At 43.1% G+C, this 144,179-nt stretch overlaps 1 long non-coding RNA gene across 1 annotated transcript; it reads right to left on the minus strand.

Moving 5' to 3' along the window:
- Nucleotides 1-359: 359 nt before the first annotated feature.
- LOC148517847 (uncharacterized) lies at nt 360-76,335 on the minus strand. Its single transcript, XR_015879247.1, has 3 exons — nt 75,891-76,335; nt 27,537-27,666; nt 360-1,764 (listed from the first exon to the last, which is right to left on the minus strand). It is a non-coding gene; the product is annotated as an uncharacterized LOC148517847 (long non-coding RNA).
- Between the last annotated feature and the right edge of the window lie 67,844 nt (nt 76,336-144,179).

Below are 144,179 nucleotides of genomic sequence, written 5' to 3' on the forward strand. Positions count from 1 at the left end.
TGCCCTATAACCCTGCTATTGGTAACTCTTTTGGAGGTAAGACTCCCTGACTTTCACCAACAAAGTCTTCTCCATGCGAATTGTACATGTATTATGGCAGAACTTATACTACCACAATATCTATTCTATTAATAGATATCTATTCTAGATTACCTGAACATCATAAATGTTTTGTACATATTTTTTTTGAAATTTGTGAATTTTATTTATAAAACTTTAAATATAAAAATACTAAATATATAAAAAAGAGCGCATTCTTCAGATCATTGACCCCAGCAATATTTTGAGCAAGATGACACATTTTATGCAATTTATTCAGAGTAAGGTACAGTCTATGAAGCAAACTGACAAGCATCTCACTGTGGTAGTTAGTACACTTAGAAATATGAAATGATTTACTATAAATACATTCCCATTCAGAAGTAAAAGTGCAATGTAAGTTGGACTCCCAACATAGTTGTATGGTAGATTTATTAGAAATCACAGGTTACATATATTGGTGATATCAGCGTCTGGCCTCAGACCAGCCATGGGCCTAACCCCCAGAAGTTATAAGAGCCATGGGCCTAGTGGCCACAATTACCACAGCAACAGCCCTAATTCCAGACTCTCTGGTGGTCTGTAGATATGTGTAGAGGGCCCACAGGCACCTACCAAATCTAGCTGGGCTGCAGTAACCTCTCCACCCAAGACTTGATTGAAGAGTGTACGTCAGTGGCTTCACGTGGCAGGCAAGCAAAACAATGTTCATTATTCTCTTTTGCAAATGTATCTCCTGCCATTCCAGAACTCCCATACTGCTCATGGTCTTTATCCCATAGTCTCACAGACATACAGTATCTCCTCCTTGCTTTATACAGTCAGCCTCCTGTTGGATCTCACTGGTGATCCTCATTTCTTGACCACTCCCACTGGTCAGAGATGTTCCCTCTCTCGGCATCTAATATAATAATCCATGAAGGTGCTGAGACATAATGCTCTGAGCCATGATTAGTACACCACAGCAGCTCCAGTGTGGCTCCCAGCATGCAAAAGAATGAGGCATGATTGGCTGAACTTGAATTCCTCAGGATTCTGGCTCACAACACAGTTTACCAGCACTGGAGAACTATACTCCATTGCTCCAGATAAGTCTCAAAGGTGAAGGAGACAGGACAAAATAAATGCTTTAAAAAGGTAGGTGGTCTTCAGTCAATGACACTACATTTATCAGTGCCCTTTGGCTCTTCAATGCTTTGGAGCTACAAAGCACAGCATGTCCTTCCAGCTTGCAGGCTGGAACTTGTTATTTAAAACCAGTTGAGAACCACAGGTTACACTGGTATACAATCCAATGCATGCATTGTATTTGCCAAAATGCTGCTTTCCCTGAACACTCATGTCAATCATAGGCTGGACATATGTTCTTCGGCAGCTGGCCATATTCTCCAATAGCATTGCACACTTTATTTTATGTGCCCCTTCCATTGCATTCCCACGGTGGACCCCTTCATGCACCAGCTGGGTTCTCTTCACATCAAATTGCTCCCACATGCTACTCACTTCCTTGGTGCATTTCAGTACTGGGAAAGGTACACCCATAGAATGAGCTTAGTTTGTGCATCAAGGTTTATGCTATACCTCTTGTCCTTGACAGTCATCACACCCTCATAAATACCGGTACCACAGACTGCTTTATTCCCAGATTAATAGCCTCATTCTCATGGATCTCTCTCCCGCCATGCATTTATTGTGCTATTACCTCTTTTTCAGGTGTTTAATGTCCTAGAATCAAACAGAATTGTGAGTTAATTTGCCAAAAGATTCACAAGTGATTTCAGCCAATGTAACCATATAGAGTTAGGAGTGATGACAGCCCACTTATCATAGGATTTTTGTCACCCGGAACAAGGCAGTAATTTGGACCTTCCCTGATGTTTGACACGCAGCCCCGCCCCTTGGTGAGCATATTTTTGGGGTGAAGCTGCACGTCATTTCTACAGCTTCGGGAACTGTGGGGCAGCCCCACCCTCTCTTGTCACAGTGCGGATGACGAGCGCATGCGCGACAGAGTACCCAATGAAGCTCCTCCCAGCCTGCAGGACACTGTGGGCTGCAGGTGGTACAATGTCCTAAAAGTGGGACTGTCCCTCTGTAATTGGGCGGTATGCAAAAAAATATAATATATATATATTTATTATATTCCGTTATTGAAAAATGTCAGCAACGAAGAAACACCATTGCTAACAAATTTCAATAAAGTTTTTTTTTCTATTACACAAACTGGAGTGCAGCCAGATTTTGAAATCTATATACGAGGGCTGATTGAAAAGTAATGAGACTGATGTTTTATTCAGAATGAGATGACTACACAGGATCTGAACATTTTTCATTTTCAAAGTAGTGTCCTTCACATTTGATACATTTTTTGCAGCATTTCAACAACGATTCATAGACGTGCAGTAGATTGCTTCGCGGTGCTACAAAAATGATTTTTTTTACTTTTGTTTTTTTCTAAGGGGGCATGGCCACGCCTCCCACAATTAGGCCACACCCCGTCACCTGGACCCAGCGCTGCTGTCGGCGGCCCTGGTCACAATATGCTGAAACCATTCAAAAGAGATGCATAGTAAAGCCGAAAGTTTGATAAAGTTAACCTTCTGTCACTTTGCAACATATCCACGGCTTTGGCAATGTTGACATTTGTAACCGTGGTGGATGTCTCCCAGAAGGCGCTTCATCAGTCAGTCATGTATTACCCTCTTTGAAGTGCTTCCACCACAGAAATACTGCAGCACAGCTAATTGTTTCTGAACAGTATGCTTGCCATAACATTTCACGAGTATCATTTCAGCTTTTTCCAAGTTTAACACAAAATTCAATCACACATCTCTGACGTAAGCTCAGACACGCCTTCCTCATTTACTATGACTAAACAAACTAAGATCTTCCACTCGCTGTGAGCAAACAAAGACTACTACGGCAGTCCAACCACAGGTTCAGACTAGAGATGAGCGGGCCCGGTTCTCAGGGAACCGAGCCCACCCGAACGTCGAGATTTTGCCTCGAGCGGCCATTTTACAAGGTCCCAATGAATTCAATGGGTTTGCCGCTGATTGGCTTAGAGAGCCATCTATCACAGCTCTCAGCCAATAAGCACTTGCCTGTAGACTTCAATGGACATAGGAAATGGAAGATAGATGCCGCACCTCCCCCCGCACTGACACTGCTGCCAATACTGCCAGCACCCCCGCATTGCCGACACCGCAGTCACCCTGCACTGAGGAGACTGCCAGCACCCTCGCACTGCCGGCACCCATGCACTGAGGACACTGCAGGCACCCCTGCACTGCCAGCACCCTCCCACTGAGGACACCACCAGCACCCACGCACTGAGGACACCCCTTGTACCCCTGCACTGCCGACACCATCAGAAACCGCACACTGAGGACATCGCCAGCACCGCTGCACTGCCAAAACCATTGGCACCCTGCACTGAGGACACTGCAGCCCCTCGTACTGAGGATGCTGCCGGTACCCCCACACTGCTGACACCCCCTCACTGAGGACACCGCTGGCACCTCCACATTGAGGACACCGCCAGGACACCCTCATTCTGCTGCCCCCTGCACTGCCGACACTCCCACACCAAGGACATCACCAACAACCCCACACTGCCGACACCACCAACATCTGCGCACTGAGGACACCACCGGCATCGCTGCACTGCTGACACAATAAGTGCACTATTGTTATATCCAACCCACATTGTATCCCGCACTATATCAGACCTGCAGTGTATCCAATAAACTATAAACAGACAGCACTGATGAGGTGATCATTTATCATAAATAATGAGAAAATATGCCCATATGTATAATAAAATGAAATGACATTTATTGAACATTGAATTGCATTCTAACACTTACTGTATGGTCCTGAAATATATGTAAAAAAAATATTCACATTTGTGAATACAATCTTCATACAAATCTACATATACATATATATATATATATATATATATATATATTTTATAGTATATAGTATCGTATAGCATCCTAACATACCCTGATTCTGTGAGGACATTTGCATTAGCCAGTAAACATTTTGAGATTGGTACTGTACATTTTAAAACTTAACTAACCTAACCAAATTATTATTAATTTTACAGTTTAGTGAATAACTGCATTTCTTTTCCTGTCATCATGAAGCAATATGTACAGTATGGCTGTTGTATAATATTCCTTTACACAGAAAAGTAGGTCAGGCAGAGTTACATTTCCTTGGGTGCTTATTATATTTGAGAAACAGCAAGGCAAGGATACTTCCAGTGATGAGAATTTGATCTTCTTAACAAGTGAAGTAGTTCAAAAACTGTGAATATCATGAAAGTCTTGTAAAATGTTTGCATTTATCAAAATCCATTAAGTAAAAAGTTCAGGTTGTGGAAAAAAAATGAAACTGCAAAAGGCATGTTGTTAAAAAAAATAAATATATAATTAAAAATCCATTGGACACGGATTTAAATAAAAACAAAACACTGTCATAGTCAAGGTGGCAACTCATCTTAACTACCTAACTATTCTTTGAGATTCTGTTGATATCCTTCATAGAATGCATAAAACAATTAGACGCTGACTCAGATCACCATCGCAACCAATGTTCGCGATGGCTGCTCAATTGGCCGGTACCTGGTCACTTATGAGGTCAGGAAATCTGAATCCACTGATACAGACCCTGGCCTCTTCCCTTCCAGAAAATGGGGGTGAAATGCCCCCATTTCCCAAACTGGTAGCTTTCCACATACTTGCTCTGCCCCTCAAATGCCGCAGCATGTCAATCATGCTGAGGCTAGGGGTGACTATGAGCGAGATCGCAGTACTTGTTCTGCGCAGACCAATAAACATCGGAGATGTACACTAACCATCAGGTTAGCGTACATCTCTGAATCAAGCCCAAAGTATTAAAAACTGTTCTGCCAAATATCTGACCTGAAGTATTCCCAGTTCATGCAAGTGATGTGCAGTGAGGTAAATGGCTGGGGAGACACTGGCTAGTATCAGAGCCAGACTTACAGATACATATATGAACCTGAGAGTTCATGTGGGCATTATACAAAGGTGCAGCAGTATATAGTGCTGGAAATTTGGTGAGTTTTGATCAGGGATGTGTGTAAAATGTAGACAGGGGAGGCAGTGCCTCACCTACCATTCACTTTTTACTCCATAGTTTTGACTATAAAATTATTTGTATAATACAAACAAGATATTTATAATATTTTCTTTCATTATTTCTTTAATAATCATTTTTATAGTCAAAACTCTGGTGTATACTCAAGTTTGACAGGAAAGGCTCTGCCTCACCTGACCGAATATCATATAAATAAATTACAATGGGGGGTACAAACACTAGGAAATGCAGCACTGCCCAGAGCATCCTGTGGATGCTGCAAGTGACTGCAGGAGGCCTGCAAGGCACCCTGCTAGCCAATAGCAAGGGCCATGGGGCAGCGACTGTGCTGCTTCTAGGGACCTCTACCCTGTGCCCTGGCTGATCACATCAATCAATGCCCAAAGCAGCCAAAATCTAGTTCAAGAGGGACTAGATGTGAGAAGCATATGGCTGCCTTCCATCGATTGATAGAATGCTTTCTTTAACAGGAATGTCCATTGCTACAGTGTTTCCTTGTCAATCACCTTTAATTGGTCAATCTCCAAAAAGCAACCTAATTATCTGTCTGTACTCTATCTACACAGGCAAATATTTGAGCTTAGTATTGCAAGAATCCCATTTTTCTGTAGAATATATTATGTTTTATCTAAAACAAATGTCAATTTTGTCTTCTTGTAATATGCTTACTGTATTCTGTCTTTTTGATACAGTACATAGCTAAAATGGATAATTTATTACGAAAAAAAAAAAAAAACCCACACCTGTCTTCCTGTAAAAAAAACCCACACCTGTCTTCCTGTAAAAAAAACCCACACCTGTCTTCCTGTAAATAAAACCCACACCTGTCTTCCTGTAAATAAAACCCACACCTGTCTTCCTGTAAATGTATAGGGAGAAGTCCAAATGCTTAAAACAAAGAAAATGTATAGTGCACATTTAATGATTGCTTGTTTTCTATCTGTGCTCAATAAATGTTGGCCTACAGTATTTTACAGAATAGGTGACTCATCAGATGACATAAATGCATGGGATAGTAATAATGCATTTCAAGGATTAAGAGTAATAGGAAAATGGGCTGATTAGATCGATTAATGGCGCTTTGAAGTCATCTAGTAGAGACTTTGGAGAAGCCCCTGCTGATCACACACACTTCAGATTGAATTTGACTGTAAATTAAAAATGCAGAGTGGCCCAATATTATAGTATAGACAAATAGGACTGTAATACAGTGAAATAGAAAATTCCTTGATGATAGGTTGCTCTTGGTAAGATAAGAATGCATCCTTTATAACGTTGGGCTTCTCCCATGCTTTGCAGCATTGTATTAAGGGTCTCAAAGACTTAAAGCAGAAAGCAGTAAAGAGGCAATATTGACCATATCACCCTACTACAACTCTCTCAATAAAAATCCAATAGTACCTCCATAAACATTATATTACAGTGTATTTTTAAAGCAGAGTTGATCTTCTCTTGCATCAGAAGTTACACAAAATGTTTTATATTTCTAAGAGGTGAAAAGGGGAAGGTAGTAGGGGAAGCTTTCTGTGCCATATCCATACTGGACCACCCTTTTTCTCGTTTCATTCACCTAAAGCCACAAAATACAAAGTACTAGAGCAAATAGAATGCAGTACAGAATGATTAGGCCAAAATGAGTAGGCTATATAAGGAATGTAATATGGGAAATGTATTAAATATAGAGTTATCCTTGGAAATATATATAGTACATGATCCCACACACAAAATGGTTGGGTCTGTTGACCTTTCCTAGGCATATGTGACATTCAAATATGCAAACTATATGTGCATTGCCTTTAATACCTTAAGGCTTGGAAGTGCATTAGTCATGGTCTACGAAGACCTACAAAGGGAGGTGATAGCTAGTGAAAAAAATCCAAGAACAAAACTGAACATAAACTATGCAGAAGGCCGAAGCAAAGAAGAACAACTTAACCTTTATTTCAATTTGCATTTTGTTATTGTTCCATTAGGAATGGCCATACTGTATGTACTGCAATTGGGCACCACTGTAGGAGATGTAGCCCCTGCCATAATAGTTATTAATAGCTCCAGTTTGGGTTATATCAGTCAGTAATGTCCCAAACACTAGTAATGTTTCTGTCTACATAAATGTCTCCGACCTACAGTACTATAAATAAAAGGGAATTAATGTAGACTTGGATATATATATATATATATATATATATATATATATATATATATATTGGACCAGAGTGCATTAGTAAAACTGTGTGCCACAATAAGTGAGCCAAGCACCAACTGCCAAGTACTGGGTGATAAGAGTAAAATGCACCTTGAAAAATATTTGGCCAGCTCAGCAATTGTAGTAGTCCTACAGAGAACAGTAGTTTAAGGGCTTGGTATATGCCTGGAGGTTTGGCTTTATGATGGTAGAACTAAATGCAAACATACAGAACACAATTCATAAACAATATAGTAACTGCACAGGCTATTAATAACTAACAAAGTAACATTCACCATTTAAAAGTAAGGTAGTATAAAATGATAGTGTTCATGAAGTTCATATCAAGGTACACATTGGTCACATTTCCCTTTAAAAGATCAAATGGATATAAGATTTGTTATTGAGAACCAATTATAATATCTCAGTACATGAATGTGATGAAAATTGTGCAAATGTGGATTATATAATGTGGGTTTGATTATACAATAAAATATATAGAAAATTGTTGCCAAAGAGCTATAATCTATTAAAACATCTACCACCTGACTACTATTTAGCATTCTTATGACCACAAGGAGCATCCTTGTAAAGGTCACACAATACTGTATAAATTCTTTTGATCATCACACAATACAGAAAGCATCCTAATGACTGCAAACACAATACGGAAAGTGCAGATGTGTCCTCAATCATTGTTGCGGCAGTCACGTTAAACAATGCAGAGTATCTTTGTGTGTGTTTTTTGCCGCAAATGTGATGTGAATAAGATGCACAAGCATAGTTTGCTGATTAAAATGATATGATGCATGTGTATGTTCTGTGTTCAACTGCAGCTGTATTTGTACATGAAATGCTACATTACAGTTACAGTGGCTCTTTTCCACACACATTCCGTTGTGATCAGTGGCGGGCTGTGCCGGGGGGCAGGGTGCCATATGCCCCCCGGGCCGGTAGACTTTTGCCTCAGTGAGGGCCGGTATCATATGACTGACGGCCGGGTGACAGGCAGAAAGTGCTCTCAGTCGCTCCGACTATAGCAGCATCAGAGCGGCTGGGCAGCATTCTCTGCCTGTTACCAGGCTGTCTGTCACCCTATGTAGCTTGTGGCTGCACACTGAGCAGCACTCCTTCCGAGGCCGCTCCGCTGCAGGGGCTGTGCACCTACCTCTGTGTCCTCTGTCCCTTCCCTCGGGCTCCTTCCTCTCCCCGGCTAAGGCCCCGCCCCCTCACCGGAAGGCCCCGCCCCCTCTCCTACCCTGACTGACTATATTAATCCATCACCTCCTGTCCCTGCTGAAGACCCCGCCCCCTCACCACGAGTCTCCGCCCCTTCACTGGTCTATCCTGTCTGTGTGATCTCTTCCTGTACCCTGGAGCTCCGCAGGGACCAGAGACAGAGCAGCCTTCCAGGCAGGTAAGTGCCAGTGGAGGTGTACATATTTAAATGACATTTGAGAGGGAAGGGGGGTGTTGGAATACTTATGCAATGGGGGGCTGTAGTTATTTTTATCTTTGGGGGGATGGGGGTGTTTTAATACTGTCGGTGCTGGGGGTGATGTAATAATGTGTGTGAATGTGTGGGGGGGGGTATTATTATTGTGTGTGAGGGCTACTGTATATTCATAATACCTGTGTTATATGTGGGTCACTGATGATTTCTGCATAATCTGGTGATTACTGCGTTATCTGGCAGCCATTACAACGCTCCCTGATCAGGTGGTCCCTGCGAACCTCTCTGCATTATATGGCAGTCACTGCGACACTCCCTGATCTGATGGTCCCTACGAACCTCTCTGCATTATATGGCAGTCACTGCGACACTCCCTGATCTGATGGTCCCTGCGAACCTCTCTGCATTATATGGCAGTCACTGCGATGCTCCCTAATCAGGCTGTCACTGCAACCTCTCTGCATAATAATGTCACTGCGACACTCCCTGATCTGATGGTTATTGCAAACCTCTCTGCATTATATGGCACATCACTGCGATGCTCCCAAATCTGGCTGTCACTGCAACCTCTCTGCATAATAATGTCACTGCGACACTCCCTGATCTGATGGTCCATACGAACCTCTCTGTATTATATGGCAGTCACTGCGATGCTCCCTAATCTGGCTGTCACTGCAAACCTCTCTACATTATTTAAAGCACACCCACATTAGGCACACCTTACTTACAGAGGCTATTATCATGTGTCTTTTCTCCATTGCAATGCGCTGGTGGAGAAATCGGGCCACTTACTTGTGTCTGACCCCCAGGCCAAAAGTTGCCAGCCAGCCCCTGGTTGTGATGATTTTACAGACTCAACCGCACACAGAACACATGCCGCATATCATTTTAGTCAGCAAAGTCTGCTTGTTCACATGTGTAACACGACTCCTAATGCATGGAGGCTAGATGAGGAAACATCTGTATCTCGTAACGCCCACACACTACAGGGTACCTCCTCATGATCACCACACAATACAGTGAGCATCCTAGTGAACGCCACACAATACATTGCGCATCTTCATGACCTACACATAATACATGGAGCATTCTCATGACAGGTACACAAAACAGATATCATGCTCTCCAACTACAGTATGTTATGCAATACCTTCCCCCTTTTGCCATATCATGCCTGCTTGTAATTGGTGGTGCTTTTGAACCTATACATGCTGAAGTTAATTTGATCTAAAATGACTTAATTGGCCAGTATAATTACAGTACATAGCATTTGAAAATGCAGAGGACTACCTTAATTTGGAACATTCAGTATGTCACTAGAAATTTGCTCTATTTTTTAAATGTCTCCAATGAACTTGTGCCCCCCATTTAAAAAAATACCACTCCGATCCTGCTCATCCAACAATACAACAGTTACAGTCTCTTCTTGGCCTCTTAGACCACCTATAGGGCCAAATGTAATAGGGTGAGAGTTTAGAAAATGTGAGAGTTTAGCAGTAAACTCTCACATTGTTTGAGTTATCTTCAAAATGGGAAAACATTTTTAAATCTAAAAAAACATGCAAGTTCGCTCTGTTACTTTGTTTTTGGGCTCTATTACATTGGCAAAGTTTAAAAAGTGTCAGAAACTCTCACTTTTCTAAACTCTCACCCTATTACATTTGGCCCATAGTGTTTCAGTTTTTATTCACTGTCAGGTTTCTCAATAAAGTTTTCTTCAATGCTTCACAATTAAAAAAAAAGAAAGACCAGATATCAAGGGGCGTATAGAACAGGGAATGCAAACTCAAATGCTAAATATGGAGATATAGTACAAACAAACCAAGCAAACTGAAATGCCAACTGAGTTTGAGTGATGAGGCAAGAGTCAATAGCAGGTGAGATGTGTTTCCAAAATTCCAGGGCAGCCAATAGAAAGGGTGGTCATAATATGAACAGTGGGCTAGGTCGCCCCTAGTTACTGTCACTTTGGAGCAGTATGGCCAGTGCAGGAGTCAATGTGATGTGATAGGATTATGGAGGCAGATGCAGATAGGCAGAGCTCTTGGTGCCCCCAAATTCTGTTAACCGTAGGTTGCAGCCTGATCAGCCTAATAGTTGATCAGGCCCTGACTGTAGTAATGTTGCTGTTGTGATCAATTAACATTATTATAGTATTAGCATAATTATGATGGCTTCAGACACATTCACATTCGAGCACACACAAATTATCTACTTCCAAAAAAGAAGTGCACATGCATCTCTTTGTGGTCAGCATGGGACACATTTTGCCATACTTTTTCTCTTTTCACTGTAATTATCCCATGCCATTGTTTAGCTACTTGTTATCCAGAACAACTGTTTACAGTACTGTTATATTGATCTCTAACCCATAACTCTTATCGGAGATTAACTGGATATATTTTAGAACTACTTCTGAGACTTTTAAGTTGCACAGCTTATAAACAAAAAAGTGGAGAATGGCTTATCCTCTTTTGCTGATGTGAGTATAGGTTGTAACTTGTCATAGGTCATTTATAAAAAGCTGGGCAGGGGTTTCTTGAATTAACCCCTCTTTGACCATATCAACCTGTATATTGTGAATATTACTATTTTGTTTCAATGAAAACGATTGATGATGAAAAGAAAACAGAAATGCAGAGAATGATCACAAGCAGAAAACATAAAATAGCTGGTTTAAGTGTTAACCTCAAATATGAAATTAATTTTGACTGCTTCACCTCACTCTTTTGGATCGGGATTCATCTATATTATAAATGCATATACACAAATTTTGATAGCATGATATTTTATTGCTCTCTGCCTGTCATCTTTGCCTCTATAATGACTTGCCAACATATGTCTGCTGTACGCTAATGTACAGGACACCAGTGTGCAATTTGTACACATTAATAAGAAATGCAAATTCGCTTGTGAGCTATTACAATGTCTTAATGTCACAGCTATAGAAGAATGCTTAAAAAGTCAACAACCACAAAAAATTTATAGAATGATCTTATATTTGATGTCTGATGCAAATTATGGGCCTGATTCAGTGGTGGACGCAGTGACAATGTTTGCGTAGTTGAGCAATTTTTTGCTATAGCGCATGTGCAAAAACTCTAAGAAACCCCTACAGCACATGCATACCATTGAGAATATGCAGAGATTGCGGTTACGAACAGAGGGCCTGATTCAGAGCCGGACGCTATTTGCGAACGGTCGTTCAGAAAAAGGGGCCGGCTATTTAAATTGAGTGCTCGCTCTTTGCGGTCTGATGACGCCTCTATGTCTGAGTGAGCAAACAAAACATGCGCTCGCTATTTTGTAAAGACGCCCCCTGGCCGTTCGCATCCTACGTCATCTCCGCTATTTATTAGATTAATTGAGTACATCGAAAGGCGTCTGAACTGCTCACAGTGCTTGTGGTTGGATTTTCCTACCACAATCATGCGAACAGTTCAGGCTAAGAGACAACCAAGTGACGTGGCCGATGACGCTGCTTTGTTAATTATGCACACCCTTAAAATGCCCGTTTTGACCATTTGGCACGCCTGCGTTCGGATCTCCACTCCCCGTTTTCAAGCACCTTCCCCGTTACCACCCGCAAACACCTCATCCTGTCACTCAAATTAGCAGGCACTCGCTATTTTGCGAGCGCACAATTTCCAACCGCAATGACTGCCTGGCGCATGCGCATTACGACCCATACGCATGCGCAGATGTGTGAACATCGCTCGGAGCGAATGAGCGGCCGCTTACGAGCGGCTCTGAATCAGGCCCAGAGTCACTTGCAATAGAGCTGGCATCGGAAAGCCATGGGTGTTACTGGTTGGTGTCTGGGAGGTGGCCTGAAGTGAACACAAAATAAGCCATCTCATGGGCGTATTATGGGAGTGTCAAGAGTGTGTCAGTGAATGCGGCTGCATTCTCAAACACAGAGCCGCAGCTAAAGAGGCCATGATTAGAGAAATTCAGAAGCAGGCACTGCACCAGCCTTAGGGTGTTGCAGGTGTCGATGGTCATCTCAATGGTGCATCGACGGTGGAGCGTTTAAGTTCTGTGAATGATTTCCACTGTCCCCGGACATTGAACGTGGGTGTCTCAGGGTTTACAAACCACGGCGCTTGCAATTACACAAGGGGGAGGCTGAGACCAGCATTTACATATTATCACAGCAGCAAATCCAAAAGAAGTCACAGCCGTTGTGGCATTAGGGTCCACCTCTGAATTAGGCCCTATGTCACATATACTCACTTCCTGTAAGTAACATTTTTTATTCCACTGAAGGGTTTTACAATTTTTCAAAATGACTATCTGTGTTTGTATCAGATTATTTCATAGATTCTAGACAGAAACTAGTCTGATCTGTTGACTACTTTCTCTATAATAATAATAGCAACAAAATGTTCATGTGATCTGCTTATCCTTAATTATGAATTAGGGTACACTGATTGTAGCCTACTGCCCAATAACCAATCAACTAAAGGTTGATTTTAATAGATTAATTTGAAATCAATTATAACCGATCAACATAGATGTCGTGTTTTTGGGGCTAAATCAAACATTTACTAACATTTAAAAAAACAATTCAAAATACTTTATTTTAGACATGTGCGCGGACCCCTGTGTTTTCGTTCTAATTCATCATCGCATTTTGGTACAACCACCCATTTTAATACGGATTAGTTTTTGGATTCATTTAAAGAAAAAAAAAAAAGCGATAAAAACAGCTAATTTGGACCTGTTTACATGCAATCCAAAACCAGGGTTTCGTTTCTTAAATCAGAGTTCAGAACTGACAGCAGAACCGAACTGGGTCTCGAAAGGAGTTAAACTCGAAACCTCAAAGTGATTCTCGAAACCTCAAAGTGATTACAAACTAGGACTAGATACCCCTAAGTTTGGGTGTGTTTGTATTTCAGGAAAACATAACCGCACATCTCTACTTTATTTCCTTACTATTGTGGTGACCTACAGTATGTGACATTGTGGAGAGTTGAATTCCCCCATGTGACAATGGTTTGCTACCATTTCCATCCACATAGAAAGACAATCATAGGCTTAATGGGTGCTGTTTATACATAAGAACTCTCGAGATTACTCATCACACAAATTTCTGTTTGCGAGTGACCTCATCTTAAGTAATCTACATCGGTGGTTGCACAGCCCTTGGTACGGTGTTGGTAACACTTAATACATTTTAGCATATTGATTATATCATAATCATTAAGTTTTATATTCCAGTTTTCCTTTTATTATATTTGTTTTTCATTGCTCCCAGGCATGATACACTATCCCAGGTATCCTTGTGTCCATTATCATGTTTACTTCCTGTGTCAGCTGCTGATATTATATCATACAAACAATAAAAGATAATATTTCCTTGGTTTTGAATTACAATTTGAATGACAGGATTATCATTTCATTTGACCACACTTCTGACTCCACTGCAACCTGTTAATGCAATTCTAAGATGATCACATGCTCAGGCAAACAACCAATCACATTTAACAAGGTTCCTGTAAGGTAAGGATCCTTTTGGTTTAATGCAGGTTCTTATCAAGAATCAGACCATTTTCCACACACAAATACTGGGATATCAAGCCATTTAGTCGATATACTGCAGGCCTGGCCAACGTGTGGCTCTTCCAACTGTTGTGAAACTACAAGTCCCAGCATACCCTCCCACAGATTATATGGTAAAGCATGTTGTAATTTATAGTTTCACAACAGCTGGAAAGCCACAGGATGGCCAGGCCTGATATACTGCCAGTAATTTAACCATTAATTTCAAATTGCCAATAGCAGAAATTTGGCCAAATTGTTCCACTACTAAGGTTACTCACCACTGCACTAATTCAATTTCTTCAGTCAAGGTTACTCACCACTGCACTAATTCAATTTCTTCAGTCAATAAAAAGATTCTGTGATAGTGTTGCAAGTTACAATAATTGTTTATTTTCAAATCAGTAAACGTACAAAATGGCTTCTATAAAAGATAGCCGTTATGTCACGTCTGTCTGTCATATGTAAAAGAACAATTACACTTATTGATCCACTACATGCAAGTAACTTGCTTTCTTCCACTGATATTCACTTTTATCTCTTTGTAAGCATGACAATCAAAAGGGCACTGAAAAGCACTTGAATATTGATTAAACAAACAAATCATTAAAATTGTTACTGACATTCTCTGAGCATTTATTGCCTCACAGTAGCAAGCAATGTAACCATGCTGAGCTTTTTAAAAACCATGCTTTATATTCTACTTGCCTTCAAAGTGTCCTTCCACTTAAAAAACACTGAACATTCTGTATAGTCAGGGCCGATTAAGGTTTGAGGGGGCCCTCTGGCAACAACTTTGTGGGGACCCCTATCAATATAATTGTGTACATTTATATATACATACACATACTGTAGTATTAGGCCAATGTATCTAATTGCTAACGAAGTTTTAAAAAGGATTTGCACACACAGTGAAGTCACTTGAAGTATCAGTAAAGTCCTGTGTTTTGTTTTCATATTAAAGATTTGTCAGTGTTCTAGGACCTGTTTAACCAATTAGACTACAAATCTGTCACATTGGTGTTCATTTCCTCTGCTCATTCATATATACAGGGTTAAACCCCTTAGCTTAATTTGTGAATAAAATAGTTCCTTTATCACTTGTATAACAAAGCATGCAATTTGTGATAAATTAGTGTGCTCATTTTAGAATAATTTTGTTACTATGATGTTACGGCAATAGAAATCTTTTGCAACCTCTGTTTTTTCAAACTTTCTCAGCTACAGATGTGTCCTCATACACTGTCGCTTTAGGCATACCAAACATCCCCTCCGAGCAGGGCAGTGTCTTTTGTTTGCTTAAAAAGTGTGTCTTATTCGCAGAGCCGTCACAGGGCACAATTTAGTCTTGTGCTGCCCCCTGAGTGTATGACATCATTACGTTGCTCAGAGGTGGAGTGACCAGCAACTCCAATACTTGCAGTGCTGACCGGGCATCCTCATGGTGTCAACATTTTGACACTCTGAATGTTGACATAATTAGTACATAATATTTTATTTAGTATTAACATCTTAGTGAATACCTCTGAGCATGCAATAAACGGATTGTATAACTGATAAATATAGTAGGCGCGTATATTGGTTTGGTCATCAATTTAAAAAAAATGTTTTGTGTTTAGTGGTAAGAACTGGGGGTTATATTAGATTGCCGAAATGATGTTTTCCATAGTTCAGAAAAACTTAATAGGCGTATAATTTTCAAAAAAAATTCTGCTTACATCCTGCGATTTACTCAGCGGATTTACCCAGGTACCAACTCAGGGCCTGATTCAGAGCCGGACGCTATTTGCGCTCGCTCGTTCAGAAAAAAGGGGTGGCTATTCAAATGAACCGTTCGCTCTTTGCGGTCTGTTCACGCCTCTAGGTCTGAACGAGCGTACAAAACATGCGGTAGTTTTTTGGAAAGCTACGCCCCCTGGCTGCTCGCATCCTACGTGATGTCCGCTATTTATTAGATTAATCGAGTACATCGACCAGCGTATGAACTGCTTGCTATTCTTGTGGTTGGTTTTTCCTACCGCAATCTTGCGAGCAGTTCAGACTATAAAATAACCCAGTGACATGGTCAATGACGCTGCTGTATTAATTATGCACACCCATAAAACGCCCGTTTTGACCTTTAAGCACGCCTGCGTTCGGGTCTCCACTCCCTGTTTTCAAGCACCTTCCCCTGTTACCACCTACATATGCCTCCTCCTGTCACTCAAAATAGCAGGCATTTGCTATTTAGCGAACAAATGATTTTCGGCCGCACTGACTGATTCGCGCATGCGTATTACGATCCGTACGCATGCGCAGTTGTGCAAACATCGCTCGGAACGAACGAGCGGCCGCTTACGAGCAGCTCTGAATCAGGCCCTCAGTTTCATCCTGCTCACTTTACCATATTAGCCATCTACAAACTGTATGGGAACAGCTGCAGCACAACACAAATAAAAAAAATATGTACTGTTTTTAAAGGTTTCTTTTATTTAGAATTAGTTTTGTCAGTATTTTGATTAGTGTATTGATTGTCTTTTTAGTAAGTTTTGTAATTAATTTGTTAATAAAAACTAAATAAAAAGAAAATGGTTACTACCTTTCTAGATCACACAAATGAGGGTGAGCCTGAATACGAGCTGTTAATGTTGACCACAGCTAGAGATGAAATCCCAAATATCATTGTTGTGAGGGTACTGTCTCACAGTCCCTACCAGTGTGTGTGTCAAGGATGGTTGACTACTTACTGGTACAGTATGCTGAGGGAGCATCTACTTAGTCCCTAGATAGTTATAGTTGTATGCAATTACATTTAGTGACAGTAGTTTGATCTCTCATCACAGCGCAGACCTCTTGTGCTTGGGAGGAACATAAGAGGGCATACCCAATCTGTACTTCTTATTATCTACACTTAGCAGGTGCACCAGTGCAACCAGCAACCAGCGTAGGAACCAGTTATTTATGTAGCGCTTTTCTCCTAAAGGACTCAAAGTGCTTTACATTTACAGTACAAAATAAGCTTAAACAAGGGACATTAGTGAAATGCTTGGGTGAATAGGTGAGTCTTGAGTCTATTTTTGAAGGATTCTAGAGTGGAGGCCTCTCGAACTGTGCGGGAAAGTGAGTTCCAAAAGGTTGGAGCCACAAAACTGAAAGCTCGACCCCCAGACGAATTCAGTGAGATTCTAGGTACTGTTAATAGTCCTCCGTCAACGGATCGCAGTAATTGAGTGGGACAGTAAGGAATCAGAAGCTGCTTCAGGTACCCTGGGCCATGGTCATGAAGGGCTTTGTAAGTTATTAATCCAATCTTGAGAGCAATTCGCCATCTGACAGGCAGCCAGTGAATGGAGTAGAGAATGGGTGTTATGTGGCTGGAATGGGGCTGGTTGGTTAATCGCCTGACAGCTGCATTTTGTACCATCTGCAAGCAGTGTAATTCTTTTGCTGGGAGACCGAGGTAGAGGGCGTTGCAGTAGTCTAGGCGTGATGATATAAATGCATATATATGACTTTAGGCAGATCTTCTGAGGAAATTAAGTGCTTGATTCTGGCTATGTTCCTCAAGTGAAAGAATGAGGATTTGATTGTGGTTGATTTTAAGTGTCAAGCCACTATCCAGGACAACACCAAGATTCCGCACATTTAGTGTTTTGTAATTCTGAACCCCCAAGTGTAGGTTCTGTTGGTTGGCTATGCTGTAGCCCAGTCCTGTGACCTATTATAAGAACCTCTGTTTTATCAGGGTTCAGTCGCAGCCAACTGGCACTCATCCACTCCTGAGCTCAGCTAGGCAGCCATTTAGGGTTGTTATTGAGTCCTTTGTACCTGGAGCCAAGGACAGGTACAGTTGTGTATCATCTGCATAGCAGTGGTAGACCAGGCCATGACGCCTGATTATTTCACCCAATGGTAGCATGTATACTGCAAAAAGCATGGGAGATAGTATAGAACCCTGTGGAATACCGCATGGAGGTGACACTGGTGATGAAGAGTTTACTCCAGAAGAAACTCTCTGTGACCTGCCAGCGAGAAATGATTTGAACCATCTAAGGACTGTGCCATCCAGTCCACAGAAATTTTTCAGACGCTCACTTAGAATCCCATGGTCCACAGTATCAAATGTTGCTGAGAGATCCAGAAGGATTAAGATTGAACAATCACCTCTGTCTCTTGCCATCAGAAGATCATTAAGCACACATACCAGGGCTGTTTCAGTGCTATGTCTTCTCCAGAATCCTGACTGGAATGGATTATAAATATCATGGGTAGACAGGTGGGTTTCCAGTTGCATTGCCACCACTTTCTCAATGACCTTTCCTATAAAAGGAAGGTTTGATACTGGTCTATAGTTGGTCATGCAGTCGGGGTCTAAATTAGGTTTTTTTAAGAAGTGGTCTAACAATTGCTTCCTTTAGTGGTTCTGGAAAAATGGCTGTTTGCAAAGAGCATTGAACTATTTTTGCAATTACAGGGCCAATAATGCCTATACACCCTATGAGAAGCTTGGTTGAGGCAGGGTCCACATCACAGGTGGTGGGTCGCAACATTCTGATAATTTTAGCAATGTCTTTTACATCCATTATGTCAAAGCTGTTCCAGGGAGACAGGTGGCTTACCTTGGCAGGCTTGGTAGTTTGACACTCCTTTGATGGCACTGTAGGGATTCCAGCCCGGATGGAGGAAACTTTATCTGCAAAGAATTTTGCAAACTCATTGCATCTTGACTGGGAGAGGGTTTCATCATGCTGCAGGCATGCTGGTTTGCAAAGCATCTCCACTGTACAGAAAAGCTGAGCCGGCCTACTGTTTGCTGCCTTGATCTAATTTGAAAGGAACTCTGTTTTCTTACGGGTGATTGTTGATTGATATTCTCTTATATGTTTGATTAGTGTTAACTTATCCTCTACCAGGTTAGTCTTCCTCCATCGTCTTTCAAGTCTACGCCCTCTTTTCTTGAGTTCATCAACACTATTGTCACACACTATTGTCAGAGGGAACTCAGGTCAGTAAGCAGCATGGATGCTGCGATGCTGACAGGTAATGGAAACACAGCTGCAGATGGATAGCAGGTTTGTATGCAACGGCAGCACTGTGAAGCCGGCAGGTGAGCAATACTCAATGTAGATGGAGATTAGCCATAACCCACGAAGTAGAAACAAAGTCTCAGAGGACATGAACACATGAATCCCTGGATAGTTCAAGCCTGAAGCCTTGAACTATCCAGGGATAGGAACACATTGTTCAGGGAATGGGTTGCACACAGGAACTGGTTTAAATTGGAGGTGGTCACAAGCTATTGGACTAGCAGACCAGGTGAACACACAGGTGCTTCAGTTAATCACAGAAAGGCGTCCAGAATGTTTTTTTTTTTCTGTATGTCAGCACCATTCCACAATCCAAGTCCCCTGCACTGTGCAGCATTGAAGCAAGTCCCGGAGTGTGGGGGTACTGCAGGAGACCATAGCACCTGCTCTGAATATATATGTCCTTATACACTGGATAGTGTATGTAATATAGTATTAATAATCAACACTATAGATGGTCTATAACCTTTTTTCTAGAACTCAGGCAACTGGACCACCCTCCACCCACCTGCATTTGCTTATTTGCTAGTTCTTTGTTTACAAACACTTACATTAAACTAGGTGGCTTGCTTAAGTGTATGACCTTGTTTAATCTTGTATAGTATAATACAATGCATGCATTAGCAAGATACTTGGAAATTTATATAAATTTGGATCTTCAATCAAGCTAAGAAGGCACATATAGGCTGCTGGGCATATATTGGAAGTCTAATGTGAAACACGAGCTGTGTTTATATTAGGGGTGTGCACCGGCCCCTTTTCGTGTTTTGTGTTTTAGTTTTGGATCTGGATCTTTCTTCGTGTTTTGGATCTGGATTGGTTTTGCCAAAATCACCCTTCTGTGTTTTGGGTTCTGGGTTTTGTGTTTTGGATCTGTATTTTTTTTAAAAACAGCTAAAATCACAGAATGTGTTGGTTTTTCTGGTCCTATGCTAATATTAACCTCAATAACCTTAATTTCCACTCATTTCCAGTCTATTCTGAACACCTCACAATAGTGTTTTTATGTCCAAAAGGTTGCACCGAGGTAGGTGGATGACTATGCTAAGCGACACGAGTGGGCGGCACAAACACGTGACCCATCTAGAAGTGACACTGCAGTGGCAGACAGGATGGCAGTTTGAAAAACTTGGCCACAAACTGTACATAATGCAAAGAAGAAAAAGAGGTGCAAGATGGAATTGTCCTTGGGCCCTCCCACCCACCCTTATGTTGTATAAACAGGACATGCACACTTTAACAAAGCAATCATTTCAGCGCCAGGGTCTGCCACACGACTGTGGCTGAAATGATTGGTTCGTTTGGGCCCCACAAAACAAGCTGGCAATTAATCTGTCCCTGCACAAACTGGCTCTACGGAGGCAAGATGTCGTCCTCATCCTCCTCATCCACTGATTCCTCACCCTCTTCAGTGTTGTGTACATCCTCATCCTCACAGAGTATTAACTCGTCCCCACTGGAATCCACCACCACAGGTCCCTCTGTACGTTCTGGAGGCTGGTCTCCCTGGAAGAGTTGATAATTCATTTTGATGATCATCATCTTCTCCACACCTTTTGCTGACAAGGTTCCCGGCTGCACTAAACACTCTTTCGGAGTACACAATGGAGGGGGGGCAACTCAGGTAAAATAGAGCCAGTTTGTACAAGGGCCTCCAAATTGCCTCTTTATCCTGCCAGTACAGGGACGGACTGTCTGACATACCTACTTGGATGCTGTCACCGATGTAATCCTCCACCATTCTGTCAATGGTGACAGTATCATATGTAGTGACAGTAGACAAGTCAGAAATTGTTGCAAGGTCCTTCAGTCCGGACCAGATGTCCAAACTTGGTCCTGCCTGCCCTGCATCACCGCCAGCGGGTTGCTTAGGATAGCTAAGTTTTTTCCTGGCAGCCCCAGTTGCGGGAGAAAATGAAGAAGGAGCTGTTGACTTGTCACGTTCCGCTTCAGCTGACAGTGTGTTCACCAGCAGGTCTTTGCACCTCTGCAGGCTTGTGTCAGCCGGAAAGAGAGACACCACATAGGCTTTAAACCTAGGATCGAGCACGGTGGATTGACCACCCTGGAATCCTGGCAAAGCGAATGAAGGGCTTCATCCACAAGTCCCACATGCCGAGCGGAATCGCTCCGTCTTAGCTCCTCCTTCACTTTCTCCAGCTGCTTCTGCAAAATCCTGATGAGGGGAATGACCTGACTCAAGCTGGCAGTGTCTGAACTGACTTCACGTGTGGCAAGTTCGAAGGGCTGGAGAACCTTGCACAACACGGAAATTATTCTCCACTGCGCTTGAGTCAGGTGCATACCCCCTCCTTTGCCTATGTCATAGGTGGATGTATAGGCTTGTATGGCCTTTTGCTGCTCCTCCATCCTCTGAAGCATATAGAGGGTTGAGTTCCACTGCGTCACAACCTCTTGCTTCAGGTGATGGTGGGGCAGGTTCAAGAGTGTTTGCTGGTGCTCCAGTCTTCGGCACGCAGTCGCTGAATGGCGAAAGTGGCCAGAAATTTTTCAGGCCACCCAAAGCGTCTCCTGCTCGCCCCTGACGCTTTTCAGAAAATTCTGCACCACCAAGTTTATTGTGTGAGTAAAACATGGGACGTGCTGGAATTTGCCCAGATGTAATGCCCGCACAATATTGGTGGTGTTGTCAGATATCACAAATTTCCAGGAGAGTCTAAGTGGGGTAAGCCACTGGGCGATGATTTCCCTCAGTTTCTCTAAGAGGTTGTCGGAGGTGTGCCTCTTACTGAAACCGGTGATACACAGCGTAGCCTGCCTTGGAACGAGCTGGCGTTTCTGAGATGCTGCTACTGGTGACGCTGCTGCTGTTGCTGCGTAAGGTGATACATCTACCCAGTGGGCTGTCACAGTCATATAGTCCTTAGTCTGCCCTGTTCCACTTGTCCACATGTCCGTGGTTAAGTGGACATTGGGTACAACGGCATTTTTCAGGACACTGAGGACACTTTTTCTGACGTTTCTGTACAGTCTCGGTATCGCCTGCCTAGTGAAGTGGAATCTAGACGGGATTTGGAACCGGGGACACACTACCTCCATCAATTGTCTAAATCCCACTGCACTAATGGCGGATACCGGACGCACGTCTAACACCAACATAGCAGTCAAGGCTCAGTTATACGTTTTGCTTCAGGATGACTGCTGTCGTACTTCATCCTCCTCGCTAAGGACTGTTGGAGGGTCAATTGTTTAGTAAAAGTAGTGGTGTTCCTACTTCCTCTCTGGGATGATGAATGACTCCCAGCAGCAGCAACAGCAGCAGTGGCAGCAGTAGGCGTAGCAATGCAGGATCCTCCGGAGGAATCCCGGATAGGAGAGTCAGTCATGCCAGTGACATGGCCTGCAGGACTACTTCCGATCCTGACTAAGGAGGAAATTGACAAGGAGGGAGTTGACTGTGTGGTTTGCAGGCGCTTGGATACAACAGGACAATGGGATTTAGGTGTCCCTGGACTACTTACGGTCTTAGCCAAAGTTTCTGAACTTGACAGTAACTTATTATGAACACGCTGCAGGTGCCGTATAAGGGAGGATGTTCCTAGGTGGTTAACGTCCCTACCCCTACTTATTCCACCTTTACATATGGTACATATGGCAAGACAGTTGTTGTCTGGATTTGGATAGAAATATTGCCAGACCAAAGAGGTGGAATGTTTGGTCTTCTGCCCAGGCATGACCGTGATGGGCTTTTTCATCCCACGGACAACAACTGTCTCCCCCGGAGTCTGATTTAAACAAACCACATCACCATCAGAATCCTCCTCGCCAACTTCCTCCTCAGCGCCAGCTACACCAGTATCCTCATCCTGTTGTACTTCAACAGTGACATCTTCAATTTGCATATCAGCAAGTGGACTGTGGGTGCTCCTTTCAGCACTTGCAGGGGGCGTGCAAATGGTGGAAAGAGCCATCTCTTCCCGTCCAGTGCTGGGAAGGTCAGGCATCGCAACCACCACTACACTTGGACTCTCCTTGGGGATTTGTGATATCTTCTTAGAAAGCACAGTTCTTCGCTGTGCTTTTGCCAGCTTAACTCTTGATTTTTTTAGTGGGAGGAGGGCTTCCATCGTCATGTGAAGCTGAACCACTAGTCATGAACATAGGGATTGACCTTAGCCGTTCCTTGCCACTCCGTGTCGTAAATGGCATATTGGCAAGTTTACATTTCTCTTCAGATGATTTAAATGTTTTTTTCCAGGTAATTTTCCTGAACTTTGTCATTTGGGATTGTATGTGCCCTCTACTATGACATTGGGCATCGGCCTTGGCAGACGACGTTGATGGCATGTTATCGTCTATGTCATGACTAGTGGCAGCAGCTTCAGCACTAGGAGGAAGTGGTTCTTGATCTTTCTCTATTTTATTTTTATCGGAGAAAGTTTGGTCCTCCATTTATGTTATATCGATTTGATATATACTTGCGGCTAAACACAGAAAATATTTTTTTTTTTTGCTGGAGAGTAGTGCACTTTGTGGGTTACACCACCCTTTAAGAAATGAGCCAGCCGGCTCTTTACTTATGGGACACAGGCGCACGCTTGGCACTACTTTGCTGATGCACGTGCTGCTACTGCGCACACAATTCACAAACACAGAAAATATTTTGTTATTTGGTTTGGAGTGTACTTTGGGGGTTACAGCACCCTTTAATGGTCAAGCCAGCCGGCCCTTTACTTATGACACAGGCGCACGCTTGGCACTACTTTGTTGATGCACGTGCGGCTACTGCGCACTCAATTCACAAACACAGAAAATATTTTGTTATTTGGTTTGGAGTGTACTTTGGGGGTTACAGCACCCTTTAATGGTCAAGCCAGCCGGCCCTTTACTTATGACACAGGCGCACGCTTGGCACAACTTTGTTGATGCACGTGCGGCTACTGCGCACACAAATCACAAACACAGAAAAAATATTTTTTTTTTAGCACTTGGGGGGAGCACCCCTGACGGACAGAGCACCCCCTGGACAACACTACAGCACCCCTTTAGGACTGGGACACTGCACAGGACTTTGGAGTGGACACAGCCCCTAGGACAACTGACTGCACAACACAATCCAGCCAGCCCCTATGGACTTTGAAGTAGTGGACACAGCCCCTATGGACAACAGCAGCACAGCACAACACAGCCAGCCCCTTTGGACTTTGAAGTAGTGGACACAGCCCCTATGGACAACAGCAGCACAGCGCAGCACAGCACAGCACAACACTACTCTGCACTACACTACACTACACAGCCCAGCCAGCCCTAACTCCCACCCTTCCTCTTCACTGTCCACAGCCGAGTGAGAAAATGGCGCCGACGCGGGTACCTTATATAGGATCCAAAACCCGCGAGACCCGGAAGGCGGGATGATGACGTTTTGCCTCGTTTTCAGATCCGAGTCAGGCGGGAAAAGTCGAGCCTGACTCGGATCGGCCTCGGATCGGGGGGGCTCGGGGGGGTTCGGATTTCAGAAATCCGAACCCGCTCACCCCTAGTTTATATATTGTAAATCTCACCAATATAATTGGATTTGAACACAATCCTAGACAAGATGTAGAAACTCATCATAATATTTACAGCGTCATTCACATATAGTGTTAGCTATACATTTCATTTAAATAATTTTAATACAATAAATTATATATGTGCATGTGAACTGTGGCAGCGAATTACAAATGCTAATGACCAATTCTTTAGGTATTTTAAGACCCTCGTCTCACAATTCATTGCTTCCATTCAAAAGTACTTTATTCATTTAACATTTTAATCGGTGTACATCCTCCACACTGTGCCAGGAGAGGCTGTGGGCTGCCTAGCAGCTCCTGGAGCACTGGAAAAGTCCTCAACAGGATGAGAACGAGGCGTGACACACAGTCATGCCCTCAAAATGTCTAATACCAGGGGGAGTGGCATCGCGGAAAGAAGGCCACACTCTCTTTGCCATGTGCATCGGGTGACACCAACTCAAATAACGCCACTGCTTCTCACCCATCTGATCTTCACTATCTGTTTTAGTTTAAGGAAAGTTTATCACATATTTTGGGGATTACTTTCATTTTTTTTATGCAGTCATAATTTTCTATAATGTGAATGTACTGTATGACTAATAGAAAATACTTTACATTTTATATTACAGGTATTTCATTATAGTAATTAGAGATGTGCGGTTCGGTTCCTGAAATACAAGCACAATCTAACTCAGAAGTTCAAATAGTCGAATTGAATCCCAGTTCAGAATCACTTTGGGGTTCAGAGTGGAACTGAGTTCCTGGTCAGGTCTGCTGTCAGTTCGGAACTCGGATTTCAAAACAAACTCAGGTTTTGGATTGCATTACATTATTGTAATAGTTTTTTTTTATAGACTAATAGATTTTTAAGGAATCCAGAACCAATCCAATACACTTGAGGGTGGTTTGCCAAAACACAATGACATGATTATGAATAAGAATCAAAACACGGGGGTCTGCGCACATCTCTAATAGTAATGCTTTGAAAGGTTAAGAACAGACAGACTTGTACAATAGCAAATGTAACTAGCGTAGAAAAAATAAGATTCTCTAAAGTAGTCAGTGCATTCTACAAAAAACAGAAGTTGAGATTTCAAAATATTTGTACAAATAAGTAGCAAATGGCATTAATGACAAATGTATATACTATAAGGCAGGGGATAGCCAACCCCGTCCTTGAGGATACCTAACAGTTCACATTTTCCAGACACCTAGCTGGTGCACAGGTTTATAGTCATTATGACATACTAGACTATGGGGTCTAGTTACTAATCAGTGTTAGGAGACAGAGTGAATAGTGATAAGTCTGTGATAAGGTGCCAGCCAATCAGCTCCCAACTGTCATTTTTCAAACAAAGCCTGTGAGATGACAGTTGGGAGTTGATTGGCTGGCACCTTATCACAGACATCACTTTTCACTCTGTCTCCTAACACTGCTTAGTAACTAAGGGGTCTGTGTACTAAGCAGTGATAAGAGACGGAGTGAAAAGTGATAAGTAAGTAATAAGGTGCCAGCCAATCAGCTCCCAACTGCCATCTCACAGGCTATGTTTGAAAAATGACAGTTGGGAGCTGATTGGCTGGCACCTTATCACAGACTTATCACTTTTCACTCTGTCTCTTATCAATGCTTAGTACATAGACCCCTATGTGCTGTATGAACGATATTGGTGAAAGATTTCCCTTGAACTTTCTGTAGTGCAGGACAAATTATATATCTTTAAATATATCTTTCAGTGAAGTCATCCTGCCACATCTCTGAACAGGCAATTCTTGACACTATATTGTCAGATTGGCCTGCATGTACGGACAACAAAATACATAGTTAATGCCCCGCCAGAGCACACATAGTTGGTCGTTCACTGCATACACACTGAATGATATATCGTTGAACGATATCGTTGTCATCTATAAAAATTGTCTAGTGTGTATGCGGCTTAACGGTCATATTTTAAGATGTGGTGCATTAATACTCAACTGACACATTCTACAGATCCACAGTTGGTTTGGATATCATAAATTGGTAGGTGCGGCCATCCCTGTTTTATGGTAAGGTTTTGACTTATACAAAAGAAAAGTACACGATCAATCCAATAGATTGCGAGTTACTATAGGTAACATGTAAAATAAAAATAGACAAATCAGGCAATGCTGCTTTGTACCAAGTAGGCACAACAGAGAAGTTGAAGATTAGGATATTCATAGGCAAGGATATTCCAGATGAGTCGAAGGTCATAATTACAATCAGAAATACTAATATTCACACTTTCCTCAAGATTGAGTGCCAGAAAAGGGCTGTAAGCTCCTTGCTAAAAAAACATAGACATGTGATGTTTGTTGATGCTTTCTGATGGGTCTCTTGTATGACATGTACAGTACCAGGACTGGCCTGATTCTCAAGTAGCATAGAATATTCTGCAAATAAGTACTGAAGGTTGTAAAATACAGTACACGTCAATTCTTCATGACCAATAAATTAAATTAGCAAAAAGCATTGAGAAGTGAAAAAGAAGCCTTTATACACTTCAATTAGATGCTGTCATAGCAATCAATCGTCCAAAGTTTCAGTTTAATTAAAAGTACCAACAAATAAATCCTACCTTTATAGAGAATCACCCGACGTGCAGTTCAAATGATGCAGGACGGTTCCGGGAATAGCATGCATCAATGATATAATTGCATGGCGCCTCCTTCATGTCGCAGATCCCACAGTCAATGTTGCCCTAGAAACTGTGTGTACACATAGACAAACCCAACACCACAGTTAAAAAAATATATACAGAGTAATAAAACAAATTCAAACAAATTAGCAGCTAAGCAATAAATAAAACATGTATAACAAATGCACAATTAGTATAATAAGGCATCGAGTATAACAAATCTTAATATGTAAGGGGTCAGTAAATTATACAAGATGGAAATCTCAAACAGTAACTGTAAAACATATAGGTACATATCTATGGCTAGACCTCTAGATAATGGGTATATATATTAGAGAAAACAATTAAAGGAGAAGTTCTCCTTCAGTTCATGTGGCTACAGTGTGTAATCTGAAAATCCATTTAGCTTCTAATTGAAGCAGAGTTTTGTTCCTGTCACCTCCACGAGGGGAGATTGGGACATGATCAGTCATTTTATACAGAATAAAATTCCACCAGTTAAAATCCAGCCTGTGGAAGCCCAACAGGAGGAGATCCCAATGCCAGCTGGTAAGTATCCTAACCCTACCCTCTTCATTCCCTAACTCTAACCCTCCCTTGGTGGTGCCTAACCTTAAAACTCCCGGGGCGGTGCTTAACCCTAAATCCCCTCAGGGGTACCTAACCCTAACCTCCCCCCCAGTGGCACCTAACCCTAACCACCACCCCCCTTTCCCTAGCCTAACCCTCCCTGGGGGATGCCTAACCCAAAATCTCCCAGGGGTGCCTAAACCTAGCCCTGTGGCTAACTCCTAAGACACTCCAGAATTGCCTCATTTGGGATGGCATCTATTAGGATTCTGGCACTGGGATTAAGATAGGTATTAGTATTTCAACACCTATCTTAAGTCCCATGTTGGGCTTAAACGGTTGACATTCAGACCACCGGCATCTCGTCCGGCGGTCTAATAACTACATTCCGTTTTATACCTGATTATAGCCAAAATGTGTTAAAGACTTTAAAATGGTGAGCCACCAGTTGGTCATTTTCTTTACCATCAAGCGTTTGCCGTATATCTGACTGCCCCACAATACTTTATTATCTGACTCATTGTGAATTGTGTCATTACAATTTAAGATTGCTAGTGTATGGGGTCTGCTGGCAGCATTAGAGCTGCAAGGTAAGCAGGAGATACAGTGTCAGTGAAAGTACTACCCTTGATACTTGAAATTTACAAATGTAAGTGTAAATGACTATTGTATTTTCACTTACACTAAATAATGATGAATGAGCCCCTAATAGAAATAAAGGTTTTAGTTTTGCAGCCCTCAATACAAAACCAGTAGTCAATTACAATAAAAGATGTGTGTTCATATTGTTTCAGTGACAGACAGCTCATTCATCCCTAATGCAGGATTTCCAAAAAATCAGCCTATTAAAATGATGAACTAATGGAATATGGTTCAGAAACAGTGGGCTGAGTTTTTAAACAATTAGATTTATGCATATTTGTTTAATTTTTTTTTTAATCAAGCTAAAATTGTTTAAACCTAGTATGTATTATGAAATGTTTTGATGATTTAAAATTAGTACAGTAGGTCATGGTATATTTAATAAAATAAACAATGTCAGAATGTTTTTAAATAGCCTTTCTATTGTCAAACTGAGAGTGACAAACATGATTACTATATTTAATAAAAGTATTATTGAATTAATGATTTTAATGACATTGTTTCAATAAAACCAGTGTCAAATCAATAAGTCAGTGAGAAAAATAAGAACTACATACATAGTTACATGTTACACAGTTACATACAAAATAGCAACTGAGCCCAATTCTGCACAACTCTGCCCATAATGGCAGCAATACATAGCAAAGCCCAGTTTTATAGCTAAAATACAAACAGAGGACCATTCTTATAATGAACATGCCTAATGAAGAAAGAAAAGGTAAATGCACACAGATAACTTACTGTGGAGTTTCTGTAACAATGGTCTAGTTCTGCATCACATGGAATACAGATTTTCACGTTGTTGATCAATTTGCAATTGTACATGTGCAAAACATTCGGGAAGCACCAACAATGCATGTATTTCAGTGTGTATGCACAAAGATGCTGCAATCAGGACATATGGTATGAGAAAGGTAGCATAGAAGTGGAGGGAGTTCCTCAGCGGTGACTGTGTGGTGGCTACTAGTGCAGACGAAATGGTCCTTTCAGTAGGCGTATTATGGACGTGTCTATGCAAGCAGCTGCGTTCACAGGCTGTGTTTAGACAGACACTGCAACCGCCATAGGGCAGGTGCAATTTTTAATGGCATGACCGATAGTGGCGTATAAGGATGCACCATTTGTTATTATGGCATGCACAGGTGCTAAAGGTGGGTGTGTCTCAGCATGAATATACACTTTAATAAAGGCGCAGATGAGCGACGGCCAATACACGATGCTGCATGCAACTTAGAATCAGGCCCAACATTTAATTTCCCTGACCCTAGATTCCCAGAATGCTAGTGCTTAGCTCCCTCCATTTTGGATAGCTTGCACAACAGTGTTAGGTGCAGAGTCTTCTTCAGGCATCTTGTTTGGATGCTCATGATGTCAGTACTCAATGACATCATATGTTAGCCTCTGCAACTGTTGCTCTGAGAGTTCTTGTGGGCACTTGTACTCTTTGCCTGTCCAAGAATTCATAATGTGTACTAGCTGTGAGAATTTAACTTTTGGTTATTTTGTTGCTAAACTATGGCCTGATTAAGTCCCCTGTTTTCTCCAACCTTTGACCTCAAGTAGTTATCTTGACAACCCTGCTCTCCGGTCCTGACCATGGATTGAGTCCCTTATTTTACTACTTTTTCCAGTTGCTGACTTTGACTATCTTGTTAGTCTTACTTATGGACCTAAATATTTTAGATAAAATATAGTTTTTAAGCTTAGGTTGGTTATTTTAGATTTTACCTTTGTCTGGCAAATTCTACTTGTGTATTTAAAAACCAGTGTTCTAATATCATGGTCACATTTGTATACTAAATTGGCTTTTTTCATGTTGGACACACAGTCAAGCTCCATTATGGTGACTAAATATTACAGAAAAACCCATATTAATTACAAATAAGCATAGCAGAGAGCCCTTGGATTTATTTATGTATATGGAGCTCAATTTTTAAATTAACATTTTTAAACAACTTATAATCTTCTAGTGTTGTTGGGGAAAATAATGCTTTTATTAGTTTCTTCAAACAGACAGAAATAAAGATGGACTAATCACACCTAGGTTTGTTCTATGGTAAATCTATTTTTTGTGAACTTTGATAGGTTCCAGCCAACCAAATACTTTATACCTCAAAATGATTTTTAGAAATATATTGCAAGCAAGTAACAAGAAATATAAATAAATCTCTAAGATTATTCAATTTATCAGTTTGAGGCTTTGTTACATTTTCTTTTATAATTATGGAAATCTTTTAATCCCTTGAGTGCGGATGACAAGCGGGACATGTCATTCACGTATATATTAAAAATGCAGAGGAGGAGCCAAATTTGTCTTCTGTATTGACTTTAACACATACAAGTGCTTACCTAGAGCCCACTGGGGAGGAGACCACATATGATTGACATCATATGTTTTTCTCATTTTCAAAATGGCATGCCTTTTTGAGTAGCTTAAGAGGGCAAACACTTTATTGTGAACACCTGTGTTTAGAATTCTGATTGTTTTTCTGTTTTTCATGCTGAAGCATGACTAACAATATTTGTTTTTGGTGTTTATCCATAAAAAAACCTACAAACACTTTTTTGCCAATATTGGGTAAATACTATTGGCAGTAGGAGGCTGTACAAACAAATAAATTGTAATTCTAAATATTCCAAGTCCTCTTACAAATACAAGGCATATTTTTGTGGGTACAGCATAAAAAAGGATTACCGATATTGATGGAATGTGATCAGCACAAAAAAAGTGACAAAATATACTTGGCACAGGGGTGAGAAAAGCCTAAGCAGCGAATTAATAAAAATTATAAAAAAAATCTCAGATTTTTCAAGTAATTCTATTAAAATAAGCAATAAAATTGAAGGAGAATAAAAAAATAAGTTTTCTGTGTTACATTAAAAAGAAATATACAGTAATTGCACTACACACAACAGTGCAAATTACTATAAAAATAACATGGTCTATTGTGCTTTTATTTTTTATTTTTGATTGCAAAGAAACAATATTTTATAGACTTTTTCCCATAAATGTATAGTTAAAACTTAAGTTAACATAAGCAATTTGAGTGTTGGTGAGTTTTATGAGGAGTATGTAATGTGTCTAGCAAAATCATCAGCAAATAGATGACTTACTGTAGCTTTTCTACTTTTAAAACTACTTATTAGTTAAAAAATAAAATTTTTCCTCCACTGTGCAGCTGGTTATTGCTATATGATATTTAAGAGAGTTTATAGCTGCCAAGCTTCTGTTATGAACAATAGGACAAATAATAGTATGCCTCAGATTTGCCCACACCATGCCCAATAAATCCAAGACACAAAAATTCTGGGTGATGTCACAATACATTTACAGTGGCCAAGACCAAGAACAATCACATGAATAGGACTGCTGGCAGGTAAGTAAATGACCATTTGTTTTTCTAGATTTGTTATCTTTGGACATTTTATAGAACTGAAGCATTGATCATTATTTCTCCAAATATAATCTTCTTCCTGCATCATTTACTTTTGTTTGCAATTCAGACCCAAGGAGCATTTCATCCAGGAATATACACTTGGAAAAGATGTGATGGATAACCAAGCCCTCCAACATGACCCTTTCCATCTGGTACAAAATGTTCTACTCTGGAACTTCCCACATAATTTATTATTGCAGTTACCTGAGCTGAATTAATTATTGATCTTTTAGAACAAAAAACCTCTTGCATATCAATTAATTCATGCTGCCCAGATAACTATGATAGTAAATGTGTTGGGAACTTTTTGGAAAAATATTTAGCAGGGTGATAATTATTTATCAATCATAGTAAAACTATGATTGTGAGTAAGAGGATTTACGTTTGAGTTGCAACATAAAGAAAACTGAAAGGCTAGTTCTTTAATATAGTGCACATAACTTTTATTAGTTCATTTTAAAAACCACATTATTGTTAGTAGTAAAATCTTAAAATGCAACAAAATAAAAATTAAAGTAATGAAGAACAAAAATTATAAATAAAAGGCTGTGCATAGTCCCAAGATCCCTAAAAAGTGTGGAACTGAATTGTCTGACTGCAGATATTAATTGTAATTCAAAAACATAATAGTATATTTTGTATCTCAAGAGTCAATATGTTGAGGTGAGTTCTCAAATAGATTGTGGCTTCAATTCAAACTCCTCACACTCACTTACAAAGCCTCACCCAATCCCCTCCTATCTACATCTCTGACCTTCTCTTCCTTTACACTCCCACCCGCCAACTTCACTCCACAAATAAATGTTGCATCTCCTCCCAATTGATTACTTATACTGGTATAGCTTTTCATATGATTATTTGAGGTTTCCAAAAAAGTTAGCCAGAACAATGTTAAGATGTTAGTATATAAGCTGCTGCATATTACGCAGGTAAGCAGTCTATCAATTCATGCACTGCCAGTTGTTAATAGTGCTGAAAAATCTCTGTACTTACTGTTATACACAGTCCTAGTAAAACATGAACATAGCAACCTCTGTTAAGTGTAAATGGCATAAATATAAATGTGTCTTAGCGGTAGCATATGTAAATGGCACTAGCAAGTTTATAAGGATGCAGTTTACACTTAACATCAGTCCTTCTGCTCAGAGGCTTCCAGTGCCAGCAAAGCAGCATCTATGACAGTGTATAGGGGCCTGAACTCCTGGCTCCATGACCCCCGGTGTCCCTCAGTGGGAGAATATGACAGGAAGGGGCAGATGGCAGGCACAGAGGGCTGGCTGTCATAGGTAGAGAGCAGAAGGCAGGCTCTGACAGAAAGGAAGCAGAGGGTTAGCTGTGAAAGGTAGGAGGAGATGTTCAATAATGGTTAGAGCACACCTGCAGTTGTAGGATGGTAGGGACTTCTTTCAACTGGAAATATTAATAAACAAAAATGTAGGAGTGTGAGAGTTTCTGATGTGAAAAGATTAAAAGGGGTGAGTAAAAATGTAAATATCTAAAATGTATATAGTGAATGTATACTTATAATTATGAGGACACCAAGGCAAGGTTAGTTGCAGTTTCATGGGGAGTGCCGGTTTTCTAGACTGTGTATATTATATATAAAAAATGTATATATAGCATGTAGCTATATTATCTTTGAACCACGGCATTCAAACATCTTTGGTGCCAGTGGTATGTGACCACACCATTTAAATAATAAAAAAAAAAAAAAATCATACAAACTCTGCACTCACCATTATATTCCAAACTGTACTTTATTTAACACAACGCTTGGGACAGGAATGTGAAGTGTTGCACAAGGTGTTCAGATTGTATATACATAGTGTACTATGAAAATGGGGCCTATTCATCATCACTTAATTTTTACAAAAACAGGTGAAAATTAACATTTTCACCTGCAATTGTAAAAATTAAGTATTCGGGCCATTCATCATGAAGGTAAAGCAGGAGATTCCATAACGAAGGTAAAACATGTGCACTCCAGTCACTGCTCCAAAAGGAACAGTGAAAAGGAGCAGTGAAGCCGCTCTTGGGACAGCTGATTTTCGGATCAACTGTCACCGCACCGTAGCATTGATGAATTGCTCTGGAATCCGCGGCAAGTTAGAATGTTAATTATCGGACTCCGATAATTAACATCATGAATAGGCCCCAATGTATTTTATTCTCTTATATGTTCTCCTCTTGGTGAGATATACAGAGGAACTTTTTTAAAGATATCACTGTGAAAATGGACTGAGATTTATCATATCTCCTCCTTACATATTATGGGATTTTATTTTATAAATCAGAGATAATTTATAAATTGTAATGTCCTTTTATAAGTACCAGTCGGTTGTGTATAATTTTTGTATTACATTCAGTACACCATTCATCATGATCATAAATCAAAATAATGATGGCAAATGACATAATTCTTTTAAAAAAAAGGAGTAAAATAAAATGACTAATTGAAAAACAAAAAACTAATGAGACTACACATGCAGTCATAGCCTAGGCAATGTATAAACTCATTGAAAACATTGGTAAAATATGGATAAATCAGCAGTTTATTACCCCAGCAATCAGGGCCGGATTTACCACTAGGCAACCTAGGTGTATGCCTAAGGCCCGGCGGGTCCAAGGGGTCCGTGGCCGGGCCCCCTGGAATCCAGCCCTGGTAAGAACCTGCATTTGGAGCTGCTGCTGGCACTGTCTGGCGACAGGACACAGCAGCACATCCAGAGGCCTGCCCCTACCAGGTGGGGAGAGGAGGCGGAGTTTCAGGTCAAGGATGGCTTATCATTAGGCAGGGTATGCGGCCGACTGACAACACACCCATCCCTATTCTGGAGCACTGCTCCGTGAGTGCGATGTGGCGTCATCAAGTCACATCACATACTTATTGGGAGGCGGAGCTCGAGGATCCATGTAGGAGCAGGACAGGTCCGCTGTACAATGTCCCCAGACCCCAGCCAGCAGGTAAGTTTGCCGGTGCTAGTGGGGAGGGGAGAAATTTGAGGTGAGAGGTGAGGGAATGGGAGGGGGAGGGGAGAACGGTCTGAGCTGTGAGGGGACTGTGCTGAGAGAGGAGAGGGGTCAGTGATGTGATGTGAGGGAAGGGGGGGGGATCTGTGCTGAGAGGGTAGAGGGGTCATTAATGTGAGGAAAGAGGGAGTCTGTGCTGAGAGAGGTGAGTGATGTGAGGGGAGGGGGTCTGTACTGCGAGGGGAGAGGGGTCGGTGATTGAGGAATAAGGATGTTTGTGCTTTGAGGGGTCAGTAATGTGAGGAAAGGGGGTTTGTGCTGTGAGGGGTGGGAGGGGTTTTTTGCTGAAGGGAGAGAGGTCAGTGATGTGAGGAAAGAGGGGGTCTGTGCTGAGAGGGGTCAGTGATGCGAGAGTAAGGGAGTCTGTACTGTGAGGGGAGGGGGGTCTGTACTGAGGGGAGTCAGTGATGTGAGGAAAGTCAGTGATGCGATGGGGGAGGGTCTGTGCTGAGGGGGGTCAGTGATGTGAGAGTAGGGTGGTCTGTACTGAGAGGGGAGTATGTGCTAAGCGGGGTCAGTGATGTGAGGAAAGATTGTGATGGGGGAGGGGTCTGTGCTGAGAGGGGCCAGTAATGTGAGGAAAGAGGGGGTCTGTGTTGTAAGGGGAGGGGGTACTGTGCTGAGAGAGGTCAGTGATGTGAGGAAATAGAGGCTATGTGCTGAGACAGGAGAGGGGTAGGTGATGTGAGGAAAAAGGGGATCTGTGCTTTGAGGGGGGGCAGATCTGTGCTGAGAGGGTTTAGGGTGAGGCTGCTGGGGGTGGAAGGTTAGGGTTAGGCTGCGAGGGGGAGGGTTAGATTTATGCTGCAGGGAGGGAGGGTTAGGTTTAGGGGTAGGGTTAGGATACTTACCGGCAGGTATCGGTATCCTAACCTTGTCAGGATGCCGGCGTCAGGATTCGACGTTTCACGCCTGAATCAAATTAATATATAGTGCTATGGATTGTTTGAGGGAGGGGGGCCCCAAAACTTGTATCTTGCCTAGGGCCCCATGAGGTCTAAATCCGGCTCTGCCAGCAATCAGGGGCAAATGGTGCTGAGAGGAGACCTAATACTTTCAGCATGGGGTTGTTTTTTTCTTGAGAAAGGCACATTTTTATTGTGGATCATTCTCCTAGGGAGTACAGCCACCAGCTGAACAGGATAAGGCTGTGTAAAATAATGACAGGATGACCCAATCATATGGTATTCATTGTTAAAGTGTCAACAGCCCTTTCTGTCATTGCCTGGTGCAGGTAGACTTTTTTGAACCCAATTATTACCTTCTTTGATCATCTGGCTAGATCCAGGGAGGGGGGGGGGGAGGTTGCCAGTAGAACTCCCTCTAATACTGTGGTTTATCAGAATTCCAGGAGAGTAGGTAAGTATACTGTTCACCCCCCAAAAAATTGCAACTACCAGCACAGTGTGCTGATCCTGGAAACAATTTGAGATGGCACGTGAGGTTTTATTTTTTTTTACCTTCATCAACATGGATCTTGCTGTAGGGGGATGAGCATCCACAACACATTCACCACCTAACAGGTGTATCTCTGTTTGTTTTAACCTCTACTGGTCTACTTGGAACACCTTCTCTTGTGTTATTGATGTCCTAAAATCTTAATGTAGACATATTTATATGTGAGCATGCACAGTACGAAAAAAACCCCTGACACTTGCTCATTAAAATGAGCTCCAAAATGTAAATTTTTGTAAAAAATAAATTGTAGAAATCTATAAAATTATTTTTGTAACAGAGCTCTCAGTAAGATCTTGAGATGAAGTTGGATTACAGTGCATAAAGCAGATAATTCGCTGAGAAAGTAGATAACAAAATAACTTGATTGATGAATAAATTTCTTGCAGAAAATCTCACGTAAAATTGCTACCACTTACCCATACAATATATGCATGTAAACGGTATAAATCCTAGTGGGGAAAATGAAGTTTATTTTTATGCAAACTTCATAGAATTTATTCAAGTAAAAATACTTATTTTTCTAGTTCATTTGTCTATGTAAACTATTCTGTTTTAGAGCTGTTTGCAATTATTGTGTGCTACACTGTGGATTTTATTATCATTTTATAATGAGTGTATTTAAGGGGATGAACACAGGGTAACAGCACTGTGCTGCATATATTTTAGAGACTTGAGAAAACTTGAGCTATTTGTGCTAGTGACGTGTCTAGATTTCATAACTTTGTTTGCTCTCTATTCAGCATGTAATAGATGGCCATGTTATTTCTAGCTTGTCAAGACTGTGCATATAATGTCATTTCCAATGCAGGTAATCAACAATGAATAGAATATAATTTAATGTTGATTTTATTCTGGCAGTTACATTTTAGATTTGTATATTTTGGGTTAAATCCAATATTTTATTGAGAAAGCAATTAGCCAAGAACATAATAGGGCTCCTTTACTAACATTGCATTTCGGTACAAAATTTACATGAAATTATAGCAACCAATTATTTCCTATTCTGGAAAGGCAATAGAACGTTCTGGTTGGTTGTTGAGGTTAAATGACAATTTTGCACCTACAGTAAATGCAATGATAATTAAAGGACTATTGGCTGCTGTTACATAGCAGGTTTCCCCGAAAGGCTTTAGGAAATTAATACAGCCATTGTTATTCTGCAAAAGGAGATGGTTTTTCATTTATTGTAAATTACTAATCCATGTATTTTTTCCTTTTTTTACTTGAACTTTTCTAAAACTATAAACAGGTAAAATGACTAATCATGTATAATGGACCACTTATGCCCCAGGCAAAATGCCTGGTGCAGGTAGACTTTTTTGAACCCCATGATTACCTTCTTTGATTGTCTGGCTAGATCCAGGGAGGGGGAGGGCACGGCACTGCACTCTGTGACTGCACTGGCTACACTGTGTGATAGCAGTGGCTTTCAATTGGAAATGCCACCTGCCAGTCACATACACAACAGGCAGCCCCAGGGGAGGTGTCTCCTCCCTCTGGGACTGCCAGTCCGGGCTGCTATTAGCAGAGATCGGCTTCCAGGAGGAAGCCGCTACTCTGGCTTTTAGCCAGCCCTAACTGGCTCCTAGGGGCTGCAGATGATGCAGCCCTTTGGATGCCGGTGGCATGTGCGGCTCCCTGCCGCTAGTGCACATGCGGTGGTCCTGGAGCCTGACAGATTGATTGCACAGGTGCCGGGCCCAGGCCAGGAGCAGGTGAGTAATTGCACCCTCCCGTTTTCAGTGGCGGCAGCATCTCTCAAAAAAGAAGACAGGAGCTGCCACTGGCAATAACTAATAACAGACAGTCAGATAGGTAAGAGGACCCTGTTTGCAAGTTTACAATGTATAGAGAATAGCAAAGCACCATAACTGAAATTATATACCAGAATTGTATGCTAACATTTTCTCTAGAAACTAATAAAAAAAATTGCAAATTGATTGCCCCTAACTACAATTAGCACTAGGTCAGGCACTCACTGGAATTGCGCTACCATTTTTAACACATGTAAACATGCAAGTAAAACATGTGACAAGTCTAATGCAAATACATTTGATTTGCATTTGTTATTACTACTAGCATTGTTTCAAATAAAAATCAGAGCCTCTGATTCAGAGGGTAAGAGGCCTTACTGACCTATCTCACTCACTGTCTTAATAATTAATTCCACTCACAGCATGTGTAATGTGTGATAGAGTTGAGGTCTAAAGTTACCTCACATAATATATTAGAACAGAAAAAAAGAATGATGTTTGCCCATTCTTGACACTCACATAATGTGTGAGTCACATTCATTATTCCCTAGATGATAGATCTTCAGCCCCAAGACAATGATTCATTAGAAATTCAAAGTTTCAACCAACCCAGCCAGAACAATAAGAAGAGAAGAGAAGAGATATAGTACCTTAGTCCTGACCTAATTGAAGAGAAGACAGCAACTACTTCAATGATTATTTCCTAAATTCTTGAATCCAGGAGCCAGAAGAGTTGCTACTAGCCAATGACTGACTACTTCAATCATTTATTTTATTACACCTGACCTGAATCCCAGAGCTTGGGCTGGACAGGAGAGAGAGGAGTCATCTAAGTGGGATGGCATGTCGACACCACGGCACTGGAGCAGTTACTTCAGCAGAGTACAGTGACTCAGACCACCAGACGGGTGTACCATGCATTGTGACTGATCAGAGAGGGCAGGGATGTACTGATAATAACATCACTTGGGCTGTGCCCCACTCTGTCTCTATCATTTCCTGCCAGGATTCCCAGAAAATGCTCTCTGGAGGAAACCTGGCTAGCCTAGCTACATCTCTGGCTAAAACCCCCTTCAGTCAGGCAGCTGCACTGAAGGCTAGGGTTGTAACTCACTGCCCCTATCCTGCCCTGCCAGGATTCCTGCACATAAAAGTGTGGAGGAATTCTGGTTAACCTGCCACATTGTTGTTTATCTCCCCCTTCAATCAATCAGGTAGCTGCCTTGAAGGCTCTGGTCAGAACTCTCGATGTGATTGCATGGCTTGTTCAACCCTTAAAATGGCACTGTACTTAAGTACCCATCTACTTAAGCTCTTGTTGCTTATGTTTAATTGTATTTATGTGTGCTTTCCCTCATCTCTCCACAAGTCCATTTTTCTTGCTGCAACATTGTTTGCTAGTTTCTTCTTTTATTTTACTGGGTTTCAACACCCCATGCACCACACCAGGAGCCATTTTCAGTCCCTAGTAGTTTCCTTACTGCTTAATGTCTTACAACTACTAACTCTCTTAATTGTCCACAGTTTGTGGTGCTTGGAGTGGACATGCCTCCTATCCTGTATAGTATACATGTTCCCATTAACCCTTAAGGGATTGTTATATTCTTCTTTACTCCAATTTTACACTATTGTGTCCTATTTCCTATTTGTTCTGCCTCTTTTAATTGCAATGTTATTGTATGTACAATTATATTTGTCCATTAAACTACTTAACTCCTTGAGGTTGGCAGAGTTTCCCCCAGTTTACCCACTACCACTTTTTTTTTATCTAGGAAGGAGGTGCCTTATTTTTTTTTTACTGTTTTGCTTTATGACATTACTGTTTGGCATTGTCCTTCCTTGTTCTCCCATGCCCTCTGTCCTTGCCTCCCTCCTGCACTGTTCTTCCAGCTCATCTATGACCCCCTTACCTTGGTCTTCTGAAGCCAACACTTGCTGCCCTGAAGTTTTCTCCTCAAATTCTCATCTATACTCTCCATGATGAGCACGTAACATTTATGGACACAATAAAATAATATGTTTAGAGGACTGAACACTTTTGAGAAGAGCCAATATTATTGGTACTCTGAGAGCCACTAAAGTTAACAATGTTAATTAAAGAGATCCATTTTAGATAATCTGTTCTCCCGCCATGTTTTAGCAATTCTTTCTTCCCCACAGCATATTTCTGTAATAAACCCAACAGAGTAAATCCAAATGGGTGGCCATTTTATTTGCTACAAGGTTAGCTCATTTTAAGGTTACTGTGTATCTGTTGGAGGAGGGGGAAGAGTCTGCTTTTCAAATGTACAATATTCAACCTAACATTTACCATTGCGAATATTTACAGTACTCTCCCAACCAAAGTCAATCTGTCATCCTCAACCTGTTGACTTGAGTATCTCTATAACAGGCATTTGGGGCACCTATATGCATCTTGGATAATATATATCTGAGCATCTATACCAGTGTGAGAGCAGTTTATTTTGAGTCACCCTGACACAAATGCTTGGTAATCAGGCATTAGGCAGTTTAAAAAAAAAATAAATCTCCCACCTACGAATATATATATATATATATATATATATATATACATATACATATATATATATATATATATATATATATATATATATATATATACACACACACACACACACACACGAAGTTAAGGTGGCACTCAGACACAGCATCAAAAATAAAGACATTGAGCCTCCGCTTGTCAACGTTCCAATTCTATTTCAAGAATTTTCTTGAAATAGAATTGAAACGTTGACGAGCGGAGGCTCAGTGTCTTTATTTTTGATGCTGTGTCTGAGTGCCACCTTATCTTCCTTGATTATATTGTATGCTTTGAGGAAGGCACCGGACTATCATTACATTTTATAGGAGGTGGTAGTGCCGAGTCTAACAAATTTGTGTATATATAATTATATATATGAGAAATAGTATGCATGGGAGTGTGAACTCAGTTGTTCAAAAGGCTGAAGTTTTCTGCAGGAGGCAGTGACCAAGTTTTTTGTGGTTAACCCTGCGTCAGGTGCAGCTGGCCTGACAGGCGCCACAAAGCTGTTCTCGCTCACCTCTCCACCGCAAGGGGGCGCAGGGGCCTGCCCCTCCTAGTACCTTCCTATCTCTAGGTGCTGTTTGAAGCCCCCCTATTCCATTTTCCCGCCACCTGCGTGGAGTGCAGTAGTGACCTGCCTGGTCTCTCTGGCTCATTGCGCCCGAACTCGTATGACTTTTGAAGGTACGTATTTCTTTTTATTTTCTCACAGTTTTGTGTATTTTACTCATTTTATGAATGAAAATTACAAAGGTTGTGGGTATTTTGTGGAAATATGTAGGTTTGTCCAGAGTGGCCTCTTAGCGACACTGCACCCAAACTTCTACTCATGTTCATGTTTTCTCTTTATTGCTTCAGATTTTCTGCGAAATGGCCCGTAAAACCTACGATTCTCTCTTTGTACAGCCTAATGAAGGTCACTGATCACTTTAAGAGCGTTAGAATTGAGTTAATTAGGTGCGAATGATGATTTTATAACAGGCGCCTGTTAGGCGCACTGCGCCTGAACCTGGGAGTCCCAGAGGTGCGCCGGACACAGGGTTAAGAAATTACAAGTCTGTAGATATCGCCATTCCTTCATTGGAGAAACTACTCACTTAGTTCATAAGTCTTTGAAAGTGTGGATGTTCCGGGCAGCCAACAGCTGTCTAATCCAGAAAGCCTCCTTTTGTCACCTAATGTTTAAATGCCCTAGCATCCAAGCCTGGGGGTAATAGGGTAATAGGTGATTAAAAAGAAATGATGTGAGTGAGGAAATCAGCAATTAGATGGACTTGTTCATTCTAAAGGACTTCGAAGTACTGAGGGCGATGGTGGAGTGAAGAACTTTGAGCATAGTGGGTAGCCAAGGTACAATATTCACCGGGTTCTGGATTGCCTGTTCCTTGATCCAGATTCACTGCATGGCCTCTGCTCCATTTTATTGAGCTGAGTGGCTTGGTAGCAGCCACATATATTAAGGAGTTGAAGGCCTCCATGTTGTTTAAACATACGGGATGTCTAATTTCAAATGAAGGTGCTACCTACCTCAAACTCCCATAACAAAATCAGTATGTTGTAGAATCATTGGAGAGGAAATCAAATAGGGAGAGCTTGGAGAAGATATCATGCACTAAGCCTTGGAGAGTGATAAAGTGGAGAGCTATAAAGTACTAACCAATCAGCTCCTATTGCCAGTTTTCAAACTCAGCATGTAAACTGACAGTATCTGATTGTTTGGTAGTTTATAACTCTCCACTTTATCTTTCTCCAAGGCTTAGTGAATCTCTATATTTTGGGAAGGGATTTTATATTGAGGACTCCAAGTCCTTTACGTTTGAAACCAATAAAAATAATTTGCACTAAATCCGACAGTTTGTTACGTGGTCAAAAGCATATAGTAACAAAAGCATTTTTACTAAATTGCTATTTGATAAGCTTATCACAGATGGCTGTATGGAATACACCATCCTCAGGGTAAAAAAATGTAGCGTTCTTTTGTTGCTACAGTACATTTATTACCCTGGAGATGTTGTACAGTATTCTATACACCTAATTTTTTTTAATGTAACAGTTATTACAGTATTTTGAATAGAAATATTTATTCTACCAACCATGGGTACCATCCTTCTGTCGCATTGTATATGCATAGTAAATATTGCATGGCTGTGTTATGGCATTGCATCTGGCAATTACTTTGTTCCTCACAAACAGTGTGGGGGAGAATAAAGTCAACATAGTTTCAAACAAAAAATAAAAAAATGAAAATATCAACAGTGGCTTTAGGAAAAATGTTTTGACTATGACGACCAATAGTTAATATGTCTGGCAACTAAATTCATTGCAGATTGCTTACAGAAGAAGAAATAAAAAGAATGAATTGTAATTGTGCATAGAATTTTAAATATCTAAATAGCAGCAACAAACAAATGCAGAAAACTGTACAGAATTAATATCACACTAGTAAATGCTGCTCTAAGTGGACCACGCAATTTTTGTTCTCACAAGCATTTCATTCCTCCTCCAGCTTCTCTCCAATCAATGAGGAAATGTGAGCCATGCTGCAAAACCATAATTACAGGACTTTGCAGATCAATTTTGAATTATAGAAACAACCCTGCAACAACTGTATTGTGAGGCTTTATCTTTCTTACATAACAATTTCTGAGCCTTCATGTTGCATAGCACTATAAAATTATTTGGATTATTGAAAATGCAACTGTAAAGCTTTTTGCAGTATGGTATCTTATAATGGGCATAGTTGACTTGTATAATGTACCTTTAATTACACAAGCAGATTGAACACATGTTAATCTTGTATTATATTTTATATTTGTTTTGCTGGACTATTAAACATTAGCAATCAATGAGAACTTTTACTACGATTATTTATCTACAGGGGGCAATATTTATTATTTACATAAAGGGGACACTGATATTTTTTATTTTTATAAAAATTGTACTTCTATAAATGTAAGTTGTTACAGGAGCAACACTTGCAGTGCACATATTGGTGTTTTTAGCTGTACAAGCATACAAGAACAGTCATGTGCTGTCAGTTCATGCTGGCAATTCTTGTACCACAAGTGCTTGCACTGTATTTTACACATTTTACTATGGCATCCATTGGCCAGGGTCACAAGTAGGGTTTTTTCAGGGCCCTCTTTCATTGTGCAAAATCACAACACATCACACAGTTTTAGTTGTCTGTCTCTAAACCTCAGGGTAGTAAATCCTCAGGTTTAGATTTGTAAACCGCATAAAAAGTATCCCTTACTACGCCTGAAACTGATCAACTACAGAATGATGTTGATATTGTGAGAGAAAACCTGGAAAAGGATTTCCATGCAAATCCATGCTGTACTGTAATTGTAAATTAGCATTTTTTAAATATTTATAGTCTACGAATAGAGCTGGGGTGGTGAAGGTCTATTTATTCCACAGTGAGGTGTAATTGGGGTAGGACTGGGAAAACTTCAGATAGCAAAGTGTGCACATATCTGAGGCCTAATGCTAAATGATAAGAATTTTTTGCAAAACAATTTTGAAAGTATTGCTCATCTCTAGAACCGAAGTAATGTAGACAATGGTATCTAAAATGGAAAATCATGGGGGAGCATGGCCAGCATTCTACTATGTCATCTTGGTCTCTCCCTCCCCACTGTTGAAAACCGTAAAATACAATATTTTACAGCAGCATCCAACATCCCAGCCGTCCACTTCAGTTGTTAATGTGTGACTCTGGGAGACCCTCACACTTTGTCAGGATACCGGGAGAGCCCCCTAAATTCGTCACTCTCCCGGCTGGGAGTATGATATCTCCAAGAAACTTGATCAACAGCACAAAACGTTTCAGAGTGGTCCTAAAGCAGTCAAACTCTTTAGGATAAGATATTAAATAGTACAGAGCATTCTTGAATTGAAGAAGCTATGTAGATGTCAAAAGCTACAGCAACTTTTTCATGCCCTATGCAGTTTTCCCCATTGCTTAGAGAGTGCCCCTGGAAAAGCATTTCTTTTGCAACGTGCAACACTCAGGTTTAAGTAGGTCCCGTTATAAGAATGAACCAGATCTGTGATGGTGTAAAGTTCAGTTTTGTTGTGGAGTGGAAATGGTTATGAGCTCCGAGCCAGTAGAATTAAATGTGTCTGCACTGCTTCCCAAAACTCAATTTAAACGGTTTATATTGCCTAACTAATTTTTTCAATTTGTGCTAACTATGGTGTATGATGGGTCCAAAACTGTTTAAATAGTGGCTGTGAAACTAGAAATTATGTTTAAAGTAATGTTAACTGGGACAGAACTGGTGTCATATAGACTTCTCCACATCATATGTACCAGCTGTCCACTATATAACTATGACTCCCACTATTACAGTGGTGCTTAAAAGTTTGTGAACCCTTCAGAATTTTCTATATTTCTGCTGAAATTTGGCCTAACACTACCTTCACACAAGTCCTAAAAGTAGATAAAGAGAACCAAATCAAACGAAAAAATTAGACATGCTCTTTGGAAAATGATCCAATATCTCATATGTGAGTGGCAAAAGTATGTAAAAATTTGCTTCCAGTATCTGGTATGACCCCCTTGAGCAGCAATAACCGCTTCTAAATGTTTCTGGTAATTGTTGATTAGTCCTGAACATTGGCTTGGAGGAATTTTACCCCATTCCTACCTACAAAACAGCTTCAACTCTTATATTGTTGGGTTTCCTCCCATGAACTGCTCGTTTTAGGTCTTTCCACAACATTTTGATTGAATTATGGTCAGGACTTTGACTTGGCCATTCCAAAACTTTAAATGTATTCTTCTTTAACCATTCTATGGTCGAATGACGTGTGTGCTTTGGGTCGTTGTCTTGCTGCATGACCCATGTTGTGTTGCGATGCATGTCATGGACAGATGTCCTGACATTTTCCTTTAGAATATTCTAGTACAATTCAGAATTCATTGTCCCATCAATGATGGCAAGCCATCCTAAGCCAGATGCTGCAAAATAGGCCCAAACCATGATACCACCATGTTTCACAGATGGTATGAGGTTTTTATGCTGGAATGCAGTGTTCTCCTTTCTCCAAACAGGATACTTCTCATTTAAACTAAAGCTCTATTTTGGACTAATTTGTCCACAAAACACTGTCCCAATAGTCTTCTGGCTTGTCCAGGTGATCTATATCAAACTGCAGATGGGCAGCAATGTTCTTTTTGGAGAGTAGTGGCTTTCTCCTTGCAATCCTGCCATGCACACCATTGTTGTTCAGTGTCCTCCTGATGGTGGACTCATGTACATTAGCTAATGTGAGAAAGGCCTTCAGTTGCTTAGAGGTCGTGGAACTTGGGTTCCTTAGTGACCTTGCAAACTATTAGACACCTTGATCTTGGCATGATCTTTTTTGTTTGACGACTTCTGGGGAGGGCCATAATGGTCTGGAATTTCCTCCATTTGTACACAATCTGTGTGACTGTTGATTGGTGGAGTGCAAACTCTTTAGAGATGGTTTTGTAACCTTTTCCAGCCTGATGAGCATCATAGAAATATAGAGTTTGATAGCAGACAAGAACCACTTGGCCCCTCTAATCTGCGCCATTTTTAAACATATTGTTACCTCAACCCTTATTGATGCTTACTTCTTCTGAAGGATATCCTTATGTTTATCCCATGCATGTTTAAATTGCTATACTGTCTTAGCCTCTACCACCTCTGATGGGAGGCTATTCCACTTGTCCACTACCCTTTCTGTGAAGTAATTTTTCCTCAAAATTCCCCTGAACCTACCACCCTCTAGTTTCAGATCATGTCCTCTTATTCTAATACTTCTTTCTTTGAAGAATGTCTCCTTCCTTTACCTATATGTGAACGTTTCTATCATATCCCCCCTTTCCCTTCTCTGCTCCAAACTATGCATATTAAGATCTTTTAGGCTTTCCTGGTACGTTTTGTGGTGTAGACCTTGCACCATTTTAGTCGCCCTTCTTTGTACAGTCTCTAATGTATTAATATAATTCTGGAGATATGTCCTCCAGAACTAAACACAGTATTCGAGATGAGGACATACCAATGACCTATACAGTGGTATTATCACTACTTCCTTTCTACTATGATTCCTCTCCCTATGCAAAGCATCTGACTGCTTTGTTACAATGTTTGCTTGCCTTTAAGTCACCTGAAATAGTGACTCCTAAATCACTTTCCTCTTCAGTAGTTTCCAGTATAGTGCCATTAATACTATATTGAGCCTTTGAATTGTTGAGACCAAAGTACATGATCTTGCATTTTTTGGCATTAAACTGTAGTTGCCACATTCTTGACCATTCCTCTAGTCTACCTAGATCAATCAATCATTTGTCTTACCCCTACTGGTGTATCTACTCTGTTGCATACCTTTGTGTACTCTGCAAAAAGGCATAGTTTCCCTTCTGTCGAAGCCGGATGATTGGCTGAGGCAGAATCTGTTGGATGATTGGCTGAGGCAGAATCTGTTTACAGTTGGAATCTGCAAGACGCCATTTTGCATCTGATCTCCCAGCGCCATTTTAAGTTACAACTCATGAGCTAAGTACAGATGGCAATGTTTTTGGTAATCCTTTTAGAAGCCATGACAAGCCCATTCTGGGAACAACCTTGCATAGAAAAATACCAAAACAAAACACAGTATCAGTTAGTAACTAGAAAAACAGCTTCCTGAGAAAAGTAATTAGAAAAAACAATACACCAGGAACTGTGGGTGTTTTTGCATGTAAATTAGGAAACCTCACATGTAGGCAGGTATAGCTATGGCAATTGAAATATAACCCAGGCAATGATCTGCACAATTGAATTTGTAAAGAGGCAGAAGAAAACCTTTAGTTTCACTGTCAGACAGGCTCAGTACTAATAACACATTGCATTGCAGTTTAAAAATGTTAGTAAGGGATGATATATATATATATATATATATATATATTACACAAATATATTAAATCCATCATAAAGACTCACATGCATAAACACCGCACAGTTGTGCTGTTTCACTCTACAAATAAACGCACCACGCATATTAGCAACATTATGCAATATTCTCTTACATATACACAAATTGCATGAAAGTTTCCCTAATATTAAAGTGTAATATTCAAGGTTTACTCAGTGATTATTAATGTGGTGAAATAAAGATTATTTGATATCTAAGGTTTAGCACATGATAAGCCAACCATGTTTGGTAGCATACTGATCTACTCTGTCTCAACAGCTTTCCGGTGTCATCGGTGAGAAGATCGCAACATGCATTCTCAACTTATGGACTGTATAGAGTTAAAACACCAAAATGTACTTTGTAATGTTAGCAGTTGCATGCAGGGGGAATAAGGAGACAATAGGCTGTCGGAGGCTGACCTGTGTCCATTTGAATCAACCTGTTAAATATCCTGTAACAGATGCACCCGCACTGGGAACCAATGAAACCATGCCAAACTTACAATCTGGAGTCTTCATGCTGATGGAGGTTTCTTATTGATGCCGGTAACTGGTCCCAGTGCGCATGCGTATGTATAACTGTACCTTCAGTCTGTATAATTTCTTTGCGCTAAATTGTCTTTAGATCACAGCATGTAACCTACTGTTTTTATGTTGAATTATATACTTTGTGCTTTGGAAACACATTTTCAAGGTCTGAAGGCTTTTATTTTACTGTATGACTGCGTACGCAAATAGCGTCAATTTTAGAAGGTATAGGCAGGTTTTAGAAGGTATAAGAAGGATTGTATCAGAGGTTTAAAACAGTTATAACAGATGGGGGCTCAGAGTGAGGTCACTTACCAATTCACACAATAAACATGCGGTTATAGATCTCTCACCAAAGGGTGGAGTGGCCACAGGCAGTTTACCTGAACCACTTGATGCTGAAAGATCTCTATCCATTATCGTGTGAGTCAAGGAACGCTGACTAGAATCCAGGGACAAGAAAGGAAAAAGTTTGTTTTCCTTTGTTTATAGAATTGCAGGCTAAAATGGTTGCCGCAGTATTGCGTACAAGGCTGGGTCGCATTTTTGCATACGCAGCAGAGATGCATTTTTGCATATGCAGCTAAGGGTAAGAGTCATACGGTTGTGTAGTAGTCGCATTATTGTGTATGCAACTAGTTGCACAATAGCGTATACGTATTTCCAGTCTTGCTGCCACATGTTTTAAAATAAAGCCGTTGAGATTACTTTATCAATCGTTGTCAATAACTGGGTTAACGTGTATTTTTCTGCGCAGGAAAAAAGTGGTTAACTGTGAGTATTTGTTTAGGGTGTAACACGGGACCTAAATGTTAAGGGTATTGTAGGACCATTAAGTGCTAGGCGCAGGAGTTGGCCTAGTGACTCGGTAGCAGCTTACCATTTACTTTACACAAGGCAAGTGTATGGGTTGTTATTTTTGTTAGGGTTTGGCTCCCAGTGTGATTATAGTATTCAGTAATCAGTGTGTGTGATCTGTTAGGCTTATTTGAGCACTATAATTGAACCGCATAGTTTTGGGATAAACTGTGATTGTGAACTGGTGAGAGAGTGGATGAAATCAACTGGAAAACAAACGGTATTTATTGCCCCCTAGCAGTTGGAAAGTAATCAAAAAGGGATTTCTGCGTGGGAGCAGCTTTTCTTCCATAGGTGAGTGGAGGCGTCTAGAGGTCCTTCATAGGGTTCGTGGATACATCCTCTCTCAGAGGCATCCGCAGGTAAGTGAAAATATCTTGACTGTCTTTCACCAATTTAAATCTTTATTGAAAAACGTAGGAGTTGTCCCAAGATGGGAGCCATGCAAACAATAGAGATGTTAGACAATGATGTGATGCTAATGGAAGCGCCGCTTGGATTGGCCCGTCGTATTATGCATACTAAGTATGGTACTTAGCAATAAGGTATTGTGACGTATGGTTTAAGATAACGATGAAGAGTGTTAGACCGTTTCCCAGAATTGGTAGTTTTGCTAAGGATGTAAAATATTACGAATGTTTCAAATTGTGGCAGCATGAAGCAGATGCATGGTTTAAAAATGTGCAAGCGACGCAAACTAGCGTTGCGAACACATTACCAGAAAGTACACCCGCAGCGCTAAATTGCAATGCGTGCGAGCCCCGAAATAGCATGCAAGTGCAGCAAGGTAGCATTGTGGAAGGTATTGCCAGTGGTTCACGCGCACCACCGCCATCTTATGTGGATGGGGGTGCAGGTACAGTTATTGAAATAACCCATAAAAATGTAACAAGTAATTTGTACCCTCTCTTAAGTAACCATAAGGAAAATGTTTATGATGTGGATGATGAGCCTATTGTTATGTCTGCCATTTCCCATGCTGTACACATGTTAGATGCCCCACCACGACAATCACAAGTGGTGCCGCCATCTCCATCAGTGATAGTACAGGAAGTGTTAACATCCACTGCACTTGTAGAGGAAGTTGTTAACCCTATACGTTGCAGTAACAGACTAAACCCCCAGCCAGGTAATAAGGTCAAAAGTAGCAGTGCGACCGGTCTGCATCCCATCCGGACAATAAGTGTTCTGAATGGGAATGCAGATGCGAACGGAATAGCGCCCACAAGGGAAGTAGTAATGCATTGTCCTTGGACAATAGCGGAGCTAAATTCCATAATGAATGATTTCCCCGATCCAAAAAAGGAATTAGCCAAATGTCAAAGATTTTCGAGAAATTTGGGTAGTTCTCACGAGCCAACCAACAAAGATTGGTGATTGGTGTTAAGGGCATGTCTGCCACGCAATACCGACGTGACAAAATTTAACACGGATTGTGTATTGGATGGAGATGTTCCCTTAACAGATTAAATTAATCAAGGAAATATTTCCTGCATTGTAACTCAATTGGGGGTATATTTTCCAGTAGTAGTTAACTGGAACAAATTTTTCACCTTAAAACAAAAGGAGAGTGAATCTGCAGAAGATTATTGTGACCGGGGCCTGCAGGCTATCACCCAGTACACTGGGTTAGAAGATATTAAAGATAGCACTCATCACAGGTGAATGATTGTCACTATACTCATGGATGGTCTTAAAGAGAACCTAAAGACCCCAGCCTGGCTGGAGGGGAGTCACAATAGATACCCTCATAGAATCTGCAATTGAACATGATAAGAACATCTCTAAGAAGAGAGAGATACAGAGAGAGAAACTAATGGCTGTCAGTATACAAGCTCTAGAAGGAATGACGGTAACATCACAGCCAGCAGACACACCTGCATCCACACCTGCAAAGTTACACGTACTCACTAATCCTACACCACCGCAAACACAGCCATACCCCACTTATCACACACAACCACAATTCCCATACTATCCTCTCCCTCAATATCCTTACCCATACCCACCACCTTTCCCTCTTGCTCAACCCCCACCACAATCCTTTATCCATCCCACTCACAAATTTTTTTTTAACTGCAACCAAGTGGGACACCTAAGTAAGTACTGCAAAGTGAAGAATGTAGGACTCCCAAACCAGACAGTACCTGTATACCCTCATAAGGGATATACACAGAATACAGGAAACCTCCAACAGGCACTGCTCCAATTGTGGCCCTTAATGCTTTATTGGAGAGTGGGAGCGAACGCTAGGAGTCGGGTCATACCTATGGTCTACAGACAGGTTGACAGGAAGTACTAGGGAAAAACCGGTAATGGTAATTGATGTAACTGATACCCAATCTCTGTTCTGCTTTCTTCCCTGTGTCCTAACATCCTGACTGTCAGTATCTTTTTGCTTTCACATAGGGGGGAGGTGTACACTACACATGGACACGAGTGACCCATGGGTTCATAGACAACCCCAGTATCTTCTCCCAGGCCTTATAGGACTGTTTACAATCTTTTCAACCTGCCAATGGATCTGTACTCATACATTATGTGGACAATTTATTGTTATGCCCGGTTTCATTTATACCATGTTTAAATGATTCTAAACTATTGTGCTTCATCTCTCACAGACAGGACACAAGGTTGCTAAGGAAAAATTGCAGCCATGCCAGGCTAAGGTCAAGTACTTGGGAAACTGTCCAAACCCAGGGGCTGAGACACTACCTGGAGCAGTAGCTATTAATAAAAGGGTATAAATTGTACAGAAGGTTGTATGCAGATACAGTATCCCTAGAGTATAGGGATACTCATTTCATAGGTGTGGTCATCCAGAAGCATGTGTAAGTTGATGAGTAATAGTAGCAACAGGACCACCCCCAGGCCCCCTTTAAATCTGTCCCCCTATGAAATACTGTTTGGTAGACAACCTCATTTGATTACAAGTCCGCAGAAAGATTCAAAAGGTAACAACGAGGTAACTGTAAAGTATCTTATATCAATGAGTAAGCAGTTAAACAGCAGCAGCAGAAACTGAAATTGTTGTCACCTGATATGCCAGAAGAAAATTGTCATGATGTCAAACCTGGAGAATTTGTTATGATCCAAAATTTCTTATGCTCAGGTTGTCCGGTAGATCGGTGGGAAGGTCTGTATCAGGTGTTGCTGAAAGTGGCCGAGAGAGATACCTGGGTCCATTCCACTCACTGTAAAAGGTCAACCAACCGGTGGAGATATGGGGCGGAGTCGAGGCAGATAACGTGAACCTGTCAATTACGAGCCTGTTCCAGGAGGGTTAAGAGGTGCTGTGAGATACCTGAGCTAAAGAAATGTGTAGATCAGTGCTTCCAGCAATGAAGTGGTCTGCTGTGGTCATCCTAGTTCTTTCTTCCAGAGTTTCTGTCGTGATGATCTGTTTGGGGATATCCAGTTTCTGTGATGGAGGACAGAGGACGGAGAGGGGAGCTAATAGTGATATCAATGAAGTGGAGTCAAGAGGAGGAGTACTATGCTAAATCAGGGGAGTGTCTGACCAATCTTAGTACCATAATTGTTATGTTATTTGGGAAGAATACTTCCAGAAATTATGACCCTTATACATGATGAAATGCTTGGTATTCATAAAAACACACCATCACCATATCTTCACACACAGTATGAACACAGAGACCAAAGAAATATGATACCTGGTGATGTGCATAAAGCCACTCAGTTAATTAGCGAAACAACTGGCTTTCAAATTAAGAAACCTGACATGTAGGCAGGTATAGCTATGGCAATTGAAATATAACCCATACAATGATCTGCACAATTGAATTTGTAAATAGGCAGAAGAAAACCTTTAGTTTCACTGTCAGACAGGCTGGCACCATCAAACAGCTGGGGGTCTCCACCCTGTTTGGGTGTGGAACTCATTACTAATAACACATTGCATTGCAGTTTAAAAATGTTAGTAAGGGATGATATATATGTGTGTGTATATATATATATATATATATATATGTATATGTATGTTGTGATAGGATCACTGGTAAAGTGGTCTGTGGAAGGTACATTTGTCCCAGATTCCTGTTTTTTGTGTTTTAAACCCCCAGGAGAAAGTCTGCAGTGTAGCAGGTTGAGTTTCGGCTTTTTGAAAAGCCGGTTTGGGACCTGGGGGTTGTGGGTGAGAGGAGAGGGAGGGCTCCACCCACGGCCACTCCAGGTTTTGGTTCTCGCAGCCTGGTAACAGGCTTGTTAGTTTTCCACCTGAGAGTGGCCAATATAAGCCTAGTGTGTTTAGGGCTGAGTGTCTCACCTGGGAGAGCAGGCAGGGAGTTTGCTCAGAAACACTTGAAAAACCTATTTGTGAGTACTGTGCTGTGCTTTGTTGCTGGCAAGGGCATTAGGCCCTGCCAGGTTCTGGTAGAGAGGGAACTACCTGTGAAGTTAGTGCCCCGACAGGGCTAGGATTTATATTTATGTTTTCTTTATATTTCTGTCATTGTACAATAAAGACTGGCGCCGACCAGCTTGTACTTGCATCCAGACTGGTGTGCTGCTTCCCTGCTGCTGTGTGTGTGTGTAAGGAAGGAGTCCTCTACCCAGGAGAGGGAACCCCTAACCTAACTGTCACAATATGGAGGAGAATGCGGGCAACCACACACACTGAAGTTGCAGCGAGAGGAAAACTTTCCGTTTAAAAATTAAAGGGACAGACACCCAATTTGTGAGTGTGGAAATAACACTGTGTCCTTGGAGTCCCATAGAGGAGGCGTCAGCCAATGCTCAGAGAGGCAAGGTTCAGCTTCCAACCTACACCCCAGGACAAAATGGAGGACATTATTAAGGCCTTGCTTCAAGCTACAGCAGCTCAGCAGGAGACAAACAAACTTCAGCAGGAGACTAACAGACTCCAACAGGTCGCCATTGAGGAAACCCACCAGGCCTTAGCGGAAAACAGCCAGGCCATAAGAGAGGTGGTACAGCACCTGGTCGCCCTGCCCAGAGATGTTGCTACTGGTCCACCCACCCCCACTCACTCCGTACGAGCCAGTCACTTCCTCCAAAAGATGACTTCGGGCGATGATGTGGAGGTCTATCTCGCCGCATTTGAAAGAACGGCTGAGAGGGAGAGTTGGCCCAGGGAGCAGTGGGCAAGTCTGGTGGCACCTTTTTTGTCTGGGGAGCCACAAAAAGCATATTTTGACTTATGCCTGGCTGATGCCAAGGACTATAAAAAACTAAAACAGGAGATCCTAACTCGCTTGGGAGTCACCACCTTTGTTCGTGCCCAACGGGTCCACCGCTGGGAGTTCCATAGGGACAAGCCTCCATGTTCACAGATGCATGACCTCGTCCATCTGTCCTCAAAATGGCTACAGCCCGAGACGCTGACGGGACCACAGATCGTGGAAAGGGTCGTGATGGACCGGTACCTGCGATCATTACCTGTGACTCTGCGCAAGTGGGTGAGCCATGCAGAACCTAAGTCCGCGGACCAGTTGGTCGAGCTGGTGGAGAGGTACGTGGCGGCTGAGGAGCTGATGAGTATGCCCCACCGAGCCCCGATGGCGCACCGGCGAACTCCCACAGACACTGGTAAGACTGTTCCAGGGGAGAAGGGTGCTGGGCGGTGGGATGTACCTAAGACTGAGGGTGTAGAACCTGGAGACAGGCCTGCCAGGCCGGGAAGGTTCTTGCCCCGTAAATGACTAGACATTAATATGACTCAGTGTTTCCGATGTGGTGGCTTCGGCCATATTGCCGCTAATTGTGCACTTACAACTGAACCTATGCAATGTGATACTGCTCATGTCTACCGCAGGGGGTCTTTCTTTGCACAGACAGCCTGTACGGCTGACCGGCAGGCTGAGACTGATAAGCACATGTGTGTACTCACTGTAGATGGCAACCGAGTAGAGGCACTGTTAGACTCTGGTAGCTTGGTGACACTTATAAAAGCTGAGCTGTTGAACCCCTTGCGGCGTGAGGGAAAACTGTTGGTGTGACCTGCATACATGGGGATACTCCATATTATGTTACGACCGAGGTGAACATCGAGACACCATGTGGTTCTGCTATAGTTTCTGACGGTTTGGTACATGGTCTGGTGTACGATGCAATATTGGGGAGAGACTTTGCTCACTTCTGGAAGTTGTGGGAAAGCAGTTTTGTTCCAGAGGTGAACAACCCCGATCCATTTGAGAAGGTTGTCGATGTAGTGGAGGAGGGAGTTTCTTCTGAGTCAGAGTTATTCCCTTTTTCTACTATGATTGGCGAACTAGAGAATGTGGAGCGTGACGGTGGCCCGCCAACTGATGTGCCTCACATTGAGGTGGGAAGTGTTGTTGGGCCAGGTGATCATCTGCCTGATTTAGAGGTCAGAAGAGAGGTCTTTGCCGTGGAGCAGTTGAATGACCCTACTTTGGTAAGAGCCAGGGAGAATGTAAAAGTAGTTGATGGTAAACCCGTAGACCCTGATAGTCCTTTATCCTATCCCCACATGGCAATGTGTCAGGATTTGTTATATCAGGTGACTAAGAAGCGGGAAGATGTTGTGGAACAACTAATAGTTCCCAAAGCCTACAGAAGAACAGTGTTGGATCTGGCCCATGGTTATATAACGGCAGGCCATCTAGGGGTAGAGAAAACCACTGAGCGAATAATGCAGAGGTTTTTCTGGCCCGGGCTTCATAAAGAGGTGTCTGACTTTTGCGCATCCTGCCCTGAGTGTCAGTATCATGCTCCCAGGCCACATTTTAAGGGTCCACTAGTTCCATTGCCTATCATAGAGGTGCCGTTTGAAAGAATAGCGATGGATTTGGTTGGACCCTTAATGAAGTCTGCCAGGGGACACCAGTATATTCTGGTCATAATGGATTACGCTACCAGGTACCTGGAAGCGATCCCGTTGCGCAATACATCAACCAAGACCATTGCCAGAGAGCTAGTTCATGTCTTTAGCAGGCTGGGTATACCTAAGGAGATACTAACTGACCAGGGTACACCGTTTATGTCCAAAGTCATGAAAGAGTTATGCCGCCTGTTCAAAATCGAACAGTTAAGAACTTCGGTTTATCACCCCCAAACCGATGGGCTGGTCGAGAGATTTAACAAGACGTTAAAACACATCCTTAGGAAAGTGGTCGATAAGGATGGTAGGGATTGGGACTACTTATTGCCGTATTTATTGTTGGCCATAAGAGAAGTTCCCCAGTCCTCCACCGGGTTTTCACCCTTCGACTTGTTGTATGGGAGACACCCAAGGGGGTTACTAGACATTGCCAAAGAGACATGGGAGGGGCAGTCTAGTCCTTACAAAACGGTGATTGAGTATGTTTCTCAAATGCAAGAGAGAATTGCTGCGGTAGTGCCGATAGTGAGAGAGCACCTGGAACAGGCTCAACAGGCACAGCAGAGAGTATACAACCGCAATGCTCGGTTACGCAGCTTTGCTCCTGGGGACAGAGTGTTAGTATTGGTTCCCACTGTGGAAAATAAACTTTTGGCTAAATGGCAAGGGCCCTTTGAAATCTTAGAAAGAGTGGGGCAGGTCAATTACAAAGTTTACCAGCCGGGGAAAAGAAAGCCGGAACAGATATACCATATAAATCTGTTAAAGCCCTGGAAAGATAGAACGGTACTGTCGGCCGTCCAAGACCCTCCAGTAAGTCCAGGGCCCTTAGTTCCCAAAGTGACAGTGGCAAAAACCCTGTCGGCAATTCAACAAGAAGTCAAGGAGTTTCTGATCAGAAATAGGGTGCTGTTCTCTGACGTACCTGGGAAAACCTCGGTCATTAAACATGACATCATCACTGACCCAGGGGTTAAAGTTAATCTAAAGCCCTATAGGTTACCAGAAGCACAAAGAGAATCAGTGTTGAAAGAAATTAAAAATATGCTAGAGTTAGGGGTTATTGAAGAATCACATAGTGAATGGTCAAGTCCCATTGTGTTGCTTCCAAAGCCCGACGGGAGTGTGCGTTTCTGCAATGACTTCCGAAAGTTGAACAGTGTTTCAAAATTCGATGCCTACCCGATGCCAAGAGTGGATGAACTGATTGAGAGACTAGGGACGGCAAGGTATTTAACCACTCTTGACCTAACCAAAGGGTATTGGCAAGTACCGTTAACCGAGAGTGCCAAACAAAAGACAGCTTTTTCAGTGCCAGAGGGCTTGTTTCAGTACAAGATGTTGCCCTTCAGGCTACATGGGGCACCTGCTACCTTCCAAAGAATGATGGACAGGATTCTAAGGCCCCATAGATGGTATGCGGCTGCTTATCTGGATGACGTGGTCGTTCATAGTCCTGATTGGCAGTCTCACTTACCCAGGGTACAAGCAGTGCTGGACTCCATCTATAAGGCAGGTTTGACAGCCAACCCAAAAAAGTGTTGTCTAGGCATGGAGGAAGTAAAATATCTGGGATACACCATTGGCAGAGGCCTGATAAAGCCTCAGCTCAATAAAGTTGATGCCATACAAAACTGGCCACGGCCTCTGAATAAGAAGCAGGTGAGAGCCTTCTTGGGAATTACGGGGTACTACAGGAGGTTTATACCCAACTTTGCCACCATGGCAGTCCCACTGACTAACCTGACCAAAGGCAAACAAAAAGTTATGGTAGAATGGAGTCCTGAGGCAGAGAAAGCTTTTCAGGAGTTGAAAGTAACGTTGTGTTCCCAACCAGTCCTGATGACTCCTAATTTTGAAATGGAATTCATAGTACAAACCGATGCATCAGAAGTAGGTATAGGAGCGGTCCTGTCCCAGAACAAGGAGGGTGAGGAACACCCTATTTTCTATCAGCAGAAAGTTGAATGTACATGAGAGAAACTATGCCACAGTGGAGAAGGAGGCGTTGGCCATAAAGTGGGCATTAGAGACTCTCAGGTACTACTTGGTCGGAAGAAAGTTCAAATTGATCACTGACCATGTCCCTCTGAAGTGGATGTCTGAAAATAAGGACAGTAATGCGAGAATTACAAGATGGTTCTTGGCGTTACAAACTTTTAAAGTTTCAGTGGAACACAGGCCAGGAAGCCAGCTGGCCAATGCTGACACATTGTCATGCATTCATTGTTTGGGGGCTTCAGTTGTTCCGCCCCACAGGTCGAAACAAAGGGGGGGGATATGTGATAGGATCACTGGTAAAGTGGTCTGTGGCAGGTACATTTGTCCCAGATTCCTGTTTTTTTGTGTTTTAAACCCCCAGGAGAAAGTCTGCAGTGTAGCAGGCTTGAGTTTCGGCTTTTTGAAAAGCCGGTATGGGACCTGGGGGTTGTGGGTGAGAGGAGAGGGAGGGCTCCACCCACGGCCACTCCATGTTTTAGTTCTCGCAGCCTGGTAACAGGCTTGTTAGTTTTCCACCTGAGAGTGGCCAATATAAGCCTAGTGTGTTTAGGGCTGAGTGTCTCACCTGGGAGAGCAGGCAGGGAGGTTGCTCAGACACACTTGAAAAACCTATTTGTGAGTACTGTGTTGTGCTTTGTTGCTGGCGAGGGCATTAGGCCCTGTCAGGTTCTGGTAGAGAGGGAACTACCTGTGAAGTTAGTGCCCCGACAGGGCTAGGATTTATATTTATGTTTTCTTTATATTTCTGTCATTGTACAATAAAGACTGGCGCCGACCAGCTTGTACTTGCATCCAGACTGGTGTGCTGCTTCCCTGCTGTTGTGTGTGTGTGTGTAAGGAAGGAGTCCTCTACCCAGAAGAGGGACCCCCTAACCTAACTGTGTCACAAATATATATATATATATATATATATATATATATATATATATATATACACACATACACACACACACACACAGTCAGGTGCATAAATATTGGGACATTGACAGAATTTTCATATTTCGGCCTCTATTCACCACCACAATGGCTTTGAAATGACACAAACAAGATGTGCTTTAACTGCAGACTTTGATTTAATTTGAGGGTAATTACATCCAAATCAGGTGAACGGTGTAGGAATTACAACGGTTTCTATATGTGCCTCCCACTTTTTAAGGGGCCAAAAGCAATGGGACAAACTAAACAATCCTAAATCTAACTTTCACTTTTAATACTTTGTTGCAAATCCTTTGCAGGCAATTACAGCCTGAAGTCTGGAACGCATAGACATCACCAGATGCTGGGTTTCATCCCTGTTGATGCTCTGCCAGGCCTCTACTGCAAATGTCTTCAGTTCCTGCTTGTTCTTGGGGCATTTTCCCTCCAGTCTTGTCTTCATCAAGTGAAATGCATGTGCAATCGGATTCAGGTCAGGGGATTGACTTGGCCATTGCATAACATTCCACTTTTTAGCCTTAAGAAACTCTTTGGTTGCTTTTGCAGTATGCTTCGGGTCATTGTCCATCTGCACTGTGAAGCGCCGTCCAATGAGTTCTGAAGCATTTGACTGAATATGAGCACATAATATTGCCCGAAACACTTCAGAATTCATTCTGCTGCTTTTGTCTGCAGTCACATCATCAATAAATACAAGGGAACCAGTTGCATTAGCAGCCATACATGCCCACGCCATGAAACTACCACCACCATGCTTCACTGATGAGGTGGTATGTTTTGGATCATGAGCAGTTCCTTTCCTTCTCCATACTCTTCTCTTCCCATCACTCTGGTACAAGTTGATCTTTGTCTCATCTGTCCATAGGATGTTGTTCCAGAACTGTAATGGCTTTTTTAGATGTTTGGCAAACTCTAATCTGGTATTCATGTTTTTGTGGCTCACCAATGGTTTACATCTTGTGGTGAACCCTCTATATTCACAATTGTGAAGTCTTCTCTTCATTGTTGACTTTGACACATGTACACCTACCTCCTGGAGAGTGTTCTTGATTTGGCCAACTGTTGTGAAGGGGTTTTTCTTCACCAGGGAAATAATTCTTTTGTCATCCACCACAGTTGTTTTCCGTGGTCTTCCGGGTCTTTTGGTGTTGCTGAGCTCTCCGGTGCAATCTTTCTTTTTAAGAATGTTCCAAACAGTTGATTTGGCCACACCTAATGTTTTTGCTATCTCTCTGATGGATTTGTTTTGATTGTTCAGCCTAATGATGGCTTGCTTCACTGATAGTGACAGCTCTTTGGATCTCATATTGAGAGTCGACAGCAACTGATTCCAAATGCAAATGTCACACCTAGAATCAACTCCAGACCTTTTACCTGCTTAATTGATAATGAAATAACAAGGGAATAGCCCACACCTATCCATGAAATAGCTTTTGAGTTGATTATTACTTTTGGCTCCTTAAAAAGTGGGAGGCACATATAGAAACTGTTGTAATTCCTACACCGTTCACCTGATTTGGATGTAATTACCCTCAAATTAAATCTGAAAATCTGCAGTGAAAGCACATCTTGTTTGTTTCATTTCAAAGCCATTGTTGTGGTGAATAGAGGCCAAAATATGAAAATTCTGTCAATGTCCCAATATTTATGCACCTGACTGATATATATATATATATATATATATACACACACACACACACACACGCACACACACACATATACATACACACATATTAAATCCATCATAAAGACTCACATGCATAAACACCGCACATTACGCACAGTTGCGCTGTTTCACTCTACAAATAAATGCACCACGCATATCAGCAACTTTATGCAATATTCTCTTACACAATTGACATGAAAGTTTCCCTAATATTAAAGTGTAATATTCAAGGTTTACTCAGTGATTATTAATGTTGTGAAATAAGGATTATTTGATATCTAAGGTTTAGAATACTGATCTACTCTGTCTCAACAGCTTTCCAGTGTCATCGGTGAGAAGATCGCAACATGCATTCTCAACTTATGGACTGTATAGAGTTAAAACACCAAAATGTACTTTGTAATGTTAGCAGTTGCATGCAGGGGGAATAAGGAGACAATAGGCTGTCAGAGGCTGACCTGTGTCCACTTGAATCAACCTGTTAAATATCCTGTAACAGATGCACCTGCACTGGGAACCAATGAAACCATGCCAAACTTTTCTATTGTATTGCTTATCCCTGTAAGGGTATAAATATGTGCTTACAGACTCCAATCTGGAGTCTTCATGCTGATGCTGTTGATGGAGGTATCTTATGGATGCTGGTAACTGGTCCCAGTGCGCGTGCGTATGTAACACTGTACCTTGGGTCTGTATAATTTCTTTGCGCTAAATTGTCTTTAGATCACAGCGTGTAACCTACTGTTCTTATGTTGAATAATATACTTTGTGCTTTGGAAACACATTTTCAAGGTCTGAAGGCTTTTATTTTACTGTATGACTGCGTACTCAAATAGCGTCAATTTTAGAAGGTAAAGGCAGGTTTTAGAAGGTATAGGAAGGATTGTGCTAGAGGTTTAAAACAGTTATAACACTTCAATACCATTTGCAATGTCACAAATAAAGATGTTAGGGATCTGTACTTGTACCAGTGTTTTCTGAGGTACTCCACTGGTAACATTTCCCTCTTGAGACTGCACAACTCTCTGTTTTCCTATCCTGTTAGCCATGATCTTATCCAGTCAACTATCCATGTATCCAATCCCATGCTTTCCAGTTTATTTAACAGTCTGCGATGTGGAGCAGTGTCAAAAGCCTTACTAAAGTCTAGATAAGCTATATCTAAGGCCCCCCTTTATCTATTTCCTTAGTCACCCAGTCAAAAAAGTCAATAAGATTTGTTTGGCATGATCTCCCCCCAGTAAATCCATGCTGTTTGGGATCCTGCAAATTGCTGGATTTCAGATAATCTACAACTCTTTCTTTTAAGAGTGTTTCCATCAATTTCCCTACTACTGATGTAAGGCTCACTGGTCGGTAGTTGCTTGCCTCCTCCTTGCTACCACTTTTGTGCAGTGGGACAACATTTGCTCTTTTCCAGTCCTCTGGAATTACTCCAGTAGCTAGTGACTGGTTGAATAATTCTGTTAATGGTGTAACCAGCATCCCTTTGAGCTCATTTAGTATCCTTGGATGTATTCCATCTGGCCCCATTGATTTATCCACTTTCAGTTTTGAGAGTTCTGTTAGGATCTTCTCCTCTGTAAATGTGCTTGTTCCTACTTCATTTTTCTGATTACACCTGCAACTTAACTGTGGCCCTCTCTTTCAGTAGTGAATACTGGACAAAAATAATTATTAAGATTATCAGCTATTACATTGTCTCCCTCAACAAGACTTTTATTCCACCTTTTGTTTTTCTCCTTTCGCTTACATACTTAAAAATAGTGTTGCCCCCTTTACCCACTGACTGTGCCATTTTCTCCTCAGCTTTTGCCTTTGCACATCTGATTACTTTCTTAGCCTCCTTCTGTTTTACAAGATACTCCTCTTTGTCTTCATAATTTTGTATCTGCTTGTATTTCCTAAAGGCCATCTTTTCTGCTTTCACAATACTTGCTACCTCTTTCCCAAACCACACTGGCTTCTTTTTCCTTGTGGTTTTCCAAACCCTTTTGATACAAAAGGTCTGTTGCCTTTAATATTGCACTTTTTAAATTTTACCACCTCTCCTGCACTCCTTTCAAGTTACTCCACTGTGCCAAAGATTTCCTTACACATCTTCCCATTCCTGCAAAATCAGCCTTCCTAAAATCTAACACCTTTGGGTGAGTCAGTATGAATCTTTATTCTGAACCATACTGCTTGATGATCACTGGATCCCAGGTTTTCACCCACTTTTACATCAGATATTAGGTCTCCATTTGTTAGTATTAAGTCTAATATTGCATCTTTCCAAGTGGGCTCCCTCACCAATTGCTGGATGGAGACTGCCTGCAATGAATTCAGGATGTCCCTACTTCTAGTGGAACTTTCCACAGACACCGCCCAGTTTATACCGGGTAGATTAAAATCTCCCATGGTTACAAGCTCTCCTTTTAATGCCATTTTAGTGATGTCCTGCAATAGTTTTTGTCTAGTTCCTCTTCCTGACCTGGTGTCTGTAGATCACCCCAAAATGAAGAATCACTTTCTCCCCTGTTTCTATAGTCACCCAAAGGAACTCATTTATTTCTTCAATACTATGTATTAATGTAGTATTTATGCTTTCCTTGACATACATTGCTACTCCTCCTATTCTTCCCATTCTGTCCTTCCTAAATAAAGTATATCCCGGTAACTTATGTCCCAGTCATGATTTGCATTGCACCAACAACCCTTCTTCTGAGATTCTCATAAGTCTCCTTTGTTTGTGGCATGATATACTTCCACAAACTTGTTGTGAACATCAGACTTTGATAGATCTTTTATAAAGACATATTGTCCACTCACACCTGATTGTCACCCCATAGATGGAAAATACCTGACTAATTTCACCTTCAAAATATCTGCTAAGCCTAAAGATTCACATATTTTTGCCACTCACAGATATGTGATATTGGCACATTTTCGTAAAAAAAAAAAAAAAAAAAGTGTGTCTAATTTTTTTTCTCTCATTTGTTTGATTTGGTTCTCTATCTACTTTTAGGACTTGTGTGAAAATCTGAGATAGTTTTAGGACAAATTTCAGCAGAAATATAGAAAATTCTGGAGGGTTCACAAACTTAAAGCACCACTGTAACTCTAATCTTGACCGACAACATCCCAATCTAAAATGACCAAAATCTATCTTTAAAAAGTATACTGTACGATAACAATACACAAACATTGTTAAGCAAATGCTATCCCATAACATTATTACATCATTCTCTGCGGTTTAGTAAACAAAAGCAGATTCTATGAAGATTCCCAAGTGTGCTGCCTTTGTCTGTGTTTGGCTTCATGTGAAAAAACAAGCAAAAGTGCAAGAAAAATGGGAAGAAAGTATGGAATGCTCTCGAGAGTTGATAATCATTTAAGGAATCTCTTTTTTGCAAATATGCAAACTAAAATTGTGGTTTGCAATCTACAGTAATGTTCAGGCATCATGCAGAGACTACACCAGGGGTTGATAGGTCACAGGCTTTACGCTGAAGTTTTCTGGAAGGCTGCTGGCCAGATGGGGCCATTTGAAGGCTGGGTAATTTTTTTTTGTCATTGCAATTTTTTACCAGCGGGGGAGGAGATTTCGGGGTGCAAGGTGGATACCTGCTGTGTCGGTGAGGCTGCCTATGCTGTCGGCATAGAAAGGAAGTAGCACCAGCAGTGATGTAGTATATGATAGTTAACCTTTGGTCTGTTATTTAAGAGCAGCTTTGCCATGTAGGTACTGTACAGAAACAAACTATGACAGCTTGGCTACATGAAATAAAACCCTAAACCTGTTGCACAAAGCTTTCCCGGTAATCATTAGAAATTGCTGGAGATGTGGATCTGCTCAAGGGACATTTACCTAGACTTACCATGTATATGGATTAAGGAGGTCTCTATTGGCTTGAACATCGGAGGTATTGCTAATGCTTTAGAGCCAGGATTTATGCTATTGTACTTTATTGACAGAATTCTTTCCAGTAATAAGAAATATGTAACCCCACATCTCTGAACACTGCCAGACGGCGATCATCGATGGCTGCCAGTTGGCATTTCCAACTGGCGGATTGGCAGCTGTAGTCTGATCAAAGGAATCTGTGAAATGGCCACCTGATGTATGGTATCCTTTAGTTTGCAACCCGATTATATCCTGAACTGGATTGAAAAAGTATATGGCACACCTATTTTGGGATTATGAATGGAGTTCCACGTTGTACAGTAAGCGCTGCCAGAATAACATATTGTAACCTGGAATGGAAGTAAGTACTGTAAGTAATGGAGGATGAGATGGCAACCAATTTATGGCCAATAGACTGAAACAGCACTAGTAGAATGCCAAGGAAGATTAATTTACAGCTGCTGCATTCAAAATGTATTGTTGAGTAAAAGTCGGTCAGAAGGAAATTGCAAATAGATGGTTCTTACATGCATGTAAAAGGATTTGGGAACAGATTGCATGTAAGAACAAAGGAAAGTCAGTGATGACACCTAGGAAGAGATCTTGAAAGTTAGTCTTTATCATCATGTTCCCAACAGAAATAGCAATGTCAATTATGTAGCTTCTGTTGGCTGATGGAAACATTATTAGCTCAGCTTTTGAAAGACTGAGTATGAGTTGATAAGAGGGCATCCAAAGTAGAATGATAGAAATGCATTCAATAACATGGGTCAACACCAATGGGATTAGGTGTCATCTGGAGAGAGATGTTGCTGAAATTCAAATGAGTTCATTTGTTTTTCAAAAGAAATGCTATATATAAAAGAAAAATAAGAGTTTATGATGAGGCTCATGAGAAGATCAAACGAAAGGAAAAAGATTGTGGTTTTAGGAAGATTCTAGCCTTTTAGCAGCAAAGAATATCATGGGCAATGATGAGGATTATAAAAGTTGGTGTGGGACAGCTGAGAAGAAATCTAAATGGATTAAAAAAATAATTTAGGGAATAAAGCATAAAAGGAGATGAAAGAGTTGAATCTCATTTGTATGACAATGTCCACAGCATTTCAGCATATGAGCTAAATAGCAGCATATTTCTTCAAGAATGACAATGTCAAAGTATATTTTATTTTGCAGGCATTATTTTGAATGCAGCATGTTTCTGTTGTGTTCACTGGCTGAGACAGTATAACTATTGATGAAGGTCTGTTGCTAGGGTGTGATGTGAATGTTGACAGGAGAATGCTCGCACAAATGGGTGAGAATTTTTTGAAAATTAATAGAGCTATATAAAGAGGCTTAGTGATGGAGGAGAACTTATTGAGAGTCTCTGGTCTGAGAGAAATAAATAAGTATTAAATGAATCAGAAACAAAGTCAGGATAAATGGAGTTCTACACAATGTGCCTGATTCAGAGATTTTTGCAAGCCGGTACTTGCACAGATCGAGCAGTTGTTTGCCATTGGGTATGCATTGAAGCCCCACAGTGCACAAGCAGTGATTGCATTGTTATTTTAGCTTGTACAGAGGAACCAGTCGCAAAGTGAGTGACAGGTGGTCAGTGTTTGGGGGTGTTGGTTAGAAAAATGCAGGCATGTCGGACAGTTTAATCGCTGTTTAATGGGTGTGCATAAATTAGCCATTACGATCACATTCACAGCATGAGATCTCTCTGCGTGTCAGGCGAGCACCAGTATATGTGGTTAGTCAGATTCTACTAACATGCTGCGTGACTGCCCGATGTGAGTCGAAGTTTATGCTGCGACATGTCATCGGATGGATATGAGAAGGAAGCAGTGAGCGTCCCTATGCTCGGCTATGCTTTGAAAGGAATTTGCATATTTTAGCAACTGTGATCCACCAAAGAAAGCAGTTGTGATTGGATTAGCATAAATCTTGGAAGCAGGCCATGTGACCGTTACGATGAGTAGGAGAGCCAGTCCACTGGGAAGTGCCAAGAGAGGACGTTAGAGTGACATATATGGAAGTATATGAAGACTGTGGATCATCAGTCAGGAAGATGAATTCTTCCAAAATATTGATGGAGATGTCAGATGATAAGATATGAGGGAGATGGGTTAATAATTGTTTTAACAATTGCTAGGTCATCCAAGAGAGGAGAGTTTAAATATCTACAAAGCATGCACTTCAAAAAAATGGAACCATGAAAAAAGAAAGAAGAGAGGGAGAACTTTCAGTGTGCAGCATCAGCTGGAAACCTGGTGGTGTGAATAATATTGAGCAAAAAAAAAATACAGAATTATGGTATAACATACCTTGGATAATTATTTTTCTTCAAGGTCCATAGGATCTACCTTGGGGTATGGCGTAGGATTGCATCCAATGAAGCAAACAGCAAAGCTTTGGAGCTCCCAGCATGCACTCATCCGCCCCCAGCTATTTAGTTTGTAACCAAGCCTAACGACAAGAGACAGAGAATGGAGAAGGAAGAAAAATTGCACAAGAAACTAAACATACGAAGAGGGAATCTGTGAATAAAGACTGAAGAACAGATCCCAACTGAGGCCAGGTGCCTCAAGGTGGGTGCCCTGTGGACCTCGAAGAACAATAATTATCCAAGGTATGTTATACCATAATTCTGGATTTTTTCTTCAGGTTCTTCCATAGGGTCCACAGGATCAACCTTGGGGACATTCTAAAGCAGTCCCCTTAAGGCGCTCCTGAGGAGAGAGGAGAAGCCACCACCCAAATAAAGCATCCCAGGAGGCAAACGTATCAAAATCATAGACTTTGAAAAATGTATTAACGGAAGAGCAAGTGGCTGCCTTGCAAAGCTGTTCAGCCTAGGCGCCATGTCTTACCACTCACGATGGTCCAACGGACCGAGTGCTGTCACCTTGTTAGGAACTGGGAGACCATCCTGTGTATAGATGTGCCCTGAGAACCAAAGACAAATCCTATGGTGCCACCGGTGGGAGAAATGGAGGTTGCAGCTGCAAAACCCCCTGTAAGAATGCTCTAAAATCCGGCAGAAGAGCAATCTTGCGCTGGAGCCAAACTGTCAAAGCCAAAGCTTGGACTCTCAAGGTAGCCAGGCGAAGACCCAAGTCTAATCCAGCCTGAAGAAAAGCCAGTATTCGATACCTTGAAAACTTTCGGGTAATATTTTCTGTGGGAACACCAAAGAAAAAATTAACGCAGAAGCAGGCTTCCTTGCTCTCAGCATCATCTGAATCACAGAAGCAGAGAAACCCCTGTCCTTTAAGGCAGACGACTCAAGAGCCAGTCAAAGCCAGCCAAGGTAAATCCTGATAAAGACAGTGACCCTGCATTAGCAAATCCTGTCTCAGAGGCAGTGAAGGTGGACTGCCTACAGATAGACATGTCAGATCGGAGAACCAATGCCTCCTCGGCCAGGCAGAGGCTATTAGTATCATCCTGCCTCCCTCCTGCTTGAACTTTCTGATGACTCTTGAGAGGAGGTAGAGTAGAGGAAACTGGTATGCCAATCTGAAGTTCCATCTCACCGCCAGAGCATCCACGAAGGCGGCTGAGGGGTCCCTTGTTCTGGACCCGTATCTGGGTACCTTGTGGTTGTGATGTGATGCCATGATATCTACGTCCAATAATCCCCACCTGTCCACCAGAAGTTAAAACACCTCCGGATGAAGAGCCCATTCTCCGGCAAGTATGTCCTGGCAACTTAGGAAGTCCACCTCCCAGTTGAGAACACCTGCGATGAATATTGCAGAGATTGCTGGAAGTTGGCCGTCTGCCCACAGCAGAATCTTTGCCACTTCCCTCATGGCTGTCAGACTTCATGTGCCTCCTTGATGATTTGTGTAGGCCACTGCTGTCGCATTGTTGGACTGAACCTGGACAGGCCTGCCCCGAAGAAGGTCCTGTGCCAGATTTGGAGCTTCGAGCAGTGCACAAAGCACTCATTTATTTGTAGGTGACTTTCCTGGTCCGTCCACCTTCCCTGAAAGGTGTGATGACCCGTCACTGCTCCCCATCCTCACAGACTTGCACTGCTTTGTGCATGATTCCCTGAGAGGAATTGCTTACCTGCTATCTCCAGGACCCGACTGCAGCCCCGGGCCTCAGCGAAAGCCACTAGCCAAGCCACGCTAAGGCCTGCCAAGAACCTCTGGGATATAGCAGTGCTGGTGTTATGGCATCGGCGGAGTTAGAAGGAGTCACGGTGCAAGAGTCTTTCACGGCGCCCGGTACCGCTAAACCCTTAAGTTTAGAAAAAACATAAAAGAAAAAAGCCTAGGACTGCCTAGCAGTCCCTCTGTAATAACAGGTGTGTCTTGCCATGCACCAAACAAAAAAACTGAATGTCTGTGGCTGGGGAGGGGGAGGGGGAGTTATATAGGGAGGAGTACCAGTGCATGCTGAGAGCTCCAAAGCTTTGCTGTTTGGTGAATTGGATGCGATCCAACTCCATACCCCAAGGTAGATCCTGTGGACCCTATGGTAAAAAGAAAAAAGAGTGAAAGGGCTTGTGTGAGTCATGTCTCCGTTATTGTTGGAAGATTGAGACTGTTTTAGAGGTAGAGATCATGAATGGAGGTTTGTTAGGAGTAGGTGACAGACCATGGAAGAGTGAAAAAGCCAACAGTGATTCATATTGTATGTACATATTGGCATATTTAGAACATATTGGGCTGATGTAGAATTGACCACAAAATGGGTGTAAAGTAATCAAGAATAGTATTTCCATACAAATGTAGAGCCATACATATGTTCAAATGAAGTTGGCTCCAAATGGCAACATACAGTATACTCTGGTTAATGCAATTTCGCCCTCAACAAAATGTATTTGCCCTGCCCTGTAGCAGCTGGAAAAGAGACACCTCCTAACAGGTGTATATGTGTGTTTCTGCAGGCCCGCATGAGCCACACTTGTGTGTAATCGTCCTTCGTTTGCATATCCCTTCCCTTACATGTTTTACCTCTTAGTAGAAAGAAGTTACCAGTGGTGTGCGGTGAGGTCAATGGTATGGGAGGCACACATGGAGATGGATCAGAGGGCCTGATCCAGAGCCGCTCTAAGCGGCCACTCGTTCACTCCGAGCGATGTTCGCACATCTGCGCATGCGTATGGGTCGTAATGCGCATGCGCCAACCAGTCAGTGCGGTCGGAAAACGTGTGTTCACAAAATTGCGAGTGCCTGCTAATTTGAGTGACAGGATGAGGCTGTTGTGGATGGTAACAGGGGAAGGTGCTTGAAAACTGGGAGTGGAGATCCGAATGCAGTCGTGCCAAACGGGCGTTTTAAGGGTGTGCATAATTAACAAAGCAGCGTCATCGACCACGTCATTTGGTTGTTTCTTAGCCTGAACTGTTTGCATGATTGCGGTAGGAGAATCCAACCACAAGCACTGCGAGCAGTTCAGACGCCTTTCGATGTACTTGATTAATCTAATAAATAGCGGAGATGACGTAGGATGCGAGCGGCCAGGGGGCGTCTTTACAAACTAGCGAGCGCATGTTTCGTTCGTTCGCTCAGACATAGAGGCGTCAACAGACCGCAAAGAGCGAGCGCTCAATTTAAATAGCCGGCCCCTTTTTCTGAATGAGCGAGTGCAAATAGCGTCTGGCTCTGAATCAGGCCCAGAGTGTTGGGAGCCTCTCTCACCCCCTGCTCACAGTAACTCTCCCCTCACTACACTAATGGGTACATTTACTAAAGTGAGAGTTTATAGAAGTGGATATGTTGCCTATAGCAACCAATCAAATTCTAGCTATTATCTTCTAGAAGGTGCTAGTTAAATGTTGAGTAGAATCTGATTGGTTGCTATGGCAACATCTCCACTTCTAATAAGTCTCAATTTAGTAAATTTACCCCTTAACCTCTGTGTCCAATGATTTTCCTACCTGCATCACTGTGTATTCTCTTGATACTGCTGACTCAGCTCTGATCTCTAAACACTGCAGTGCACTTCCTGTTCACATGACACATCCAAGGTGTTTACCAGTGCTCAAGGCACACAAACCATGCTCATAGGCATGCCTTTATTAGTCCTCTTTCTGTGCAGCTGACTGCCTGTGGTGTGGCCCCTCCCCCAGCTCTGCAAGCAGTGTCTGACTATACAGAAGCGAAGCTGAGCTGTTGCTACTTCGTCTCTAGTCTCTCTGTAGTACCAGGGAGCTCCACAAAGCTGATGATGAGTGCTACCTATAAAAATGGATACAATAAACAAGAAGATGTTTATAAGTTATAAAATACCTTCTTTGTATTATTTGAATAATTTTTATTTCAAATCTCAGGAGTATGACAGGGGAGGCTGAGCCTACCCTGCCTGCACATGAATGGAAGGTACAACTTCCAGACAGGGGCACTGAGAGCTGCCCCAGTACTATGTGGAAAATGGCCAAATTCAGTGGCAAATAGTACCCCCTTCCCCCTACTTGGCACCCCTCCTTCCAGATATTCAGAAGTCTGCATTGCCATATGTGCGCAAGTGCTATGCTAAGCTAAACTATGGGCTATAAATATAAGCTATGAGAGTCATTTACTGAGTGTACTGTACTTCTGGGCTATCCTGGCCCATGTCATGATGATCCCTGTATTTTTGCACCAGTCACCCCCATACAACAAATGGAAATGTCCCAAGGATCGCTACTGGGTATGGAATATAAATATTACTTTGGACAGCTTTTTGGTCCACATGTTCTAACTAACTGCAATACATGTTTATTTAATATGTATTATGATAGTTATGTTATGGGGGTTGCGACTGGCTAATAACACTTCTGTTGAATCCACATACTGTATTCCTGCCAAGCACAAATATAATGATGCACATATTGGGACTGTTGTATAATGAGTACTACGCCAGTTGGCATAGCGTATCTTGTTAAAGGTAACACTACGTATGACAAGAACAGTGGGAGCACCATATGCATCCAGGCAACTTTGTATCCTTCTGCCACTTATTTCTGCCTGCACCTGAATAAGGAGTATGGGGTGAGATGGGAATGTTCAAACCTAGACAAACTACAGTAAGGGTGTGTTTTTGCAATTACTAACAGAAATAGGGGTATTTTATTTACAAAGTAGCTGCTTTTTTAAGCCACTGATTCCCAGAGGGTTGAAGGTGAAAATTTAAAATGGCACCCGCAGTCAGGATAATGCTGTATGAATAAAGTCCATAGACTGGTAAAAAAAAAAAAAATGCATATATTCCTGGGAAAGCCATATTATTCGTGGGTAGTCAGGGGCAGGAGCAAATAGCAGATGTTGATAAGGATAACAGTCAGTGGTACTATTAAACCACTGGTAATTAGATAATTGTTAATGCTCTGCTGACACTGATTAGTAGCCCCAAAATTTAAGTATCCAACTTGCCGCAAGTTGCAGTGGTGGATACTTAACTGCTGGAGCAATTCAGTATTGCTCCAATGTGGGGCCAGCTTCTCCGAAAAGCAGCTTTACCTGCGATCCCTGCCATAGAATTAGCAGCAATACTTACCATTGCTGGGTCTGCCTAGTGCACACTCAAGTGCATGCATGTGAACAGTGACAGGACACAAGGCCTGATTCAGACCTGGTCACAAACGCTGAGCGCTCGCAACCGGGTCGATGGTGGCCCACAGCTTATACGCACGTTGGAGCCGGCTCCTTCGTGCGCATTGCGCGAGACCCGGCTAGCGACGGGCAATCCATCGCTCCAGGTCTCGTACCAAAGGGGGCGAGCTGTCGATGTTGAGTGACAGCTAGCCCACTTTGGTGGGCCAGCTGGGGGGGTGGCTGCTCAAACGCAGGCGTTCCCATGAGAAAACATGCCATTTGGGGACAGCCCCACTGACATCACGAGTGATGTCAGTGGAGAGATTCCGGCTCTGTTAGAGCCGAAATCTCTCTGTGGCTTGCGGCCACGAGACCCTACCACAAGGGTCTCGTCGCAAGCCCGATGGTTGCGATGGTCTCTTGACCATCGCGACCATCATCATGGCCGCTCACAATAGCTGTGGGTGCGAGCGGCCAAGAGGCTGATCCAAAAAAAAAAAAAAGCCCGGCCTTGATTCAGAGCGAGCGCTCTGTCAGAGCGAGTGGGTCTGAATCAGGCCCACAGTGCGGTACCTGTGAAGGGATATAGTCGGAGCCCTCTTCACAACCCTGGACCTATTTCCCATAGGAAGGTGCATTGCTCCGGGAACCAAACACCATCTGAAATGGTCTTGGTTTTCTTAATACTGGGCCCCTAATAATGGTGGGTTGGTTACTAAAAGACATGTGGAAACTAACGTTTCTGTCTATGTATAAAGGATAATGAATAGGCCTCTTTGTAAAAAAACAACAACACATTGAATAGTTAAAGGGCTGCCAAAGGGGATAATCAGAATTTGGGATGTTGGGAATATTAACAGGTCTGACTAGATCTACTGTATGTTTTTGCTTGATACACAATAGCTAAAGAGCTTCAGTAGGTTAGGGAATATGGGGTTAGAAATGGCATCCCAGCATTCAGAATCCCGGTGATCAGAATGCCAGCAGCGGGATCCCGACAGTGAAAATGCAGGTGAATTTTGGCAGTATTTTTAGGCTAACCCTTACCCTAATCTTAACCCTAATCCACCCCTCCCCTCCCACAGCCTAGCCAACACTAACCCTCAGGGCCGGCTCCAGGGTTCGGAGTACCCTGTGTCGGCCCTTGAGAAGGCGCCCTAACATGCCGCTGGCGACCATATTTGGGGGCGTGGCCCAATTACCATAGGCCACACCCCGTGTGACGTTATCTTGAGGCGTGCCTGCATGGCACGCCTCCAAATAACGTCAGGCTGGGGGTAAAGCTGGCTGGGCTTCCCCCAGCCCTCTCCCGTCAGTGAATGGTTGCTGCGCGCATGCGCGTGACATCCGTTCACACTCTGGGGACAGCGGGACACTACTGTCCCGCTGAAATCGGTATGCTGGGGAGGGGTGCCACCCCTCTACGGGTTGCGCCCCTTTGCGACCGCACTGGTCGAACACCCCTAGAGCCGGCCCTGCTAACCCTCATACTTACTGTTACAAGTTGTCGGGCATTCTGACCTGTTGGGATCCCGCCACCGGCATTCTGACCACCGGGGTTCTGAATGCCGGGATGCAGTCTACATCCCGAAATATGGGGGTGTGCATGGATTACAGTGGAATAAATTCCCAGAGAACTGGCAGATACTGTAGATAGGACCATGATGAATAGGGACTGCCTGATAAATAAAAGTTTTATGCAGCTTGCATTATACTCCAAATTACAAAGCTCAACTGTTCATTACGTTCAGTTGCATGTTCGAATTTTTATAAAGAAAAACAGAAGTGCAAAAAGGCCCCCATACATCAGCAATCTGAAAATCCACAAATGATCAATGTGAAGATATATTGCCCGATTTTAGGATTTCCTAATCTAGAAATCTGCGCCCATACATTACAGATTTTTCAGTGATTTGCAGATCGATTGCAGCAAACACATCTGCCAATCTTGAAAGGCCCCCCATCATTTTATTAGTAACGGTCTGCAAACCTGCTGATCATGTCCATACACTAGCAATTTACAGCCCCAATCGATCTGTGAAATCCAACATGTTGGACAATCTGATTTAACAATTCCAATCACTTTTTGGCTACAATCTGCGATCTGTGAAGCCCATACACTGCAGATTTTTATACACAATCGATTTCAAATTGCAGAATTGCCACAATTGATTGCTGATGTATGGGGGCCTTAACTCCCAATCGTCTTGAGTGTTGAGTGGTGGGAGTGTCTCAATTTGAGTATTCTATCCTACCATCCCAATCAGGATGGTATTGTCTGATCGGCAGGCAGTTAATGAGGAAAGTCTCAATCACTGCACAGCACCTGCAATGGATTCAGTATGATTGACCGCCAGCCATGTCAAATCCCGACAGCGGCATCCCGGCAGCAGTGAAAATCCTGATCATCCTAAGGTAAGTATTTCCTACCCTATTGTACCCCATAACCCTAACCCTCCCTTAGACGTGCCTAACCCTAACCTCCCCCCGGGGGTGCCTATCCCTAAGACACCTCCCGGAAACCCTAAACCTAACCCCCCCTGCGGCTATGTCCGCACCCGGCACCCGTCTTACCTTCGATTGGTAAGCCGGATGTCGGGTTCGCGGCGTAGGTAAAATGACAGGCGTCGGGATTTTGCCGCCTGTCAGTTAACCAGTTGCGGGGATTAGACGGTCGGGAAGCCGTCGGTCGGGATTCCATCCTTCGGCTTCCTGACTGCTTCCCTCTGCAATGGTGTGTGCAACCACAGGGTCGAAACTAGGATATCTGTCACCCGGTGCAAGGCAGTAATTTTGCGCCCCCTCCCTTCCCGTACCTGGATTTTGTCCTTGCTCCTCCACAAGGCAGTGCACTAGTCAGACATCCCTGGTATAGTGACTTACATTATTCCACACACCATGATGCCCATTACACATTATGCCACACACCACTGTAATACCTATTACCAAAGTGCCACTTACATATTTGCCCGACACCATTTTATGCCCCACAGTAAGGCTTCTGATTACTTTAAAATTACCTGCACGTTGTCAGGGGCTTTATGCTCATTGCCAGGGGGGTTTATGCTCATTGCCAGGGGGGTTTGTGCTCATTGCCAGGGGGGTTTGTGCTCATTGCCAGGGGGTTTCACAGGAGAAGATGCAGCTTTCTGCATCTTCTCCTGGTAGCACCAGCATTCCCTGCACTTCCGGGAATGCTATGTGCATTGCGCTAGCCTAACAGACACTAGAGGTCCAGTAGGACCTCTAGCATCTGTCTTCTCCTCGGCGGTGGCCATTTTTGGATGGGCGATTTCAGCAGAGCCCATGCGGATGGAGTCGTCCGCATGGAATTTGCAGCCCCCAAGTCACCGTGTGCTACAAGACTGCGCGGGGTGTGCAGGGGTTGAGTCAGCCCTTTTTCACCCACTGCATTCTGGCACCCGGTGCACGTGCACCTCTAGCCCCCCCCTAGTTGCGGCCCTGGCAACCATCACTGTTACAACCATCAAATATGGAGGAGTCTTGCTTGACAGTTAGTTACAGATTTATTGAGCAATGATATAGAATACTCAGTTGAAATAATGAAACTATTGTAAAATAATATACTTACAGGATGAGGCAATATAGATTAATCTGTGGAACTACAAGTCCCAGTAAACTTAAACATATATAAAAACAGGTGGTTGGAAACTACAATGTTCAAAGGATATATAAAAGACTTACTAGTGGATACTGGAATGCAGTGAACCATAGAGAATGGAGCACAGAGGCAGGATAGGAGGCACAGGTACTGATTGACTGTAGAGCTGCGTAGGAGAAGTCAGGTATGAGGCACAGGAACTAATGACTTCAGGGCTGCCTAGGAGCAGCAAGGTATGAGGGACAGGTACTGATGAATGCAGGTCTGACTTGAAGCAGTGAGGTATGAGGCACAGAGACAGAAAAACCGCAAAGCTGACTGCTGCGCTGATACAGGACAGGAACACCAGGAGACAGTAACCACAGGGAGCGATGTACCCAAATGGACACTGGAGATACAGAGCCCAAGTTACATAATCCAGTGTGGAGAGATGTAGCCAGAAATACAGGGACACCTAGCCTACAGAAGGCAAATATCATTTGATGAACCCAAAGCATCCACAGCTTGCTGAGGAGTACAATTGCAAAGTGTTGCAGGTGGGAGCAGAGTCAATTAGTGTTAACGCCTGTGTTGCTGGAAAGGACTGAAATGTATACATGGAACTCAGGAGCTCATTCAGACCCGCTCGCATCCAGCATATGCAAATCCTGCGCATGACCAGCAAAGCTTGCGCTCATACAGCAAGGCATTAGCACGCTCACTATGTCTTGGCATGCGATCACTTTATGTATGCAGACGCCCACCAGCCATTCATAAGATGCCCACTTGTGCACATCATCTCCTGGAAGTGCATGAAACCATTGGTACATCGGGCACCATCGGATGTGATCGCAGCGCTTGAGGTTGACTATACCCTGCCGCAAGCACTGCGATCACTTCAGTGTGTATTTCAACCAGGTGACATGTACAATGACGTTGCTTGTTAATTATCCACGTCTCTGAAATGGCGTTGAGACATTCAGGCACGCCTGCGTTCGCATCTCCACTCCCCCGTTTCTAGGGGCCTGCCCCTGTCACCACCCACAAACGGCTTTACCTGTCACTCATTCAGCTGGGCTGTCTATGCTGGGTGAGCGAACACTTCCCGATCTCTCGCAGTGGTTCGTGCACGCACATTGCGATGCATACGCATGCACAGAAAGCGACGATTGGCCAGCTATGAGCGAACGCATCCTAGCGAGCGGGTCTGCATCAGCTCTACATATTCTACTTCTGTTTCTTCTTGCAATTTGGTTTTGCAAAAGAGACAATTCCTGACAGCAACATTTGAAGGGCAGGAAACAAAGCAGGATGGTCCACACAGGGCCGTAGAGAGGGTGGTGCGGCCGGTGCCTCCGCACAGGGCAGAATCCTCCAGCGGCACCAGCCACACACTTCCCGGCACCGTAGGTCTGCAGGAAGAAACCTCCGGCAGTGGTACGTGGCGCACGAAGAACGTCGGCGCAGGATCCTGCCCGCCCTCCACACCCTGGAAGGAAAGGTAAGCGCTCAGCGGGAGGAGGAGGGTGGAGAGGGAGCGAGAGGGGTGGCAGTGCTGCACAGGGCGCACTGCCGTCCAGATACGGCGCTGGGTCCACGTCCAGTGCGTTGGAAACATTGGTCACACTCTTTATCATGCCTTACTGCAGTGCCAACAGACTAGGCTCAATTGAAGAGGACCAAATGTTGGTGGTACTAAAGGTATTTAAGCATTTTTGTTAAGTCAACCTGGGGAATTAGAGCAGACAGATAAATCTAAAAATATTCATGCATTTTTTTTAATTGGTTGGATTCCTTCGCATAGTTACTGTGTTCTTCCCGGTGATGGTAAAGTTTATGAATAGTAGTTTTGTTGGTTGTGGGCTCTGTCAACTTGTTTTATCAGCCTATTTGAAATGTGTGATTTTGATATTTAACAGTATCTTTATGCCCCAAGGGACATCTATCCACTACACCAACCCTACCCATATACTTTGGTTTGATACCCGTCATCATTATCAGTGGGCACTTGCACCAGCACTATACTTGGTGTAAGAGATCTGTCTACAAACAGGCACATTTACGTGTATGCACAACTCTGCATAGCCTGCAATTCCTTCATATTGCTCTCACTAAGCTTTTGCCTACCTGCATATGCCCCACTGCCACCTAGTTACACCCTCTCAGCTGCAAGTGGAGATATGACTGATTTGTGTATGATTCTAAGGGCCATATTCAATTACCGGCAAAAAGTCAGTTGCCGGACTTTCGCCGTCATCGCAGGTTTTCAGAGCGGAAAAGTATCCCGCCCGTCCCCGCGTATCCCCGTATTCAATTCCAATTCAGCGAAAACGGAACCCTTCGAAAACAAAATGAGCGAAAAGTGCTGTAATTTTTGGGGAAATCAGCCTGACACCACCCAAAAGATGCTGTGACATGGGATTCACTATGGGTACCCCCGAAGAGCCCTGCTGCAGGTATTTGGGGTGTTTAAATTGTCTCAATAGCTGTTTTTTTTGCCTACATGAATAAGTGGTGAAGATTAGCATTAAGCAAGATTTTTGGGGGAAATTAAGTGTTCCCATCAAATCTGGGGTAAATGGGTGCAAGCATATTTGAAAGTGGGTAATGTGAACTTTTAAAAAATGTGAAAAATCCACCTGTGGCAACCACCTGCAAACTATAAAACACCTGCAAATAGTTGGGGATCCCCCTGAGTCTATTTCGCTAGTTTAGAAGTTTGTCCCCCAACTTTTTTTTTTTCACCCCCAAAATGAAAGTACTTTTTTGGGGTGTCCTGTGGAACTTTTTTTTACATTTTTGACACAGTTTACCTTTGGGGGACAAGCCAAGGGGTGCTGGGTGGTTTCTGGAAGTTTGGACCCCAAAACCCCAATTCTGCACTTTTATTCGACATCTATTCATAGGTGATACTTTATCGCTGGGTTCGAACCACTGATTTTCCGAAACCAGCGAAAAGTCAGAAGAATTGAATGCGGGAATAAGTTCAAATTGGCGAAATGATGTCATCGGTGAAAAAGTATCACCGATAACGGCTTTTTGCCGGCAATTGAATATGGCCTAAATTGCTCAGCTCTGGGACATGGAAGATCCATTCATAAATGGTAGTGCCTAGATGCCCTTCACAGACAGGACCCTGACGTCATCAGCTACTGCCCAACGTCATTCCCTACCGTCCACATGGATTCATAAACATGACTTGCGTTTACACCAGACCTGTATTATGTTACCAAGAAAAAGACTGAGGCTGATTCTTAGTTGGGAGTAAAGCAAAAAAATAAAGTAATTTTGAACATGGAAAAACCATGTTGCAATGAAAGGGTGAAAATTCTTTTATTTTTTTTTAGGGTAAATACTGGCTGCTTTTGCATGTGACCCATAAATGCTGTACATATTTTTTTTTACACTGCAATTTAGATGTTTGGACACTCTCACACTAAATCACTCTGCCCATGGGCGTATCTATGGATACCAGCAATTTATCATTGCTCCGGTGCAGCGACTTCACTAGTTCAAAAGGAGCAGTGAAACTAGTGCGCATGCGTGACCTACAGGTTCCGCATGCGCACAAGAGCCCCGACGTCCTAAAGGATCCCTCTTCACAACCCGGGACTCCTTCCTGCAATTAAGCTCTGAAAATATTGTATTTTTGGAGCTATAATATCTCCCGTATTACCTTCTTGATGAATGGCCCGATAACTTAATATTTACAATTGTATGTGAAAATGTTAAATTTCACCTGCTTTTGTAAAAATTAAGTGATGATGATTACTGCAGAGCCGTAAGTAGACTTTTTTGTGCCCTGTGCCAGAAAGAGCATTGGCACCCCCCCCCCCACGTTTCAAATAGGGACATAATACGAGCACCCAAAAATGGGCCATGGGGAAGGGGATGTAGTTTGGAAGCCGACGGTCTAAATCCCGTCCGTTGGCTTCCAGACATTCTAATCCCGGCGTGGTACTAACGACAGGCGTCTAAATCTAGATGCCTGTCATTAACCAGACGCCGGAAGACCGACGCCCGGCATCCCGATTGAAGTGATGCCGGGTGCGGACAGCCGTGGGGGGGAAGGTTGGGTTTAGGGCTCCCGGGGGGGACTTAGGGTTAGGCACCCTCTGAGGAGTTTAGGGTTAGGCTAGGGGAAGGGAGGGTTAGGCACCCCATGGGGGAGGTTAGGGTTAGGCACCCCCCAGGGGACTTAGGCGGCGGGGAAGGGGGGGTTAGGTTTAGGCACTTAGAGGGAGGATTAGGGTTAGGTACTTGGGGGGGAGGTTAGGGTTAGGAACCCTTAAGGGAAGGTTAGGGTTAGGGGGGGAAATTAGGTTAGCAATACTTACCTTAGGGATGATCAGGATTTTCACCCTTGCCGGGCTGCCGATGTCGGGTTTGAACCGCCGGACGCATACCTACTACACCCTGGGGAAGGGCCAGGGAAGAGATAGGGGTGGCCAGGAGATGCTGGGGATAAAAGAAGAAGAAGCCACAAGTGAGAATGACAATAAACAGAAAATTGACAGACACAGGATGCACCACCCTAGTTAAGGCCCTGTAGATTAGGCCCCATAGTAAAAAAAGAGAGGCCGGAATGTACTAACATTGGGCCTGCTTCAGCTTGGATCATAGTTGCTAACTTGTGTGCAATTCTGTAGGCAAGTCTTAAGCGAATATATGCAAATGCTGCATTCGCAATGCCGTCGCACGGCTAACATACACACGCCCTCTGCCTACACTCACATTCATTACACCACCCAAACCAGGCCAAACATCAGACACATTGAAGGACATCAAGCCCACACCCAGCATTGCGGCAGGTCAGACCTTACTCTCAAATTGCTAACTGTCCATCACGTGGAAAACTCTAATTTTTGCACGCCCATCGTGCGGTTCATCCCACCAGATATCGCATCCCTACTGATCGCGTATGTACTAACATATGCGATCAGTACCACAAAGGACAGCTCTTCCTATAAGAGCTGTCCTTTGCAATCAGTGCTGTGCCCTGGACTTCCTGGTTTATCACCCGATAGTCCATCTGCGCATGCGCAGAGTGACGCGGTCCTGAGGCATGCTGGGAGGGATCCCTCATACCAGTGTGATGCAATAGAAGCCCATAGGCTTCTATAGGGTAACACCAACAAAAGCTGGCATTACCCTCCACATCAGAGCCCATTAGTACATATGGAAAATGCATAAGACCCCGAAAACGGGTTTTTTATCGCATTTTCCATTTAGTACATCCCGGCCACAGTCTGTTAAAAACATTGTGGAGTTTTAGTATGTGTGAGAAGGGAGCAAGCAAATAAGCACAAAGAAGTCCTGAGAAATAATCGGTTGCATTGTCTAGAGGGAGAACAAATGTGAATGCAGTTTCTGGATTTAGCAGATGAAGATTGCTGTACGCAGTACTCAGATGTTGTTCAATGCTTGTTTATCTGAGAATTCTCATTATTTTGTAAGTGAATCACTTATAAAGGGAATTACCAATGCATCCACCCCCAGTAAACACATCCCCCAATACTGTGTTCACTGCAATTCACTGTTTCTCTCACAGAACGCATGGAGGTTGGTTTGACATGTCTGATCAGAACTTCAATTAGTAATCTTTTCTATCTATCCTCTATCTGTGGCAATTTCCTTATAGTGTACAGTTTAATATCCCGAAATTAGAGTCTATATACAGGTGCAAGAGAGTATATCTGTGACATTTTAAAGTAATAATTATTGCCTACAATGCAGGATCTACTGTAGATAAAAGGAAAGTAATCAGGAATACCAATGGCAAATTGAGTTTGTTTACTAAAATAAACATCCTGCATTGGAATATAGAGATTATGAAAATAAACATGGCGTGACAAAGTTGCATAGAAAATACAGTCAGGTCCATAAATATTGGGACATTGACAGAATTTTCAGATTTTGGCCTCTATTCACCACCACTATGACTTTGAAATGAAACAAACAAGAGGTGATTTAACTGCAGACTTTCAGATTTAATTTGAGGGTAATTGCATCCAAATCAGGTGAACGGTGTAGGAATTACAACGGTTTCTATATGTGCCTCCCACTTTTTAAGGGACCAAAAGTAATGGGACAAACTAAACAATCCTAAATCTAACTTTCACTTTTTAATACTTTGTTGCAAATCCTTTGCAAAGGATTTGCAAAGGATTTGTTGCAAATCCTTTGCAGGCAATTACAGCCTGAAGTCTGGAACGCATAGACATCACCAGACGCTGGGTTTCATCCCTGGTGATGCTCTGCCAGGCCTCTACTGCAAAAGTCTTCAGTTCCTGCTTGTTCTTGGGGCATTTTCCCTTCAGTTTTGTCTTCATCAAGTGAAATGCATGCTCAATTGGATTCAGGTCAGGGGATTGACTTGGCCATTGCATAACATTCCACTTTTTAGCCTTAGAAAACTCTTTGGTTGCTTTTGCAGTATGCTTCGGGTCATTGTTCCTCTGCACTGTGAAGCGCCGTCCAATGAGTTCTGAAGCATTTGACTGAATATGAGCATATAATATTGCCCGAAACACTTCAGAATACATTCTGCTGCTTTTGTCAGCAGTCACATCATCAATAAATACAAGGGAACCAGTTCCATTGGCAGCCATACATGCCCTCGCCATGAAACTACCACCACCATGCTTCACTGATGAGGTGGTATGTTTTGGATCATGAGCAGTTCCTTTCCTTCTCCATACTCTTCTCTTCCCATCACTCTGGTACAAGTTGATCTTTGTCTCCTCTGTCCATAGGATGTTGTTCCAGAACTGTAATGGCTTTTTTAGATGTTGTTTGGCAAACTCTAATCTGGTCTTCCTGTTTTTGTGGCTCACCAATGGTTTGCATCTTGTGGTGAACCCTCTATATTCACTCTTGTGAAGTCTTCTCTTGATTGTTGACTTTGACACATATACATCTACCTCCTGGAGAGTGTTCTTGATTTGGCCAACTGTTGTGAACGGGTTTTTCTTCACCAGGGAAATAATTCTTCTGTCATCCACCACAGTTGTTTTCCGTGATCTTCCGGGTCTTTTGGTGTTGCTGAGCTCTCCGATGCGTTCTTTCTTTTTAAGAATGTTCCAAACAGTTGATTTGGCCACACCTAATGTTTTTGCTATTTCTCTGATGGGTTTGTTTTGATTTTTCAGCCTAATGATGGCTTGCTTCACTGATAGTGACAGCTCTTTGGATCTCATATTGAGCGACGACAGCAACTGATTCCAAATGCAAATGTCACACCTAGAATCAACTCCAGACCTTTTACCTGCTTAATTGATACTGAAATAATGAGGGAATAGCCCACACCTGTCCATGAAATAGCTTTTGAGTTGATAGTCCCATTACTTTTGACCCCTTAAAAAGTGGGAGGCACATATAGAAACCATTGTAATTCCTTCACCGTTCACCCGATTTGGATGTAATTACCCTCAAATTAAATCTGAAAGTCTGCAGTTAAAGCACATCTTCTTTGTTTCATTTCAAAACCATTGTGGTGGTGATAGAGGCCAAAATCTGAAAATTCTGTCAATGTCCCAATATTTATGCACCTGACTGTATATACAGTTTGTTTTGAGCATAACCGCTATCCACACAAAATGTTTTCCTAATGTTAAGTAGAGGTGAGCGGGTTCGGATCTCAGAGACCCAAACCCACCCGAACTTAGCGATCTGAGCCGAGATCCGAGTAAGCTCAGGTTTTCCTGCCTGACTCAGATCTCAAAACAAGGCAAAACGTCATCTGGTGGAAATGCAAGTCAGATTTATGAATCCATGTGGATGGTAGGGAATGACTTTGGACAGTAGCTGATGACGTCAAGGTCCTGTCCTTGAAGGGCATCTAGACACTACCGTTACTCTGTTTCCTCCATCCCCACCCAGCGTTCAGCTGCCACTGCTGTGCCACTCTGGCCGCTAAGACCATTGTTGCTGCTCACTTGCCCCAGGAAAAGCTTCTAGAAGCCAATGCCACTGACTTCTTCCCAGGGAGCTACTGACTGCTTGTCAGCCACAATTGCGCTCACAGGTCCTGCTGTGAAAGGCCTCCTTTTCAGGTTCCAGATCCCTGTGCCTAGAAGGGCACAGGGGGGTTTGGCACCAAAGGAAGAAAACTCCTGACTGTCAACTGCTGCTGACAGCTGTTATATACCTTTCTCCAACTGGACCTTCTTTCCCTGACAGGAAACAAATTACTCCCACCTATATCACTCCACCCCATCTATAGTGTATGTGTATCCCATACACTGGGGCATATTTTTACCTCATTTAGAGCCCATAAAAAGACAATGCATTATTCAAGTATATATTTCATGCATTACATACAATTTACCTCACAAATTTTACATTTATGAATATTGCATAAATATGAGTACAGTTCTTCATTTAACCCATAACCAGATTTACACTTTTCTTGTAGCCAAGTCTCCCCGATATCCAAGGAGCAGGAGGAGGAGGAGTGAAGGTGGAAAAAGGGCTCAGCTCTCCAAGTGCAAACTGCAAAGTTAAACAACTTACAGTACCTCCCATGGGACCTGAGCTCATTGTTTCTCTAAACATTTTGCATATTAAAATCGAGGCATGGCATCACAAAAGGGGCATGGCTTCACTGCACAAAACCCGATTTTAATATGCAAAATATTGGGACTCTTTGAAGGTATAAAACAATTTGCTCAGTCCTGCTGGAGTTCGGTTGTGCAATGCATTCATTGCTGACACTTCAGAGACGTCGATCCTGTGGAGCAAGCTAATGCCGCAGACAGGGTTAGTGTTGTCCCTGCTGTGGTGGTAGGTTAATAACAGCTGCAGCTGTCCCAATTGATAGCTGCAACTGTCGAAATGGTCAGTGCCACTGAACGCTCATACATTAGGTGGCACATCGGTGCGTTATCTTCACATAGCGCCCCTGTCATTTATCACCCATAAACATGGTGGAGAAGTGGTATCAATGTGCGCTGATACCACTCCACCCCTTATTGCCCCTTCACATTCCCCCCCTGTACCTTACTTATCAGAGAAGATAATAGAATGTTATGTCTTCAAGTGCAGTATAGGCAGTGCAAGATATCTTCAGATGGTAATAGATCAGATGGGACTACCTCTATCATCAATTATCCACCATCTATCATCCACCAGCATAGATACTACTGGTTCAACCACTGGAAAAAGTTGTCCTACATAAAAGTTTAAGGAAAAGCATGTTAACAACTTGAGACTTGACTTACCACAGCTTCAGTAACTAGTGGTTACATTGTGATATCTATTCAGGATAAGGATACCACAACTGGGGCTATAGTATACTCAGGAACAATTAATAGAACTTAAAAGAGTGCACTCCAACTTGAGACTGTTAGTAATAACTCAGTATGGCCATTTTAGGTTTATAAGTTAAAGTATAAATTAGGGGTGTGCACCGGCCACGTTTCGTGTTTTGTGTTTTGGTTTTGGATCTGGATCTTTCTTCGTGTTTTGGATCTGGATTGGTTTTGCCAAAACCACCCTTCCGTGTTTTGGGTTCTGGGTTTTGTGTTTTGGATCTGTATTTTTTTTAAAAAAAGCATAAAAACAGCTAAAATCACAGAATTTGTAGGTTTTTCTGCTCCTATGCTATTATTAACCTCAATAACCTTAATTTCCACTCATTTCCAGTCTATTCTGAACACCTCACACCTCACAATAGTGTTTTTATGTCCAAAAGGTTGCACCGAGGTAGCTGGATGACTATGCTAAGCGACACGAGTGGGCGGCACAAACACGTGACCCATCTAGGAGTGACACTGCAGTGGCAGACAGGATGGCAGTTAGAAAAACTAGGCCCCAAACTGTACATAATGCAAAGAAAAAAAAGAGGTGCAAGATGGAATTGTCCTTGGGCCCTCCCACCCACCCTTATGTTGTATAAACAGGACATGCACACTTTAACAAATCAATCATTTCAGCGCCAGGGTCTGCCACACAACTGTGGCTGAAATGATTGGTTCGTTTGGGCCCCCACAAAACAAGCTGGCAATTAATGTGTCCCTGCACAAACTGGCTCTACGGAGGCAAGATGTCATCCTCATCCTCCTCATCCACCGATTCCTCACCCTCTTCAGTGTGTACATCCTCATCCTCACAAAGTATTAACTCGTCCCCACTTGAATCCTCCACCACAGGTCCCTCTGTACCTTCTGGAGGCTGGTCTCCCTGGAAGAGCTGATAATTCATTTTGATGAACATCATCTTCTCCACATTCTGTGGAAGCAACCTCCTACGCCTTTCGCTGACAAGGTTCCCGGCTGCACTAAACACTCTTTCGGAGTACACACTGGAGGGGGGGCAACTCAGGTAAAATAGAGCCAGTTTGTACAGGGGCCTCCAAATTGCCTCTTTTTCCTGCCAGTACAGGTATGGACTGTCTGACATGCCTACTTGGATGCTGTCACCGATGTAATCCTCCACCATTCTGTCAATGGTGACAGTATCATATGCAGTGACAGTAGACATGTCAGAAATTGTTGCCAGGTCCTTCAGTCCGGACCAGATGTCCAAACTTGGTCCTGCCTGCCCTGCATCACCGCCAGCGGGTTGCTTAGGATACCTAAGTTTTTTCCTGGCAGCCCCAGTTGCGGGAGAAAATGAAGAAGGAGCCGTTGACGTGTCACGTTCCGCTTCAGCTGACAGTGTGTTCACCAGCAGGTCTTTGCACCTCTGCAGGCTTGTGTCGGCCGGAAAGAGAGACACCACATAGGCTTTAAACCTAGGATCGAGCACGGTGGCCAAAATGTAGTGGTCTGATTTCAACAGATTGACCACCCTGGAATCCTGGCAAAGCGAATGAAGGGCTTCATCCACAAGTCCCACATGCCAAGCGGAATCGCTCTGTCTTAGCTCCTCCTTCACTTTCTCCAGCTGCTTCTGCAAAAGCCTGATGAGGGGAATGACCTGACTCAAGCTGGCAGTGTCTGAACTGACTTCACGTGTTGCAAGTTCGAAGGGCTGGAGAACCTTGCACAACACGGAAATCATTCTCCACTGCGCTTGAGTCAGGTGCATACCCCCTCCTTTGCCTATGTCATAGGTGGATGTATAGGCTTGTATGGCCTTTTGCTGCTCCTCCATCCTCTGAAGCATATAGAGGGTTGAGTTCCACCGCGTCACAACCTCTTGCTTCAGGTGATGGCGGGGCAGGTTCAAGAGTGTTTGCTGGCGCTCCAGTCTTCGGTACGCAGTCGCTGAATGGCGAAAGTGGCCAGAAATTTTTCGGGCCACCCAAAGCGTCTCCTGCACGCCCCTGTCGCTTTTCAGAAAATTCTGCACCACCAAGTTTATTGTGTGAGCAAAACATGGGACGTGCTGGAATTTGCCCAGATGTAATGCCCGCACAATATTGGTGGCGTTGTCAGATATCACAAATCCCCAGGAGAGTCTAAGTGGGGTAAGCCACTGGGCGATGATTTCCCTCAGTTTCTCTAAGAGGTTGTCGGCGGTGTGCCTCTTACTGAAACCGGTGATACACAGCGTAGCCTGCCTTGTAACGAGCTGGCGTTTCTGAGATGCTGCTACTGGTGACGCTGCTGCTGTTGCTGCGTAAGGTGATACATCTACCCAGTGGGCTGTCACAGTCATATAGTCCTTAGTCTGCCCTGTTCCACTTGTCCACATGTCCGTGGTTAAGTGGACATTGTGTATAACGACATTTTTCAGGACACTGAGGACACTTTTTCTGACGTTTCTGTACAGTCTCGGTATCGCCTGCCTAGTGAAGTGGAATCTAGACGGGATTTGGAACCGGGGACACACTACCTCCATCAATTGTCTAAATCCCACTGCACTAATGGCGGATACCGGACGCACGTCTAACACCAACATAGCAGTCAAGGCCTCAGTTATACATTTTGCTTCAGGATGACTGCTGTCGTACTTCATCCTCCTCGCTAAGGACTGTTGGAGGGTCAATTGTTTAGTAAAAGTAGTGGTGTTCCTACTTCCTCTCTGGGATGATGAACGACTCCCAGCAGCAGCAACAGCAGCAGCGGCAGCAGTAGGCGTAGCAATGCAGGATCCTCCGGAGGTATCCCGGATAGGAGAGTCAGTCATGCCAGTGACATGGCCTGCAGGACTACTTCCGATCCTGACTAAGGAGGAAATTGACGAGGAGGGAGTTGACGGTGTGGTTTGCAGGCGCTTGGATACAACAGGACAACGGGATTTAGGTGTCCCTGGACTGCTTACGGTCTTAGCCAAAGTTTCTGAACTTGACAGTAACTTATTATGAACACGCTGCAGGTGCCGTATAAGGGAGGATGTTCCTAGGTGGTTAACGTCCCTACCCCTACTTATTTTACCTTTACATATGGTACATATGGCAAGACAGTTGATGTCCGGATTTGGATAGAAATATTGCCAGACCAAAGAGGTGGAATGTTTGGTCTTCTGCCCAGGCATGACCGTGATGGGCTTTTTCATCCCACGGACAACAACTGTCTCCCCCGGAGCCTGATTTAAACAAACCACATCACCATCAGAATCCTCCTCGCCAACTTCCTCCTCAGCGCCAGCTACACCAGTATCCTCATCCTGTTGTACTTCAACAGTGACATCTTCAATTTGCATATCAGCAAGTGGACTGTGGGTGCTCCTTTCAGCACTTGCAGGGGGCATGCAAATGGTGGAAAGAGCCACCTCTTCCCATCCAGTGCTGGGAAGGTCAGGCATCGCAACCACCACCACACTTGGACTCTCCTTGGGGATTTGTGATATCTTCTTAGAAAGCACAGTTCTTCGCTGTGCTTTTGCCAGCTTAACTCTTTTGATTTTTTTAGTGGGAGGAGGGCTTCCATCGTCATGTGAAGCTGAACCACTAGTCATGAACATACTAGGGATTGACCTTAGCCGTTCCTTGCCACTCCGTGTCGTAAATGGCATATTGGCAAGTTTACGTTTCTCTTCAGCTGATTTAAATGTCTTTTTCAAGGTCATTTTCCTGAACTTTGCCATTTGGGATTGTATGTGCCCTCTACTATGACATTGGGCATCGGCCTTGGCAGAGGACGTTGATGGCATGTTATTGTCTATGTCATGACTAGTGGCAGCAGCTTCAGCACTAGGAGGAAGTGGTTCTTGATCTTTCTCTATTTTATTTTTATCGGAGAAAGTTTGGTCCTCCATTTATGTTATATCAATTTGATATATACGTGCGGCTAAACACAGAAAATAATTTTTTTTTGGTTTGGACTGGAGTGTACTTTCGGGGGTTACAGCACCCCTTAACGGTCAAGCCAGCCGGCCCTTTACTTATGACACAGGCGCACGCTTGGCACTATTTTGTTGATGCACGTGCGGCTACAGCGCACACAATTCACAAACACAGAAAATAATTTTTTTTTTGGTTTGGACAGGAGTGTACTTTCGGGGGTTACAGCACCCTTTAATGGTCAAGCCAGCCGGCCCTTTACTTATGACACAGGCGCACGCTTGGCACTACTTTGTTGATGCACGTGCGGCTATTGCGCACACAATTCACAAACACAGAAAATAATTTTTTTTTTGGTTTGGACTGGAGTGTACTTTGGGGGTTACAGCACCCTTTAACGGTCAAGCCAGCCGGCCCTTTACTTATGACACAGGCGCACGCTTGGCACTACTTTGTTGATGCACGTGCGGCTACTGCGCACACAATTCACAAACACAGAAAATAATTTTTTTTTGGTTTGGACTGGAGTGTACTTTCGGGGGTTACAGCACCCTTAATGGTCAAGCCAGCCGGCCCTTTACTTATGACACAGGCGCACGCTTGGCACTACTTTGTTGATGCACGTGCGGCTACTGCGCACACAATTCACAAACACAGAAAATATTTTTTTTTTTGGTTTGGACTGGAGTGTACTTTCGGGGGTTACAGCACCCTTAACGGTCAAGCCAGCCGGCCCTTTACTTATGACACAGGCGCACGCTTGGCACTACTTTGTTGATGCACGTGCGGCTATTGCGCACACAATTCACAAACACAGAAAATAATTTTTTTTTTGGTTTGGACTGGAGTGTACTTTGGGGGTTACAGCACCCTTTAACGGTCAAGCCAGCCGGCCCTTTACTTATGACACAGGCGCACGCTTGGCACTACTTTGTTGATGCACGTGCGGCTACTGCGCACACAATTCACAAACACAGAAAATAATTTTTTTTTTGGTTTGGACTGGAGTGTACTTTCGGGGGTTACAGCACCCTTAATGGTCAAGCCAGCCGGCCCTTTACTTATGACACAGGCGCACGCTTGGCACTACTTTGTTGATGCACATGCGGCTACTGCGCACACAATTCACAAACACAGAAAATAATTTTTTTTTTGGTTTGGACTGGAGTGTACTTTCGGGGGTTACAGCACCCTTAACGGTCAAGCCAGCCGGCCCTTTACTTATGACACAGGCGCACGCTTGGCACTACTTTGTTGATGCACGTGCGGCTACTGCGCACACAATTCACAAACACAGAAAATATATTATTTTTTTAGCACTTGGGAGGAGCACCCCTGATGGACAGTGCACCCCCTGGACAACACTACAGCACCCCTTTAGGACTGGGACACTGCACAGGACTTTGGAGTGGACACAGCCCCTATGGAGAACTGACTGCACAACACAGTCCAGCCAGCCCCTATGGACTTTGAAGTAGTGGACACAGCCCCTATTAACAACAGCAGCACAGCACAACACAGCCAGCCCCTATGGACTTTGAAGTAGTGGACAACAGCTGCACTACACTACACTACACTACACAGCCCTAACTCCCACCCTCCCTCTTCACTGTCCACAGCCGAGTGAGAAAATGGCGCCGACGAGAGTACCTTATATAGGATCCAAAACCCGCGAGACTCGGAAGGCGGGATGATGACGTTTTGCCTCGATTTCAGATCCGAGTCAGGCGGGAAAAGTCGAGCCTGACTCGGATCGGACTCGGATCGGGGGGGTTCGGATTTCAGAAATCCGAACCCGCTCACCCCTAGTATAAATATAGTAATTTAGTGTTATTAACTTCGTAATATAGCCTAATATTTCTATTGTTGTATGTAAAGTGAGTAATGGTGCATATGGGGAGTGTAAAGTTAAGGATCATATAGCTGGGAACCAGTATTAGGTAACACCAGGATGAGAAAAGGGTACTGAAGTAGAGTTTTGTGGAAACTATAACAAAGTGGAGCTTATGCAGAAACTGTGTGTTATTTAACTTTTAGGTTTGACGATTGCCATTCCCACAAAGGTCCTGTACAATAAATAAAGCTCATTCTGTTTCTTTTATTAATGTGTCTCTATATGTATATCCAACCATCTGGTGGAGAATATGTTATTTGTCTATTCATAGTAGAAAATATGATTAACCAGTTGCCTGGCGTGGTCGCATCAGATGTGACCAAGACATGCTGGACTTTCCCTGACATTGTTGCATCTGATGCGATCAATCAGAAATGCCCTGTGGGCGGTGCTGGAAGATGGGGGAGATGTATTAACGGCAAAATGCGGTAAAACCCCCGAAAATGCAGTTTTCGGGGGTTTTACCGCATTCCCCGTATGTATTAAGCAGCAGAATGCGCTGAATTCTGCTGCTTCGCATCGCTAGGTAACGCCACCTTCAGGAGGCGTTACCCAATAGAAGCCTATGGGCTTCTTAGCGCGACGCTCGGGGCCGGGAGGGATCCATGAGCCCCCGCGATGCTCGGGGCCGGGAGGGATCCATGAGGGCCCGCGGCCTTCTGCGCATGCGCAGAAGGACTTCTGGGTGTTCAACCCGGAAGTCCCTCTGTCCGGCCGCATCGCAAAGGACACCTCTCATTGAGAGGGCTGTCCTTTGCGAAATCCTTGGTACATACCGCGGTAACGAACCGCGGTATGTACTCGAAGTCTGGGGTATGTACTGCAACGGCGATGTCGCCGTTAATACATCTCCCCCATAAACTGATCCCCACTGGGGATCAGAACCTTTCAGCCTCTCTGCACCCACACCTTCTATCCCAGTCAGTGCCGATCACTGCTGGGTGGAGTGGTCACCGGCCCAGCAACGCCCCCCACCCACCCAGGGGCTGCAGAGAGGAGCAGCCAGCGGGTTAATATACTGCAAGGAGCTGCACTGCTCCTGTGTATGCCCAGTTGCTGCTCTTCTCTGCAACGCCGATTAAATGAAGGAGCCACTCTGCTCCTGTCACTATGCCTGGTGGCTGCTCTTCTCTGCAGCCACCAAGGTACTGAACTAAAGGAGCCACTGCTCCTGTACATGTTTGGTGGCTGCTCTTCTCTGCAGATGCCGGTGTAATGAACTGAAGGAGCCGCTCTTCTTCTGTCACTGTGCATAACCGGAGGCTTCTATTCTTTGTAGCCACTAGGGAAATGAGCAGAAGGAGCTGCACTGCTCCTGTACATATGCGGTGGCTGCTATTATCTGGGTTATGAGTAGCATGCAGCACTGTGACTGGGGATCAGGAGCAGCTGGGCTGGCAGATCCAGGGTTCAGCACACATTGGGGTAGGAATGGCCATAAATCATTGGTTCTTAACCAACATTGATTGTTTACTACCGATGGTCGATGGTTTTGCCATCTATGACAGAGAGCCCATAGTTCTCTGCCATCGATGGTAAAGTGGAACCTGATGGAATTTGTAATCTTTTACTTACACAGAGCTTTAACCCCACCCCTGGCGGCCTGCTAAGCCACCCCTGCTTTTGATTGGCCCATGGCCTGCCATACACCCGGCAGCGGTGGCAATCGAGTGATGCAAACCATCGATGGTTCACCATAGATGGTTTTGTACCATCGATGGTTATCATTGATGGTGACCATCAATGTAAAGCTACCGATCTTCATCCCTACACTGGGAGAGAGGCCATGGGCTCAAAGGGGCAGGGAGTGATGATAATGCAGGCAGCCCCCCAGTCACAGTGCATACCCCATGTCTGCAGAGAGAAGCAGCTGCCAGGGTAATGTAAGCAGAGCCCCTCCTACACATTGTATAAACATGGTAGTGCCCCCGCCTGCCCCCCTTCCCTGTGTGCTGTGATATTCCGTTATGTAAATTTTTGATATATATGTGAAAAAAATATTGATTTTTGAAAAATCGATATTTGTATCAATTGTTCCATGAAGCTTTTGATCCTTTCATTATGGTGAACCCATATCGATCAATATTATCGATATGGGACCACCGATTCGGAATGGTTAAATATTTTAAAGTTTAACTTCATGCACAGTAAACCATAAAAATGGGCTATTTTTTATGGTATATTGGACCTGATTCAGACCTGCTCGCTAAGGCATGATCGCTCGCTCTGAGCAATTTTTGCCCGTCTGCGCATGCGTATAATTCGCAGTGCGTGTGCGTAAGCCAGTCTTTGCGATCTGATTTTGGTTGCTCGTAAGCCACTATCAGGTTGCTACTTTGAGTGACAGACAGTGCCATTTGTGGGTGGTAACAGGGGAAGGTGCTTGTGAATGGGGGAGTGGATGTGCGAACGCAGGCTGCCAAAACGCTGTTTAAAGGGCGTGCATAATTAGCAAAGTAGCATCATTGTACACGACACCTGCATGTATTTCAGCCAGCACTGATCGCTGTGCTTGCGGCGGATTAAGGCAACCCCAAGGGCTGCAAGTAGCTTCGATGGCTCACAATGGTCTCGATTTATCCTACATTTCCTTGAGACGACGTGTGTTGCAAGTGTGTTGCAAGTCTTTAGACACTTGCGAGCGCACTTTGCTGTAGCTCGCTAAAAGATAAACATAGCACTTCATTTAAATAACCGGCCCCTTTTTGCCAGCGAGTGACCGCAACTTGCGAGCGGGTCTGAATCAGCTCCATTGTGTTTAAAAAAATAAATACATTTTTTCATAAAAGTGTGTTAGATAAGTATTAATTAAATGTTCTTGACCTAATTCTATCATAAAAAAATGAAAGTTTCTCATGGTTTTTCGGAAAAAATATTGGACAGTTAAGTGGGTTGACCCATGCCAGCCTTTACATCATCCATTCCTTTTAAAGCTTGGGTGGAGGCATTTCAGTTCATATACTGACATTAGCAGGTATCACAGGAAGAAGAAATAGCATCATCTAGGCTAAGGTTAACTCTGGTTACACTGGCAATACATTTTAATTTTTTAGCCCTTCTAAATAAATATTGTAGGTTGCTTATTTTCAGCATGGGTTTTGGCTCTTTGATAATATACACGTATGGAAGGATGAAATTAAAATAAAGACAAAAAAAAAATGAAGGAAGATGAATAAATAAAATAGTGACAGTCCTGCCCCATTTATGCTGTTTGTTCCTTCAGGATGTGTGCTACTTGCAGGGACGGCTTCAGGAGGAGCAGCACCCTGTGTAGAATAGGAGGAGGTTGCCCATTATCCACGCTCGCGGCTTTGCCACGCGCATCCAAAAAGGGGTGTGGGCTAATTACCATCCCCCCCTAAATGACGTTATTTGGGTGCGTGTCCATATGACACGCCTCCCGTTTAACATCAGGCTGGGGGCAAGCCCAGCACTCCTTCAGTAGCTGGGCTGTCCCCAGCCTTCTCCCTGCACTGAATGGATGGCGCATGCACGCGGCATCCATTCAGCTTCTCCAGAGTCCGGCACCGCAGCACAGCTGTGACAGTGGGGGTGCCCAACCTCCCGACCATCCACGGGACACTTCGGCCCACGGGTGGAACAGCTAGACAGTGCCCTCAAAGTGGGATTGTCCCGCTGAAATCGGGATGGTTGGAAGGGGTGCCCTCTATGGGGTGGATCCCCTGTTCGACCGCACTGGTCGAACGTGCCTCAAGCCTGCCCTGGCCACTTGGTGTTCAGTGTAAGAGACTCCACATGCTTGTATATATGAGTATATATATGCTTGTATATATGAGTTTTTCTTCTGGTTAAAAAAAGTATCTGTTTCGCTTTCATATTTGTTAGGTTTAAGGATTGGTCAACCAAGATGTTCTCTGTTACAAGATTCTTCCCCTTGCTCAATTGCAATGGACCCCTTTGAGCAGCCAGGCAGATCATTGCATTGCGACCACGTGATTGCGCAACAGACAAATTTATAATGCAAGCAGCGCCACTCCTCACTGGTTTTAATGGTTCAATATAGATAGCCCCAAGGGTCTGTTTGTTGGCAGTTTTTGATTCCTGCTTCATGGTTACTCTGATTTCTGCCTGGTTCTGGTCTAACAATCTGAAATCCCACCTGCCCTGATGTTTGCTAGAACGATTTTCTGTATTGTTGTCTTACCCGACCTCTGCCTATACACTGTTAATAGGGCCTGATTCACCAAGGATCGCTGATGTGATCGCAGCAGCAAGCATGTACGCAGTTCTGCTGCAAATTTATGCAAATGACTGTGATCGCAATGCCGCTGCAGTACAACATAAAAACGCCCATATTCCCATTACTCACATACCACTGAGTACCATCGGAACCTCACGGACAATTAACGCAGGTCAGACCTCACTCACAAACTGCTAAACTTCCTGTCGGTATCTAGAACTCAGGCTGCGTATGCCGTCGCAGGCGCTGATTGCGAAAATCTTCTGACTGCGTGCGTCTTAGCGCTTGCAATCCTTGCTGAATCAGGCCCATAGTTCCTCCTATTCCTTACCAATGCAATAATAGACTAGCAAGTACTGTTCCCTGTTTCTCCTTAGTTCAGGATGCTTCTTGAAAAAATATTTTCCTTTACATGCTTAGAGCAAATTACTATTTTTCTATTTGAAATACTGCATTCACATCACAATCTTTCAATATTGATCTTTGCAGGGCAGTCTGCTAATTAGCAATATCTGTAGGCACTGATTTTATACTTGTAATGGAAAATTAACTATATTTAACTTATGACTGAATGTTAAGGGGTTGTTCATTCTAAAAATATTACACATACAAAATACAAATATTGCCATATCAATAAAAAAAACTGAAAATGATTTTAAATGGATCTAGAGCTGCTATGTATATTGTTAAACATGCTGTATTACAGCCATTACTTGTTAGTACAAATTAATTTTAACAAAAACCTAAGAAAGCTCAACACATACTGTTAAATTAGCAAAATAGTTTCTCTCTTGATACTTGATGCAAATTTATTATTCAAAGACAAACTAATAGCATCCACATTGCTAGAACTTATTGTTAAGTGCTCCTATATGTGATCTCATTGTCACGATCCAAAGCTAGTTATTCCTCTGAGGAGGACATGGTTTGGGGGTTTAGGATGGCAAGGAAGCAGCGAGGGGAGTGAAAATGCTAGTATCCTCAAAAAGGTCAGACCCAGGTATTGGCTAGGCCTAACCAGAGGCGCGGACTCTAACCCACTCGGTGGTCTTCACCAGTGACCCCTCCAGTTGGGATATGGATTTTTCCGCACCGAGTGAGAAGGTCGCGGCCCTGTGGTTAGGTACTTGGGAGTGACGAGGAGACTAGGAAAAGTCACTGCAGTAATGAATGGAAATGATGCACTGGTATGTACTATGAGACATTGCTAGATTCACCAGGAAAAGACACAGTAGCACCAGGGTCAGATTAGTTTGGAGTGACAAGGAATAATGGAAGGACAGGTAGTGAATACTATAGGTAACTTGGAAGGTCTGGACACAGGATAGTGTATGGAAGCTCGGGAATCCAGACACTGAGGGTCACTGGGTGTATGGAGGACCCAGATGCTGGGTAGTGTACTTGGTGCACTGTAGATCCAGACAGAGCACTGTTACTGCAAGGAAGTCTGACGCTGGTGAGTGAACTTGATACACAAAAGATAGCCTCAGGATACAAGTAACTGTGCAGGGAACACAGTGGTGAATAGCCTAGCAGCTGAAACATGTAACACAGGGATTTAGCATTAGAGCTGAACAGCAATCCAGAAATCAGCAAGAAACTTGACACAGTGGTGATCAGCCTAGCAGCTGAAACATGTAACACAGGGATTCAGCATAGAGAGCTGCTACAAATAACTCAGGTTAGTAAAATTGATCCAGTCACAGAATATAATAACTGCAGACTAGCTGTGTGATATGCTGGGAAAGTAACTAAGAGCCTGGAACACACTTAGAGCCTGGCATCACAGTCACTGGGGAAAGGAAGTTGAATAGCAATTTCCTGTTCCTGGAGTCAGACTAAATACCAGGACCGTAATTAGGGCGGTGCGACCTATTTGGGCCTGTCAATTTTCCTGTTTATTATCACTCTCACTTGTAGCTTCCTCTTCTTTTATCCCCAGCACCTCTCTTATCTTTCCCTAGCCCTTCTGCATGAGGTACACCATATTTAAAAAATGGGAGGGGGGGTGCGCCAATGCTCTTTCTGGTACAGGACACCAAAAAGTCTAGCTACAGCTATGCTAAATGCCCCTGGGTAGCTAGTCATTTGATCAGAGGATCAGCTAAGTGACTGCAGGACTACCATTGGGAGAGACTAGTCAGGTGATATAGACCAACATGGCTGCGCCCATGCCTGCCACCACGGGAACAGGACGCATGCACGGAACCCATGGCAGACCCTGGGGAGAATACTCAGTCACCACTCACCTCCACTCCCAGCTACTGAACATCTAAGCCCAAGGACGCCGGCGCGGAGTTGATTAGCGGCCGATTCCAGGCCTCATCCTGACACGCATTGTATAATATTTTTAAACAACATTGCCATATGTGCAATGAGTGGGTATTTTAATTTAAATGTTCTTACAAAGATCATGTCACCTTGCTGTATACTGTATGTACTAAAGAGGTGATAAATTATTATATAACTAATTGTGTTAACCTCACTCCCTGAAAACATTAATTCAGAAGCTGACTTCTTTAATAACTAGCACACTCATTATTTAATAGAGACCACTCTCCATAACTGGCATTAGGGGTTAGGATATATAGGGCCAGATTCAGACCCACTCGCGAGCGGCTGTCCGCTCGCAAGTGGGTCGATGTTCTGGACTGAGCATGCGCACGACGGAGGGAAAGTCCTTCGCTCGTTGTGTCTGATCAAAGGGGGCGTGCTGTCGATGTTGATTGACAGCACGCCCCCTTTGGTAGGTGTGCCGGGGGCGTGCCTCCATGACGGGGGCGTTCCCACGGGAACGCCTCCCGTCAGAAGCCGGCCCACTGACATCACTAGTGATGTCAGTGGGAGTGATTTTGGCTCTGATAGAGCCAAAATCACTCCGGAGCTTGCGGTTGAAAACCTCAACCGCAGGCTCCGGCTCGCAGTTTCGATGGTCGCGATGGTCACGACCATCGCGGCCATCAAAATGCACGCTCGTATAGCCTGTGGGTAGTGACCCACAGCTATATGAGCGTCCAGGAGGACGCTCCATTTTCATGGAGGCCGGCCCTCATTCAGAGCGTGCGCTCTGCTCAGAGCGTACGGCTCTGAATGAGGGCCATAAATCCATCCAGTTCCTGACCCAAACAACACAATGTGCAATACTACCAATTATCATAGTGTTTCTGGTGGAGACAATAGTCCTCTGGGTCCTCTGGATCACGACATTGGTGAAAAGCATATGCAGCAGCAATCATGAGTCTTTTGAGTGGAACAATGGAACATTGTATTAAGCCAAACTCAATGTCATCACACTTTAACCATTCCAGGACTTTTCTAGTGTGGTGGCATAAAGTATTATAGTGCTCATATATAGATTAACACGGCTTCTGTAAAGGGATGTACTTGATCAATTTTGGATGCTTAGACATCTTGTGACTTCTAAAGATTAATCTACTGGTATCCAGGGACCTAGGGACATATTTATTACTCTTATGGGCCTGTTACACATGCTGAAATGCTATATTTCGTAACCAATCCATTCATTATTAGGGCCAACTTAATGTTTTTTGAGCGTGCCTGCGGTAAGCAACATCTTCATATGACATTTGCTTCAGGAGCCTGGCTCCTTCCTGTACAACCTCCCTCCTCAGATATATTGCCCTCTTTGGCAGTACACACGCTTGACTTGAGTTTTGGCATATTATGCACTAATACTGCCATGTAAAGTTCCATGTCCTAGAGATTAGTGGCGGCATCTGCAGTGTTAGGGATTTGCATGGACAGCTGCTTTTTTGGGGGGAAGCTGTCCCACACCAGAGCAATCTTGCATTGCTCTTGTAATATTGTATCCAACACTGTGAGTCAGATACCAAACAATGGGGGCACTTAAGGGGCATATTAATGAATATGCCCTCTAGTGTGCATCACACAAACTCTCCATTTCACTGCACTGCCAGAATCATTTGACATAGGATAGATGGATTCATTTTGTTTATGTAACAGCTTGGTATTTCAGTGATTGTGGAGTACAGTTGCTAGAACTTTTTTGACTAGGTGTATCTTGTAAGTTTTTGCAGTGTGCTAGGGAAATGAGCGTCCACAAGTACTGACAATGCAGAGTCACATCTACATTTACAACTATGAATAAGTGTAACTGGACTGTAATGGGGCATTGTCATGTGTCAAAGGTCAGTGTAGGCATGTTGATGCATTATCTATCTAGAGTTGGATAGTAATGTGAATATACCTGTTTCCAGGTGTTTTAGAAGCATAGGCTGGTGCAATGATTATTAGTAGCAACCAAGTCTAAGGAATGGCGGCAGATGCACAGAAAGATGTGTACAATTCTGCCTATCGGTGAATATATATAGGCATTTACTTACATGCACCCAATTTCTGTCTGACTCAACATCAGCCCCTTCCTTGTTTACTGTAGCCACCATACCGGAGATGTCACCATTTCACTTTTTTTTAGTGGATGGTGTTTTAATTGTATCAATACGCTTTATGTCATGTCATAAATGGACACATTTTTACACACTGATTGATGGAGCCTATGGATTAAATAGAACATTCTCTGGTGACGCAGTTATCACATTGAATGCACACAGTGACGAAACAAGAAGGTGGATAGGCAGGGCATGGGCATTGCATGCACAGTGCCTGGCACATTGCTGGAATCCATCCTTTTCCATTTATCTCCTGCTTACCTTGTTGAGCATGAGACAGCATGATATCCGGGGATTGCACACGCGCAGTGCGGCCACTGCGCTTGTGCAGGACTAACCATCGAGTTGGTTTCGAGTGCATCGGCGCTTGCGACCGACTCTGAATGAGGTCCTAAGCTTCTTGTGGACTCTGGACAGATCCTATCTGGAACTTGCCAAAAGGGTGTGCTGCAGAGCAGTATTAGCTGGGGAAAGGTACAGTGGGTTTGCTAAGTAATAACAGATACAGTAGAAGTAGCAAGAGTGCTAACAACTGCCGGAGCAACAGAAGAGTGCGCACAGAAAATGGAGAATTGGTATACACACAGTAGAGATGGTGATATTGATGAGAGCGCACAACAGGTGTTTGCTGGCATTTGCTGGATGCTGCACAGAAGCACTGGTATTTTCTGGAAAGGGCTCACAGTAGGTGAGATGCTGGTATTTGCTGAATGCTGCACAGAAGTACTGGTGTTCTTGGAGAGAGCACACAATAGGTGAATTGCTGGTGCTTGTTGATTGCTGCACATTAGGACAGGTTTACTCTGAAGAGAGTGCTCAGCAGGTACAGTAGAATGCTGATGCTTCCAGACTGCTGCACATGGAATATCAGAAAGCTTTAGAAGCTGCTGAGACTGGAGCCAGGTAACCGGTCACAAGTGAAGTTGTTCTGACAATGTACTGCTGCATCCAAGGAGATTAAGTAGGGCACCCAGGACCCTATTGGCTGCACAAGCCGGCTGGGGAAAAGCAGCCTCTGGTTGGAGTAGCCGGAGTCAGCTGACTGTAACCAACATGGCATTGCTGAGGCAGCGCTGGGACCTGGCAAGTTCTGGAAAGATGCTAATACAATGTCATGAACCAATGCAGTGACTTATGGGGGCACCCCAGGAGGCAAAGAAGGAGTCAGAAAACAGGGTCTCAGAGCCCAATATGTGACACTATGTAGCTGAGTAGTGATTAACTACAAAAATACTCAATTGTGGGAGAATCCTTAGGGTACTATCACAGTATTCTTGTTTTAATAGTGTGGTGCAAATTAAAGGGTGACTGTCAGATGGTCTGGTTGGGTCTGCATCTTTGTGCCACTTATTCCATGTTCATGTGAGTTACTTTGCCACTAGGTAAACAAATTGGGTTGCAATTATGTATGATACATCTAGCTCTGCAGGAGCCAACAGATGTTGCAATATATAAGGCAGCCACCAGGTGGAGCCAATACGTTCCAAAACTGAGACAATCCAGCAGCAGAACAGTTTTTTTGTGGTTGCACATGTGCAGTTGAGAATGGTAGTGAAGTGAAAAGTGGGGTGTGCTGGTGCAGTTCTGCTGTTGGAGACAGGAAACTGGGCAAAGCATTATCGCTTAAGTGGTGAGGTGACTAAACTACCCACTAATGATGCACCCAGTGACTGCTGCAGAAGCGCCGGAAGAAACTGAGAGAGCCAGCAGAAACAATGTGTCACCGCTGGGAGCCACAGTTGAGATCTGTGGAAGCTGTGAGTGAGTAAAAGAGCAGTAAAGGTGAGATGTTCCTACTGAACTGAGTTATTTAGGAGCTATTGAGAACTATTTGAAAGTTACTATGAGAGATACTGAGCATTATTGACAGAAACTGAAAATTGCTGAGCGATACTGAGATCTACTTTATTTCAAATACAGTACTGTGTAATCCTAAACTGTGCAAGAGACTGAGAGCTCGATTCAGACCCGCTTGCTAGATGCGTACGCTCGTTCTCAGAGTATGCAAATTCAGTTAAGTGACGGCAAGGCAGGCGAACGCACGGCAAGGCATTAGCACGCCCCCTATGTCTTGGCGTGTGATCGCTTTGTGTATGCAGATGCCCACCAGCCTGTCCTTAAGACGCCCACTTGCGCACATCATCTCCTGGAAGCGTATGCAAGCATCGGTACATCGGGTACCATCGGAAGTGTACGCAGCACTTGAGGTTGACTGTACCCTACCTCAAGCACTGCGATCACTTCAGTGTGAAATACAACCAGGTGACGTGTACTATGACGCTGCCTGGTAATTATGCACGCCTCTGAAACGTGTTATTTTGGTCAGGCACACCTGCATTCACATCTACACTACCCCGTTTCTAGTGGCCAGTCCCTGTTACCACCCACAAATGGCTTCTCCTATCACTCACTCTGCTGGGCTGTCGATGCTCGGCGAGTGAACGCTTCTTGATCTTTTGCACTGGTTCGCACACTGACACTGTGTTGCATAGTCATGCGCAGAATGCAAACATCGGCCAGCTACAGTGAACACTACTTAGCGCCCGGGTCTGAATCAGCTCCTGTGTCCATGGTGCCTTATCATTTGAAAGCCAATGTTATTGCTCCCTGGAATAAAGGCAAAGCAGCTTTAAATGCTATTGCTATTACCAATTGTGGATTACAAATACATGCATGGTATAGGTTAGTGATCGTTCAGCAACACAGTACAGACATTTTTGTGTACTTTAGTGTTGCTATTACTGCATATCCATGTTTTGCAAAGATTAATTGTGTAAATAAAGTATAGCATAAGACAACCGAGAAATTGCAGCAGCAAAGATAAAGAAGCCGTTTAACTATTGGAAATAATTTTTACCCATTGCCTACTCACTGCTGTGTTGCTAACTATTGTGTTAAAACTGCTAAATCTATTTTCATGCTTCAATCTTATGTCATACAGTATGTATTGTGATCCTTATTTTCATACAGTTACCCACCCTGGACCTATTTACCCCTACCCCTTTAACAAATCTACTTGATTATTCTATTAATCAAGGCTGTCATGTTATGTAATTTTACTGTGTGTATGGGACTAGCCTCTTGGCTATAGTATGAGGTGGAGTTGTTTCCAAAGAGGAGAGAAGATCCACTGGAGCTGTCATCTCAACTGTAAGGTACCATCTACACCTAACTTATCTGTTCCCACTACAACACCTGGGGTACCACATTTGTAAGAATCTTACCTACAAGATTTGTGATCTGTGCCTAAGTCTGATCATCATTTATAAGAATCTTACCTACAGGCTAAGAAGGCTGATTTACTTTTGCTGTTGTTGGTATCCCCTGGAGTGAACTGCCTATATGCAGCAGTTCAAGCAGTGATTTGTAAACTTCGCTCCTGTATTTGTATAAAGAATATATACCCAGCGCTAGACAGGTAGGAGGATCAAGTATTAATGCAGCAGTAAAGGGAAGAGGTGATTTGTCAACCTCATTGTAAAGACAGAACAATGAAATACTGCGCTCTAATACTTATGTTGGGACATTAGTAAACACAGAGTGATTTATAAACATGGAAAAATGTAATAATAAACAAAAATAATATAGACAAATCATATATAAATTGGATAAAGTGTATATTATTATAATTCCCCTAAAGGATATATTTCAGAAATGGCTGTACAGTATGTCAAAATTGGATTGCATTAGCTAAACAGAGCAAATGGCCACGTGACAACTAGCCTGTGTAGACAAGCTTCCTAGACATAATGTCTGCTCTCACTCCAGGTGGCCCTGCTCGAATACAGCAAGATGGTCGTTTGTAGCACCTTACATTAGCAGGCTTCCTACAATAAAATACATTCAAAGCCAAGAGTGTTATCTGAGGTTTGGGTCTTGTAGCTGTGCTAATTTGCATTTACACAAGAACCTGGGAGAACAAAGGACTTTATTTTTGAGCCTGGGAAGGGTGGGGGCTGCTGAGAGAGGGGGGCATGTGGAACTATAATGCTCAGCATTCCACACTGCTAGGTGTTCACTTAGTTTAAGTGAGATTTAAGTGCACCATTTCTCATACACACATTAATACACACAATTGTGCTGGTAACTAATCACATATTAGCGAATGCATAAGATCCTGTATGAAAACGTTGTTTATTAGCTTCATGCGCACACATCTGCCCCAAGTTAACTAGCATCTTTACATAACACCCCGCATACTTACACATTACATATGCACATAGAAGGTTTAATAAGCTTTAAAGTGTAAGATTTAAGTTTGTTCATTTAGCATAAATGCTGTGAAATAAAGATTATTTGGTAACTAAGGTTTTATACATGATAAGTAAGCCGTGATTGGTATTGTACGGATGCGTACTCTTTCAACAGTATTCCGGTACCATCGGTGTGGAGATCGCATCATGCATTCTCAACTTATGGACCGCAGAGACTTCAAGCAACAAAATGTACATTATATGAACAACTGTTGCATGAGGCAGGAAACCAGAGACCCCCAGTTGTTAGAGGCTGGGTTGTGTCTATTTGAATCAACCTGTTAAATGCGTTGTAACATATGCCCTCTTCTTTAGGACCAATGGTATTAGCAACAAACTTCTCTATTGTGTTGTTTATTTCTGGGGGGTATAAATATGTGTGCTCTGACCCTGGGTTCCTAGTCTTTGTGCTGAATGCTGATTGACGAGGGGTTCTTGCTGATGCCTAACATCTGGACCAGAGAGTGCTGCGTATGTATAATTGTACTTGGGTCTGTATAATCTCTTTGCGTTAAGATTATATGAGGATCATAGCGTGTAACTGCTGTACTTTTACTTGAATAATACTTTGTGCTTTGGAACCACAGTTTCTAGGTCCAGAGTATTTATTTACTGTATGACTGCGTACGCAAATTAGCGTCATCCTTAGAGGTTTATAGAAAGGATATTAGAAGGTATAGGCAGGGGTATATAGAGGTTCAAAGGCAGTATCCTTAACAGTCACTGGCAGCCCGTGTGTTATGCTGTACCTGTAAAGTGTCCTGGGCACTGCAGGGGGAGACGGCATGATGTAATGAACCGTCGTGATGGATAAACGGCTTCTGTCTCTTAATGGTTACAGCGGTGTGGATGATATAATGGGTGATGATCAGCGGTCAGCGCTCACATGTACCGAAGCTCTTATCACGGTCGGCTTCCATTTCCACAGTAACCTGGCAGTATAAAGACTGCAGCAGGTGAAGGGCTTTGTAACAGTCACTGGCCAATTGCCAGGTGATAGTCAGTGGTGGTCAGCTGGACACAGATCGAATCTCCGGTATTCCTATGAGAAAGAGCAGCAGCGCATTTCGGCTACCTCCTGTAGCCTTTTTTCAAGCTGGTTCCTGTATTTTTGTGATACAATAACACAAGATTTGTGATATGTGCCTAAGTCTGATCCTCCTGTGATACTATAGACTAGTTCAACTTCTTCGTTATACAGTACCTGGTATAATACCTGACAGTGGGCCTGATTCAGACCTGCTCACAAGTGCTGAGCGCTCGCAAACGGGTCAATGTTGCCCAAGTGCGCATGCGCACGAGGGAGCCGGCTCAGTCGTGCGCATGCGCAAGACCCGAATAACGACGGCCAAGCCGTCGTTATGGGTCCCGCACCAAAGGGGGTGTGCTGTCGATGGTGATTGACAGCACGCCCCCTTTGGTGGGCGTGCCGGGGGCATGGCTGCCCAGACGGAGGCGTTCCCATGGGAGCCAAAAGCACTCCAGGGCTTGCGGCAGCGAGACCCTACCGCAAGGGTCTCGTCGCAAGCCCGATGGTCATCATTTTGGCCACCCGCTATAGCTGTGGGCGGCAAGGAGGCCGCTCCAAAAGGTAGGAGGGACGGCCCTGATTCAAAGCGAGCGCTCTGTCAGAACGTCCGGCTCTGAATCAGGGCCAGTGTACTCAAAATGTGAAGATAATTGGTAGCATAAGATGGATTATTATATTCATATATGAGGCAGTCTAAAAGCTCCTACTCTCAAGTGTTTGTTTTTCATTTCATTTTTAATTTGATTCAATTTTGTTTTTCATTTTTGAGGGCTTTTCAATGTCTGTAATTCTGTAATGAGTTGGAAAACTGTTCCATGTCCAAGAACTTTAAAATGTTATAGGAAATTGTTCTGATTATAATCTGAATTAATAAAACAAAGTAGTCTATAAAAGGTCTATGTTATCATGAAATTATTTCTGAAATTGCCTTTTATCCTTCAGTGATTTGGTTTGCATGTACTTAGTTTATCTATGCACCATACATTTCATATCTAATGCTAGAATAACTCACCAGAAAATTGGACAAACATCATTATTCAGAGAGGACATGAAACATCTAGAAAAAAAACATGAAAATCTGCATTTTTAAATGATTCTGTAAAACAATACTGAAATAGAATTATAAATACTGTATGTTACTTAAATACTGTATGCAGAAACTTGCTAATACCTCCTGTACACAGTCTCATTTTGTCAAGTTTCCCAAAATGAAGGTACAGAACTTGTTTGTTTTTATATTTTGTTTATTTAGCTTTCTCTAATAACAGCTTTTTCTTATATTTTACTTTTATTGTGCAAATAAAAAAGAATCACACAATTATCCCACATTATAATGTTATACTAATACGAGTTGTGGCTCCATCAGTCCTCCAAGTTAATTTGTGACTTTACAATACAGCTTCGACCATCCTGTTCTAAATGAACACTAAACTGTTGGAAACAGAGTAGAAAGTACAGTAATATTTTCATCTCCAACCTTTTCAGTTCATAGCTTCTTTTTATAAAAAGTTTAGGTTGATACCTGTTGCCCGGTATTGCTGACCATATTTTCGCTCTCTGGCATTATTATTTAAGTTAAGCTTTTTTTTATAAGACAAAGTAATTCCAATATTTATTTTTTGTTTTTTTGAGAGTTGTACAGGAGACCCAAGTACAGGCTTCCAGTTCCCTTGCACATGTGTGAACTGTAAAAGTCAGGCCATGTAGATCCAGACTGGCGGACACAGTCATTAAGCTCCTTATACCTATGGCAACTAGTCGAACTCTTCTGGAATGGCCGGGAGTCTCCCGAAAATCTGGTAGCGCTGCCGGCCACCTGGAAAAGCAGGCAAGTCTCCTGGCTAGCAATCTGGCCGATGACGGTATTTGCGCTGAATTGCATCATCATGGCCCCGCCCCCTGCTTCACAACTTTGATGGCCCTGCCCCTCCTCTAGTGTTTCTTCCGTTTACTCTCTGGGGACGGGGCCACGGTGACACGATTGTCTGTTCACACCTTCTGCTCCTTATGCCTGGTAATGTGCCTGGTCTCGCCCCCTATGATGCGACATGCCCCCTACTATGCATTCTGGCTGCCCCCTTCCCCTGGAGGGGGCAGCTAGAATGTCAGCAAGCAAGCAACTAGTATCACTGGCAACTAAGTATCACTTAGCTGCCTCGAAAATACAAATTAGTAAATTGCAGTAATACAAGAGCTGGTACTGCTGAAACAAGTGGTGATATAAATTCTTTGTTATTGCAGCCTTATAGTAAATACTGTAGATTACTATATCAAAGCAGAACTTACATTTGCGAGCAGTACTAGGTATCCCACTGTGTATACAGAGGAAGTACTATACTTTTCAGGAGTGCACAGCAATTATGCTTTTTATTTTTGTTCCAGAGCACCTAGCGACTCATTCCCTACCTGCAGCTACTGGACCAGCACTGGGTTACTTCTTCTCAATCACCCTACCTGAGCAGGTATGGAGGTTGCTAAAGAGGCAAATTGCAGAATATCACAGTTTTACAAAGGGCCACATTAGATAATGCAACTCAGTTTTTGACATAGTAAGAATGCTAACCATAAACCTCAGTTAAGAGTCAAACTGGTAAAAGCAATACACCAACCACCACAACTATCACTCTCTGAATGCATATGACTGATGCAGGGCCGAAACTAGAATCTTTGTCACCTGAGGCAAATTTGGCACCCCCCTAAAAAAAAATATGAAAAAACCCAAAGAGTTCCTCCGCGCGTGCCGAAGGTGCAAACAGTCCCGAAAAGGTTGTTTTGTTTCGTGACACACTAATGTCCCTTGTAACACATTACGCCACACATAATACCCCCTGTAACACATCATGCCACACAGTAATGTCCCTTGTAACACATTAAGCCACACATAATGCCCCTTGTAACACACTCTGCCACACATACAGTAATGCACCTTGTAACACAGTCTCCTCGTGTGTCACTTCAGCCCAGCTCCCCTCTGTTATCATTACCCGGCCCCTCCATATGTCACTCCAGGCCAGCTCCCTCCCCATGTGTCACTCTCCAGACCTCCAATGTGTAACCCCAGCTAGCCCCCTCATGTGTCACTCCAACCTGAGCCCATACAAACTTATCTTCTAGGGTTTCAATCTGTACCTCTGCTTTAAACAATCCCCCAGTGAGCGCGCTACATGTAGCATCGCACTCTGCCTCTAGAGACTCTTCCCTGTATGTGTTAAACTGCCGGCACTGCCTACCCATATATCCATGGTGGCTGACCTATGAAGTAGTGTAATCGTGAGGTAGGCATGTCCGGATATCAGGAATGCACGGCCAGCAGTCGATGCCATGGAAACCGGCAGTGATACCTGGGAAGCTCACAAAGTAACGGTAGGTACCATGGTTCCTGCCAGAGCATAGCTACCCCCCCACCTCCCCCCTGCAAACCTTACTCCTGGCTCATGAGCCTGCGCGGTGCTATGATCTTCAATTTTAAAGTAAAAGAGATACACCTACTATATGAATTAACTGGTGGCAGAGCACCCCCTCAAATCAGATGCCTGGGGCATATGCCCCCTTAGCCTCCCCCTAGTTACGGCCCTGACTGAACATTGGAGGTATTCCAAATGGGAAAGAGGCATGGGTGTGGAACGCTGGGTTGCATGACCACATAGTGGGTGTTACCATCTCCCAATGAACATTTTTTGAAAGTAAAATAATTTTTTATGATGCACAACATGGAAGCAGCTGTCACTACAAAGTGCATCAGTGGAATACTCCCCAAAACCAGGACAAATTTGGATGAATATCCTGATGGGTCAGTGTTCCAAAATTGGGACTGTCCAGTTAAAAGTGGGACAGCTAGGAGATACTGTATGTCAAAATGTCAGGTGATCTTTGATGCAAATATGCAAATAATGATTGTTATGGCAGACTATAGAGATTCATGACATGACTGCAATATTCAATAGTCAGCACTCCATTACAAATTTGAGAGAGACTAAATGCTGGAGGTACAGTATGGCTATTGGATATGTAAAGCAAACATTACTTAGTACATTTAGTAAACTTTGGTGTCACATGTGCTAACCGCAATATATCTTATCTAATTTAAGATGTCTGCTCTGTGCCATTTTAGTTGATATTATAGATGAGTGTTGGCCTTGGATAATGACACTTCTGTTGGACCCATTAATGGCCACCTCTTGTAGTATCTTCTTAACCCATTCCATAGTGGAGAGAAGCTGGGATCTGATATACCCACGGGCTTCAAATTTGTCCACCATATTGAGAAGCTCACTATGTAATGTGGTTTCATCTCTAGTTATTCTTCTGACCCTCAGCATCTGCAAATATGGCAGTCCTTGTTTAAGAGGAGTTGGGTGGTGGCTTGTTGCAAGGAGGAGATTATTATGATCTGTACTCTTGTGAAAGGCAGCTGTAGATATTTATCCATTGTTGATAGAAATTGACACATCCAAGAAGTTAACACATTTTGTGTCAATGTTGTACATAAATTGTACTGGTGACAGGGACACATTGTGTGTTTCGAGGAGTTGTATTAGCTCTTCACATTCTCCCTTCCATAGCGGTAGGAGATCATGGGATGTATCTTGTATAGAATTTCCATTACACGTTTGTCTTGGTAGAACAAAACCTGCTCTATATCAACCATGTAGCTGTTGGCAAATGAGGGGGCCACATTTGAGCCAGACACTTGTAAGAAATAAGTGTAATTAAACACAAAGTAATTTCTTTTGAGAGTGAGAGTAAGTAATTTCAAAATCAATTCTATGTTGCAGCCAGTGAATTTGGGATTGTTGGTAATCATCTTTCATACAGCACCTAATCCCTCCTCATGAGGGATACAGGTGTAAAGACTTTTGATGTCTATGGTACAAAGAACACACATGGATGGAGGTATTACACATTGAAGTTTCTGCAGAAGATCACTTGTGTCTTTAATATAACTTTTGCTCACTTGTATACATGGCTGTAACAATGAATCAAGGAATTTGGAGTGGATTGATAGAGGGAGCCCCTTGCCAATATTATCAGTCTCCCAGGGGGGATGATGGTGATTCTTGTGAAGTTTTGGTAGAGAGTACAATATAGGGGTAATCGGGAACTCCGTAGTTAATGCTTCCTGTAATGCTTTAGACAGCACTTGTTCCCTCACTCCATCATCCAAAATCCTGTCAAGTTCTTAGTTTGTATGCACTAATTGGGTCACCATCCAATCATGTGTAGACTCTTGAATCAGCTAATTGGCCACTGATCTCCAGTATATAATCTGCTGTGTTTTGAATGACGATGACACCGCCTTTATCTGCCAGCCTAATGGTGATGGAAAAATCTTCACTAAGACACCGTAGCGCTTGCCACTTTGCTTTTGAGAAATTGAAATGAAAATTAGTTTTTGGTTGTTTACTGGTCTGTTGGGTGTCTTTGCCAATCATCCTGGTGAATGTTCTGATGGATGAATTGATGGATGTGGGGTCAAATTTAGATCGTTTCTTAATACATGATGAAATTATGTTGTCCAGTTTTTCACTCTTATGATCTTTATCGTTGAAATAGGCTTTGAGGCGTAACTGTCAACTGAGTTTAAACTGCTCAACTTTCCATTGAAACAAATCAAAATCAGCATGTGGTACAAAATTCAGGCCTCTTGATAAGACTTTAGTTTCCATGAGTGACAGCTGCCTAGTAGAGAGATTAAATATTATTTCCGTTTGGGCAGTGGTGGCTTCTTCCTTCCTCTTCCTTTAATTTTGCCCCCCTCGTTGGGTATATCTCTTCTGTGGTCTGTTCCCTGTGCAAACCCCTAAAGGGACACGACCACGGAAATCTACATTGCTAGCGGAGGAAGAGCCATCACCAGATATATCCATATCAATGTTCCTTCTATTGGATCTATTGAAAGGGCATCTTCTTTCACCCCATTGGGGTTGTGATGTGCCAGTCAGCCATGGATAAACTAGACGACATTCATAACCATGGTTTACTGTGTCAAGCTTTTTCTTTTTGTAGGCAATTAAATCCTTATGATATTTGTCAAGTTCAGAGCTGAGGTTTTCATTCCATTTAAAGCTTAAGTCAGCTTCCAATACGGGTTTGTTCAAAATTTCAAAGGTGTCTATCTTGCTCTTAATCTCAGATAACTCCCTATTTACCTCCTCTATTACCAGGAGCATCAAATCATGTGAACATTTGTTTAAAATTGACACCCATTTTTTACAAAATGGGATGTTGAAACGTCCGATCATGGGGACGTTTTTAATCCTGAACCCACATCGGATTCTTTTTCCTTTAAAGTTGTCAGACAGTGTTACACCGTGATTATAAAAGTCTATTCCTCTGCATTTCAATTTAAGCCACTCCCTAAACAAATCTACATTATCAGGATTACCCATAGAGCTAGTCAATTTGTCATTAAAGGATATAGACTAAGCATCTGTGTCTGAGCAACTAAAAGTCTCAGCGTAGTTAAGTTCAATCCTGCTGGAGGTTCCCTCTCCACTCTCAGTAGTTGGAATTGACTTGTGGACCAATTGGAAAATAACAGTGCTTGTTAAAATGCAATGTCAGTATAGTGAACCATCCTGTACAAGTCAAATTATCCCTGTGCTCAAAACAGACATGTACATCCCATCACTAATAATGGCTGTCTAAAAGCAGCTTGTTTGTGAACAATAACCACACCAAAAATGTGTGTACCACACCAAAAATTAAAAAACACACATGCAGTCCTGAGGGATTGTTTCAATCTCAGTAGGGGTGCTCTCCCAGACTAAGGTATAGCCAAATACAAACAAGATTTACATGGGCAGCACTCCTCCAAATGTATTGTAGATGAGAAATAATGCAGGTGCCCTCCAGTGCAGCCAGAAACAGATCAGGCAGACCAAAACAAAAAAACAACAAATCGGCGTCACTCACAGTGGCGGGCTGGGCCGGGGGGCAGGGTGCCATCTGCCCCCCGGGCCGGTACAGTTGTGCAGCAAAGGGCCGCTGCTGCACTCTATGTGCACATACCAGTGACAGCTAGAAGGTTTCTCTACCTGCTTTCCGGCTGTCAGTGTCGGGCTGTGTCAAAGCAAATAGACAGGGGAGATCTTTCCCTGGCCACAGTGGCCAGAGCAGAGACTGCACAGCAAACACGTTGTCACATGACCACTGAAGACCAGGAAGTAAGGAGGCACGGCATTGGGCACTACTGCAGACACACTGCAGTCTCCCAGACACCTGTCCCAGCCAGCAACAAACATACAGTAGGAAAAAAGCCACAAAGCAAGCCCCATCGGAGATTGAGGGACCTCACCCCAGACACCGCTAGAGAGGTCTGCAGTTTCCTCCATCGTCAAGCAGGATCTGAGGGTACTGTACCTACTATCCACACTGCTAGTGAGGTAACCACACCTCCATCAGATTGCTTACCCCGTTGGGAATTAACTGGCTCCACACATCCTTTGAGTAAAAACACAATACAAGAGAAGCAGGGCACTGCTCTCTTAGTATAACTTTACTTCACATTGAACTATTCTATTACAAAGTTGTAAGTTAAAGGACCATTCTACAATAGAGCTCTTTCTTACTTAATATACCCTGATTTCCTCATAATATTATTGTTATCAAGTCCCTATGTGATTTATCACTGCATTTGTAGTCATGTATTTTAACTATGTCTAGTAAAATATAAATTTTTCACATGGTTTGTCCATTTTATTAATTGATAAATAAGAATATATACCTATTGGGAATTAGAGGGATCGATCATTACATCATATGTTCTACACTCATGTTGAGAGTTGTAATTATACTCTCTTTTTCAATTATTGTATGAAAGGTTGGGTTTACTGTGCTGATATAGCAGCTTGCCAAGACAGTTAATCCTAGGTTCATTGCGCAAGTATCCTATCCAGTTAATGTAAATTTAAGATCAGGCAGTCAGACTGTGTCACTGTGACACAGGCTGCTGCCTGCGATGTGCAGCACTGAGCCATTCTGTGACAAGGGTCGTCCGCAGTCACAGAATGGTTTGAATGGGCAGGCCAGGCGATGTGACATCACAACATCACAGTGCGCAAAGCTGGGGCTGGACGCTACGGGCATTCAGTCAGGGACCGGAGGAGACCATGGGTGCCTGCAGCCATCGGCAGGCTCCTCAGACACAAACAAGCAAGCACTGAGAGTGGCTGCCTCCCCTTACTTTACTTAAATAACTGAGTCCCTCCTCCTGTGTCCTTGCTCCTGATCTGCCTGGTGGTCACTTACACTCAGTGAGTGCAGGCAGCATCAGCACCACACTTCCCTTCAAGATTTAGTTGCAATGTGCACAAGGTCACATTAAAAGTTTGGCAGCCAATGTTGGACTCTATACTCCCAGTGGAAGGGATTGGTAAGATTCTGTGAAGCACAAATGATGGAGAAAGTGCCCCAGGCAAATAGTAATGGCATTCCCCCAGCGTGACAAACATTGGGTAGTGGCTCGTGAGTATGGCTTTTTCCATGAGACCATGCCTCCTTAATTTTTCAAATCTATGCCAGAGGGCACCAAAAAGTATATTCGCTCACCAAAAAATTTGTCTTGGGCTGGCACTGCATGGGAAGGGGCCAGCAGACACAGACAGGGTAGGGTCATCAAGGGGTGCAGGAGGTACATGGAGGGGCCCTGTTGGTTCTAATGATCTTGACTATAAACTGCTTCTGTGAAGCAATGGCCAGGATCATTGGTGCCTGCTGCAGGACCAAATTATCATGGAGGAACCTGCTCTGCCAGGAATCCCATCTCACACCAAGGTTCCCCCCACCAGATCAACTTTCCTTCCTCGGCTTTGCAGTAGCCCCGCCCCCAGCTCTCTTCTCTTCCTCTCATCTCCTCCTTCCTCCCTGCTATATCAGTGGCACTGCACAGAAGAAGGCCCTAGTTACGGCCCTGACTGAACATTGGAGGTATTCCAAATGGGAAAGAGGCATGGGTGTGGAACGCTGGGTTGCATGACCACATAGTGGGTGTTACCATCTCCCAATGAACATTTTTTGAAAGTAAAATAATTTTTTATGATGCACAACATGGAAGCAGCTGTCACTACAAAGTGCATCAGTGGAATACTCCCCAAAACCAGGACAAATTTGGATGAATATCCTGATGGGTCAGTGTTCCAAAATTGGGACTGTCCAGTTAAAAGTGGGACAGCTAGGAGATACTGTATGTCAAAATGTCAGGTGATCTTTGATGCAAATATGCAAATAATGATTGTTATGGCAGACTATAGAGATTCATGACATGACTGCAATATTCAATAGTCAGCACTCCATTACAAATTTGAGAGAGACTAAATGCTGGAGGTACAGTATGGCTATTGGATATGTAAAGCAAACATTACTTAGTACATTTAGTAAACTTTGGTGTCACATGTGCTAACCGCAATATATCTTATCTAATTTAAGATGTCTGCTCTGTGCCATTTTAGTTGATATTATAGATGAGTGTTGGCCTTGGATAATGACACTTCTGTTGGACCCATTAATGGCCACCTCTTGTAGTATCTTCTTAACCCATTCCATAGTGGAGAGAAGCTGGGATCTGATATACCCACGGGCTTCAAATTTGTCCACCATATTGAGAAGCTCACTATGTAATGTGGTTTCATCTCTAGTTATTCTTCTGACCCTCAGCATCTGCAAATATGGCAGTCCTTGTTTAAGAGGAGTTGGGTGGTGGCTTGTTGCAAGGAGGAGATTATTATGATCTGTACTCTTGTGAAAGGCAGCTGTAGATATTTATCCATTGTTGATAGAAATTGACACATCCAAGAAGTTAACACATTTTGTGTCAATGTTGTACATAAATTGTACTGGTGACAGGGACACATTGTGTGTTTCGAGGAGTTGTATTAGCTCTTCACATTCTCCCTTCCATAGCGGTAGGAGATCATGGGATGTATCTTGTATAGAATTTCCATTACACGTTTGTCTTGGTAGAACAAAACCTGCTCTATATCAACCATGTAGCTGTTGGCAAATGAGGGGGCCACATTTGAGCCAGACACTTGTAAGAAATAAGTGTAATTAAACACAAAGTAATTTCTTTTGAGAGTGAGAGTAAGTAATTTCAAAATCAATTCTATGTTGCAGCCAGTGAATTTGGGATTGTTGGTAATCATCTTTCATACAGCACCTAATCCCTCCTCATGAGGGATACAGGTGTAAAGACTTTTGATGTCTATGGTACAAAGAACACACATGGATGGAGGTATTACACATTGAAGTTTCTGCAGAAGATCACTTGTGTCTTTAATATAACTTTTGCTCACTTGTATACATGGCTGTAACAATGAATCAAGGAATTTGGAGTGGATTGATAGAGGGAGCCCCTTGCCAATATTATCAGTCTCCCAGGGGGGATGATGGTGATTCTTGTGAAGTTTTGGTAGAGAGTACAATATAGGGGTAATCGGGAACTCCGTAGTTAATGCTTCCTGTAATGCTTTAGACAGCACTTGTTCCCTCACTCCATCATCCAAAATCCTGTCAAGTTCTTAGTTTGTATGCACTAATTGGGTCACCATCCAATCATGTGTAGACTCTTGAATCAGCTAATTGGCCACTGATCTCCAGTATATAATCTGCTGTGTTTTGAATGACGATGACACCGCCTTTATCTGCCAGCCTAATGGTGATGGAAAAATCTTCACTAAGACACCGTAGCGCTTGCCACTTTGCTTTTGAGAAATTGAAATGAAAATTAGTTTTTGGTTGTTTACTGGTCTGTTGGGTGTCTTTGCCAATCATCCTGGTGAATGTTCTGATGGATGAATTGATGGATGTGGGGTCAAATTTAGATCGTTTCTTAATACATGATGAAATTATGTTGTCCAGTTTTTCACTCTTATGATCTTTATCGTTGAAATAGGCTTTGAGGCGTAACTGTCAACTGAGTTTAAACTGCTCAACTTTCCATTGAAACAAATCAAAATCAGCATGTGGTACAAAATTCAGGCCTCTTGATAAGACTTTAGTTTCCATGAGTGACAGCTGCCTAGTAGAGAGATTAAATATTATTTCCGTTTGGGCAGTGGTGGCTTCTTCCTTCCTCTTCCTTTAATTTTGCCCCCCTCGTTGGGTATATCTCTTCTGTGGTCTGTTCCCTGTGCAAACCCCTAAAGGGACACGACCACGGAAATCTACATTGCTAGCGGAGGAAGAGCCATCACCAGATATATCCATATCAATGTTCCTTCTATTGGATCTATTGAAAGGGCATCTTCTTTCACCCCATTGGGGTTGTGATGTGCCAGTCAGCCATGGATAAACTAGACGACATTCATAACCATGGTTTACTGTGTCAAGCTTTTTCTTTTTGTAGGCAATTAAATCCTTATGATATTTGTCAAGTTCAGAGCTGAGGTTTTCATTCCATTTAAAGCTTAAGTCAGCTTCCAATACGGGTTTGTTCAAAATTTCAAAGGTGTCTATCTTGCTCTTAATCTCAGATAACTCCCTATTTACCTCCTCTATTACCAGGAGCATCAAATCATGTGAACATTTGTTTAAAATTGACACCCATTTTTTACAAAATGGGATGTTGAAACGTCCGATCATGGGGACGTTTTTAATCCTGAACCCACATCGGATTCTTTTTCCTTTAAAGTTGTCAGACAGTGTTACACCGTGATTATAAAAGTCTATTCCTCTGCATTTCAATTTAAGCCACTCCCTAAACAAATCTACATTATCAGGATTACCCATAGAGCTAGTCAATTTGTCATTAAAGGATATAGACTAAGCATCTGTGTCTGAGCAACTAAAAGTCTCAGCGTAGTTAAGTTCAATCCTGCTGGAGGTTCCCTCTCCACTCTCAGTAGTTGGAATTGACTTGTGGACCAATTGGAAAATAACAGTGCTTGTTAAAATGCAATGTCAGTATAGTGAACCATCCTGTACAAGTCAAATTATCCCTGTGCTCAAAACAGACATGTACATCCCATCACTAATAATGGCTGTCTAAAAGCAGCTTGTTTGTGAACAATAACCACACCAAAAATGTGTGTACCACACCAAAAATTAAAAAACACACATGCAGTCCTGAGGGATTGTTTCAATCTCAGTAGGGGTGCTCTCCCAGACTAAGGTATAGCCAAATACAAACAAGATTTACATGGGCAGCACTCCTCCAAATGTATTGTAGATGAGAAATAATGCAGGTGCCCTCCAGTGCAGCCAGAAACAGATCAGGCAGACCAAAACAAAAAAACAACAAATCGGCGTCACTCACAGTGGCGGGCTGGGCCGGGGGGCAGGGTGCCATCTGCCCCCCGGGCCGGTACAGTTGTGCAGCAAAGGGCCGCTGCTGCACTCTATGTGCACATACCAGTGACAGCTAGAAGGTTTCTCTACCTGCTTTCCGGCTGTCAGTGTCGGGCTGTGTCAAAGCAAATAGACAGGGGAGATCTTTCCCTGGCCACAGTGGCCAGAGCAGAGACTGCACAGCAAACACGTTGTCACATGACCACTGAAGACCAGGAAGTAAGGAGGCACGGCATTGGGCACTACTGCAGACACACTGCAGTCTCCCAGACACCTGTCCCAGCCAGCAACAAACATACAGTAGGAAAAAAGCCACAAAGCAAGCCCCATCGGAGATTGAGGGACCTCACCCCAGACACCGCTAGAGAGGTCTGCAGTTTCCTCCATCGTCAAGCAGGATCTGAGGGTACTGTACCTACTATCCACACTGCTAGTGAGGTAACCACACCTCCATCAGATTGCTTACCCCGTTGGGAATTAACTGGCTCCACACATCCTTTGAGTAAAAACACAATACAAGAGAAGCAGGGCACTGCTCTCTTAGTATAACTTTACTTCACATTGAACTATTCTATTACAAAGTTGTAAGTTAAAGGACCATTCTACAATAGAGCTCTTTCTTACTTAATATACCCTGATTTCCTCATAATATTATTGTTATCAAGTCCCTATGTGATTTATCACTGCATTTGTAGTCATGTATTTTAACTATGTCTAGTAAAATATAAATTTTTCACATGGTTTGTCCATTTTATTAATTGATAAATAAGAATATATACCTATTGGGAATTAGAGGGATCGATCATTACATCATATGTTCTACACTCATGTTGAGAGTTGTAATTATACTCTCTTTTTCAATTATTGTATGAAAGGTTGGGTTTACTGTGCTGATATAGCAGCTTGCCAAGACAGTTAATCCTAGGTTCATTGCGCAAGTATCCTATCCAGTTAATGTAAATTTAAGATCAGGCAGTCAGACTGTGTCACTGTGACACAGGCTGCTGCCTGCGATGTGCAGCACTGAGCCATTCTGTGACAAGGGTCGTCCGCAGTCACAGAATGGTTTGAATGGGCAGGCCAGGCGATGTGACATCACAACATCACAGTGCGCAAAGCTGGGGCTGGACGCTACGGGCATTCAGTCAGGGACCGGAGGAGACCATGGGTGCCTGCAGCCATCGGCAGGCTCCTCAGACACAAACAAGCAAGCACTGAGAGTGGCTGCCTCCCCTTACTTTACTTAAATAACTGAGTCCCTCCTCCTGTGTCCTTGCTCCTGATCTGCCTGGTGGTCACTTACACTCAGTGAGTGCAGGCAGCATCAGCACCACACTTCCCTTCAAGATTTAGTTGCAATGTGCACAAGGTCACATTAAAAGTTTGGCAGCCAATGTTGGACTCTATACTCCCAGTGGAAGGGATTGGTAAGATTCTGTGAAGCACAAATGATGGAGAAAGTGCCCCAGGCAAATAGTAATGGCATTCCCCCAGCGTGACAAACATTGGGTAGTGGCTCGTGAGTATGGCTTTTTCCATGAGACCATGCCTCCTTAATTTTTCAAATCTATGCCAGAGGGCACCAAAAAGTATATTCGCTCACCAAAAAATTTGTCTTGGGCTGGCACTGCATGGGAAGGGGCCAGCAGACACAGACAGGGTAGGGTCATCAAGGGGTGCAGGAGGTACATGGAGGGGCCCTGTTGGTTCTAATGATCTTGACTATAAACTGCTTCTGTGAAGCAATGGCCAGGATCATTGGTGCCTGCTGCAGGACCAAATTATCATGGAGGAACCTGCTCTGCCAGGAATCCCATCTCACACCAAGGTTCCCCCCACCAGATCAACTTTCCTTCCTCGGCTTTGCAGTAGCCCCGCCCCCAGCTCTCTTCTCTTCCTCTCATCTCCTCCTTCCTCCCTGCTATATCAGTGGCACTGCACAGAAGAAGGCTGGGACTTCTGCAGCTGCAGAGGACAACACAAAGGTACTCTTTCCACTGCAGTCTCCCCCTTTCCCCTGTAGTCTCTCCTACTGTCTTCTCCACCCCTGCAGTCTCTCCCACTGGACCCTTCTCCCATGCAGTCTCTCCCACTTCTCCCATAGTCTTTGCAATCTCTGCCACTGTCCCATTCTCTCCTGCAGTCTTTCCCATTGTCCTCTTCTCCCCTGCAGTCTCTCCTTTGGTTCCCTTTCCCCTGCAGTCTATCCCATGGTCTACTTTCCCCTGCAGCCTCTTCCACTGTCCCAATATTCCCAGCACTGTAGTCTCCCCAGTAGCTCTTTTTCCCCTGCAGTCTCTCCCACTATCTCCTTTTCTACTGAAGTCTCCCCCACTGTCACCTTTCCCCTGCAGTCTCTTTCACTGCCTGAAAGATTTGAGCTTTATCCCCCTCCCCATATATGCCTGTATTCCTCCCCATCTGTGCCTCTGCCTTCTTCCCATCTGTACCTCTGCTCCTTTCCCCATCTGTACCTCTGCTCCATTTACCGCATGGCTGGTGGCTGCGATCAGATTTGGCATGGATGGACAGAGGACCAATCATATTCAACACCACAAAACTGAACCTAACTATGGCAGGTAAGCACAATTTTCTGTTACTAAAGGGCATATTTATAATAATATGCATTTTTAATACAGATGGGATAAATATTTTACACCCAAATTTGCATGTAAATTAATATTTTCATACAAATTTACTAAAACCCTCTTGCCTGGAGATGGGCTCTGATAAGAGCATGGCCTGGGGAAGAGCTGGATGCTTTCTGGTTTGGGTCCTCAGTAAATACTGTGCATGCGCTGCTGTCGGCCGGCGCATATGTCACCAGGGGCCAATGGAGAGGGATATGGAGCACCCATCTCCAGAAGAATTTGCTAAATAGTAGCCCATAGGCTGGAGATGGTGTTACCCTAATGGGGCCAAGCTCCAGAGTGTTTCACAATGTACTGGTAGAAAAGCTGGGGCCACTTGATTGTGTTTGCCCCCCAGGCTGAAAGTTGCCAGCCAGCCCCTGGTCCCTCATTTCAATAATAAAGAAGACTCTGCAGGCAAAATGATTCACCAACATTTCAATGCATAGCGTATTTTCGTCATGGTGCAAGACAACAAAAAAAACAAAACTTACCAACTTAAATATCCATTCGCATTGTCCATGGCGCCGAGCAGCCAGCGGGTACCAGCAAGCGTGGTGACGTCATCAGCAATGCGGCGTCACGGAGGTCGAGACATGTGATCTCCCAAAAGTGCAGGGATAGGACGAACAGGTTGCTAGGATACACAGAGAATCAATAAACAAATACATGCACAAACAATGTCTATGATGATCAATGAAATAATCCAATGCATACTAATGCAGACAGAGAAAAAATGCAATATATTAGCAGGACGTCTAAGAGATAGTGGCCCATAATACAGTCAGATCTAGCACTTTCAACATTACAACAATGCAAGCTCAGAGAGGGTGCAACATCAGAGACTATGGGCCTCATTCAGACCCACTCGCGAGTGGCTGTCCACTCGCAAGTGGGTCGATGGTGTGCACTGCGCATGCGCATGATGGAGGGAGCTCCGTCGTGCGCATGCGCGAGACGCGACGAGCGAAGGACTTTCCTTCGCTCGTTGTGTCTGATCAAAGGGGGCGTGCTGTCGATGTTGATTGACAGCACGCCCCCTTTGGTGGGCGTGCCGGGGGCGTGCCTGCGAGACGGAGGCGTTCCGAAGGGAACGCCTACCGTCAGAAGCCGGCCCCACTGACATCACTAGTGATGTCAGTGGGAGTGATTTTGGCTCTGATAGAGCCAAATTCACTCCTGGCCCTGCGGTTGAAAAACTCAAGACCATCGCGACCATCATCCTGCACGCTCGTATATGCTGTGGGTGGTGACCCACAGCTATACGAGCGTCCAGGAGGACGCTCCATATTTATGGAGGTGGGCCCTGATTCAGAGCGAGTGCGCTGGTCAGAGCGTCCGGCTCTGAATCAGGGCCTATGTGGTCCACACCAATATTTTGAACAATAACCCACCTGAGCTTGACAGTGCTGAAACAAAACATTTTTTGAACAGTTACAAATGCGGCTGCTTTAAGAGCAATAATTGCACTACGTGCAGGTACATGGTACCTCGGGACACCTTCCATCATCCTTACATGGGGAAAAAGTTCTTCATATGACACCGGCTCTCTTGACATAGCAAGTTTGTGATATACCTCATCAGCTGTCCTTGTGGGCGCAACTACATTGGGAAAATGGAGCGAGCATTCAAAGAGAGGATGGCCGTTCATCGGTCCACCATTTGTCTGGCCCTCTCTTCAGGATGGAGTGAACATCCTGTAGCCAGACATTTCGTAGAAGCTGGACATCGTCTTGCCACCTTAAGATTTCACATCATCAACCACATCCCCGTACGAAAACGTTGTGGCAACTGATACTGATGCTCCTACAGGCTGAGAGTAGATCGATCCACTGTTTAGAGACTTTGTTCCCCAAAGGCCTCAATGAGCATCTTGGCTTATCTTGCTTTCTTTAAACATGCATTGTTCCTCTTCTTTCTTTTTCCATTTTTTTCTTCCTTTTTTCCTCCTCTTTTTATTTCTTTTCCTTTTCCTTTTTGTCTCTTTCTCCCCTCGTTCTTCTGTGATTTATTCTTTTGCTTTTTCCCTTTTTTTTCCTTCTCTTACTTTTTTCCCTCTTGTCTTTTTCTTTTTTTTTACTCTATATATTTTTCTATTTCATTATCTTAATTTTTATGTAAATTTTTCTATCTTTTTTCTACTTTGCCTTTCTTTTGTTTAAAGCATTCAGTTTATTACATTTCTCTCTATATGCATCTATTATCTGCTTATGGTTAATATTTGTATGTACCATCAATGCAAATTTAGACTCCTACCATTGCATTTTCTCTCTGTCAGCATTAGTATGTATTGGATTATTTAATTGATCATCATATACATTGTTTGTGCATGTATTTGTTTATTAGCTGCACTCTCAGAGGCTCCTGTACACGGAGCAGGACTTGGCACAGTATCTTATTTCCTGTTTAGATTCTCTGTGTATCCTAGCAACCTGTTCGTCCTATCCCTGCACTTTTGGGAGATAACATGTTTGGACCTCCATGACGCTGTATGGCTGATGACGTCACCACGCCTTCTGGGACCCGCTGGCTGCTCAGCGCCATGGACAGTCCGAAAGGGGATTTAAGTTGGTAAGTCTTTTTTGTTGTCTTGCACCCTGACGAAAATACGCTAAGTATTGAAAAGTTGAGTGCCGCCGAATTTTGTTATATATATATATATATATATATATATACACAGTATATATATATAATACCTTATTTCTACAGAAATGATTTATGCAATGGTATACTTAACGGATATTAACATACATACTTCGGATTAAATTCTAAAGTACTGAGCTATTCTGCGAACAAAAGATTTTTTAACATTGTATAGATTAGTAAAAGGTTAGGCCAATGATGAATTATTCATGCAGCAGAATCTCAAATTAATCGCTGATGCCCCTGGCCAGAGCTGGACATCTTCCAAGCCGTAGCATAAAACAGTCAATTAGTGGAAGAATACAGTAGTTGCATGAATTAGAACTTCAAAAGCACTAAAAGTGAAAATTAATGAAATATTTTTACTGCATTGTTAAACCTCACATTTATAATATGCACTCAATTAAAGTGAATCTATATATGCATGTTATGGCATACTGTATGTTGTTATTTAGCTCTATAATAGACATAATGTGTAATAACAAAATAATAAAAGATATGCCAACACAGTTTTAAATAAGTAAATAAAATGCAGTTATATATACTGGCTCATTATTTTTCTCATTATTTTGGACTGCAGACCTACTGTATTATCTGTGGTAAATTCAGACTTGACACATCTTTTCCTATTGACTGAAATTGTTGGGATTACCTGTTTGCATTTGATTCGCTTATCAATAAAAAAAAAATCTACAATTTTTATGTAAATCATATTAAGGCAATGTTGTTTTTTACTTTAAACCACAAAATGATGTTATGGGTGCAACTTGCATACTGAAGCTGGTTTCTCTTTGACCTAGCTACTGTTACAGACCCACCAACTGTACATATTAGAATTAGGGATGTGCAGGCTCGGATAGGTTCGAGTTTGCACGTGGAGTTCGGATTTTTCCCTCCAAAAAAACGGAACTCAGAACGAGGCAAAACGTCATCTTACATGGACGAACATCATCATTCCTGGTCTTTTGTCCAGGAATGATGATGTTCGTCCATGTAAGATGACGTTTTGCCTCGTTCTGAGTTCCGTTTTTTTGGAGGGAAAAATCCGAACTCCACGTGCAAACTCGAACCTATCCGAGCCTGCACATCCCTAATTAGAATGTCAACTGTTAAAATTCACAGAGAAGAAAGTAAAGAAAATGATATATTGATGTATCACAGTACATAAATAAATGATTGGGCAGAAATAACAATGTTCACAATATAATACACTGAGATTAGCCCAAAGCTCCTCAGTGCATGTTAAAAGAGATGTCTAATAATACTAGAAATTTGAGGTTATCTACCTGTATGTAGCTTGTAGTAGCAGATGAGGTGTGTTAACTCTAATGTCCATATCAATTGTCACTGAGATCACAGCCATGAATCCAAGGTAGGAGAGAATGTTTCCAGAACTACAGTAATAGACCAGGTCAATGGAATTTTTGTATTACAGTTTTTGCCAAGGATCAGGGATTAGAAATGACAGGGATCAGAAATCAGATAGCAGCTGATGTTATGACAGATTCAGAAGGGGTGCAACAATTACATTTCCTCTGTAGGGGAGAAGGTGAGTCAAGTTATTTAAAACAAAATGTGGGGCCATCGTGTTACATTCCAATAAATACATTAGTTTGCGGGAAGAGATAGAATATGTTTAGCAGGTGGTGATGTCTATTATAGGAGTTTACTTGGTTTGTGGCAGGCACAGACCATTTGTACAGAATGGCCATTTGGCTACTCCATAGCCAAAAAGTTGCCAGCCAACCCCTGATGACTTCCCTACATTGTCACCATCACTTTTCTTCAATGCACCAGTTTCTCAATCTCATACTGATCCCACAATGACCATTTATCCAATAGTCCTTGAACAACCCCACACCAAAAACAATCTGTCATTCATCTACTGTTTGTAAAACAGTAGACTGCTCACAGAAAAGCAGTACATCACCATCTCACTGACATATACATTTCTGACAGGAAAATTTCAAGAAATATTGAAATTACTTTATAACTCAATGGAGCTGACATTGGTCCTCACCAAAGAACTTGAACAGGACTTACCTGAGCTGTCACTGCTGAAACCAGCACAGCAAGCAGTGGGCAGAGATGCCAACCCTGACCCTGAGGAGGCATTAAGCACTTCTTGCCAGTGCAATTCAATGTTTAACACATGTTTTCTTTCCAAAATTAACTGATCTTACAGTGACAGTAGTCATTAATGTTTATCTGTTTTATTCAAGTACACGGTTATCCAGTTAATTGTTTATTCTTTAAAAATAATTCAAATTAAACAGTTTATTCTGAACTATTTTCTCCTCCTATTCTGTATCTGTTTCACCCTACATCATCTCTATGTAGAACTATTTTGTCACAACAGGGGCCACACTCCTGGGTGTGCGGTTGCACTCTGACATACATGCACCTTAAATCCAGTATGTGTTTGTGCAAGTATATATTTCTTTTGTAACATTCTGTTTTTTATTCTTGAAAATAAACAGGGCAATAAGCATAAGCAACAAGTATACTTTTCAGTAATGAACAAAAGAGTAAATGACTGCAAACCTCACAAGTTATGGTTGATATAAACACAGGTATATTTATCAACGTACCTGGTCCAGGCTTGCCTACCCTCCTGATTTTGCAGGGAGCCTCCCGAAAATCAGGTGCAGCTCCCGGCCCCCCAGAAGGCAGGCAAGCCTTCTGGCAGCTGCCGATCCCCCCGCGATTAATAGTTAAGCCCCCGCAGCAGAGGAGGCCGGTGACATGATTCACACTGAATCACGTCATTTTGGCCCCGCCCCCTGCTCCACAATGCCTGTATTATTGGCATGATGCGATCATGTGGCCCCGCCCTGCCACACCCACAAATGTTCATCACCCACCTGGCCACTCCCTCTTGCCCTGGCCACACCCCCGTCCTTCCGATCTGGCTGCTCCCTCCTGGAAGGAGCAGCCAGAAAGTCGGCAAGTATGACCTGGTCCCAATAATCCTGGAAAAATTGCTGTAGTAAGCATGATCGTAAGTATTAGGGACATCACTGTTCCCATAAAATACTATGGGGTCTATTTACTAAGCCTTGTATGGAGATAAAGTGAATGGAGATAAGGTACCAGCCAATCAGCTCCTAACTGTCACATCACAGGCTGTTTGAAAAATGACAAGAGCTAGTTGGCTGGCACCTTATCTCCATCGACTTTATCTCCATCCAAGGCTTAGTAAATAGACCCCAATGTATGGGGACATTACATTTGTGCTATTTATCAAGCTCTGAAAAAAAATAAGACTGTATGAGTCCATTTTTGTGATTAGCTACTAATAGCCACCGGTTACTAGGTAGATTAGCTTTCTAGTTGGATTTTTTTGATTGGTTACTTCTAGGTTATAGGGTTGTTAGGGGCGTTTTTTGTTGTTGGCGCTGTATATGATCCATTTGAATTTGTTTCTGGCTCTTTTCAGTTTAAAAATCCCTCCCTCCTGCCCAAAGCCTTGCTCATACCTTTTTTTGTTTGTCTGACCTTACTAATCTGCTCAATAAACTATTCATTGAGGTGCAACTATGTCATCCTATGCGGGGGGTTGTGGGCACTTTTCTTTGTGGGGGCACCATACTATGCCATAGTAAAAGGTGGTGAGTCCATCATAGCGTGTGTTGCATTTTAGTAGTCTTCCAATTTAGTAGAATAGATTGCCTAGAGTTAAGTGTTGTGTAGCGTCTTTAAGAAATATAGGGGCTTATGCAATAGGGTGTGAGCTGCAGCAGCTGCAGGAACACCTGCGAGTCTTCCCGTATTTTTAAAGCGCAAATCATTTTAAAGGCAAAACCAAGCTGCTTTTGCCTTTAAAATGATTGCCGCTTTAAAAATAGAGGAAGACTCGCACCCTATTACATAAACCCCATATTCTGGTCATTTCATTAATAAAAACTGTGACCTTAATCCAGTACTGTCATGTTAGTGTTGTTATTTTTAGCATTGATAAGTTAGTTAAAAGGTTGGTTATTATATTAATTGCAATAAAGGAATGGACGCGTTATATAAAACTCACTTGCATCACTTGTGTATTTAGAATGTACAGCATGCTATACATAATGTACTATGGGCCTGATTCGGACTCGATCACTAGATGTGATCGCTCGCTCCCAGTTTATGCAAATCCAGCACACGCCCAGCAAGGCAGGCTATTGCACGGCAAGGCATTAGGACGCCCACTATGTCTTGACGAGTGATCACTTTGTATATGCAGGCCCCCACCAGCCATTCATAAGACGCCCACTTGCGCATATCATCTCCTGGAAGTGCATGAAAACATTGGTACATCGAGCAACATCGGATGTGCTTGCAGAGCTTGAGATTGACTATACCTGGCAGCAAGTACTACGATCCCTTCAGTGTGAAATACAACCAAGTGACGTGTACTATGACGCTGCCTGTTAATTATGCATGCCTATGAAACGGCGTTGAAACACACAGGCACGCCTGCATTCGTACATCCACTCCCCCGTTTCTACTGGCCTGCCCCTGTTACCACCCACAAAAGGCCTCTCCTGTCACTCATTCAACTGGGCTGTCTATGCTGAGCGAGCGATTGCTTCCTGATCTATTGCAGTGGTTCACGCTCGCGCAATGTGATGCATGCGCAGAACGCAAATATCGGCCAGCAACGAGCAATCGCATCCTAGAGAGCAGGACTGAGTCAGGTCCTATATTCAAAAGGAAAATGCAGAATTGTTAGAAAGCATACAGTACATTTAACACAATGTATTTCATTCAATCTTATAGTATTTTATAATAATAATAGTTTTTAACTTGCTTTTCCCTTCATATTCTACAGAAAAGATAACCTACTGAACATTTGGATCATTGTCTTTCTATTGATTCTGGGTGGATTATGAAGTCTCAGTAAAGCAATTCTGTCAGACTAGGTGAATAGCTGAGTTCTTACATGCATTCTTTTAAGTATTTTATTGATCATCTGTAGTGCAAGATTATTATTATTATCATTATAATATATAATTGCTCTATGGATCTTCCTGCTCTATTCCAGCTGATACTGTAAAAAGTTCTGTTTATTGAACAGAGAGTGTGGCAGATCTATATCCAGCGCTAGTATTCTGTCACTAAACATTGTGTTTTTAGTGACAAATATCCAATATCCATGCAATTTGTTATACAGACAGTGAACTTGAACTTGATTCTTGTAAGCATAACACCAGAAAGCATCTTTTCTGCTTTATTTTTTGACAGTAAAAAAGAAAAAGCTAAAATAATATGAGAGGAAGGCCAAATGTTTTAGTAGTGGTGCCGATACATGGTGCGATAAAGCAGCCGATCCGATGGATTGGCACGATATCACTGTTATATCGGCCAGTGCGCGCTCCCATGGGGTCATACATCGCACCTCCAGATCTTACTGCAAGTTCACTTGATGTTGATCTTGTCCCATACAGTGCTATGGGGGTGTGAGTGTGTGTGGGGGGGTGCCGGTATATCGGGCAGTCGGGAACTCTATCGCTCCGTGTGTGGGGACCGCCCAATATGTTGGCCGTTGGATCGCAGGTCGCCTTGCAAGGTGCATATCGCACCGTGTATGGGCACCTTAAGGGTATATTTACTAAAGTGAGAGTTTTTAGAAGAGAGTTTTAAAAGTGATGTTGCCCATAGCAACCAGTAGATTCTAACTATTATCTTCTAGAAGGTGCTAGTTAAATGTTAAGTAGAATCTGATTGGTTGCTATGGGCAACATCACTTTTAAAACTCACCTCTAAAAACTCTCACTTTAGTAAATTTACCCCTAAGAGTTTAAGCTGCCTTTTCCCATTTGCAAACTACTGAGTGCACGATAAAACCATAGCTACCAATCTGCTACATTTGTACTCTTTGGAGCATGATAATTTTTATGTACAGAGTATTACAATTACAGCAATTGCATAGAAATGTAATTATCTTGTTAGACATAAATTCTATTTTGTAAGTGCAAAATCTGCTTTTCTCTTCTTAGCACACACAATAAAGGTGTGTATGTACAGTTTGTATGTACTATATGCAGATATGTCAGATTTGTCTCTCTACATTTTTATAGGCGGAACATGTTTATCCACCTTATAATATATGTAGGAGTGAAAGGAGGCACAGATACATATTATAGAGGTCATGTGTGTTGCGGCTGCTTCCCCCAGAGCTAGATCTGTGCTGCTGCTGACATTCATCACAGGCTGAATTAACAAAAAAGTGTTCCCTCAAAAAAGTGCAAACTGATGCTGCTAGTTCCTATTGACAAATAGTGGAGTGTGAACAGTGTGGGGTTTCCCAAATGTTATGCCAACCATGGCTGGTGTCAAACTACAAACATTCTTCTGATGAAACTGCTAGATACTGCAGAGAAACGCAACAAGGGATTATTCTTATGTGCTTGTTTATTCCTTCTCAATTAATCGGGAATAACTTGCATCTGTCTCTTTATTGGTGGCTATTATGGAGATTGTCATGTCAGGACACACAGACTAACATATTGTGTATTTCAGCAACAGAGTGTTTTGTACTTTATGGCACAATTTTTAATCAACAAGCAGACAGTACAATTCCATACCTGCCGCATTTGGAGCTGTATCAATTTATTTACTGTACCACAACACACTAAAGTTTTCATTGAGCAGTGTATTGGAGTGTGTTACATTATTTATTAATTCATCTGAAGCTAATAAATACTAACAATATAGTAAAATATATGATGGAGACATGACCTTTATTTATAAGAAACTGAACATTTATTGATTACAGCTTATTAGAAGTTAAAAATAGCCTGTGGGGTTATTATTGTTTTACTGTGAATTTGACTTTACTTTTTCATATGAATGCCTTTTATTAGAAATAAATCAGTCTACTTTTTATGCCAGTTTCCAATTATTAATCTATAAGCGCATTCTTGCTGTTTTTGTGTTTTAGTTTTTGGGATTAGCAGAAATGCTTTCGACTGCTGCTAAATTTGTATAATGTAAATTTATTATATTTTTCTGTTATGCTAAATAAGCACTTACTGTTTCTTTTCTCACCCGGTGTCAATATACAGTAGCAGGCACACTGGCAGCTCGTGGTCCCCCTGTCATGGAGCCAACCAGCTAAAGGGAGGTCATTTGGAAGCAATAAGCATATTTCTACACCACCGGTAGAGGTAGTTGTGGTTTAATTACAAAAAAATGAAAGTGATAGTATTTTCAGATGATGCATGACTTGCTCCTTACGGAGCTGCAATACAAATTAGCTAACATAGCGTATCACTTATATTTAAACAGCAGAAATTTCCTTCCCACAGTTTAAGGTCAGACCATTGGAAATCTCCAATGTATTACACAGAAATGAAACACCACTAGTGTTTGAGTAAAGCATATTGCCTGCTCTATATTGTGTAAATTGTGTACTTTTAACAGATACAATTTTCACCTACATTTGTGGTGAAAATTTAATCTAAGTCTACATTAGCCTCTTTATGTATAAAATGTTTCAATTATGACCAACAATTTTTCATTTACATCTAGGAAGATAAAGGTGAAAAAAAAATCATGATCTGCGTGATCCTTTCTAGTCATTAAATGGAAATTATTATAGCATATAACATTTCAAATTAAAATGAGAATATATCAAAATTATAACTATTATTCATTTGGACAACACATAAATACACATACTTATTGTTGCATGCTAAAATAGTCCTGCTTTGTGCTTGAGTTAATGAATATACTTCTGTCTGAAGGCTTTTTCTGCCTAAACATGAAATTATGAGTAATGGAGACCACTGAGTCTACTGTTATGAAAAGGGATATTGTGTAAAAAAAATACATTTAAAAACACATTTGTTGCTAAAAAAAACAAACAAATTTACAAAAAGTATTTTTTTTCCCATCATAAAGAATGAATCTAAAAACTAGAAGTAAGATTTAAAAAATCTTAATGGCAAAATTTAATAAGCGGCTTGTTCTAAACACCGGCAGATTGGTGGCGGTTTTGCTATCCGTAGATTTACTAAGGCCGAACCACTACAAAACCGCTGCAAAACCGCCATCAAAACACATTTTAGAATAGAATAGAACAGGGCTGTCATTTAGAAACTGTTGCAAAACCGCCACCAAACCGCCAGAGTTTAGAACCCGCCACATAGTAAATTTTTCCCTAAGACTCAAACACACTAGACGATGTGCTGTATGGATGATATTAATGAAATATTTCCCTTTAAGTTTCTGTAGGGCAGGACAAATTATATTGGGTGTACACACAAAGATATATTTAAAGATATCTTTCAGTGAAGTCATCCTGCCACATCTATGAACAGGCAATTCTTGACGATATTGTCAGATTGGCCTGCATGTACGGACGACAAAAGATACGTTAACGTGCCGCAGGAGTGCGCATCGTTGGTCGTACACTGCATACACACTGAACAATATGAACTATATGTCGTTGAATGATATTGTTATCGTCCATATCGTTAATAATGATCGTCTAGTGTGTATGCGGCTTTATTCTCCAACAGACATGTTGACAGTTTCTGTACTACTGTATCTGATTTTAAAACTGTCAGTTACTGCATATTTTTTACATATATATATATATATATAATATATATATATATATTGTGACACAGTTAGGTTAGGGGGTCCCTCTCCTGGGTAGAGGACTCCTTCCTTACACACACACACAGCAGCAGGGAAGCAGCACACCAGTCTGGATGCAAGTACAAGCTGGTCGGCGCCAGTCTTTATTGTACAATGTCAGAAATATAAAGAAAACATAAATATAAATCCTAGCCCTGTCGGGGCACTAACTTCACAGGTAGTTCCCTCACTACCAGAACCTGGCAGGGCCTAATGCCCTCACCAGCAACCAAGGCACAGCACAACACTCACAGTTAGGTTTCCAAGTGTCTCTGAGCAAACTCCCTGCCTGCTCTCTCAGGTGAGACACTCAGCTTTATCCAAACTAGGCTTATATTGGCCACTCTCAGGTGGAAACCCTAACAAGCCTGTTACCAGGCTGCGAGAACCAAAACCTGGAGTGGCCGTGGGTGGAGCCCTCCCTCTCCTCTCACCCACAACCCCCAGGTCACAAACCAGCTTTTCAAAAAGCCGAAACTCAAGCCTGCTATACTGCAGACTTTCTCCTGGGGGCCACCAAACCGCCAGAGTTTAGAACCCACCACATAGTAAATTTTTCCCTAAGACTCAAACACACTAGACGATGTGCTGTATGGATGATATTAATGAAGTATTTCCCTTTAAGTTTCTGTAGGGCAGGACAAATTATATTGGGTGTACACACAAAGATATATTTAAAGATATTTATTGTACAATGTCAGAAATATAAAGAAAACATAAATATAAATCCTAGCCCTGTCGGGGCACTAACTTCACAGGTAGTTCCCTCACTACCAGAACCTGGCAGGGCCTAATGCCCTCACCAGCAACCAAGGCACAGCACAACACTCACAGTTAGGTTTCCAAGTATCTCTGAGCAAACTCCCTGCCTGCTCTCTCAGGTGAGACACTCAGCCTTATCCAAACTAGGCTTATATTGGCCACTCTCAGGTGGAAACCCTAACAAGCCTGTTACCAGGCTGCGAGAACCAAAACCTGGAGTGGCCGTGGGTGGAGCCCTCCCTCTCCTCTCACCCACAACCCCCAGGTCCCAAACCAGCTTTTCAAAAAGCCGAAACTCAAGCCTGCTATACTGCAGGCTTTCTCCTGGGGGTTTAAAACACATAAGACAGGAATCTGGGACAAATGTACCTGCCACAGACCACTTTACCAATGATCCTATCACATATCCCCCCCCTTTGTTTCGACCTGTGGGGCGGAACAACTGAAGCCCCCAAACAATGAACACGTGACAACATGTCAGCATTGGCCAGCTGGCTTCCTGGCCTGTGTTCCACTGAAACTTTAAAAGTTTGTAACACCAAGAACCATCTCGTAACTCTCGCATTACTGTCTTTATTTTCGGACATCCACTTCAAAGGGGCATGGTCAGTGATCAATTTGAACTTTCTTCTGACCAAGTAGTACCTGAGAGCCTCTAACGCCCACTTTATGGCCAACGCCTCCTTCTCCACTGTGGCATAGTTTCTCTCATGTACATTCAACTTTCTACTTAGATAGAAAATAGGGTGTTCCTCACCCTCCTTGTTCTGGGACAGGACCGCTCCTATACCTACTTCTGATGCATCGGTTTGTACTATGAATTCCCTTTCAAAATTAGGAGTCATCAGGACTGGTTGGGAACACAACGCTACTTTCAACTCCTGAAAAGCTTTCTCTGCCTCAGGACTCCATTCTACCATGACTTTTTGTTTGCCTTTGGTCAGGTCAGTCAGTGGGACTGCCATGGTGGCAAAGTTGGGTATAAACCTCCTGTAGTACCCCGTAATTCCCAAGAAGGCTCTCTGACCTGCTTCTTATTCAGAGGCCGTGGCCAGTTTTGTATGGCATCAACTTTATTGAGCTGAGGCTTTATCAGGCCTCTGCCAATGGTGTATCCCAGATATTTTACTTCCTCCATGCCTAGACAACACTTTTTTGGGTTGGCTGTCAAACCTGCCTTATAGATGGTGTCCAACACTGCTTGTACCCTGGGTAAGTGAGACTGCAAATCAGGACTATGAATGACCACGTCATCCAGATAAGCAGCCGCATACCGTCTATGGGGCCTTAGAATCCTGTCCATCATTCTTTGGAAGGTAGCAGGTGCCCCATGTAGCCCGAAGGGCAACATCTTGTACTGAAACAAGCCCTCTGGCGCTGAAAAAGCTGTCTTTTGTTTGGCGCTCTTGGTTAACGGTACTTGCCAATACCCTTTGGTTAGGTCAAGAGTGGTTAAATACCTTGCCGTCCCTAGTCTCTCAATCAATTCATCCACTCTTGGCATTGGGTAGGCATCGAATTTTGAAACACTGTTCAACTTTCGGAAGTCATTGCAGAAACGCACACTCCCGTCGGGCTTTGGAATCAACACAATGGGACTTGACCATTCACTATGTGATTCTTCAATAACCCCTAACTCTAGCATATTTTTAATTTCTTTCGACACCGATTCTCTTTGTGCTTCTGGCAACCTATAGGGCTTTAGATTAACTTTAACCCCTGGGTCAGTGATGATGTCATGTTTAATGACCGAGGTTTTCCCAGGTACGTCAGAGAACAGCACCCTATTTCTGAATAGAAACTCCTTGACCTCTTGTTGTTGAATTGCCGACAGGGTTTTTGCCACTGTCACTTCGGGAACTAAGGGCCCTGGATTTACTGGAGGGGCTCGGATGGCCGACAGTGTCGTTCTATTTTTCCAGGGCTTTAACAGATTTATATGGTATATCTGTTCCGGCTTTCTTTTCCCCGGCTGGTAAACTTTGTAATTGACCTGCCCCACTCTTTCTAAGATCTCAAAGGGCCCTTGCCATTTAGCCAAAAGTTTATTTTCCACAGTGGGAACCAATACTAACACTCTGTCCCCAGGAGCAAAGCTGCGTAACCGAGCATTGCGGTTGTATACCCTCTGCTGTGCCTGTTGAGCCTGTTCCAGGTGCTCTCTCACTATCGGCACTACCGCAGCAATTCTCTCCTGCATTTGAGAAACATACTCAATCACGGTTTTGTAAGGACTAGACTGCCCCTCCCATGTCTCTTTGGCAATGTCTAGTAACCCCCTTGGGTGTCTCCCATACAACAAGTCGAAGGGTGAAAACCCAATGGAGGACTGGGGAACTTCTCTTATGGCCAACAATAAATACGGCAATAAGTAATCCCAATCCCTACCATCCTTGTCGACCACTTTCCTAAGCATGTGTTTTAACGTCTTGTTAAACCTCTCGACCAGCCCATCGGTTTCGGGGGTGATAAACCAAAGTTCTTAACTGTTCAATTTTGAACAGGCGACATAACTCTTTCATGACTTTTGACATAAACGGTGTACCCTGGTCAGTTAGTATCTCCTTGGGTATACCCAGCCTGCTAAAGACATGAACTAGCTCTCTGGCAATGGTCTTGGTTGACGTATTGCGCAACGGGATTGCTTCCGGGTACCTGGTAGCGTAATCCATTATGACCAGAATATACTGGTGTCCCCTGGCAGACTTCATTAAGGGTCCCACCAAATCCATCGCTATTCTTTCAAACGGCACCTCTATGATAGGCAATGGAACTAGTGGACCCTTAAAATGTGGCCTGGGAGCAGGATACTGACACTCAGGGCAGGATGCGCAAAAGTCAGACACCTCTTTATGAAGCCTGGGCCAGAAAAACCTCTGCATTATTCGCTCAGTGGTTTTCTCTACCCCTAGATGGCCTGCCGTTATTTGACCATGGGCCAGATCCAACACTGTTCTTCTGTAGGCTTTGGGAACTATTAGTTGTTCCACAATATCTTCCCCCTTCTTAGTCACCTGATATAACAAATCCTGACACATTGCCATGTGGGGATAGGACAAAGGACTATCAGGGTCTACGGGTTTACCATCAACTACTTTTACATTCTCCCTGGCTTTTACCAAAGTAGGGTCATTCAACTGCTCCATGGCAAAGACCTCTCTTCTGACCTCTAAATCAGGCAGATGATCACCTGGCCCAACAACACTTCCCACCTCAATGTGAGGCACATCAGTTGGCGGGCCACCGTCACATTCTGTATTCTCTAGTTCACCAACCATAGTAGAAAGGGAATAACTCTGACTCAGAAGAAACTCCCTCCTCCACTACATCGACAACCTTCTCAAATGGATCAGGGTTGTTCACCTCTGGAACAAAACGGCTTTCCCACAACTTCCAGAAGTGAGCAAAGTCTCTCCCCAATATTGCATCGTACACCAGACCATGCACCAAACCCACAGAAACTATAGCAGAGCCACATGGTGTCTCGATGTTCACCTCGGTCGTAACATAATATGGAGTATCCCCATGTATGCAGGTCACACCAACAGTTTTCCCTGTATGCCTCAAGGGGTTCACCAGCTTAGCTTTTATAAGTGTCACCAAGCTACCAGAGTCTAACAGTGCCTCTACTCGGTTGCCATCTACAGTGAGTACACACATGTGCTTATCAGTCTCAGCCTGCCGGTCAGCCGTACAGGCTGTCTGTGCAAAGAAAGACCCCCTGCGGTAGACATGAGCAGTATCACATTGCATAGGTTCAGTTGTAAGTGAACAATTAGCGGCAATATGGCCGAAGCCACCACATCGGAAACACTGAGTCATATTAATGTCTAGCCGTTTATGGGGCAAGAACCTTCCTGGCCTGGCAGGCCTGTCTCCAGGTTCTACACCCTCAGTCTTAGGTACATTCCACCGCCCAGCACCCTTCTCCCCTGGAACAGTCTTACCAGTGTCTGTGGGAGTTCGCCGGTGCGCCATCGGGGCTCGGTGGGGCATACTCATCAGCTCCTCAGCCGCCACGTACCTCTCCACCAGCTCGACCAACTGGTCCGCGGACTTAGGGTCTGCATGGCTCACCCACTTGCGCAGAGTCACAGGTAATGATCGCAGGTACCGGTCCATCACGACCCTTTCCATGATCTGTGGTCCCGTCAGCGTCTTGGGCTGTAGCCATTTTGAGGACAGATGGACGAGGTCATGCATCTGTGAACATGGAGGCTTGTCCCTATGGAACTCCCAGCGGTGGACCCGTTGGGCACGAACAAAGGTGGTGACTCCCAAGCGAGTTAGGATCTCCTGTTTTAGTCTTTTATAGTCCTTGGCATCAGCCAGGCATAAGTCGAAATAGGCCTTTTGTGGCTCCCCAGACAAAAAAGATGCCACCAGACTTGCCCACTGCTCCATGGGCCAACTCTCCCTTTCGGCCGTTCTTTCAAACGCGGTGAGATAGGCCTCCACATCATCGCCCGAAGTCATCTTTTGGAGGAAGTGACTGGCTCGTACGGAGTGAGTGGGGGTGGGTGGACCAGTAGCAACATCTCTGGGCCGGGCGAGCAGGTGCTGTACCACCTCTTTTATGGCCTGGCAGGTTTCCTCAATGGCGACCTGTTGTTGCCTCTGGGCTGTCTCCAAGGCCAACAGTTGCACCCTGGTGGATTCCTGCTGAGCTCTGGTAGATTCCTGCTGAAGTTTGTTTGTCTCCTGCTGAGCTGCTGTAGCTTGGAGCAAGGCCTTAATAATGTCCTCCATTTTGTCCTGGGGTGTAGGTTGGAAGCTGAACCTTGCCTCTCTGAGCATTGGCTGACGCCTCCTCTATGGGACTCCAAGGACACAGCGTTATTTCCACACTTACAAATTGGGTGTCTGTCCCTTTAATTTTTAAATGGAAAGTTTTCCTCTTGCTGCAACTTCAGTGTGTGTGGTTGCCCGAATTCTCCACCATATTGTGACACAGTTAGGTTATGGGGTCCCTCTCCTGGGTAGAGGACTCCTTCATTACCCACACACACAGCAGCAGGGAAGCAGCACACCAGTCTGGATGCAAGTACAAGCTGGTCGGCGCCAGTCTTTATTGTACAATGTCAGAAATATAAAGAAAACATAAATATAAATCCTAGCCCTGTCAGGGCACTAACTTCACAGGTAGTTCCCTCACTACCAGAACCTGGCAGGGCCTAATGCCCTCGCCAGCAACAAAAGCACAGCACAACACTCACAGATAGGTTTCCAAGTGTCTCTGAGCAAACTCCCTGCCTGCTCTCCCAGGAGAGACAATCAGCCCTCAACACACAAGGCTTATATTGGCCACTCTCAGGTGGAAACCCTAACAAGCCTGTTACCAGGCTGCGAGAACCAAAACCTGGAGTGGCCGTGGGTGGAGCCCTCCCTCTCCTCTCACTCACAATCCCCAGGTCCCAAACTGGCTTTTCAAAAAGCCGAAACTCAAGCCTGCTATACTGCAGACTTTCTCCTGGGGGTTTAAAACACATAACACAGGAATCTGGGACAAATGTACCTGCCACAGACCACTTCACCAATGATCCTATCACAATATATATATATATATATATATCTATATCTATATATATATATATACAGTGCTGAATTTTCTTGTACTACATATGTTCATCATCAACCTCCCCCATCTTTCCTTGAAATAAAGATAAATAAGAACAGGATCAACAATTTGTTTAAAGTGAGCAGATCTGCAAAACACAATATCATTTGTTGCCCACAACATTCCCTTGTATTACTGTTAATGGCTCTATACAGTACTTGAACTTTTAATATTGAACTCTTTATACACATTATGTATATGAGATCATCATATACATGAATAATCAACTGTCATTTATTATGATTTAAATCATAAATATGTGTATATATATATATATATATATATATATATGTTCACATCGTTTGTCCTGAGGAAGGGGATCCGATCCCCGAACTGTTGACTGCACAAATAAATTCCCCAGACACGGGGTTCTTTGCTTAAATTGCGAAGTCTGTATTGTGGAGGCACTGACCCTCGAGGAGGGTCAGGAGGGCGCCGGAGCAAGATTCTGAATTTGAGCACTGGAGTGCCGGGGTGTATTCTGTACATATATATATATATATATATATATATATATGAGATCCAGAGTAGGAATCCGGCACTCAAAAATAAACAGACTTCTTACCCCGTTGCCCTCCGAGATGGTACACAGTCAGCGCACCAGGTACAACACACGGAAAATGGCTGCACTCAAGGGATTAAATAAGAGATGGCTGAACTTTTATAGTTGTCGTCTCTTATTTAATCCCTTGAGTGCTGACCGTTTTCCATGTGTTTTATATATATATATTTGTGATAGGAACACTGGTAAAGTGGTCAGTGGTAGATACATTTGTCCTAGGTTTTTGACCTATGTGTTCTAAAAACCCCAGGAGAAAAGTTTGCAGTGAAGCAGATTTGAGTGTTGGCTTTTTGAAAAGCCAGTTTGGGTCTTGAGGGTGTGGATGTGAGGAGAGGGAGGGCTCCATCCACAGGCCACTCCAGGTTTTGGCCTTTTTGGCCTGTTAGCAGGCTCATTAGAGTCTGCACCTGGAGCTGACTGATATAGGCTCTGTGTGATTGTAAGCTAGTGTCTCATACCTGGGAGAGCAAGCAGACTGGCTGGCTCAGAGACACTTGGTGAAAACTACCTATAAGTCTTGTGCATACGCTTGTGTTGATGGTGGAGGCAGTAGGCCCCACTATTTCTTTAGAGAGGGAGCCTCTTGTCTAGTTAGCGCCCAGATGGGCTAGCATTTGCTTTTATGTTTTGTTTTCCTATTATGTTGCACAATAAAGACTGGTACCGACCAGCTAGTACGAGACCCCAGACTGGTGTACTATTTTTCCGGGTGCTGTGTGTGTGAAGAGGGAGTCCATCTACCCAAAGAGAGGGGCCCCTAATCCGGTCATGTTACAATATATAATGTCTTAATGAAAAAACTGCACATGTATATAAATCAATAATTAAAGCAGGACGGTTGTTATCAAAAATTATTATAAAGTATTCATTACACATATATAAAAAACTCTGTAATCATAAAATCAAGCATCTATATATATATATAATATAGGCCACTTGTTAAACTCCCAAATCTCTTCTGAATTAGGACCTCCTCTGTAAGATGTTAGCAGCAAGGTTTACCAGGCATTGTGATATATCCCCATGTATCTGTAAGCAGTCAGTCCAAATATCGGTGTGCTTTAGGGGTAATCCACTGGTGATCAGCTGCAGTTAAAGTTCACTTGAGGAAAAAGGGTCCAGATGGTGTCCATAAATAAAATCCAGGAGTTCAAAAGTAAAAGTTCAAAGTGGTCTACAAAAGCTCAACACTTTACCCTGGGTCAGGATAGCCCAGCTTCCTCAGGAGCATGTGTGCACAGATTTCCAGTTCTCCCTATATATGTATACTGGTTAGTTAATTATATAAGTATCTGCACCTGAGTGCAATTACATCAATCAGATAAAACCGTCCAGCATAAACATTTCTATTAATCACATTAGGCTTATTTGTAAGGCAATCCCATATGTCATGGATATCAAAGTCAATGTAAATTCATATTATTTATTCGGTGCATATAAAGAAACAAAATACTGTAATACCTTATTCTCTTGTGCCCGCCGGTCATGTGACTCCTCTCGGTCATATGACTTAAGGGTAACCAATCTTGAGACATCCCTGAGTCATTCTATGATTGGTTTAACATGATCACGTGGTGTTATAAACACCTTGTGATCTTGCCAAATGATCCGGAACAAACTGCAGCCAATTGTATCCCCGTAGTCAAGGTGATGCGATGCCTCTGGACCAAAACCCCAACAATCATGCAACTTGTGCATGCTTGTGGATTCAGGTACCTAGAAGCGCCGCGTCACCATGCCAGGACACAATATCGGCGCAGTATCTCTGAGGTCCCAGAGCAGTACATATTGATATTACATGTCTGATTTGTGTTTCAAATCTCTTCTCAATAATTAATAAATAATTTTAGTATATAGCATAAGTGATACTTCCCCTCAGTAATCTCTATGGATTCATATGTGATGCATCTGGTCCGGTCATGTGTCCAATATAATCAAAGGGAGCCCTCCACAAATAATTAGAATAACACTAAATTCCATTTTGTCCAGATCACCGTGGTAACATGGATTTACCGAACCCAAACCCCGACAGGTTAATGTATCACAATTAGGGGTGTGCACCGACTATTTTTAAGTGTTTTGTGTTTTTGTTTTGGATCTGTATTTTTTTGGAAAAAAGCATAAAAACAACTAAAATCACAGAATGTTTTTTTTTTTGTTCCTATGCTATTATTAACCTCAATAACATTAATTTACACTCATTTCCAGTCTATTCTGAACACCTCACAATATTTTAGGCCAAAAGTTTGCAACGAGGTAGCTGAATGACTATGCTAAGTGACACAAGTGGGCGGCACAAACACGTGGCCCATCTAGGAGTGACACTGCAGTGGCAGACAGGATGGCAGTTTGAAACACTAGGTCCCAAAGAGTACATAATGCAAAGAAAAAAAGAGGTGCAAGATGGAATTGTCCTTGGGCGCTCCCACCCACCATTATGTTGTATAAACAGGACATGCACACTTTAACAAACCAATAATTTCAGCACCAGTGTCTGCCACACGACTGTGGCGTACGTTTGGGCCCCAACAAAACAAGCTGGCAATTAATCTGTCCCTGCACAAACTGGCTCTACAGAGGCAATATGTCGTCTTCAACCACCGATTCCTCACCCTCTTCAGTGTTGTGTACATCCTCATCCTCACAGAGTATTAATTCATCCCTGCTGGAATCCTCCACCACAGGTCCCTCTGTACTTTCTGGAGGCTGGTCTTCCCAGAAGAATTGATAATTCATTTTGATGAACATCATCTTTCCCACATTTTGTGGAAGCAACCTCCTATGTCTTTCGCTGACAAGGTTCCTGGCTGCACTAAAAACTCTTTCAGAGTACACACTGGAGGGGGGCAACTTAGATAAAATAGAGCCAGTTTGTACAGGGCCCTTAAATTGCCTCTTTTTCCTACCAGTAAAGGTACAGACTGTCTGGCATGCCTACTTGGATGCTGTCTTGGATGTAATCCTCCATCATTCTTTCAATGGTGACAGCATCATATGCAGTGACAGTAGACATGTCAAAAATTGTTGGCAGGTCCTTCAGTCCGGACCAGATGTCCAAACTTGGTCCTGCCTGCCCTGCATCACCGCCAGTGGGTTGGTTAGGATATCTAAGTTGTTTCCTGGCAGCCCCAGTTGCGGGAGAAAATGAAGTAGGAGCTGTTGCCGTGTCACGTTCCTCTTCAGCTGACAATGTTTTCACCAGTAGGTCTTTGCACCTCTGCAGGCTTGTGTCCACTGGAAATAGAGACACCACATAGGCTTTAAACCTATGATCGAGCACGGTGGACAAAATGTAGTGGTATGATTTCAACAGATTGACCACCCTCAGTTCCTGGCAAAGTGAATGAAGGGCTTCATCCACAAGTCCCACATACTGAGCAGAATCACTCCATCTTAGTGCCTCCTTCACTTTCTCCAGCTGCCTCTGCAAAAGCCTGATGAGGGGAATGACCTGACTCAAGCTGGCAGTGTCTGCACTGACTTCATGTGTGGCAAGTTCGAAGGGCTAGAGAACCTTGCACAACACAGAAATCATTCTCCACTGCGCTTGAGTCACGTGCATACCCCCTACTTTGCCTATGTCATAGGTGGATGTATAGGCTTGTATGGCCTCTTGCTGTTCCTCCATCCTCTGAAGCATATAGAGGGTTGAGTTCCACTGCGTTACAACCTCTTGCTTCAGTTTCTCTAAGAGGTTGTCAGCGGTGTGCCTCTTACTGAAACCGGTGATACACAGCCTGCCTTGGAACAAGCTGGTGTTTTCTGAGATGCTGCTACTGGTGACGTTGCTATTGCTGCTGCATAAGGTGATACATCTACCCAGTGGGCTGTCACAGTCATATAGTCCTTAGTCTGCCCTGTTCCACTTGTCCGTGGTTAAGTAGAAATTGGGTACAATCAAATTTTTTAGGACACCGAGGACACTTTTTCTGACGTCTCTGTACATTCTCGGTATCGCCTGCCTAGTGAAGTGGAATCTAGATGGGATTTGGTACCGGGGACACAGTACCTCCATCAATTGTCTAAATCCCACTGTACTAATGGCAGATACAGGATGCATGATTAACACCAACATAGCTGTCAAAGCCTCAGTTATCCGCTTTGCAACAGGATGACTGCTGTTGTACTTCATCCTCCATGCTAAGGATTGTTGGAGGATCCATTGCTTAGTAAAAGAAGTAGTGGTGTTCCAACTTCCTCTCTGGGATGATGAACGACTCCCAGCAGCAACAGCAGCAGAAGGCATAGCAATGCAGGATCTTTCGGAGGAATCCCGGATAGGAGAGGAGTCAGTCATGCCAGTGACATGGCCTGCAGGACTACTGCCGATCCTGATTGAAGAGGAAATTGATGAGGCGGAAGTTGACAGTGTGGTTTGCAGGTGCTTGGATACAAAAGGACAAAGGGATTTAGGTGTCCCTGGACTTCTTATGATCTTAGCCACAGTTTCTGAACTTGACAGTAATATTTTATGAACGCACTGCAGGTGACGTATAAGAGAAGATGTTCCTAGTTGGTTAACGTCCTTACCCTTACTTATTACACCTTTATATATGCTACATATGGCAAGATAGTTGTCCGGATTTGGATAGAAATATTTCCAGACCAAAGAGGTGGATATTTTGATATTCTGCCCAGGCATGACAATGGGCTTTTTCATCACATGGACAACTGTCTCCCCCGGTGCCTGATTTAAACAAACCACATCACCATCAGAATCCTCCACGTCAACTTCCTCCTCAGCGCCAGCTACTCCAATATCCTCATCCTGTTGTACTTCAACAGTGACATCTTCAATTTGAATATCAGCAACTGAACTGTGGGTGCTCCATCCAGCACTTGCAGAGGGCATGCAAATGGTGGAAGGAACCACCTCTTCCCGTCCAGTGTTGGGAAGGTCAGGCATCGCAACCACCTCCACACTTGGACTCTCCTTGGGGATTTGTGATATCTTCTTAGAACGCACAGTTCTTTGCTGTGCTTTTGCCAGCTTAAATCTTTTCATTTTTCTAGTGGGAGGAGGAGGGCTTCCATCATCATGTGAAGCTGTACCACTAGTCATTAACATAGGCCAAGGCCTTACCCGTTCCTTGTCACTCCTTGTCGTAAATGGCATACTGGCAAGTTTACGTTTCTCCTCAGATGATTTAAATTAATTTTCTTGGGGCATTTTACTGAACTTTGGCTTTTTGGACTTTACATGCCCTCTACTATGACATTGGGCATCGGCCTTGGCAGACGATGTTGATGGCATTTCATCATCTATTTCATGACTTGTGGTAGCAGCTTCAGCACTAAGGGGAAATGGTTCTTGAGCTTTCCCTATTTTATCTTCCAAATTTTTGTCCTACATTATTTTAATGGAGTGCATTATTTTTATGGAGTGAATAACCCCTGAAAAAATTATTTTGATGAAGGGCAGCATACAACCCACAGGACATCCCCTGTAAAAATTAGTTTGATGAAGGGCAGCGTACAACCCACAGGACAGCCCCTGTAAAAATTAGTTTGATGAAGGGCAGCGTACAACACACAGGACAGCCCCTGTAAAAATTCTTTTGATGAAGGGCAGCATACACCACACAGGATAGCCCATATAAAAATTATTTTGATGAAGTGCAGCATACACCACAGGACAACCCCTGTAAAAATTATTTTGATGGAGGTCAGCGTACAACACACAGGACAGCCCCTGTAAAAATGATTTTGATGAAGGGAAGCATACACCACAGAGGACAGCCCATATAAAAATTATTTTGATGAAGGGAAGCATACACCACACAGGACAGCCCATATAAAAATTATTTTGATGTAGGGCAGCTTTTCACACTGTGGGCAGGTGAAGAGAGCACCGCTGAAGGACAGAGCATCCCCTGGTCAACACAGCACTACAGCCAGCCAGCCCCTATGGACAGGACATCAGCCAGCCCCTATATGGACAAGGACAACAGTAGCCAGCCAGCCCCTATGTATATGGACAACAGTAGCCAGCCAGCCCCTATGGTCAGCGTCAGCAGCAGCTCCCACCTCCCTCCCTCTTCAAAGTAGCCAGCCAGCAGTACTTTATTATTTATAATAGTAACACACAACACTGAGTGACAACAGTAGCCAACAGCTCCCAGCTCCATAACGACTAGTAGTTTCCAGCAACAATTATAACAGAACATCAATTACTGACCTGTATCATGACAGTAAAAATAAGTCAGTCATTCTTTACCTACAAAATGCCATTGTACTGACTATCCACTTAAGTACAGATATGTGGACAAGCTGTTCTGGTCAAGCTA

This window comes from Taudactylus pleione, unplaced genomic scaffold (assembly GCF_031769625.1).
Source record: "Taudactylus pleione unplaced genomic scaffold, aTauple2 ptg000207l, whole genome shotgun sequence".
Classification (NCBI taxonomy): domain Eukaryota; kingdom Metazoa; phylum Chordata; class Amphibia; order Anura; family Myobatrachidae; genus Taudactylus; species Taudactylus pleione.